Consider the following 108,674-nt stretch of genomic DNA (forward strand, 5'->3'; position numbering starts at 1 on the left):
GTGTGGGCACTTCCCCACGCGCGTGCGCGCACACACACACACACCCTGAAGGTGCAGATTCTGCAGGTCATTTGGGTCTGTGCTCAAATGTCACCTTCTCAGTAAGGACCTCCCAGAATGCATTAGCAGGTCTCAATCCCTGGCCCCTGGCTTTCTCTGTCTTCATAGCATTCATCACCATTTGATAAATTTTATGTTTTGCTTGTTTACTTGATTATTGTCTGTCTGCCCCTTTCTAGAATGGAAGCTTCATGAGTAGAACTCTTCTACTTGTGCTTTCCCTAGCATCTGGAAATGCCTGCCTCACAGCAGATGCTTAATAAAAATTCATCGAATGACAAAATATTTGCTTTCCCAGCCTCCCCCGAACAACATGGGAACATAACCCAGGCTATGCTAATTAGAAGTACTCAGCCCAGAACTCTGACTCTTAGGTAATGACTTAATCTATTCCGGCACAAGTGGAAGCAGAGGAGCCAGCTACTGCCAGTGTCCTGGAGCAACAGCTTTGATGCCATTGTCCAGCCCCTGTCCAGTGTCACTGTGTTAGCACTGCAACTGCAGCGACTGTGCCTGCTGGTGTTTTCACTGGACCAGATCTGGGACAGACTTTTAGGTGAGGTTTCTTGCCTGTGTAGCTTCTAAGCCTAGTGTCTAGCCTTACCAGGAAGTTCTGAGGATCACCCAGTATCTTTTTAATAAAAATCCCTTTTCTGCTATAAAATTTTTTTTTTAATCTAAAAAATAGGCTTTGGAGTTAGATTGCCTGAGGTCAAATACCAGCCTTATCACTGAGCAGTTAGTAAGGTTGGCTAAACCAAGAAACTGCCCTGAGCTTGTTCCCACATTTCTAAGTAGGTAAAATCCGAGTACTACCTCATAGGATTGTGGTGAGGGTCGCCTGTGAAGTGCCCCAGGACATAGTTTGAACCCTGGCAACCCTAGGTTATATAAGGTCAACAGAAGTGTTTTGTTGGACAGACAGTAGTGTTTTTAACTGATTGCTAACACTTAAAGGGGCATTGCATAAAAATTCTGGATTTACAACTTCTCTTGAAAAATCAGAAGCTCTGGCAACACTAACCACATTCCTACTTGCAACTAGATAGAGCTGAAAAGTCTAGCTCCTGTGCAGGAGGTAGGAACCCACCTGCCTGATTCACTCTTGTTTACCTGCCTGCTGTCTTCTGTAGGGCTTTGGGTATGTAGCCCTGCACTAGGAATATAAAGATTTTCCAAAGTTGCAAAATTATGAAGTTTGGCTAAATTGTCTCTAAGAACTTTTCTAGACTGATTTGGTTTTCTGTTGACACACAGTAATTCTAAAATTTAGTGGAATTTATTCCCAGACAGCCATTTTATCATCTTTAATGTTTCTTTGGGTTGACTGGGTTTAGCTGGGCAGTTCTCTGCTCCATGTGACATTGGTTGAGACTGTAGTCATTTGGGGGTGCCACTGGATTGGGACACTCAAGATGGCTCACTGAACATGATAATTCAAGCTGTCAGCTGAGAGGTCAGCTTGGCGTATTTCAGGACTCTTCCTGGGCCGTGGGGTTTTCACAGCATAGTAGTTAGATAAGAAGCAGATTGTGAAAGTTGCCAGTTTTAAGGCCTGGGACTCCAGAGAAGTCCCAGAACATTCTATTTTAGTTAAATCTGGTCACAAAGCCAGCCTAAGCTGGCTTTCAAGTGGGGGAAGGGTGAGTAGGATGAGTAATAAGCTTCACCTCTTGATGTAAGAAGCATCATATGTATGAAAGGGGAAGATCTTGGGGGGCCATCTTTGGTGACTAGTGGCTACATAGAGCTAACATTTTATGATTATCTATTTACTCTTGCTTTAGTGTAAAAATGGAAGAAAAGAATCTCTCTGCAGTTCAGTAAAAAGGAACTCAGAATTATGTCTTATTGCCCCTTATCATAACGTATCAACAGTTATTGAAAACCTACTTCCAATTAATTCTCCCACTTCCTCAGAGCTGGCTTAAATTTGCTACATCTTAGAAAGTTGGATAAACAAATTTCTACTAAGGGGAAAATAGCTGACAGCATTCTTCTTAACTCCCTGCATATTTGCCTTTTAAATATCAGACACTTGTGAATTACAGGGTGATAAAATGAATATTTTATGTGTGACAGGGAGAGATCAATTCATTCACATTAAGTCATACTGGTTTACTCTTGAGTTGATTCTGGAACTGTCAGGATTCCAGCCCACGTGAAAAATTGATCAAAGTTGGCACAGCTAGAGCTGGTGAACCCTGAGAGGGACCTATGAAGAGAGCCCCATGCGAATGGGGAGTCCGGAGTCTGCGCAGTTGCATCTTGGCTTGTGAGGAAGATGATGAAGCTGAGACACAGGTGATATAACTCGTAAAAGGTAAGATTACATAGAGAATCTAGAGGAGCCCACAGGAGGTGAAGTGAATCATTTTAACCTTGCCATGCTGACCATAAAGGCCTGGAGAAGTGTCTGACCTAGACTTCCCGAGAAAACTTGAAGCCCGAAAGGTGAATAGGAATATTAATGCGAATGGTTAAGATTCAGGCAAAGGGAATAACACAAAATGTGGAGGGGGGGCTTGCCTGGTCCTGGAAGATCCCACATGCTGCAGAGCAACTAAGCCCGTGTGCCACAACTACTGAGCCTGTGCTCTAGAGCCCGCGAGCCACAGCTACTGAGCCCGTGAGCCACAACTACTGAGCCCGTGTGCCACACTACTAAGCCTGCACTCTAGACCCCATGAGCCACAACTACTGAGCCCGTGTGCCATAACTACTGAACCTGCACTCTAGGGCCTGCGAGCCACAACTACTGAGCCCACAAGCCACAACTACTGAAGCCCACGCGCCTAGAGGCCGTGCTCCACAAGAAAAGCCACCGCAATGAAAGCCCGCGCACCGCAACGAAGAGTAGCCTCCACTCGCCGCAACTAGAGAAAGACCGCATGCAGCAACAAAGACCCAATGCAGCCAAAAACAAATAAAATTAATTAAATAAATCTATTTTAAAAATGTGGAGAGGAAGACAGAGAAGTTCGGCTACACTGAGCAGAGGGTGAGAGGAGATGAAGGTTAAGACACAGGCAAGGGTCAATTTAGGTAGGGTCCAGTGGTCTGAAATTTACCTTACGGGCAACGGGGAGCCACTGCGAGATTTTAAGCAAGGATTAGTCGGCTGAGACTCAGAAGTGACTTGTCCAATTTATTCAAATAGGAAAAGAAACAGAAAATTAACTCCTAATTGTTTATAATTAACTAATTCCTAGTGAATTAACTAATTCTAATTCCCTGCTATCCCATGGTTACCACTAACCTGCCAATTCAGAAGGCAAGATAACCGTTTCTAACTGGCCACTTGCTCTGCGGAAATGGCCTGTGTTTCAACCGGAAACAAAATGACCGCCACGCACGCCACCTAATGGCACGATGCAGCCAAGCCAAGGCCGGAAAGCCGCAACACCGGAAGGGGCCGGCTGTTTCCGGTGAAAACCCAACGAAGCACAAGCTCAGCGGGCGAATCTGGGAGATTCGGCTAGCGTGCCCAGTGCAGTCGGCTCCGCGATGTCGTATGCGCGCTTTTGCGCAGGCGCGGGAGCTACCGCGTAGGAAACGCGTACGCAAAACCGTGCGCGTGCCCGATCTCCGTCCGGCGCATCGGTGCTGCTTCGAGGGTAAAACCTTTGGAGCTGTGAGGCGGATATTTGTTCTCTTAACTACAACTCCCAGCATGCCTCGCACCTCATTAATGGTACTAAGTGTAGTTTCCTAGGATAGGTTAAAAAGAAACTGAGATGATGATGACGTACCAAGGAGGAAAAAAATTGAATACGTTGTTTGAGCACATTATTCACCGAAGCCCCAGTGGCCTAATGGATAAGGCATTGGCCTCCTAAGCCAGGGATTGTGGGTTCGAGTCCCATCTGGGGTGATTGTACTTTTGCCTTTAAAATAATAAAACTTTTTACCTTTCCCCCTTCTTAAACAATTATAGCGAAAAATGCAAATTTATTTTACTCTTTAAAGATGGAAAATGTATGCGTGGTTTTTCTAGGTGTTAGGCTACAGTTTGCGAGAATCAACACACTCCCATTTCCTTCTTCTGAGCCGTAACCCCATTAAGATTTCTGCTAAGTCAGCACGTTGAATTTTGACATCCCTTCTAGACATAAAATCTTATCAAAGTTTTCTATTTCAAATTGACACCCACTTCCGACGTGCCCTCATTTTCTCCAGAGTCAGCGGTCTGTCAGCGAATGGCGTCTGAAATGACGCAGTCAGGAAAGGAACTAGGACCTTCTTTTCCCTTGCCCGGCCTTTCTCCAGGCTCTTCAGTTACACTCGGCTTTCGTTTGCTTTCGTCTTAACACCTTAGGACGCCGCTCGGTGTTCGATTAATAACGCTCCGCAAAGAAGGGAAGTGAGACATTCCACTGTCCTGCAGTCGATAGGGGGAGCCGGCAGTCTGGTTCCGACCGTACCATTAAGCGGCTGAGCAAGGGGGTGGTGAGGGAGTAAGAGGGGAGTAGGGCGCCGTCCCGCGCCAGGCTCGGACGACGGGAAAATGGCGGCCTTGGGGTCACCGCTGCGTACTTGGCGAGGCCTTCTCCGAGAGTTGCGCTACTTGAACGCGGCCACAGGCCGACCCTATCGCCACACCGCGGCCTATCGGTACCTCGTGAAGGCTTTCCGTGCACATCGGGTACGGAAGCCCGTGTCCGGGGGCTCCAGCGTCCCTTTCCCGGGAAGGGAGGGAGAGTCGGGTCTGGGCAGGGTGGAGCGCGCCTGGACTTAGCCCTCATTTCTGAGGCTCTGGTTCCCTCCAAACAGATCGAGGACCGGCGGGAAGGCAAAGTCATCCTGGGGTGGAGCCGTCCCTGAGGATTTCATTGGCTGTCTTTGGCCTGTGTGGAGGGGAAAGTCAGAAGGAAGTGAAATGGCGGAAATAGAGAGGGACAAGAAAAAAGATGTCCTTGGTGGAGAGTGTAGCGTCACAGGCCACAGCATCTACCCAACACTTTCCTTCCCGGAGGAGAGCTATTCTGGGAACCGGTTTTTGATGCAGAGAGGAAATATTGGGCGCTTCTTGAAGAGCAGGACTACGCCGCTTCGGGGAATGGTGCCTTGCAGAGCTGAGCTAGAAACCTTTAATGAGGTGGTACTGTGAGTTACAACATTAACGCGATATGTGACCAGACAACAGTTTTTCCGCCTGTAGTAGATAAATACGTACATATGGGAGGCCTTCATTCTTGGAAAATCCCTTTGTGAAATCCGCACTCCTTCTACCCCTTAGGCAAGATCGGATGGAAGATAGTTTCTTTCTTCAAAAGGGGCAACTGAGGCTCGGGGACAGTTGACCTGTACAAGCACATGTATAGGAACAACTAGGCTCTAGGTTACTTGGTTCCCAAATAAGAGTCTTCCAGTTAATTGCTGACTTTAGAGTTCCTGATCTGGCTTGGAAAGAAGTTGCAGCCTTTCTCAGAAATAATAAATTGGAGAGTCAGCTTGGGCTTTAGCAAAGGAAACTTAGCGTCTTTTGAGCAATGTGGGAAAGGGGAGAACCGTCATCCTAACTCTTGATTTTCTGAGCCATGGAAGTTAGAATGCAAAATGTTAGAACTAAACTTAAACTAATTTATTTTTTTTGCGGTATGCGGGCCTCTCCCTGCTGTGGCCCCTCCCGCCGCGGAGCGCAGGCCCTGGACGCGCAGGCCCAGCGGCCATGGCTCACGGTCCCAGCCGCTCCGCGGCATGTGGGATCTTCCCGGACTGGGGCACGAACCTGTGTCTCCTTCATTAGCAGGCGGACTCTCAACCACTGCGCCACTAGGGAAGCCCTTAACTAACTTTTAAAAGGTCACAATATTAGGGACTGTTATGAACTTGGCTAAAAACGACGAATAAGAGCCACATGGGTGCTGTCTTTTAAGAAGCTTACAATCCACCCGAGGAGCCATATAACCAAGGACTTAGAATAAACAAGTGCTAAGGGAGTAAATAGACAACAGGGGTCCTGGCATACTGAAGGAGTAGGCTTTCAGTAGGAAATTCATTAACCAGGGACTTGAATAAATTAGAGTTAGCAAGTAAGTGGGGGTTGGGGAAGATGAGGTCCAAGTAAAGAAGGTGCATAACTGAAAGCCCAGAGGTGAGAGGAACTGACAGGTGAGAGCTGTTAAGGTTTAGGGTGTGGTGGAGGAAGATGAGGTAGGTGGTAGGCAGCAATTTAAACTTTATTGGAAATGTAATGGGAAGTCACTCTTAAGATTTTTAAGGTGACATGATTATAGTTGTACCTAATGGAGGCAACATTATTGCCCTTGAGAAGGCCTTGGTAATGGCTCTGAAATTCCTTGGAAATACACCTGAAATTCATGCTAAAAATTCCAGAAACACCACTCTGTGGAATGCATATGAGGATATGGGGAAGGGTTCTATTTCCTGCTGGCTCAGAGCTAACTCAATAATCTATGCCCATTTTCTGTCTCCTCTCCCTAGGCTGAAGGGATTCAGTTAGGGAGGGATCTCCCCTTTCTCCATAGAGAAAATACAGTTTCCTATTTCATTAGATCTCTTGGTCTCTTGTGGTTCATTTACTATGTTATTTTGCTGATCCTTGTCTCCTGACTCCTCTGATTCAGGCTGAATCAAGCTCAGTTACGTTCTGTCCTATACTAACATAGAATTCCTGTTTCAGATTCTATCAATTTAGACTTATATAATAGAAATGAATGTTACCCTTTGTTGAAGCTTGACATTAGTGTTGGTCACTCATAAATTTTTAATTATAAAAAGTTAAATTGATTAAAGCAGATGAATTTTATTTTTGAGCAGTTTATAGGTGCCATTTTCATATATGTGATCTGCAAATCTTAAAGCACACATTCTAGTTTTCAGATTCCAAACCTAGATATTCAAGTAAAGAAAGGTCAAAGAGAGACATATGTAGGCAGTGGTGTCCAGAGATTAACCCACACTTGAACAGGGCTCCCTAAGTCATTTGAGGCTATGCACACATCTTTGTCTTACCTTTCCTGCCCCTTTCTCACAGCCTCAGAACATAAAACTAGTCAAGTAAAGTCTGTGTACTAATTTAATCTGGAAGTTAATTATGATGAAGAAAAAACAAAGTTTGTAGTCACTTTGGAATGGGTATGGCATTTCCAGCTTCTAAAGGTCATCAAAATACAGATTTTTCAGATGAATAAGTAAATTGTGAGAGTGAGTATAATTAAGTAGTATGAACATATGCATATTACTTTTATTTATAAAACCTTCATTTTGTTACTGGTGAGGACAAAGCTATTTTTCAGAAAAATAAGTTTTTAATTTTCATTGAAATGAAAGGCATATGCCATATTAACCGAAGTCCACAGTCACATAAAATAAAGCAGCCCTTCACTTGTTTGAAGGGGAGAAAGTTCTGTATTTCATTCCTTAGGTGATGTTAATGATCAGTGACCTGACTATATTCCCCATCTCTGCCATTAACCAACCATAGAGCCTCTCTGGGCTTTAGTTCCCTCATTCGTTAAATGAGGGTGTTTAACCAAGAGATAAACTTTTATCCAGTATTAAAATTTGAGGACATGATGAAATGCTTCAGTGAAACTCTTTGTAAAATTCCTCTTTGATTACCAGGTGCCAGCTTTCCTAATCAGCAGCAGTTACAGAGTGCCTCTATATACGTACAGAGTGCCTTTATATATGTTATTAAGATACACAAACACATGTTTGTATGTCCTCTGCAATTTACTTTCATTCTAGAGAATGCTTGTTTAATAAATCTTTCTCTGTGGACCTGTATCTGCAGCTGGGCTGTTAATAGAATATCTGACCTTGCTACTTCTCCAGGTCACCAGTGAGAAGTTGTGCAGAGCCCAGCATGAGCTTCATTTCCAAGCTGCCACCTATCTCTGCCTTCTGCGCAGCATCCGAGAACATGTGGCCCTTCACCAGGAATTTCATGGCAAGGGTGAGCGCTCAGTGGAGGAGTCGGCTGGCTTAGTGGGTCTCAAGTTGCCCCAACAGCCTGGAGGGAAGGGCTGGGAGCCATGAAAATGGAGAGATTCCTTGGATGCTGCCTTCATACAAGAATTTAATAATTTCTATCAATATGTATTTATCATTAAATTTTTTTTAAAGTTTAGGGGTTTTCTCTGAAATTTTGTTGACTGAATTTCTCTGAAATTTTGTTGACTGAGGTTTTCTTAGGGAGGTTTCATCTTTACTCTTAGTGAATTTTCTGAAGTTCCTACACTAGGCTGCTTGATGTTCTTGATTTACTTTTAAAACTCTTTAGTTTTCTTTTTAATTTAAAAAGCAATACAGCCTATTAAGGAATTCAAATGGTACAGACATAAAAGAAAGCCCTCTTACCTTTTCCCTTGGCCCTCCCTCCCCTCGCCCAACCCCATTACCAGGTGGTAACGATTACTAACAGTTTGGTGGGCATGCTTCTAGATGTTTCCTATGCATAAACAAACAATTATACATATATACCTTTTATCTAAGTACACAAATATGATGTTAAGGTCCTGGTAGGAAACAGATGGCACACTCATACAGGGTTACTGAGGAGAATTAATGAAGGGATATTTATAAAGATGTGCGTTGAATTAAGGTCAACAAGACAGTGGGGGGCTGTTATCTCCCAAGCGTGACAGAGTTGACCCTTAGGTATAAGAACATGGCCACCACTCATCTGCAGGCTGCAGGAAGGCCAGGGAGAGGGCAATGGAATGAGCACACTGACCGCTCCGCTTCTGCCGTCTACCCTCCATGTCAAATTGCTCTTCCTTCTGAATTCTGTCTCAGGGTGAAGGGCTCTATAATGCACTTGGCTGACCAAGTCAAGAACTTGGGCTTCATTCTGTATTTCTCTTTCTCCTCACTCTCCAGATCCAGTCAGTAAGTTCTGCTTTTGCAAGAACTGTTAGCATCACTGTCTCTGTCCTAGTTTAAGCACTGGAAATCTTTTGGCTGAACTATTAAACTAGACTCCTAAGTGGTCCCCTTGCCTCTAAAGTCCTGAATTCCACAAATAAAAATTCTCTGTGAACTACCAATAGTTCTTTATCTGTGCCCCCTTTGTGGTATATGTCAATTTCTTCTGGTATTGTAATTGTAGACATATAATCTCTTTTTCCCTGGACTGTCTGCTCCTTTAGAGTAAGGATGCTGTCTCATTCATTTCTGTAGTCTATAAAGTGTCTTCCACAGTGACTTACATAGACAATTATTCAATCAGTGTTTTGAATGCAAGTCTCAGTTCTACTCACTAGGAGAACAATCTGAACAGAAATAACTCCAAGCACTTCAAAACATCATCTCTTCTAAGAGATTAACATTAGAATAATAGTATTAAGAGGTCAAAACAAGCATTTGTTCAATTGAACTGATCAAAAAAATAAAAATGTTTAACATACTATTTCCCCCTGTGTTATTTCATGGACATGGGTATATTATTATCTGAAGATGTTTTACTTTGCTAAGATGAAGAAAGCAAAAGGATTAGGATAGATTGATGTTTCGATTCCTTTAGTTAAAATATTGTGTATATAACAAATAACTTTTTTTTTCTGGCCGAGCCGAGCAGCTTGTGGGATCTTAGTTCCCCGAATAGGGACTGAACCCAGGCCACAGCAGTGAAAGCACCGAGTCCTAGCCACTGGACTGCCAGGGAATTCCCATAACGTTTTTAAAGAAAGAGATTTGAGGCAGAACTGCCGAAAAGGGTAAGAAATACTTATGGGCTTGCAGTCATATAGACCTAGGCTTTAATCCCATCTTTATCATTTACCAGCTGTGTGATCTTGGATAGGTTAGTTGTCCTGAGCTTGTTCCCTCTTCTGTAGAATGAGAATGCCAACAAGGTGGTTGTAATAAGTGAGAATAATGTTTACATAAAACATTTGCACAGTACATAAGTGCCTGACAAAAAAGAAAAACTTCTTTTCTTAAACCACCGCACCCTTATTCTTTCACCATGAACCCGTCCTCTAAGCCCTATTGCCACAAGTCTTCTGAAATACAGACAACTTATTTCCCATGGTTTAAATGATTTGTTCAGGCCATTTCTGTCTTTATATAATAACCTGGACCATTCTCTCATCCAATGGTCTTACCATCTACCAATGTTAGAAATAGACGGAATTGACTCTGTATTAGTGATAAACTTTCTATACTGGGAATGTCCTAAAGGTAGGGACTCCTGAGGTTTTGGCACTGTGTTAACTCACTATAGTTTTTGATGTGGTACATGCTTTATCACATTCCTTTGCTGTCTCTTCTGACTGTCCTTTAACTTCAGCTGCTTCCTCTCACTGAATTCTATTAGTATTTAAATATGCTCAAGCCTCTTCCATCTAAAAACAACTATAGTTGATCCTTGAGCAATTTGGGGGATTAAGGGCACCAATCCTCCACAGAGTCAAAACTCTGAGTTTAATTTATAGTCTGCCCTCCACGGTTCTGCATCTTTAGATCCAACCAACTGCGGGTCGGGTAGTACTTCGGTATTTATTATTGAAAAAATCCACGTATAAGTGGACCAGCACAGTTCAAACACATGTCAGTTCAAGGGTCAGTACTCAGCTTTAACTCAAATATCTTTTCAGCTCCTATCTTCTAACTCATTCCTCTTCGCAAACAAATTGAATGTTTTCAATGAATTGAATGAATTTATTCAGTGAATTGAGTGAATTTTCATTTTCTACATTTTTTTAAAAGTCTTTATTGAATTTGTTACAATATTGCTTCGTTTTATGTTTTGGTTTTTTGGCCGCGAGGCATGTGGGACCTTAACTCCCTGACCAGGGATAGAACCCGCACCCCCTTCATTGGAAGGCAAAGTCTTTTTTTTTAATGTTTATTTATTTATTTATTTTCTTATTAGTCATCTTGGAAGGCAAAGTCTTAACCATTGGACCGCCAGGGAAGTCCCCACATTTTTTAAACTTATATTGAGGTATAATGTACATATAATAAATATACAGGTGAATGAATAATGACAAATGAATGCATCTGTGTAATAACCACACCAATAAAGCTATAGAACATTTTCATTGGACCCCAAAAGTTCCCTTGTGCCCATTTGCAGACAACCCCCCTTCCCCACACCTGGTCCTAGGCAACCACTGACCTGCTTGCTGTAATCATAGATTAGTTTGGCCTGTTCAAGTATTTCCTCCAAATGCAGTCATATAGTATTTACTCTTTTGAGTTGGCTTCTTTTGTTCAGCGTACAGATTTTGAGGTTAATAATCCATGTTGTTTCATGTACCCATTTTCTGCATTTTCCATGACCATTTATTTTATTTTTTTTTTTTTTTGCGGTACGCGGGCCTCTCACTGCCGCGGCCTCTCCGGGGCCTCTCCGGTTGCGGAGCACAGGCTCCGGACGCGCAGGCTCAGCGGTCATGGCTCACGGACCCAGCCGCTCCGCGGCATGTGGGATCTTCCCCGACCGGGGCATGAACCCATGCTCCCTGCATCGGCAGGCGAACTCTCAACCACTGCACCACCAGGGAAGCCCATGACCATTCATTCTTAATCCACTGCAGTCTGGTTTTTCGCCCTCTATTAGAACTGCCTTGCAAATTTACAAATGACCTTCATGCCACTAAACCCAATGGATCATTCCTTGCTGACTCGTAGGGAGTATTTGCCACTGTTAACCTTTCCTTCCTTTTCTCTTGGCTTTCATGATACATTCTCTGCTTTCTTCTCTCATTGTAGGCATTTGTTGGTGTTCCTCATGTTCAGACCTAGGTCCTTATCTCACACTCTACATGCTTTCCCTGGGTGATCACCTCCATTCCAAGGCTTTAATTATCATCAACAGGCTAACTCCAGTCCAGGCCCCCCTGCCAAGCTATAGACCCGTCCAGCGGCCAGACACCACCACTTAGGTGACTCAAAGGCATCTCAAATTCAGTGCATCGGGCTTCCCTGGTGGCGCAGTGGTTGGGAGTCTGCCTGCCGATGCGGGGGGCGCGGGTTCATGCCCCGGTCCGGGAGGGTCCCGCGTGCCGCGGAGCGGCTGGGCCTGCGCGTCCGGAGCCTGTGCTCCGCGGCGGGGGGGGCCGCAGCGGTGGGAGGCCCGCGTACCGCAAAAAAAAAAGAAAAGAAAATTCAGTGCATCTAAAATGGAAACTCCTCATTCCCCCATAAAATCCCTGGTATTCCCTGTTAGTTCATTGACATTCTCACTTAGCCACTTAAGTCGGAAATCTGAGTTATTTGAGACTGCTTCCTTTTCTTCACATCCTCAGCTAAATAATCACTAAATTAGATTTTACCTCCTAAGAATCTTGACTCGCTATTGCTGCTACCCTAGCGCAGACCTCTTATCTCCTGCATCTCTTCTCTGAACCACTGCCCTCCCTAATTGGTCTCGTTAAATCCAAATTGCGCTTTTCAATCAATCCATATTCCACTATGTACAGATCTGATCTTGTCTCTCTCCAGCTTACAACCCTTCAAGTTAAACTTTAACAAGGGCCTGCAGGATCTGGCCCTTGCCAAATATCTTGAGCCACATCTCTACTCCCCTTACATTTGACAGTCTAGCCATACTGAAATTTGGTTCTAGGAGCCATGGCTTTCTTTCAACATTCTGCTGTGTGTGGCTTGCGGGATGTTAGTTCCCCAACCAGGGCTCAAACCCACGCCCGCTGCAGTGGAAGTGTGGAGTCCTAACCACTGGACCACAAGGGAAGTCCCCCAGAATTTGAATTTTTTAATCTACATTTAAATTAACAGGAACCATGTTTATAAAATTTGATGTTAGGTATGTATTCATGCCCCAACGATAATTGCAGTATTAAATTTTACTATATAGCCTTTACTTATTTACTATATTAGTTTATAAATTACAGTAAAATGCAGAGTTGTCTGCTCTGGATGGCTAGCAAAATGTATGCTACTTGTACCTATTCTAATTTTTAATTACCTCGTTTCTAGCATGTATAGATTAAGAGTTTATACTGTTCTTATAAGTTCCTGTTTCCTTATGAGACCTTATTCCTGAAGGAATGGATATCATTGCTAGAATGTACACAAAGACATATTCACAGAGGTTTTTGTTTTTTCAGATAAGAGTTACTAAATTTTAAAAATTAAAAGAAGTTTACAAACAAAGAGAACAAACTTCTGTTAATGATAGTCTAGGTAATTTGGATTAACCCTTCTGTTGAAGACAGCTAAAAAACGTGGATGAAATTTTTTTTTAATTCTTAAAATCATTAAAGAGCTATTAAGATAAGTAGGGAAATACTAGGCCAAATCTTAGAACACAAGAACCAAGAAAAGTAAGTGCAGCCCACAAAGGCACATTTTTGGTTTCAGGGCATTTGCCAGTTTAGTAGCAATAGCTTCAGTATTGAAACTGACCTGTATTTTTGGTGGGATTATAGGGCTAGTGAGGCAAAAGACAAAGTCCAGGGCCCACCAAGGTGGGCACTCTAATAAACTCACACTCACTTTAAACTAGGACCCTGGAGTTCACCCTCAAGTTTGAACTGGAACTAAAAAAAGCCCTTGCCAGGCTTTCAGACCATATTTTTGCCATTTTGGTGTCAAGGGAAATTAGAGCATTGAATTTGTATCATGGTGATCCTTGACAAGTACTTCAAGTTACTATCAGAGAAAAATAAAATTCCTCTCTGGAGAAAGATAGCATTATATCCTACTTAGGGCTTATATTATGCCTACACATAGTTTTTCATATACATGTTCAGCACACAAAGATAACTAGACACAGAAGAAAACAAGACCCCATAAGTGAAAACCAGGAAATAGATACCAGAAACAGAAACACAGAAAACATCAGATATTATAATTAGCAAACTCAGATTACAAAACAATTATGATCACTAGGGTCAAAGAACAGCCAACCTTGGGAATTTCATCAAGGAACCAGTAACTATAAAAAATGACTTAGATTTGAAAAACCAAATAAAAATTCTAGAACTGAAAAACTAAAGAATTTAATGGATGGGTTTAACAACAGACTAGACACACTGGAAGGGAGATTAGTGTGAACTATAAAATTTGTCAGAAAAAAAGCATCAAGAAGGTAGCTTGGCAAGACAAGGTGGAAAATGTGAAGAGAGTAAAGAGACATAGAGGAAACAGTGAAAACTTTATTTGGAGGTCCAGAAGTTGATGAATGACAGTATTTGAGAATAGCTAAAAATTTCCTGGAATTGATAGATGTCAGTTCACAGATTCTAAAAGCTCAATGAATCTCAAGCAGAATAAATAAAAATAAATCCACACCCAGATACATCATAGTAAGTTGGAGAAATCCACAGGCAAAAAGAACAAAATTTGAAAGCAGCCAGCTGTCTTCAAAGGAGTGACAGACTGAGAACTGACTTCCCAGGAGCAACGAAGGCTACATGCTGAAAGAAAATAACTTCCAACCTAGAATATCCATCTAGAATTGAGAAAGGCGAAATAAAGGTCTTTTCAGAACAACAACAATGGAAGAGTTCCTTACCAGCAGGCCAACACTAAAGCAAACCCTGAGGCAGGGTAGGCAAACTTCCCTAAAAAGCTAGATAGTAAATATTTTAGTCTTGCAGGCCATAGGGTATGGTATCTGTCACAACCACTCAACTTTGCTGTTGTAGCGCAAAAAAACCATAGACAATAACAAATCAGTAAGCCTGGTGGTATTCCAATGAAACTATTCACAAAAATTGGCAATGGGCTGGATTTGATGGGTCAATTGTATATTGCTGACTCCTAAAGTTTAAACATCAGACACAAGGGAAATGACCCCAGATGGAAAGGCAGAGATTCCAGAAAGAAAGCAAAGCAGAGTGGTAAATAAACAAACATCGATTATATGAAACTTGGTTTTAAAAAACATGAACTGGGAATTCCCTGGCGGTCCAATGGTTAGGACTCTGCACTTTCACTGCCGTGGGCCTGAGTTCCATCCATAGTTGGGGAACTAAGATCCCACAAGCTGTGGGGTGCGGCCAAAAAAACAAAACAGTAAAGAACTAAAACACATGCTTAACAAGAGCATGTATCTTGGGAAGAGGTTAAATGGAGTTAGTTTTCTAGGTTCTCTGTATTATCTCTCTGGGGGAAGTGTAAAGACTTTGATACATTAAAAACGCCCCTTATAACTTCTAGGGTAACTGCTAAAAGAATAAAAACAGACTAAAATTTTCAAACTACTAGAAGGGGAAAAAATGGAATGATTAAAAGGCAGACAAGAAAGGAGAGAAAATTAAACATAAAACAGGTGAGACAAATAGACAAAATAAGAGCTTTAAACTCAAGCACATGTGTAATTACATGAATATGAATGATTAAATGCTTCAATTAAAAGACAGTGAATATCAGACTATTGAAAAAAAAATGTTGTTTTAAAATAAGAGATACATCTAAAATGTAAGCAACCAGAAAGGTAGAAAGTAAGAGAGGGATAAGAACTAAAATCTCTTCACTGACACATTAACATTTCAACATTTTAGTTTATTTTCCTCCTAAGGGTATTGTATATGTAATAGTGCATTCCTCTCAGACATATTAATTTGTAAATTTTTCTTTTATTGTAAATAGTTTTCAAAGGATGATATTCCAAGTATTGGAGTTGTTTGAATTTTCAGTTCTCTGAATAACTGGTGGGAAACTATCTGGTCAGTTACTAAACACTAGGATGATTCTAAGATTTTTGTTGGCCCAGTATGCATTTAAAGGGATCTTGGGGGAATTCCCTGGTGGTCCAGTGGTTAGGACTCAGTGCTTTCACTGGCAGGGCACAGGTGCCATCCCTGGCCAGGGAACTAAGATCCCTCAAGCAGCGCAGTGCAGCCAAAAAGAAAAAAAGGATCTTGGTACTATGATTGTTATTTCACGTAAATTTTTTACTGATGTTGATATTAAATTATAAGTTCCAAGACAATGTATATAAAATCTTAACGAAACAAAAAAGTTTACCATTATTTCCTTGCAAAGTACCTATGTCTCATCTTAAGGAATTAATATTTTACAAAAAAAAGTTAAAACTTTAGGGCAAGGCTCTGGGCTAGGATTTTCTGCTAGCTCATTTAGTCCTCACAACAGTGCTATAAGGTATGTATCTTCATTAGACATGAGATTAAGAAATAAATCGCTGCATGTCCCCACAGTTAGTAATCGGTCGACCTACATCTGGAATGCAGGGTGATGGCAAGCTAAGAACCCACAGGCTTGCTTTTCTATTGTCAGGGCTGCTGATACACTGAAAATTTAGCTCTCAAGCAGGAAAAAAATTCTCTACAAGATGACCTCCTTTCCTTTGTTAGAATACTGCTTAACTTTTATAGCTTCTAATTTAGACTAACAGCTTCCTGCTATATATATAAGTAACGATGACAAATCCGAATGGGGTAGGTGGCCTGTTTCGTAGTGCAGTAATTTCAGGCGTTATTTCCTAAACCTGATTTATTCCAGTTGGGGGTGCTTAAAGCCTCCTTGCATAGATTTAGGAAGATGACCCAGCTGTCAGATCTCCAGGGCTCCTTCTGTAGAGGGTCGGGCAGCAGTGAGAAAGGAGTCGAGTCTACACGATTTTCAGGTGGGCCCTTGAAAACGAGTTAATCGGTCAATGAATATTCGTCAGGAATACGCCCGGATTAGCTCCTAAGACTGCTAACCTCCGTCGAAACGACGGGTATGGTCTCTATTTACTTTCGACTCGGGCTAACCCTCTGGCACACTGGCTAGCTTGGGCTGGTTCGCCAGCACAGCGTGAAACGCTGCCCTAGCGGACCTGCAGCCTGGAGCGTTTTCGCGCCCGGGGCGGATCCGGCTCTAGGGTCCGTTGAGGCACCAGAGTCTCGCGAGATCTGGAGGGCTGGGGCGGGAGAGGCCCGCGTGCACGCGCCCGAGAGCCGTTAGGGTGGAACCCCTCCCGCACGGGGCGGGCGGAGCAAATACAGTTGGACGCTAGTTGGTGGAGCCCCCGCGGGAAACGACTAAGCGCGAGGAGCGTGCGCGCTCACGTCGCGGCGACGGTGGCGGCGAGCGGCGTCAGAGCTTGAAGGGGGGGTTGACGTCTTCTGGCGGGTGGCAGTGTTGGAGACGAGAGCTTGGTTAGCCGGTATTGCTTCTGTCCCAGGAACCCGACGGAGAGTGAGGGAACGAGGGTTGCTTTCGGGGGCTGCTGCCTTCCACGTACGCGTCGTCGTGAGGAGCGCAGCCCGGACTCTCCTGCAACCCCTCCAGCTCCCTTTTCCGCACGCCTCGAGGCAGCGGCGGCAACCGAGACAGCGTCTCACCTTCCCCCACCCCTTCCCCTTGTCCCCCCGCCCGAGAGGGCCCGGTCTGCGCCCCACCCCCGTCCGTCCGCCCGCTACGCCGCCGCCATGTCGGCGCAGGCCCAGATGCGCGCGATGCTGGACCAGTTGATGGGCACCTCCCGGGACGGTAAGTCTCTGCCAGTGCCCTGGGGGTGGGGGAAGGGATGGGGAAGGCGAGGGAAGGGTCTCCGCGGGCGCACCTGGGCTTGTGTGTGTGGCTGAGTAAGGGGCTCCTAGATTGGTAACACGAGGTCCCGGCTCCCGTCCCATCCAATCAGGGCTGGGCAGGCGGGCCTGGGGGGCGGCGACCGAGCGGATTGGCGGGAACTGCTGCCAATGGGGTCAGGCGGGGCCTGGAGGCCGAAAGGAGAGTTTGAGCCTTGAGTGTTGACTTGGCTGGGACGGGAGAGCCCACGTCTCTTTTGCGTAGGCGGGTGGCCTGTTTTGTCGCTGATTAGGTACCTGCGGACCGCTAAAGCCTCCGCCCCCTGAACTAATTCCTTAACCCAGAGCTTTGGGATCAGTCCTCGTCGCCGCCTTCCAGAGTATCCAGGAAGAACTGGCCCCCAACAACCACCCCCTTACCTGGGTCCGGAGAAAACCTTTACTAGGAATCCAGTCCCAGGGATGAAACAACCATTCTTATGGGAAAATCTGACCCAAACCATGGTTTCTTGAAGCGGGTGTGTTTGGCCCATTTTGTGAAAAGACGGATGTTACGGCCTGTTTTTTTCCGAGAGACCTCCATTTTGTTAGACAATTTAATAGAGGCTTTGTTCAGTAAATATTGACAAACCTTGCTTGTGCCCCGAATAGAACCATTTTGAAAATGTGTTGCCCAGTGAAGTAGAATTGAGGGGAAACAACGATCCTTTTAGGCGCTTAGGTTAGAGCTTGTATAGAAAACCACTAATGGCTGGATATCTTTTTGTCATAGAGAATTTCTAGATAAGATGAAATGCTGATGCTTTTTTGGTGGTGATAATTAGTAATGTACTCTTTGATATTCTACTCAAATCCATGCTAATATGGAGGAAGGGTCTAGTTCACTACTTTTTCTCTTAAAGACAAAGCCAATACTTGCTCATTTTTGTATGTTGCTTGTTCAGGCAAATAGTTACTTAGCCATTAAAGAAATGCTTTTTTTTGACAAGTTATTTAAATTGTTTGATGTAAGAGAAAAGGCACACTCAACTTTTTAGCAGTCGCTATTATAATTTCCTTGAATGCTTTGCAGCAAAATATGTGAGTAAAACATTTTATCGAATTCAAATGTTTTAGCAGTGTATACTTTGCATGGTTTTTCAGTGTTCCTAGTTCAGTTGTAATAAATACCCACATTTGGAACCTATCTTCGTAGAACGTATAGAAAAATAGGTGTAGATTGCAAACCTACTTGTGGTTGTATAGAGAGGAGGCAGGATTGGGAAGGAAATGAATTTCATGTGTGTAGTAAACCCTTGAAAGTTAACGTTAATTAAAAATGCCACTGGAGAAACTTATCAGTTACCATTTTTCACTTTTAGATAAGAATGGTTTTTTATAACATATGGTATTGAGAAGGGACTTAATCCAGAACCTTAGCTAACAGAATAATCTTTGTAGTAAAATTATAGAAATCATTTCATTTAAGACATACTTTACATGATCCTTTTAATCCTAGATGGGTACCGTTTTGGGTACCTTCTGCATGGATTGAATTCCCTAATTTTACTGGGAGGGTAGTTGGATCAGAGTAACTACTATCACCTGATAAATTTCCAAACTAGGCAGCCAATCTAATATTGCAAAGCTGAATTAAAATGTGTGTGTGTATATATATATGTGTATACGTATATATATATACACACACATACACACATATACGTACATATATATATTTTTTCTATTTGTGTAATTAGCAGACACTTGGTTTCTTAAAAATCCACTCTGCTTTGTATACAAATAAATTTATATTTTTATGTGTCTGTTACTGGATTTTTTTTTTTTTTGCCTCCAGACTAAGAGGATTTACCAATGAACCCATGTTTACAAGTCCACGATATTATTTAGCTGAAATGACTGGATTTTCACTGCTGTGTTGGGCCAGAAGTAAGAAACATACTACTTTCAAGGAAAAGAATTGAATTTTTTTTAGATACCCAAATTAGTTCTTTTATGTATATAAGACAAGAATCAGAGTATTCTTTTCCTTCTTACCAGATAATGAGTTTACATGCTTCATCTTATGATTCAGGACCTTTAAATAATTAGGACTTTTTTTTTAGCATACAGTCAACTTGAAGTTATCCAGGGATAGGGGGACGTGGATACCTTCCTGAATAACTCATGTAATTTGAAACCATATAATGGGAAGCTTTGTATTGGACACAGGAACAGCTTACAGGGAATGCTGTTGGGTGTCTTTGGTACTAAGAGGTGGAAATGGGGATCCAAGAGGTGGGAGAGAGATGGAAAAGGTAGGTAGGAGGGTATTCAAAGCAGCTGTGTCCAATTTTTTTTTTTTTTTTTGAATCCCAGAGACAGACTATAAAGCAACCACTGTCATTTTGTCAGGGTGGCAGTAACCACCCCCTCAACTCTTAGTGTCCTGTCTGTGAGGGAATCTGAAGTGGCACAGGAGGCCCAGAGTACTTTCTCTTTTACCTTCTTTGCCCCCCTAATGAAAGGTTTATTTCCTCTTCCCCTCCCCCAAATTAGAATTTTTAATTAGTTTCTTTTTAAACTCCTTGGAGATTTAAGTCTGTTAAATGTAACTTACTTTGAATTACTTAAATCGATTAATCATGTAGATTACCTAAACTTTACTGAAATTCTCAGAAATAGGAGTTTTAGTAGGGAAATGGAGAGGTAATTTTGGATCCCTGGGCACTCCCAGAAAGGACAGTCCTGGGTGAGTGGTGGAAGTGGGAGGCTTTGGACAACCAGAGGGCAGCATGATGGTGCTGGGAGGCTGGGCAGGGGGATGACCAGGAGGTGGGAGAGGAATGCATAAGGGAGGTGGGAGGGCCAAAGACAAACTTTGCCTTCTTTGCAATTTTGCCTAGGGCCCTGGTGGTGGCAACCGCCTGTGTGCCACTGAAAATCGTGCCGATGCCTGGCATACTGCATAAATGGAAGCAGGGTACCGCGTGAGTTGAAACATTGGTCACACTATATAAAGTTTGTATATGTGAATCAGTGTAACTCATACCCATGTAACTGGGGGTCTGACTGTATTTGGATTTTTCTGATAAGGCATCATGGGCTAAGGAAAAGAGCACTGGGCTGAGACTCAGGAGACCTGGTTTCTAGCCCCAGCTGTACCTCTAATTGTAACTTTGGGTAAGTCACTTAACCTTTTTTGCCTCAAGTTAAATCTATAATTTGTTAAATGAGAAGCCAAGTAATTTCCTATGTTATCCTCAAAAATGTTGAAAAATAAGTATATTTTAAGTTTTTTAAAAGGGAGGAACTGCAACTAGATATAAATTAGTATCTTATTTTGTCTGAAGTTTAAGATACATTAAATTTTATAATTACCTTTGTTTTAGTTGTTAGCATTAATAGAAGGGAGAGGGGCAAGTTGTCTTCCCCGAACATACTCCATTTGAAAGCAGGGAGGAGCAGCACAGGAGAAGTCAAGCGGCAGTTCAGCTGAATTGTCTGTGTGATGGTTGGAGGAACCTAGTGTCCTCACACAGACTGTAGTTACTTTTGTTGGGTTGGTTTAATCGGAAGGATGTCCCTTAGCTAAAGCCCTTCTGCCAACAAGCGCAGTTTAGTTATGAGAAGTCTCTGGCCCTGACCCCAGAAAGGCCTTGCAAGGTTCCAGGGATAGGAATTAAACAAAATTGAGGGTGTGAATTTAGATTATAGCCTAAGTTTAGCAGCTGAAGAAGTTACAGAAGGTAGTTTTGGGGATTAAATACCTCTTAATGGCTTATAACCCTTAAATGGGAACAGAGACCATCTCGTAAAGGTTACACCAGGCCAGAAATGGCATCTGCCCTCAAAAACAACCAGTAGACTAATGGAATTCAGATTATAGATTAGAATTTTATAGCATAGTTAGTTGTCCGTTATGGTTAGGGGAAATTGAAGCTTTCAGATAATTTTAGCTGTTTTTGATGGTAATCCTTCTGACCATATGATGTTCTTGCTCAGTTAATAGAGTACATTAATCATAATTTAATATTTTGGCTGATCACATATATATGGTAGTTGCAGTTTATGGGATGTAAAATTAAAAGGATATGCATCCTAGGAGATACCCAGGAAAATGCAGTTCAGAAAATCATTTATTTGTACCTAGTACAAGTTTAGTGATACGTAACTGTTGAACCTATAGGACAGTATGACCTCGCTGGCTTTCTGCAAAATAAATTATTGAATCAATGATTGAAGTAGCGTTTTCTTCAGTGGATTTTTTTCGTAAAATCATCTTTACTGTAATCTGTGTTCCTTGACTTGTCATCAACACTGAGAGCATTTTCTTTTCATTTTCTCTCATTAACATAATGAATCATATTTATTTCTTGGTCAGTTGTAAGTCATTCTTCTATTCCACTTGGATTGTTCATTTTAAGTGAAGGAGGCATAGCCTTTAATGTGCAAATATACATTTTTTTAAATAATGATGGGCTATATCTAACTCTAGAGCTTGTAAATTCTTTAACATTATAAGAAATTTTAGCAAATATAAGGTTAAGTAGTTAAACATAAACTTAAACAGAGTTTTAGTAAATATTTGATTTTATCGGAAGTCCAGGCATACCAGAACGCTGAAAACTCTGTTAACACCCACATAGTGAATCCATTTAAAAAAACTTTAACTCACTTTGAACTCTGCAAGCTATTTGTCTACAGAGCAGCCCAGGTGATGATAATATCACCTCTTACAACTCTGCATTGTTCTTGGATTCTCTACAGTTGTTTAGCTCTCCTCAAGTAAATCTATGCTTCTGAGACATTCTTTTGCTTCGGGTAAAAAAATAAAAGCAAAGAAAAATCATTTTGTCTGTCAGCCCATAAGCTTTATAAGCAGCAAGTAAATACTTTGATTTGGTTTGGGTTAGATGTTATATAAGGATAAATGGTAGTGAGCTACATGTTCAAGATGGGTAGCAAGAAGTCAAGGGCAAGTCGGTTCATGGATGGGGGTGAGGTTTAGTGAGGGTTTCAGTACCAGGTGGTTCATATCAACGTTAAAGCTTGATGTTCCTAAGGGTTCAGGCAAGTTTGGGGTTGCAAAGATAGGCAGAGGGCTTAAAATAGTAAGTGTGGCCAAGACTAGATAAATGAAGCAGGTACTCCTCAAGAATGGAATTCCAGAAAGGTGCTTGAAATGTTAGTATGTTCATTGAGGACGCATAATTGATTGTATACCCAACTTAGTAGTCTTACTGAGAAGTTGTAGACTGTGAAGATGAGGAAAGTTAGAACATTTTGGGGAGAAAGAATGAGGGAGTGGGAGGGAGGGTAAGTTTATGACAGGAATCTTATGGATTCAGCACCTGCAAAAAAGTCATTCTGTTCCTTTTCAGTTTAAGATATCATACACTGGCAGCTGCTGGGATAGAAATTAGAAGGCAAGGCCAAAATAGATCAGTTAATCAGTTTTGTAAGATTATTGAGGATAGAGAGAAAAGTAGTTTGTAAAAACTCTGAAATTGGCTACAGCTTAGTGTTTTTGTTTTAACTGAGTAACTTATGACTGAAAAGTCAGAGCCATTAGAAAGTAACATGTAACTCAATCAATCAGCCGAATAAATGTTATATTTTTCTATTTAACATGGCCTAGAGAAAGGAGTCTTCAAAACTTTTTTCTTAAAATACTCTTACTAGATACTGATCCTTATGTTCTAATTTAGTTGTGAAGCATGTGCAATGATGTTAACCTCTGTGATTCAACATGAAAAGAATTTAACCAGCTGCCCTTGCTGAATCTTTTGTCATGTCTCCTGAATGCATGGTAAATTGTTTTTATTTTCTTGAGACCCCAGGTTTCTGCCGACATCAGTTTTCTCTTTCAGAGTCAAACTCTCCAAAGCTTTGCTTTTCAGTAGAATAGGTTGGATATTTATTGGATAGTATCTACAGTATATACACACCTTGCTGTTCAGCTGCTTCTATATTCTGTCCTACTACTATGATATACCATATACCCTTTTCAGTTACTTACTTGAGGGTGTTTAGATCAGGGTTGGCACTATGGCCCACCTGCTTTTTGTAAATAAAGTTTTGTTGGAACACAGTCATGCCTATTTGTGTATATATTGTCTGTAGCTGCTTTGCCTTACAACAGCAGAGTTGGGTAGTTGCAACAGAGATATATAGCTGGTAAGCTTAAAATATTTGCTATCTGGCCCTTTAAGAAAAAGCTTTTTGACCATTGTTCTAGATCAGTGTTTATCAAAACTGTGGTGCCCAGATCATCAACCTTAGCATCACCTGGAAACTTGTTAGAAACACATATTCTTGGACGTACCACCCCAGGCCTACCAAATCAGAAGTTCTGGGGATGGGGGCCAGCAATTTGTGTTTTAAGAAGCCTTTCATGTGACTCTGAGGCACATTAAAAGTTTGAGAAACTCTGTTCTGGATAAATGTTTTCCAAATGTAAATCACATATATCACCTGTACTATTTTTTACCCTGTTTTCTTTTTGTTTAATTTTTTATGTCAGCTCACTTTCTGAAAATTTAAGCTAATTTTAAAATGAGAATTTATGTCACCAGAAAAATAAATACAATGAAAACATGGTGTTATGAGATAACTAGAGTCTGTTGTCACTTACCCTATGCTAAAAATTAGAACTCGTTAGCTGTATTAAGTACGTACTAAGCACCAAGTGGAAACTTTTTTCTTGCCTTAATCATGATAAATAATCACTGGTGATTGAGTGGTGTTTAAAATGTCATGTTGGTGAAATCATATAACATCTAAAATTATTTTTTTGTCCAAATCCTGTCCAAATTTAGGAAATACTGTATTAGTTGCTCATACGGAAGGAAAGCTGCTTGAACTGTATATACCTAAGCCACTGGGTAGAAATGACTTTTCCTTAGAAATAGACAGAAATACACACCCATGAGATGGAGAGATATAGAAGTCCCCAGAGAGGTCCATCTAGACTTCTAGGATGAAATTACGTATTTAGCTTCATCTTTCCTTTCCATTAATGTTTTGGTCCATGGTGGTCAGCAATTCTGCAGGATTTCACCAACTTCTTCCACAGTGGGATTGTGAAAGGTGCTGGCTGTGAGAAAAGCTGATTATTGAAGAAAACCCCTGGACTAGAAACTGGGGGGAAGTGCTGTGATTCTGCATTATGGACCGGAACCAGCAAGGCATGCTTACTAGAAAAACAGTTGATTCACCTCAGTTTTTAGAATTTTGAGAAATTCTGGTATGAAAATAAATCAAATGATTTAATTTGCCTCATAGTATTAGAGGGAATACTTCCCCAGACATGGTGTTCTGATACTGGCCGATGTGTTTTAGGGTATAGTAATTGATGGGACTAGAACCTGAATATCCCTAGGTTGCTGAGTTGCTTCACTTTGTTTCTTGCTTTCTTTTTCTTAGAGATTATGGACGTACTTGCTTCTGTTGTCGTTTGACTCTGCAGTAAAGTAGTGACATAGGACTCTAATTCTCGAGGGACTGAGAGTCCAGTAGGGAGTGAAGATTGCACATGAACAGTTACGTTTGTTTTTAAGTGATAAATTCTGTGGTACTGATTGCATATAGGTGTCTAATTTTGAAAAAAGTTTTTTAAAAAATATAAAAGACCACCAAACACCTATAGGAGAACAAGTGTTATTTGTTCATTAAGTAAAGTGTTACAAATGAAGTCGCTCATGTTCTCCTTCACAGTTTCAGTCCTTTCCCCCAAAGGCAATTCTTGTGACTATGTCACGGATTTCCACGGTTTTCCTGCTCTGTTGTTTGAATAGTTGTAAGGCTCAGTCTCCTTCATGGTAATCTCTGTTTTTCATTTTAACTTCCTTTATCATTGAGTTGTCTGTTGCCTCTGTCCTTTGATATTCTTATTTATTTTTCCTTTTTATTTCTTCATTAGTTTTAGATTTGGGGAGGCTCTGCTTAGCGTTTATAGCTATCACCAACTATGGAGAACTTGTCTCTTTAATAGACAAATCAGCCAATTACTTTTTCTTTGGTTCTTTTCAGCTATTTCCTCATAGCCAGAGATAGCTTTCGTTACTTCTAATTTTGTGTATAAAAAGTTCTGGATGATAGAAGGCACCAGATATCCAGAGTAGGAGTGTTATTGTATCAGAATTGCAGCTCTGCAAGTAAGTATCAAAATATGAAATTTAGCAGGCTGCAACTTTTTAATGACTGACTTCCCTTTATGACATATACCATAAAACAAATTGTATATAATCCACTTTTAGGACTGAATTTGTGGGTAACTGTTTATTCAGGCTTTTCTAATGTGTGTCTTAAATCTAAGAGGAGGAATATGTTGATCTCCTAAAGCATATATCCCCCTGGAAGAAATGTGATGGCATTGAGCCCTGCCAGTGACCAAGATTCTGTGCTTGTATAATGAGGGAAGATAGGGTTGTGGCAGGGGTGGAATAGAGCCCTTGGAATGTAGCTACTTCAGTATTTCTTTCTGCACATTTCCTTCACCATTCTGTTAGCTCTTAAAGACCCTGAGCTTTTCGTCCTGATACCAAGGCTGTTTCCCAGTCTCATTCCTTATAATTTTTTTATATGGATTTTCATAGACAAGTAGGCTGATAGATTTAAAAAATTATTTTAGCATTATTAATCTTTGGTCATATTCAGCAAGAATGAACTTGTTTTGGAAATTTCTTCTGCAGTGGGCATTGCATTTTTAAAATGTCGGGCTTGTCATGGTGATTATGGTGGGGGTGATATTGGTACCTATTTGTAATGATAAACCTGTAGGACCATATGAAAGAATTAAGAGGGATGGCCTTTCAGTACCCTTATTTTTTGCATTTTCTGGGGGAAAGGAAAGCCTCTACTAATACTCAGTATGATTTTATAAGTTCTGTTAGAAAGAATGACTTGATATTACATTTGGAAGGGAGAATGCCTTAATTAGTTTTTCCCGCTGCCATCTTTGGCTGAGTATTTTTTCTTTCCTTTTGTAATAAATGTATTCCTGAAAAGTTTGACATGTATCGAGTCCTATTAAATGTTTTCAAAGCATCAGTAATCATATAATGTTAAGACATGGTAGTGAAGCTTTTCAAAAAATAAACCCTATACTTTGTACTATATAAATATACAATGAATTAAACTGTATTTATTAACAAGGTAACATGGAGTAATAAGAGTTTTTTCTTTTAAGGTTATTATAAAAGGGTTCTTATAGGTGAGCTTTAGGCTAAATTCTAAAGGAACAACAAAGGTAGGTGGGAGATGTTAGTGGATTTGGTGAGACTATTGGAGGAGTGTGTAAAAATGATCGAATTTGTTCTTTACTGTAATAGTTACAGTGAAGCAGTAGCTTTTATCTTGGTTCCACGTGAAGACATAGGGGTTTACTTGTCCATATGAAGACATGTGTTTACTGCACAGGACAGGTCTCTTCCTGCTCTGTTACTAGACTAGAAGTTGGTCTTTATATAGTTCCCACATTATTATGTGGAGTCCTAGCTTATGTTGTAGGTAATAAGAAGGTGGAACATTTGAAGATTTGAGGGCACAGGGAAATGAGAAGCTTTAGGCTTATTCACTTCTCCTTCTAGCTCTGGCTTTCCTTTCACTGAGAGGGTATGGAATTTATTTCAGAGGGAATGTGCCTGCCCTGTCCCAAGCCAACAGTGACAAGTGGCCCCTAACAAGTATGCCTGTGGGGAGGGCTTTGGTTGTTACATTGGAGAATGTGAGAGAGCTTTTCCTCTTCTGGCCCCATTTATAAACTAGGATGCTTCCATTTGCTTTGTGTGCTGTTGAGTTTTCTCTTCTCTGTTTTCTCTAAGCTAAGCTCTTAGCTGATTCTGTACAAAAGAAATACTAGTTGTTTTTATAAATTGCTTGCCATTAATGCCTGATAAAATGCGGTAAAATAAGGATTCTGCATACCATTATATATGTCAAATATTACAAAGTTTAAGGTTCTTTTGAAATTACAATACTAAACTCAGTTCACTTTTGCTTAGCCTTCACAGTTGTTGATCACATAGCATGGTCATCCACTCACAGCTTAAAAAAATACAGGGAGCATCGGAGAGAATGGGTAAAGTAAAATTTTGATGTTTTTAAAATAGCACCTAAATCTATGAAAGTTGATTTGATTTATTGTTTGTATGGGTGGGAGAGGGTGGTTGGCGCTGGAAGGGAGGGGGTGGATATTGGGAAAATAGCATGCACCATGTAAAATGATGTCAGATACCATCTAGGCTAAGATTTTTAAGTGTTGCTACTATAGTTTAAGTCTGTTTCAGAAAGGGCAGGACCATAAAATGGCAGTGTTGGGATTTACAGTGGGTTTATCTTTCCCTCCCTACAGATTGAAGGGGATTTTGAGAATAGCAATATTTGAGTAGTTTGGACAGAAGCCTCCTTTTTAGAGTGGGCTGTCCATATTCCCTGAGTAAAACTGCCTCAGTAGCACCTCATGCTCTGTTAACGTGACTGAAAGACCTTGAGAGGAATAATATTTATTCTAGTTTTTATTGTATACCTATGACTCAGTTGTTCTCAAATATAGGTTATGATTCGTGAAACTCATGAAGGGGTTGAACAACAGAGGTTAAGAGAGTTGTTACTCTGAAGGTAGTTGCTTGGTAGAAAAAACATTAATAGAAATTTTGATGCTTCCATTCAGATGAAGAACACTTTTCTTTTCAAAGTTCTAAATCAAGTTTTTAATCTCAAATCTCATCATTATAGTTATATACAAAGCCTAATTAATTAGTATTACGGAGGTCATAGAGAAGAGAGCCTGCCATGTTTTTATGGAGAGGGCATTTTGTTGTTGTGAACTCAAATAACTTGGTCTAACCTCCGCCCCATTATTTTTAAACTTTTTTCTTTGTTTACACATTTAAAATCTGGGTGCAGAAAAAATTAAATCAGATTTTATCCTAAAAATATTTTTCTTGCCCCAGCTTTGCTATTCCCCTACATGAAGCCATTTGCCAAAGCCAGATACGACTTACTTATTGTTTCCCAAACCTTCCTGCCTCTATAAGCTTTGTCAAAGGTATTACCGCCAGTTTGGAATGCTCTTCTTTCCCCTTTCCTTTGGTCTAAGTCCTGTCTTTCCTTCAAATAATGGCTTCTACTCATTGCATGAAGCCTTCTCTAACCTCTTCAGTCCTTGGTGGTCACTCTAAGTCTTAGAATTCCTGAAGTACTACTATTTGGTAGTATTTCATCCATTAGAGACATTCATCTGGCACTTGGATCATGCTTCCTTTTGTTATTACTTGTTACTGCATTTAAATATCCTGTTTCTCTAGGAAAATGAGGGGCTCCTTGAGGGTAGAGAGCTTGTCTTAAATGCCTCTTTGTAATCCCATTGCCTAGCACAGAGGATATGTTCAGCATTGGGCTTGATTCTATTATTTGGATCCAATATTAGTGTAACAGAGCAATTGTTCTTTTAACTTAGGTTATTTTTATAATGAATATATACCCAGAAAACCCAAAGATAAAGTACATTGAATTAATAAAGTAATTCCTTGTATTATAAGGAGATTTGGTTCATATTTGTTCCTTATTAATTATAGTTCCCCCCTCCCCCCTCCTTTGTTTTTTAGTGGGTGCTGTTTTACCTAGTTTCTTTTGAAAAACATGGTTTGGGCCAGATATATTGACAGTCTATATTACTAGTATTTTTATTTTAAAATTCTTTGTTGGTTTAGCCAGATTATACTTTCATGGCTTAAGCCCAAATAAAATACATTTATTAAATACTGTATGGTAATATAGTCAAATTATTTTAAAATGTTGACCTTAAAGTCTCTCAAGTAAAATTTAAAAAATATCAATAAACATATTCAGTTGCTAGTCCCTCTCAGGGTATTTCTGTATCTCAAATTATTAGGAATTTTATTATTTCATTGTTACAAAGATTTCTGTACTGTACAGGCTGATATTTGATAGCTGTATTTATTGTGTTTGCTGCAGTTATCAAATGTTTATAGAGCAACCATTCGTATGTAGTGAGGAGTTACTTAAAAATACTTTTTGGCATTTATAGAAACTGACACTTAAAGGTCCTCAGGGATAATTTTGCTTAATTCATATTTGGAATTGTTCTCATTTTATCTGGTAGCAGTGTCTTCAAGGCACATATGTCTTAATATTAGATTTATGTCGTGATTTCAGAGGAAATGTTTGACTAGTAAAACTTCAGAGAATCTTGATTTTAGTCGAAGGCCTGGCTTGTCATATTCTTGAGCCATTAGTTTGACAAAGCACTGAAACAATACTGCTGTTGCATTACTGAAAAACTTAGAAACTTGTAGCTGGGAGACTTCTAGATACGTAAGGTTTTTTTTCTTCAAAAATTTGTATTATCTTTAAATTTCTTAGCATAATTTGGGTACATGCGAGAAAGCAAAAAGCCTCTAATAAAGCATTGCCATTCTGGTGTGAGCTCATCAGAGTACCATTCTGACATGAGCTTAAGGCCCTCACCAAAGTCTTGATGAAATATACTTTATAAAAAAACATTTTTCAAAACCCCAGTTTGCCCAAGGACCACTTTTCAGAGCTCCAGCCTTGGACTTTTACCTGTGATCAGTCATATTCTTCTCTAGGGTTACACTTGTTAAGTCAATATTTTAGAACAAAACAAAACAAAAAACCCTGATTTTGTTCACTTTTGTTTTCATATACAAGAATCTTTACAGTCAACATGTACTTCTAGATGCTATATTGAAATTGCTGGCAGAGTCTATTCTATACAGACTGAACAATCTGGCCCCTTGTTTTATTTGTAAAGGTTCAATGTATCTATGCCTGCCTACTTCAGTCTGCAAGGGAGTGTCAGAAAGGCCCCGCATTCGCCGAGCCGTGAGTTATCACTAACTTTTCAGATGTGTTAATGAATGTGGAACAAAAGCAGTTGTGTTTAAAAGGAAAAAAGGACCATCAAAATAACCTTTATTATAGTAGCAGGCGTGAACACTAAATTATTCCAAATTGTGGTGTCAAAAATAACCTACTTTAACTAGAGACTAGCCTCTAGAAAACCTATTGTTGAACTGCTCTGAAGCTATCATTTTAGCTATAAATTACTATTCTTAAAATTTTATAAACCTGGTTGTAAATTAATATGTTCTTTAAGTCTTTTTAACCAAATTAAAACAATTTGAACAAAATCTTACCCCGCCTAAAAATGATAGTATTTAGTTGACTTTGAGTTAAGCTCTTCAAAATAAGACCATGTGAAAGGGGTAAAGTTTTAACCTTTTTTGTTATTCACATGTGAAAAACAAATTAATTTAGATAATTGAATCACTTCATAGATGAAAGTTTTTAGTTCAGTGGTGTTTAAAGTCTATTTTGATACCAACAGTTCTCGCTTCAGTAATTCACCAGTAGGTTTTCATTCATCAATGACGATATCAGTTTAAGGCTAAAAATAAAACACGTTCATTTCCTAGGGCTTATCATTTTACTTAGAGGAAATGTCCTTAAGAGTCCCCCCACCCCCCAAAGAGATTCTAAGCAAAAAAAATGTAACTAACATCTATATTTTGTTAATATAGTTACCTTTCTTTTTCTTAGATTCTTTAAAGTTTGGAATAGATAGGCATATTTGATTAGGTTGGGTGCTTCTGTTGCTTAGGAGGTGTATTATGTTAAATGAAGACAATGAATTTAAATGTACCCGGTTTGGCCATATATAGCACAGACTACATAAAACTTGGAGGTGTGGGACCTTTGGAGGCATTAAAGTTAACATTTCATTTAGGCAGTATGCCTTTGTTTGACTGGTGTGTAAGTCCTTCTTCCAGGTTTGTACGCTCTTAAACACGTTATTCTACCCTCTCTAACTCCTCCCAGCAGCAAAAGGGAGACACTTCAGCTGGAACAAAATAGTGGAAGAAATGGCGTCTGGGGTTCAGTGGGGATTCGCAGTGTGTATGCAATGTTTGCAAGATTACTTTTTATGTTTTTCAATTAATGTAAATAATTAAAATATAAATCAGTGCTTAGTGTCAAGTAGGGAACATTGTATACCAGTAGAAATTCTCCTACTGGGCCTGCTGCAAGTCACTTAACCTCTTGGGGCCTCAGTTTCCTCATCTGCAGTATGAAGGAGTTGGACTCGATAATCTTTAAGGTCCATTCCTGCTCTACATGCTATGCTTTTCTGAAGTACTCTGTTTAACAGAATGCATTGCTTTCCCACTTTGACTATTTGAATTACATGTGCAGTACACATACTGCAACTGCATGTTGTCTAAAATAGTTTTTCTGTAGGATATTATATAAAAACTAACCCCTCTTGAGCTGATTTATAAATGTGTGTGTGTATAGCCACACATAAAAAGCTAGTGATGGTAGGGCTCTCAGAAAATAAATATTTCCCAGTTGTCTAACCTTGAATGTTATTAACTTTCCTCTATTACAGGAGATACTACTCGTCAACGAATCAAATTCAGTGATGACAGAGTATGCAAGAGTCACCTTCTGAATTGTTGCCCCCATGATGTCCTGTCTGGAACTGTACGTGTTTATTAAATCTATTGTTTTGTCATTGGTATACTACGAAAACAAACTATTTGATAGTCTTAATTTCGTGTCACATTATTATGCAGTGATTTTTTTTTTAAACACTTGTTAGCGCAGCAATTTGCATCCCTTATATTCAGGTTGATAATTTAGATCTGCAATAATTGGATTCCTCACAAAAATGATTGCTGAGTTTTACTTTATAATTTTTTCCATTCTTCAGAGCAAGCTTTTAAAAAGCATTTCTTATGTGAAACATAGAGGCAGTTATTATACAGCAGTTGCACTTTTAGTTTAGAAATAATATAAATGATTTTTTTGTTGTTGTTGGTACGCGGGCCTCTCGCTGTTGTGGCCTCTGCCGTTGCGGAGCACAGGCTCCAGACGCGCAGGCTCAGCGGCCATGGGTCACGGGCCCAGCCGCTCTGCGGCATGTAGGATCTTCCCAGACCGGGGCATGAACCCGTGTCCCTTGCACCGGCAGGCGGACTCTCAACCACTGCGCCACCAGGGAAGCCCTGTAAATGATTTTTTAAATTGTTTACTTCACTGTTGAGCAGAGTAGACTTTCATCCAAAACAGTATACGTTTTTATTAAGATTTTTGCACATTTGAATGTGGAAATCATTGTGGGGAAAATATACTGGTAAATACTTAAATTTACACAATTTGTGAGTATTGTTGTCAGTTAAAATTCACTTATATTGCTTACTCCTAATGATGTAAAGCTCACTTAATTTAAGTTCTATATCTAGTGATGTTGGTTAATCTTAGAGCATCATTTTAATTTGGTAGATAAATCACATGATGATGGACCTATTTAAATGGGACAGAGGATTTGATTCTCTGGCTTTTGGATTTGATTGAAATGATAACTCACTTTCAAGAGCTTCCATTCACAAGGATAGCAGAGGAGGGCTGGTAGGGCCTAAATATTTAGCTGACTTTGTCATTTGTCTGAAATGAAGAAAAGATTTCAAACTTCCATTTGCAGAAGCAATGAGTTCCCTTAATTAAAGATGTCTAAATTAGTGGTTTCTTCTTTTTTTTTGGCCGTGCCACGTGGCATGTGGGATCTTAGTTCCCTAACCAGGCATGGAACCCGTGCACCCTGAAGTGGAAGCTCAGAGTCTTAAAGAGTGGTTTCTTCCTGATAGGAGGAGTTAAATACCCCAAATACATAAGTATCAAGGCATTTTTGATCGAAAACACCACTTTTTCCAATAGTGAAGACTGTCGAAACTATATTATGTTAAAAGGAATAGAAGAGCTAACATTTAAAAAATATGTAATACTTAAATTTTTTTAAGTATAGTATTGAAAGGGAAGACATCCAGTTTCTGAGCACTTGAATTAGGACTGTGACAGATAATTAACCCTCATATCTGCTCTTTAGAATTTCCATAATTAAAGAATTTTCTACTCTGCTATAATACAGTTGAAATCTATATTATTAGTAATTATCTGTAGTATTATTTGATTCTTCACATTTATTATTGAATTTAACATTTAATGATATTTAAGGCTAAATTATCACTTCAAATGAATTTTGAGGATAAGATTAATTGATAAAATGGCAGAATTTTTTTTTTTTTTTTTTTTTTTAAAATGGCAGAATTTAAATTTTAGTACTTTAAAACCAGCCGTAGCAAGACTTTGACATATTATTATATTCTTCAGGTGTGGCATTAATAATAATGAAAAAAATCTGCCATCACAATTGTACTTTTACATTCTATAATGTATACAGTGCAGTCACATTCATTTATTTTTCAAAATAATTCTTTTGGGTGTATGTTCCATAGTTAGCCTTAATGACAGTAAAGTGATTTATTCAGAATTATTTAGTTGTATTGATTTAAGGTAAAACTGGAACCAAACCCAAATTTTCTGAGCTATAGTTTTATTCAACATGTTTTCTACTCTGTAGGTAATACTTAATCCTTCATCAAGTTAAATAAAAAGGATTAGTGTTGGTCTTGGACTTTCCTTCTTATAAAATTCTTGCTGGTGGATTTGTAAGAAGCACATTTTTTCAAATTTTAATATCTCTGAAATATGCATCTTAAAATTGATGATAGAAAAACACTATTTTAATTTGTAACATTTTTCTTATAGTACAGAATTTAATGATGAGGCTTAAAATTGATGGTGTCTTGGATCACATGAAAAACAGTTAAGGAAAGCCCTTGGAAAGGCACTTGCCAGGGAAACTCTGTATGAGAAATATCTCCTTTTTGTCATCTTAATAGGCAAGAGATTGTCATATGTAAGGATGGGGTTAAGTGGTTGTGAACCTCTTAAGCAGAGTTTTAAGGGCTGGCTCTAGGACTTTGTAAGAGTCCAAGGTTGTCACAGTGTGATGTCCTTGAGAACTTGAAATCATCCACAGAGTGACTTTCTCATGACCCTTATTACTAAAAAGGGCTATTTATAACAGTTTATCCTATGTACAAATGGTTTGTAATTACAGAGCTCAGACTTCTTTAGCATCCAGTCTCTGTAGAACACACGCTGTTCTGGCACGGAATCTAATAGTTCACACTTCTGTGTGTTGAAGATGCTTGTTTATTTATTTATTTTTGATGTTAGATCAAGGATGAAAAGAACTAAATTGTAACTTTTTATAATGCTTTTTCTTTGTTGTGTAACTGAAGGTTGCCCTTTAGTTTTCCAGACCTTGTTCCTCAGATCTGTCACTTCCAGCAGAATATGACTCATCAATATTCTGGATTATTTAGCAGAATAATACACAGAAATATATTCTTTGGCTTATTATTATTATAAAAAGGTTGAACTTTATACCGAGCACTTGGAGATGAAGAGTATCGTTTCTAAAAATATACTCGTAACTGACAGTATGGAATATTTTTGGAATTCAGCTTTTTTTTTAAATAAATTTATTTACCTTTATTTATTTATGTTTGGCTGCGTTGGGTCTTCATCGCTGCTTGCAGGCTTTCTCTAGTTGCGGTGAGTGGGGGCTACTCTTCATTGTGGTGTGCAGGCTTCTCATTGCGGTGGCTTCTCTTGTTGCAGAGCATGGGCTTTAGGCGTGCAGGCTTCGGTAGTTGTGGTTCACGGGCTCAGTAGTTGTGGCGCACGGGCTTAGTTGCCCTGCGGCATGTGGGATCTTCCCGGACCAGAGATAGAACCCTTGTCCCCTGAATTGGCAGGCGGATTCCCAACCACTGTGCCACTAGGGAAGTTCCTGGAATTCAGCTTGATGAAAATGCCCCTGTAACATTTTACCATTCTTTAGTCTGGTACTCTGGTATAACTAACTTTTTTTTTTAATTTTATATTGGAGTATAGTTGATTTACAATGTGTTAGTTTCAGGTGTACAGCAAAATGATTCAGTTATATGTATATCCATTCTTTTTCAGATTCTTTTCCCATGTAGGTTATTCTGCTATAACTGACTCTTAAGCTAACAAATTAATTAGAGGAGGTAAAATGTAGAACAGAGAATCAAAATAATTGTGTGTATATGTATCTTTAGATTATGGTTTTTATAAGAAGCATGAATATTTCTATAATTAGGAAGTTTTTGTATTTCAAAGGCATGGATTCTTTTCCTGTTCATCCAGAATTTTTTGTTTTAGTCTCACTCTTCTCCTCCTTTGGAACAATTAGTTTTCTCCCTCTTCTATTTACCATGCAGAAAGTAGACAGCATCCCCTTTCAGATTTAGGCAAAACAAAAAACCTAAGTACAGTTGTCCCCCTGCCCCCCCCCCCCCAAAAATGAACCACATTATTTCTGGCACATATATTCCCTAAGGAAAGATAAGTATATTGACGTGCTTAAAAAAAAATCTTTCCATCTAGTTCCTAGTGATCTAGGAAAAGGATATATGATAGTAATAATTTACAGAAGGCATTAAATCTAAAGCAGAAACTTGAGATTAAGATCTGCAGAGATGGAAATATATACTCTCATAATGCATCTACCCTAAATTCAGAAGTGGCCACTACTAATTCTTATAGCCTTCATCATAGTATAATTTTAGTGTTGACAGGCCATCATGTTTTCTAGTGTAAGGCCATCATTTTTTTTTTTAACATCTTTATTGGAGTATAATTGCTTTACAATGGTGTGTTAGTTTCTGCTTTATAACAAAGTGAATCAGCTATACATATACATACATCCCCATATCTCCTCCCTCTTACGTCTCCCTCCCACCCTCCCTGTCCCATCCCTCTAGGTGGCCACAAAGCACTGAGCCGATCTCCCTGTGCTATGCAGCTGCTTCCCACTAGCTATATGTTTTACATTTGGTAGTATATTTAAGTCCATGCCACTCTCTTACTTCGTCCCAGCTTACCCTTCCCCCTCCCCGTGTCCTCAAGTCCATTCTCTATGCCTGCGTCTTTTTTGTTTTTGTTTTTTGCGGTACGCGGGCCTCTCACGGTTGTGGCCTCTCCCGTTGCGGAGCACAGGCTCTGGACTCACAGGCTTAGCGGCCATGGCTCACGGGACCAGCCGCTTCGCGGCATGTGGGAACTTCCTGGACCCGGGTATGAACCTGTGTCCCCTGCATTGGCAGGCGGACTCTCAACCACTGCGCCACCAGGGAAGCCCTGGCCATCATTTTATATAGATAGAAAAATTAAGGTTCAGAGAAATTGTCTTTGTCAGATGTCTCACAAAGAATCACAGTATATTATACCACACAGGAATCTTAGGGTTATTTTAATCCGAATACTTTTTTAAATGTTTTTTGTTGTGTTGTTAGTTGTTTTAGATAACACAGTTACCTAAGACAGTGACTTTAAGAAGTTTCTGAAATGTCCTTAGAGGTACCTCATTCACTGAGGACCTGGGGACAGGCCAGTCTTTCCTATTTTGATGGGAATTTTTACACATTTTAAATACAGGGATTTTTCCATGACATTTTGTTTTTATAAAGAGAGTCTGCAGCTCTGAAATAAAATTTAAGAAAAGCTGATATTGTGAAATACTTAGGGACAGGAATATAGTAAAATTTTATCTGCCTTTGGAAGTGATTGGATGGGAGTATTTATTGGTTGTCAAAAATCCTGAGTTGATTTTACGGTGTCCCCAGTAGCTTCTGGGTTTTATCCAAAATGAAGTTTTTATTAATTGAAACTCCTTTATTGTTTCTCTAACGCTTTCTTTTAAGGCCTGGTTATAATCAATTCCTTGGATACCTACAAACCTGAACTTTAAAACTGCTGAAGTCTCTTTGATAGTACAAATTTAAAGGAGCCATGAAAGTTTAGAGAAGCAGAATAAGTGATAAGAACTAAACCTGCACAGAATTTTCTCAGCCACTCAGTAGAATATAAGTTTCATAGTAAGGGCAAGGGCATTTTGTTCACTGCTATATCCCCAGCATCTAGAATGGTGTCCCTCCATTGTGTTAAATGAATAATCAATCACCCAGAAGTAGAAAGTGAAATAAATGTTCCAAAAACTAACTTTGAGTTTCAAAAATTAATGACTGTGGAAAAAGTATTACCTTCTAACAGATAAGGAGCTGGAGGGTATTCTTTTTTTTTTTTTTTTTTGCGTTACGTGGGCCTCTCACTGTTGTGGTCTCTCCCGTTGCGGAGCACAGGCTCCGGACGCGCAGGCTCAGCGGCCGTGGCTCACGGGCCCAGCCGCTCCGCGGCATGTGGGATCCTCCCGGACCGGGGCATGAACCCGCGTCCCCAGCATCGGCAGGCAGACTCTCAACCACTGTGCCACCAGGGAAGCCCTGTAGAGTATCTTGATATTGAGTTGTGTATCAAAACATGACAGCAGTGGTTTCACACGCAGATGTGAGAAAATTCGTCTATAGACAGTTTAAACTCATAACCTCTTCTCCGGAAAGGGTTTGTTTTGGGATACTTAGGCGTTTTTAAACAAGTGTTTTTAACATTAGCCCAGGTGGTCTAGTGGTTAGGATTCGGCACGTTGACTGCTGTGGCCCAGGTTTAATTTAATCCCTGTTCAGGGAACTGAGATCCCAGAAGCCGCCATGGCATGGCCAAAATTTAAAAAAAAAAGAAAGAAAACAAAACATTGGCCCAGATGACTGGCTTGAATTTTTTTTTTTTTTTAATTTCTATGACCGTCAATTTCTAGAGCTTCCAAATTTGCAAAACTGCCAGATAGCCCAGGTTTTTACCAGATCTGGATTTTGAAGTGTCCTTATATTAATCAGATTTGCTGCTTATATTTTATTCTCGGTTTCTTACAAAAATACACATCCCTTTAACAAGCAGTAAACCAAAAATACATTTGGTGCTTAGGAAATCAGAGGCGTATTAAGAGCTTCCCAGTGAATAATTAGAGCTTTACTGTTAAACTTTAAAAACCCAGTCCTGTATATAATTTGGAGTATTGTTGGCAAATTGACACATGAATACCCTGAGCTGTTCAACTTGGGGTACTTCTGTCCTTGGGAAATAACCTTTTTCTGTTATTGAGAATAATCTTGCAGTCATTAATTTCATATTCTTAAAATAAGTTAATATACTTCAGGCTTATGGAAGTGATTTTTTTAAGGGGACCCAGAGACCATGTGTTCTAGAATCTTGTTCTAGTTTAGTCTGTCTCTAATTGAAGTTGGTCAGCATGTTTGTCCGTGACTTGGATTAATGGTTAAATACAAATATACATACATGTAAATAAGATGAACTATTGTGCTGATGTCCAGTCTTTGTAGATCAAATACAAGTTAATTTTACTCTAATTTTTATTCTGTAATATTGAATCAGTTTGAGGAATCTTTTTTTCTTTTTTTTTTGTGGTACGCGGGCCTCTCACTGTTGTGGCCTCTCCTGTTGCGGAGCACAGGCTCCGGATGCGCATGCTCAGCGGCCATGGCTCACGGGCCCAGCTGCTCCGCGGCATGTGGGATCTTCCCGGACCGGGGCACGAACCCATGTCCCCTGCATCGGCAGGCGGACTCTCAACCACTGCGCCACTAGGGAAGCCCGAGGAGTCTTTTTTTTTTTTTTTTTTTTTTTTTTTTTTTTCCGAGGAGTCTTTTTAAACTTCATTAATAGAAAATTTCAACTATAAGTAAAAGTAGAGTTGTTGTATAATGAACTTCATGTACCTGTATGCCAGCTTCAGTAAATATTTTACACACAGCTACCTTATTTCATTTATAATTACGTATGTCCTCTGTCCTGCTGTTTGTTTTGGCTTTGTTTTTGTTTTTTATTTGTTTTGTTTTGGCTGCATTGGGTCTTTGTTGCTGCGTGCGGGCTTTCTCTAGTTGTGGCGAGCGGGGGCTACTCTTTGTTGCGGTGTGCGGGCTTTTCATTGAAGTGGCTTCTCTTGTTGCAGAGCACAGGCTCTAGGCACGCGGGCTTCAGTAGTTGGGGCTCGCGGGCTCTAGAGCACAGGCTCAGTAGTTGTGGCACACGGGCTTAGTTGCACCATGGCATGTGGGATCTTCCCGGACCAGGGCTTGCAGCCGTCTCCCCTGCATTGGCAGGTGGATTCTTTTTTTTTTTTTTTTTTTTCCGGTATGTGGGCCTCTCACTGCTGTGGCCTCTCCCGTCGCGGAGCACAGCCTCTGGACGCGCAGGCTCAGCGGCCATGGCTCATGGGCCCAGCTGCTCCGCGGCACGTGGGATCCTCCCGGACTGGAGCACGAACCCGCGTCCCCCGCATCGGCAGGCGGACTCTCAACCACTGCGCCACCAGGGAAGCCCGGCAGGTGGATTCTTAACCACTGTGCCACCAGGGAAACCCCCTGTTGTTTTTTGAAGTGGATCTTAAATCTTGGACCTGTCATTTAGGATGACTCTTGAAACATTACAGAGTAGCAAAGACCAATAATTTCCAAGCAAAGCAGAGTGAGGTCTGGAAGTCATTGTTCAAGCAGGTTGTTTTTCATAGCCTTGATACTTTGTCAGCATGTTTCACTGTCACATTTATTTCTCTCTCTCTCTCTCTCTCTCTCTTTTTTTTTTTTTTTGGCCACGCCATGGCAGCTTGTGGGTTCCCCAACCAGGGATTGAACCTGGGCCCTCGACAGTGAGAGTGCAGAGTCCTAATCACTGGACCAACGGGGAATTCCCACACATTTGTTTTTCTGTACAATGATTCTCAATAAATGCTTATTACCTAAGAACCAGGAATGATCACTTAGTAGTCCCTGAACTCTCTAGATCTTTTTTGGAGACGCACAGTTTTATAAACTGCATTTTAAACAACTCTGAAGAAACTAGTGTGTTCTCTGAGGCTATTCATTGAGAAAGGTGGGATAGAGTTATAAATGCATCATTTGGAAGATGTAGACAATGAACACAGAGCAAACATATGGTAAGAACCAAAAACTTGAAACATTTTTATTACACAGGTGATTAACCACAAACATCAAGCAAAGTCATGGACTGTCTTATCACTGGAAGTATTTTTTTAAATGTGATGCATTCTGTCTTGATGTGCAGGTGGCAAGATCAAATGACTTAGTATAATCCTTTCTGTTGGGTTGGCCAAAAAGTTTGTTTGGGTTTTTCTTTAAGATTGTTAGGGTTTTCCAGTAAGATCTTACGGAAAAACCTGAACGAACTTTTTGGCCAATCCAGTAATTTGATGATAGTTACTCACGAAGGGATCTTTTTAAAGCATTTGGTGTTTACCTATATTGAATAAAACATCTTGAATATATATTACCCCATAGACGTTTTTGGTCTACAGGGTCAAAAAATATAAGCATATATGTTGATGTATTGGATAATGTAATTTGTAAAATATCCAAATTCAGGTAGGGTTTTATGTGTCCCCCCCCTTTTTGGTATTTATTATAAGTGTTTGCAGTAATGAAATTTAGGTAATAATGGAATTAAGCAGAGAAAGAAATAGGAAAGGGCAAGCAAGAGGTATCAGATTAATGAGGGCTAAATGGAAAAAGTAAAGAGAATTCACAGTAAAAGTTAAAAAAATTCCCCTTCAAGAAGTGATTTATCTCTCTGAGAGTGTTGCTAATTGCTGAGATCAGCATTCATTCATTTATTCACTTAAATACTTATTGAGGACCTACTATGTGCCATGTGCAATGCTGGGGATACAGAAGTGGACAGGGGTTTCTGTTTTAGTGATGGGGGCTTACATTCTAATGTTCTTTCACAACCAAGTGTGAAAAGAAATAATGTGATTTCAGGCATGATGTTAAGTGCTGTGACAAAAATGTGTAGTTAAGTCTGAGACAGTGGGCTTAGGTCTGAGACAAGGGGCTACACTGACAGTGAGTGGAGAAAACTTTTTTTGGTGAAATGACATTTGAAGAGATCTAAATGTGAAGAAAAGAAGCCAGTCATTCCTGAGTGGAAATGAATTTATCATATGTTGCCTCCACACAGAAACTTTTGGTGGTTCCCTGTTATTTATATGGTCAAAATCTAAAATCTTTAGTAGGTCTCTCTCTCCCTTGAATGAATAAATCAGTTTGGTCCTCTGTTTTGACCAGACTGATTTATTTGTTTATTTTGCGTTACGCGGGCCTCTCACTGCTGTGGCCTCTCCCGTTGCGGAGCAGAGGCTCAGCGGCCATGGCTCACGGGCCCAGCCGCCCTGTGGCATGTGTGATCTTCCCGGACGGGGAACGAACCTGCGTCCCCTGCATCGGCAGGCGGACTCTCAACCACTGCGCCACCAGGGAAGCCCCAGACTGATTTATTCACTGTTGTCTCACTACTCTCCTTGCCCAGCATGCTCATTTTTGCCTATCTCCATTTCTCTGCCTGGAATAACCTTTCTGTACAAACTTAAATCCTGCCTGGCTTACTACACACAATTCCTCTGAACCCCCGTGTAGCACCTGCCTTCCATACTACCGAGTGTGCACTTGTTTTCTCTTATTTATATATGTTCTTCCTCTCCTCAATTAGAATAGTCTTTGTGGGGCAAGGCCATTTGTTTTAATTTTAACTAGCTATCTTTGCATATCTAGGATTAGAAATGGGTAAGAAGGTATTTCCTACTATATTCTTCAAAAAAATATACATTAAGAAAAGGTAGAAGAAGAGCTATATTTTTCTTTATGTACTCAGGAAAAAGTGAACTTGGAGGAAGGACATTCAAGTGAGAATGGCCAGTTAAGAAGTTGGGAAGTAGTAGAAAAGCAGGAACTACTTTGTGCATGCGCAGTGTGCCCCATTCCTCTTCACCCACCACTCATGTTTGACTTGTTAGTTTTGAGTGACAGGATTGGAATTAGGAAAGAAAAACCTTAATTTTTGTTTTAAGACAATAGTGGCATAACTGAAACTCATATCCAGGTTTTGTTATTTCAAGGCTTCTTCCATAGTATACTAGGCTTTCTCTTGTTCTTGAGCTGGGTCTTTATATATATATATACACACACACACACACACACATTTATTTATTTATTTATTTATTTATTTAATGTTTGGCTGCGTTGGGTCTTTGTTGCTGCGAGCGGGGGGCTACTCTTCCTTGTGGTGCACGGGCTTCTCATTGTGGTGGCTTCTCTTGTTGCAGAGCGCGGGCTTCAGTAGTTGTGGCGCATGGGCTTAGTTGCTCCGTGGCATGTGGGATCTTCCCGGACCAGGGCTCAAACCTGTGTGCCCTGCACTGGCAGGCGGATTCTTAACCACTGCAGCACCAGGCAAGCTTCTTGAGCTGGGTCTTGAAGCAGGGACTGACCATGGATGGAAGAGAGATTTTGTAAATGTGAGGAGGAAGAAAGTGAAGATGTAAGAAGGAAGGTCAAAGTGTAGATGATTTGTTTTATTTTGAAAATAGCATTGGCATTGGAACAGTATATGGAATGGTTCAAATGCTAGGCTAGGGGTTTGTATTTCCTGTGCTCTCTGTCCTGCTGTCATGGTTTTGTTTCACTTTTTCTCCAGCTGGTATATGTATATATTCCTTTTAGTGCTTTACCAATATTGCTGTCTATTCTTATATATTCCTTGCTGTCTGACAAGGATGTTAGTCCAACCAGTAGTGTGGTGTTAATGCTTCTGAAACAGATTTTATCATGTCATATTTCTTTCCAAGTAGTCGAGCATTCTTGCATTCTTCTCTTCGTCCAGAGTAAGTTCTGCATGTGTTGATTCACATTCAAAATCTTCTAAAATCTAGTCAGTCTGTAATTTGATCCATATAGCAGTCCTGAAGTACATGAGAAAAGAGAAGTCCTGAGAGATTAAGTGAATTTCTCAGTTAAATGAATAATGAGAGGTAAAGGGATATTTTCTGAGTTGGTCAGTGCCTACTCTGTCTTACTTTGTTTATTATTTTGGCAATATAATCTTCGAGTATAAGAGAAGAAAGCATAAAACATGAATATTTCCCATTATTCATCATCCCCCACCTTCCCAGGACTAAACCCTATTAAGAATTCAATGTACATCTTCCACTGTCCTTTCTGTACCTTTTTTTTTTTTTTTTCTTTACCTTTACAAGTGTGTGTGCATGCATGTGTGTCTGTGTTCTAACAAATGGAATCTTTGAATTTTTCTCACCTGTCTTGGAGAAGCTTGCATATTAGTGGTCTACATTGTTTTAAAATTTATTTTAAAGATATATATATATATATATTTAATAAATTAATTTGTTTATATTATTTTTGGCTGTGTCGGGTCTTTGGTGCTGTGCGTAGGCTTTCTCTAGTTGCGACGAGCTGGGGCTACTCCTCGTTGTGGTGTGTGGGCTTCCCATTGTCGTGGCTTCTCTTGTTGCGGAGCACGGGCTCCAGGCGCACAGGCTTCAGTAGTTGTGGCACGTGGGCTCAGTAGTTGTGGTTTGCGGGCTCTAGAGCCCAGGCTTAGTAGTTGTGGCACATGGGCCCAGCTGCTCCGCAGCAAGTGGGATCCTCCCGGACCAGGGCTCGAACCAGTGTCCCCTGCATTGGTAGGCAGATTCCTAACCGCTGCGCCACCAGGGAAGCCCGGTCTACATTTTTTAAATGCCAATGTACTATTTCACAACATAGCTATTCCCTAAATTACTTACCCAGTGACTATTAATATGTTAATTGGTTTTGGTTTTGGTGTGCAGTATGGCAATGAAATCCTTGTATGTAATCTTTATTTACATTTGTTGCTGTTGCTTTAGTTTAATGTCTTTTTTTTCATTGCGAATATAAATTCCTTGATAGCACGAATTAATATTCTCATACCTTTTTGTAATTCCCTTTAGGATCTAGCTCACAGAACTGAGCAAATGTACTAACATATAACAAAGCAAAAATATTTGCAGATACTTGGAGCTGTTACTGTGTCACGTTTCTATCACTGATATATTCATTAACATATTAACTGCCATTAGCTAAGTTAACCCTTTGATTTGCACTACCGTAATATTTTGTTGATTTTGATGTTCAATTTCCACATGCTTCTGTTCCTTCAATTTTTTTCTCCAAAATTGAAGTGGCTTCATTGATTTTTCTGCTTATAAGAATAACATATGCTCATTACATTTAATTCAACCACTGTCAAAAAATTCAAACAAAATCTTCAACCTCACAGCAATATCTGTATCGGAAGTTACAAAAATGGCATTTTATTATATGTCTTTCTTGGCCATCTTCTCTTTTCTCCACTTAGTATCAAGAACGTTGTTTCTAATGGCTATGTAATCTATTATATGGCTATTCCATAATTCATTTAATCAGACCCCTTTTGCTAGGCTCTTAAAATGTTTCTAATTTTAAAAATCAAAAACACCATTTGTTAAACTTTATTGTTCATTTGTCTTTGTGTACTTACTTGTTTCCTCAAGTTCCTAGAAGTAGAATTCCTTAGTCAAACTGTCAAGTTTATTTAATGGTTAAGTCATGGGTTGTGCAAACCTGATCTTCTGTGTATGAGGGAAAAATAAGAGAAATAAACCATTTTCCTCGTGATGCTTAGGGTTCATTTGAGGAGATAATAGTCACCTTCGGAACTTCAAAAGAACAGTTAAAAAGTACTTAACAGAGTCAACTTTATTAAGTAGTAAAACATAATATAAAATGTTGGGAGGTTATAAGAGAATTCTGTTATCAGAAGTAGGTATAGTTATTTGGTCAAAACTTCATGGAGGAAAGGATTTAGGATGGAAAGGACAAAATGCAGAACTGAATTTATCCAATTAAAAATAAGCATTTTTCCAATAATCTAAGAGTTTAGATGTCCATTAATTGAAATACCAAGAATAAATTTGCAGAAAGAATTTGAAGTAAATTGTTAAATTTAAAAGTCTTCCTGTGGCTTTCATCATAAATAGTTACTTTAAGTTAAAATAAATAACCAAACATTTTAATTTGTTCAGTTTGAAGCTCACCTATTTCAAAAGAGAAGCACTAGCCGCAGGAAATATCTGTGCACTTAGTGTTCAAAGCACCATTGCACTATCAGTGGTGAAGTCAGGTTTGATTTGGCTTTTGAGAATTGGTCCATGCTTAGTCATGGTGTGGTTCTATCATGGTTCCCTCTGGTGGCTTTTTAATCAGATGACTAGGGTCACGGAGAGCATTAACATCGGCATACTTTCCCTTCACTCACTTTCACAGTGGCAGGTAATTGTTGAGTTTATTTTGGCTTTTTATTTTAAATACTCTTCACGTGCATGACATGATGCCAGAATAAGTGGTTAGTAATGATGTTATGGACAGAGGAAAATAGATGACTAGTATCTAGAATTCTGAAAATTTGCCTTGCTACACCTACTGTTCTGCTGGGTCCCTGAAGAAATAAGCACTGAGGCTATTGCGGGGGGCGCGGAGTAGGGGGTCTTCGTTTTAACTAGGCTCTTCTAGCTCCTACAGCTTTGGCCACCAGATCTACTTTGGTGAGCTAGACGAGACCAAAGCTGCAGAGGCTTATAGCCTAGCACAGTGAAAAGCCCAAGTAAGTTTTCCTCCTGGAGGAGAGGAGCACATAGGAAAAAACAGAGAAGAATAGCTCAAAACACCTTAGAAGGAAAGCAGTTCCAACAAAGAAGATAATCCAAGGAGAGGCTAAGAAGACCTTCTCCTCCAGAGCTCAGACAAGTTTTGTCCTGGGATGCGTCTTGACCACCCTTGCTCGTTAAGTCCAGGGCCCCCTGTGCCAGTGTTCTTCTCTGCTCTCTTTTCTTAGTTTGGTACGTTCAACAAATATTAAATATTTATTTAAGCATTCTTGTGTACCTGTATACAGGCCCAGGTACATAGTGGATAAAATAGAAAAAAATCCTTATCCCTTTGGAGCTCATATTTTCCCTTCTGTAAATCCCCCCCCAAGGCATATATTACCCCCAGCTCTACTCCTGTCACAAAATTCCACCTCTGCTACAGGGATATAATTGGGTATTTTTTGGTGTTCATTTTGTTCTTGACCCATGTAGTTTCTTCTTTTGGTTGGTTGTGTGATGTAAATTTAAAGATAGACTGAGGAAAGCCTGGAGTTCCTGCCAAAGGATAATATGGGTGGACAACAGAGATGTTTAGGTTAAACACAGGCAATTTATATGTTTTTGAAAACAGATTGGAAATACAGTTATGGAGAGGATAAAAATAAGGGAGATTACTGAAGGAAAGGCAGTAGACGGCTGCTTTGAATATCTGCTGTGTGCAGAGCTTTTTTAGATGTTACGGGGGATGAATGTCAACTAAAAATATTAAAAGATGAGTTAGTACTGAAATAATTGGAACTAGCATAATAAAGTGGAAGGGGTGTTAGACTAGAAATCTGCTAACCAGATTTCCTAATAAGTACCCTGAAGAAGTCAGCCTTTCTGGCCTTCAGTTCCTTTGTCTGTGGAATGGGAATAAAACTGGATCAGTGAGTGGTTCACAACACTGTACATTAAAAACTTCTGGGAGGCTTTTACAATTCAGTTTTTGGAGGGTTGAGCTTGGGCCTGTTTTCAGAAGCTTCCACTGATATTATTTAAAAGCTCCCCGGGTCTAGGTTGAGAACTGCTGCACAGGATCAAAGGCATTTCCAATTATGACGTCTTAACATTTTATGAAATAAGCATAGCATGAACAACTATAGCTGTGGAAATATATGCAAATAGGATTGTTGAAATGATTAATGTTAATTAAGATATTATTATTAAGAAATCAACAGGCTGGTGTAACAAAGGGGGTAACACCATTCTTTTTGCCATTAACTTCTTTCATTCCTGTCTTATTTTCCTGCATGGTTGGTTGTTGTTTTTTTTTTGCGGTACGCGGGCCTCTCACTGCCACGGCCTCTCCTGTTGCGGAGCACAGGCTCCGGGCGCGCAGGCTCAGCGGCCATGGCTCATGAGCCCAGCTGCTCTGCGTCGCGTGGGATCCTCCCAGACGGGGACACAAATCCGTGTCCCCCGCATCGGGAGGCGGACTCTGAACCACTGCGCCACCAGGGAAGCCCTCCTGCATGTTTCTTATAAAGAGTGTTAAATGTTTTTCTGCAGTTTTTTCTTAATAAATGTTGCCTAATAAGCAGCTTTGAATTTCCACACAGTTTCAGTTGCTGTTTCTTATCACTGGAAAACTCCTTAGTTTGTTAATCCAGGGACTAATGAATGAGAGTAAGCAATGGGGCCTGGAAAATCTCCTCATCCTCAGCAACACTGACCCTTTAGACCATTAGTGTGATGAGGACTTTCATAATGGTGGTGAATATTCCTTATTATTTCCAAAAGGATAACTTTGAGGACATTGTCTATTTATATTTTCCCATCATTCCTTTACATAATTAAGAACTGAGGTAATATAGTTTTATTGAGAAACTTTTTTAAAGATAGTCATAAGATCTCAGAGTTGGAGGAAAGAATAAAAGTTATCTGATGGTTGAATTCTTTATTCACTACCCTACAGAAATGGTTGTCTAAACTGTATTTGAACCTCTCAGTTATCTGGCAACTAGCTCTCAAGAAAGCTTATTCCATCTTTGGAAAGCTCTGATTATTAGAAGGTTATTTTCTTATGTTGAGAGGACTAAAGTCTCACTCTCTGGAGTCCCTTGGGACCATAATACACTCTGTTTCTGCTTCATGTTGAAAAGTTCTTCAGTTGACTTTTCACATCTTAATTCTTCTCCAGCTAATTACATCCGTTCTCTGGCTGTTTTGTATAGCTTTGTTTTGAGACACTTTATCTTGTTTATTCATATCACTTTTTTCTTTTTTTTTTTTTGCGGTACGTGGGCCTCTCACCATTGTGGCCTCTCCCGTTGTGGAGCGCAGGCTCAGCGGCCATGGCTCACGGGCCCAGCCGCTCCTCGGCATGTGGGATCTTCCCGGACCGGGGCACGAACCCGTGTCCCCTGCATCGGCAGGCGGACTCTCAACCACTGCGCCACCAGGGAAGCCCTATTCATACCACTTTTGAAATGTGTTAGCACACAACAGTGTGTGTTTTGGAGGAGAGGGGTTTGCTTTTAAAACCAGCCTTCAATAAGAGATTTCTCAACTTTGCTCATACTGTATTCTGAAAGTTAATTTTGTATCACATAAATTGATCTCAGTCATGCCACACTATAACCCTTACTTTTGACTAGTAAGTTTTTCAATTTGGCAGATTTTTTGCTTATAACCTAGTTATTTGTAAATTGGACTTCTTAGATGTAGCTGTAGGAGTTCATATTTATTCCTTCACACTAAATTTTATCTGGTATATCAATATTTTTGAATCTTAATCCAGTGAATTCACCATCCTTTTAAAAAGCTTGGGATATTGTACAGAATTGATAATCATATCCTTTGTTATACACATGTCCACGTGGTTGGCAACCATGTCAAATAGGCAAAGTCATTTTTAGATAGTATATACAAAGCTAAGGCCCAGACCTATGTGCTGTAGATACTCGAGGCCTGTCCCCTGCTACTAGAAAGTTCCCTCCGAGTAACGCTGGCATGTATTTACTTAAAGATCTGCTTTCTAAATCTTCTGTAAACCTCGAACACTCTTTTCTTGGCTTTCCCTAAGGTTAGTGTGCTTCCTCTCACTTTTTAGATCCATTTTAAATGTATCCTCTTCGGAAAGGGCTTCTCTGGCGACCTCATCCCAAGTAGCCTCTCGCAGTAATGGGAGCATTACTGTTTTATTAGATCACTTAACTTTGTTCAGCGACACAAGTATGGTTTATTATTTGCTTCCCTTCTTCTAGAATGTCAGCTCCATGAGGTTGGAGACTGTATCTTTTGTCACTTGGTGCTATGTCCCAAGCACCTGGCATAGTGCTTGGCACAAGTTAGGTACTCAGCTGTCAGTTGAAGGCTGACAATGTTTACTGCTGCAATGTTTTGTTGTAGTTTTACTTTGTGCATAATTTGTGTAACAAAAACAAAAGGAATATTTACTATACCTTTTTGAATTATTGTATTCACTTTCACCAACTTTCCAGAGATTCTGTGACATTCCAGTGATGGGATAGCATACCTCTAGTTGGAAAATCTCTGCTTTGCTCTGATCACCTTTAATCACATCTGTAATTATCTTTACATCTAGCCCATTTTTTTCTGTTCAGTATGCTTCCAAAAGGATTTCATGAAAGATCTTATCAGTTGCCCAGATACATGTAAAAGTGGACAGAATTTTAGAAATTTTTGTCTTAGATATGAGAAAAGCCTCTAATTGGGTAAATAATATCTAATTGGAATTTCAAGTAGAAGGATCCTAGTAGATTCCTTATTGAAATAAATATCTACTTGGTGTTTATTTTATTTCCCTGACATATGCTTATCAAAGTGGGGCTAGATACTTATTCTTTGTGAAGTTATATTGGGTTTTAATAAATTATCTCTTTACTAGTTCACCTGGAGTCTTGTCTGGAATCTATATCAAGATTACCAGTCTATTGTTTGAGGACTCCATCTTTATTTGAAAATTAGAATGTTATTCAAAGAATATTGACTATAATTCAGCAGTTTGATTTGCTCGCTCTTCTGATTTTAGTTTAGTTTATTTATTTATATTTGGCTGTGTTGGGTCTTCGTTGCTGTGTGCAGGCTTTCTCTAGTTGCGACGAGCGGGGGTTACTCTTCATTGTGGTGTGTGGGCTTCTCATTGTGGTGGCTTCTCTAGTTGTGGAGCACGGGCTCTAGGTGCGGAGGCTTCAGTAGTTGTGGCCCGCAGGCTCAGTAGTTGTGGCTCACGGGTTCTAGAGCCCAGGGTCAGTAGTTGTGGCACATGGGCTTAGTTGCTCCGTGGCATGTGGGATCATCCCGGACCAGGGGTCGAACCCGTGTCCCCTGCATTGGCAGGCAGATTCTTAACCACTGCACCACCAGGGAAGCCCTACTTTGATTTTAAATTAACTTTGTCTTTCTGTGTTAAAGGGCCAAGTGAAATATGTTTTGAGATAAAAGCTAGAAGCTCTTCTCAGATTCTGACAGGCTTTTCCTTGTCCATGTGTTCTTAAGTACACAAGTGATCATGGTTCCCATCTGTTGGTAGACAGAATTCATGCGGGTTATTCCATGCAGGCACCAAGTTTTATACCTGTCTGTGAAATTTTGTAATTTGAAAGTCCATAAATAAACATCTGTATGACTTAATCATTATTCTGAAGAGAATTGTGGTTGTTAATGAATTTTTGAAAAAGTATATTTTCTGTTTTAATAATATGTGTGTTTTTTCTCCCCCCACCCAGAGAATGGATCTTGGAGAATGTCTGAAAGTCCATGACCTGGCTTTAAGAGCAGATTATGAAATTGCATCCAAAGAACAAGATTTTTTCTTTGAACTCGATGTATGTCATTTTGCTTCAAGTTAGATTATCTTTTGCAGTAAAATATTTTGAATATGGATTCATATCTCTTAATGGGAAAAGGCTCTTAGCAAATTATCTTTTTTGTGATTATATGAAGGGTAGTACTAAATTAAGATTATGTACTTTCTTGACTAACAATAGTTTTTAAAAATAGGTGAAACTGGGTATTTTAAGAAAATGTGTGAAAGTTGTGCACGTCATATATTCTTTTGAAAATTAAGCATATTCTTCCCAATTAAGGTGGTTGTGATTAAGGAACTACCATCTTAAGCAAATGTAAACAACTAATTTCTAGTGTATATAAAGCCCTTTAGTTCCTGAATTTTTACATTCGTTTTTGTATTTGTAAATACATATGTAGAGAGAGGGAGGATATTAAGGACAATGTTGTTTTTTATGTAAAACTAATAGAAGAAGTATTAGAGGAAACAGAAGGTACAATTTAGGTATCTAAAGGGCTCAAACTCTTGACTTTTTTTTTTTATACAAACCTGAGAATAATTGGGACTTTTTTTTTTTAATAGAAAACGTACCAATCAGCGTTACGTAAAACATACTGATGACCATAAACCTTATATGTTTTATCAGTGAGGTAGTAGAGGTTTCATTTGGTTTGGGAGATAAAGTAGTAAATAGCCCCCCCCACCCCGATCTACTTTTTTGAACTTCCAGGAATTTCTGCTAACGGAAATGAAGTCATCAATGTAAACATAATTTAATATGGGGCTGGAGCAGTCAGGGAAACACCTTAAAGTGATTGTGTTATGATTTAATCTACACTGGGCATAAAATACAGCAGAAATTCACCACCATGTAGATGTAGGGGTATGGTGTTTTCAATCTTTTTCTCTTATGGTATGGTAATACATTGTTTTTACATATCAAGTATCTACAGATTAAATTTCTAGAAACAATAACTGAGTCAAAGGCCAGTTTTGCCTGGTTGCCCTCCATGAGAATTACCAATTTATACTCCCACCAGTATGTATGAAATTATCTATTTCCCATAGGCCACATAGTGTGCTGTCAAGATTTCTATGTAGCTTTGATAGATGAAATGTGAAATATAGTGTAATTTTAATTGGCATTTCTCTTATGAGTGAGTTTGAAAAAATTTTATAGATTTAAGATCTGTTTTTATTTCCCTTTCATTGAACTGTCAGTGTACATTTTGCAGGGGGTGGGTGCTATTTGCTAATCTTGGATGTTAGTATTTTTCTAATTGATTTGCACTGACTCTTTACAGATAACAAAAATTAGTCCCTTTTCTCAGATAATACATTGCAATTTTTTCCTATTTCTTTTTTGGTAGTTGTGAGTCTTGCAAAATGTTTGTATAGTTGTCCAATTTATTAATCTTTTAAAAATCTATTCGATTAATTCAAAAGGTCTTCCCTATCCTGATGTGATGAGAATTCTATCTCATGATTTCTTCTGGAATTTTTATGGCTTTGTTTTATATATTTAAATCTGTGATCCAACTTAAATTTATTCTGTTATAAGGAACTGAGGTATAGATCTCCCTTTTTCCAGATAGCTGCTTAGTTGACCCAGCACTATTTATGGATTAGTTCATCTTTTTTTAAAGATAAAATTTAAACTAAAAGAATTAAATAGCTGTTTGTTTCTCATCACAGATAAAAGGTTTTATTTTGCATTTTCATGAAATTCATGGGTTAACCATTTTTAGAATTTGATATGTGTTGAATAAATTTTTATTTTTAAACATTTGTGTTTTGAATTAGTTGTATTTCTCTACAGTAAGATATGAAAGTCTAAATCGGTTGGTTTGGGAATAAATCTTTAAAGTTTACTTTTAAATGAATTATTTAATTATAGATATATTAATATATGCCCGATGAGTGTCTTTTATATAAATATTGACCTGGATTTTTGCAGTGTAGACACTTTTAAAATTCTCAGTGGTTTATTCTTTGAGAAAAGGGCAAGTTTTTCTGATTGTAACATTTTCATTGTGAAAAATTTGAAAACAGATTATTAAAAATTATCTGTATATTCAGAAATAATTACTGTTAACATTTAATGTATGCTCTTCCATTTTTTCTATGCTACTTTATTTTACAAAAATGAGACCTTGCTGCATTTAACGTCTTGTAACTTTTTATTTACAAATAAATCATGACCATTTTCTTATATCCTTAACGTGTTCTACTAACACCTTTTTTAAATGGCTGAGGATTAAATTTTCCAAGTGTTACCTGGATATTTAGGGTATTTACAACTTTTCACCATTAAAAATAACTGTGAAGAACATCTTTGAATATTAATTCCTCCATATACCTCTGATTACTTTTTTAAAAATTTTTATTTATTTATTTATGGCTGTGTTGGGTCTTCGTTTCTGTGCGAGGGCTTTCTCTAGTTGTGGCAAGCGGGGGCCACTCTTCATTGCAGTGCGCGGGCCTATCACTATAGCGGCCTCTCCCGTTGCGGAGCACAGGCTCCGGACGCGCAGGCTCAGCGGCCATGGCTAACGGGGCTAGTTGCTCCGCGGCATGTGGGATCCTCCCAGACCAGGGCTCCAACCCGTGTCCCCTGCATTGGCAGGCAAATTCTCAACCACTGCGCCACCAGGGAAGCCCTGATTACTTTCTTAAAACAGATTTCTACAAGTAAAATTACTAAGTCAGGGGTCATTTTTAAAGCTTTTGATAACGATTACCATGGTGCCTTTTTATAAAGGCTGTGCTAGTTTGTGCTTCCTTCAGCAGAGCATGAGAGTGGCAGTTTCCTTATAGCCTTACCTTCCCTGGGAATTATTTATGTCTATTCTTTGTCAATTTGATAGATGATGAATAGGTTTTCAATTTGTAACTGAACCCAGTTTTATTTTTTTATTCCCATGGTAGCATTTTAAATAATAAAAGTGTAATTTGTGAGTAAAGATATTTATGAATAAGGTTGATTTTTCTTGCAGTAATTGTCTTTTAATTAAACTTTGTAGGCTATGGATCATCTGCAGTCATTCATTGCAGATTGTGATCGAAGAACAGAAGTGGCTAAGAAAAGATTAGCAGAAACTCAGGAAGAGATCAGTGCTGAAGTTGCAGCAAAGGTAAGATTTTCAATCATTTCATTAATACAAAGTATAGTTTTACCTCACTACTTTTGTTTTAACTTTTTATTTTGAAATAATTACATTCATAGGAGATTGCAAAGACATATATAGGGAAATTTTACATACTCTTCCTTTAGCCTCCCTAGGTTAACATCTTACACAACTACAGTACAGTATCATAAGCCAATAAATTGGTATTGGGCCAATCCTTACATTTAATTCCGATTTCACCAGTTAGGCATATGTGTGTATAGCTCTATGCAGTTTCATCACGTGTTCCTTGGGTAACTACCACCATAATTAAGTTACTTAACTGTGTAGCATCACCACATACTCCCTTGTGTTACCCCTTTAGAGCCACACCCATTCCCCACTAGGCCCTGGCCACCACTAATGTATTTTCCATCTCTATAATTATGTAATATCATTGAATATTATGTAAGTGGAATCATGCAGTATGTATCCTTTTGAGATTGGCTTTTTTCACTCAACACAACTTCCTTACTATTCATACAGGTTGTTCATCAGTAGTTCATTCCTTAAATTTTTGAGTATTCCTTGGTATGTATATACCACAGGTTAACCATTCACATATTGAAGGACATTTGGGAAGGACATTGCGGTTATTGGCTAATACCAATAAAGCTGCAGTAAATCTTTACGTACAGATTTTTGTGTGGACATACGTTTTCATTTCCGTGGGATAAACGCCCAAGGATACAGTTATTGGATCATTAAGTAAATATATTTTTAGTTTTGAAAGCAAGTGCCAAACTTTTTTCTAGAGTGGCTGTACCATTTTTCATTCCTGCCAGCAGTGTGTTAGTAATCCAGTTTCTCCACATCCATGCCAGCGTTTGATGGTGTCACTATGTTTCTTTCTTTTCTTTTTCTTTTTCTTTTTTTTTTTTTTTTTTTTTTTTGGCCGTGCGGTATGGCATGTGGGATTTTAGTTCCCCGACCGGGGATCACACCCGTGCCCCCTGCATTGGGAGTGTGGAGTCTTAACCACTGGACAGCCAGGGAAGTGCCACTGTGTTTCATTTTAATCATTCTGAAAGGTGTGTGGTGATATCTCACTGCAGTTTCAGTTTGCATTTCCCTAATGACTAATGATGCTGAACACTTTTTTCACGTGCTTATTTGCCAACTGTATAACCTCTTTTGTATAACCTCTTCAGTGAAATGTTTGTGTATGTCTTATGCCCATTTTCCAAATGGATTGCTCATTATTTTAATGTTGAGTTTTGAGTATTCTTCAGATGTTCTACTCTACTCACTACCTTTTAAAAATGTTTTGTTGTCTACTTATATGCAAAAAGTAAATAGAAAAGTATAGTGAACCCCAATGGATTTGAATCCATCAGTCTTGTGTTATTGTTTCATTATTTTAAAAGCAAATTCTAGACGTCATATCATTTCACCTCTTAAACATAACCACAAAATTACATCCATAAAGGTAACAATTTAAAAAAATTATCCAATATCTAGAATGTGTTCATTTTTCCTGTGTAGAGTTGGTTTGTTGAATCAGAATTCAAAGTCCACATACTGACTTTTGTTGGTTTGATTGGCACATTTTATGAAAACTCAGAATGGAGACAAAGTTACTCAGTAGAGTTTAGGTGACGTGATTAAATATAGTGCTCATATATGTGTGTACAAAGGGAAATGGATTCCTTTGTTTGAAGAGAGGGTTACCTTTAACCAACTTTTTCTGGAAGGTTCCCTTAAGATGGGGACTGTAAAGATGGGCATCCTAAAGTACAAGGAATCTCATTTCTCATGGTTGAAAGAGATCCACAGGTGTTGGCTAGACCCCAGCCGTATTGATTTATACAGTATTGTATTGGTTATATATCACCACAGAAATGCTGTTTAACAGACTACCTCAAAACTTAAAACATTAAATATTTATGTAGCCCATGAGTCTACAATCAGTGACTTAGGCTGAACTTGACTGGGCAGTCATTCCTGTCTCAGCTGGGCTCACTCACATGTCTTCCAGTCGGCTAGAGGCTGCTGAACTATGGCCTAGAAAGCTAGCCTGGCCATGTTCCCATGGTGGTAGCAGAGGTGCAGAAGTATCCAGCCCAGTCATACAAGCATTTTTTAAGCCTTCCCCTATGTCATATCTGCTACCATCCTGTTAACCAAAGCCAGTTACATGGCCAGGTTCAGAGTCAGCATATGATGGTACTCAGTTACATAGCAAAGGGCACAGATGCCGGAAGGGTGAAGAGTTTTGGTCGTTAATGCAGTCATTCTGTGGCAGGTATTTACAGAAGATAACATTTTGTTAAAAGTGGTAGGATAATGATAACAGAGTTGGGGATTTCTTTGAGGGACAAATATATTGGATTGAGGTAAATTTAAGAAGGAAAGATTACTGGCACACTACTTTGTTGGGACTGGATGTCCATTTCAAATCAAAACCTTCTTTGCAGAACTTGCCTGGTAGTCCAGTGGTTAAGAATCCTTCTTCCAATGCAGGGGACACGGGTTTGATCCCTGGTGAGGGAACTAAGATCCCACATGCCATGGGGCAACTAAGCCCACGCGCTGCAATGACTGAGCCCGCACTCCACAACTAAGACCCAGTGCAGCCAAAGGCGAAAACAAAAACTTCTTTACTAATATTATTGGCCACACAGGCTGAGTACTTATTTTGTAGCCAAAGTAAAGACTGTGTTTATGTTATCATATGCTGTTAAAACAATAAGAATGAACTAGATTCCCACGATGATGGTGGTGGTGAGGAGGAGGCATATCAAAACGCAAGGCAAGAATTAATCCTAATGGAAAGACATGGACTAAGAGAGAAGGGTGCCATGCTTGTCTACTGAATATCAGTAATGTGCTGCGTGCATGTATAGGCACGTTTTCTTGTTTCTCACAATTTTGTGAGATTATCCGTACTTCTCAGATGAGGAAGTAGATTCAGGTTACGTAATATGGCCAAAATTGCATGGCTGTTAATTGGTTTGGCAGTTGGACTCTAAAGCCATATCTTTGCTTTAAAGAACATCCTCCAGTTCATTTCTTTTACTCGTGTTTGAGCGTATGCTATTTCTTGGGCATTGGAAATACAAAAATGGTATATAGATATCTTTAAAGTGGTGTGATATATATAAAAGTAATGGTCATAGAAGATACGAAGATGGCACAAAGGAGGGTATTGCCCTCTCTGCTTAAGTGTCTTAAGTGAGGGTAAGGTGTGGTGATTGATTGCTTCACATAATAGACTCTTGAGTTGAATCTTACTGAATAGACAGACATACACTAGGCAGGTAAGGGAGGTAATGGACGACATCACAGGAAGAGGGAGCAGTACGTGCCAAGTCACAGAGGAAGAAAACAACAGGGTAAGTTTGGGAAACTAAATAAAAGTGTAGATTTGTTGTGAAGTTGGAGAACAGAAAGAGATAGTTTGGAAAGGTACAAAGAGCCAAATTGTGTACAAAAATGTATTTTATACTTGGACTGCACTGCCAGAGCAGAGGTTGAGAAGTAATAGTTACATTGAGATCAGTTGTACCCCTGAATTCACTGAAGTAAAGGCAGGCAGGCTCAAAACATCTTGATGTCCCACCAGTTCATTTATGATACGCTCAGAAAGCATTAGTTATACTCCTATTGCCTTAGATAATTTATGTCTTTTTATGCAATATTTTGAACTTTGGTACATTCTGCTTTTTATTCATGATCTTTTCTGATTCTCTCCAGGCAGAACGTGTTCATGAGTTAAATGAAGAAATCGGTAAACTGTTGGCTAAGGTGGAACAGCTAGGAGCTGAAGGGAATGTGGAGGAATCCCAGAAAGTAATGGATGAAGTAGAGAAAGCACGGGCAAAGAAAAGAGAAGCAGAGGTAACTAAATTCTTTATGGTAGTTTATAGAGCCTTAGTGTCTGTACTTCCTAAAGAACATATATTTGACTAGAAATTATTGAAAAATTATTACTATTAAAGGAAATTTAAACCAGTTTAAAAATATTTAACTAGTTTGTATCATACTAATGGGTTGTATATCAAAATTAGTGGTTGTTTTGGAATTTAGAGTCATTGATCCTATTGAAATTTATAACTAGTAAATGAAATTAACTAAACTAGCTAGTTATACACAGCAGTCTCACACACAATCCACACACGTGCAGTCTTAATATACATGGTCACTATGATACCCTACCCCCTACTCCATGGCCCATGCAACTATAGTATTCTCCCTTCTTACTTAGTACAGTCTGCTAACACATTGGGAGCCTCCTCTCATTCTTCCTCCACAGCACAGATCAAAATCTGATATCTTACAGACAAAGTTCTATTTTGTTTGGTCCCCCTGATATTTTTTAGAAAATCGAATGCCTTTGGATGAAAGTGTACTCTCCCCTTTACCATAGTCTCCATTGTTCCTAACTGTATCACACCTGGGTTTAATTTTTTCTTACTATCTAGCCTTTTAAGGCAGAAGCTCAGATAATTGGTTTATTTTTTAATTTTATTGAAGTATAGTTTATTTACAATGTGTTAATTTCTGCTCTGTAGCAAAGTGACTCAGTTACACATATGTATTGTTTTCTATTGTGTTTTATCACAGGATATTGAATACAGTTCCCTGTGCTCTACAGTAGGACCTTGTTGTTTATGCATCCTACATATACTAGTTTGCACTTGCTAATCCCAAGCTCCCAATCCTCCCTCCCCACACCCCTTAGATCATTGATTTTAGACCATTTAATGCTGTAAGTTTTCTTCTAAGCACGATGGTAGCTTAGAAGGTATGAAACAGATTTTCATATATTGTGTTTTTATTTTCATTCATTTCTAAATATTTGCTAATATTGCTTTGTGATTTCTTTTTTGACTTGTGGGTTTTGAAGGCATGTGTTTAGTTTTTACATATTTGGATTTGTTTTTTTGTTTGTTCTTTTCAGATTTTTTCTGTTAATTTTAATTCAATTCTGTTGTGGTCAGAGAACATGTGTGTGATTTCTGTTTTCTTAAATATGTCAATACTTGTTTTGTGGCCCTGCATATGGTCTGTCTTGGTGAACTTTCCATCTGTACTTGAGAAGAATGATATTCTGCCTTGTTAAATGGAGTGTTCTATAAATGTCAATCGAGTCAAGGTAGTTAATAGATTTTTTTCAAGTCTTCTGTATCCTATTGAGTTTTCTGCCTATGAGAGGAGTGTTGAAGTCTCTATAGTTGTGGATTTGTTTATTTATGCTTTTCATTTTGTCAGTTTTTGTTTTATTTTGAAGCTCTGTTATTAGGCTAATAGACATTTAGGAGTGTTGTATCTTTTGATTAATTTAACCCTTTATTATTTTGACATGTCCTTCTCTGTCCCTGTTAATGTCCCTTGTTTTGAAATCTCCTTTATCTTACGTTAATAAAAGACTCTCCAGCTTTCTTCATAAGTTAAGTTGTGTACTATAAACCCTAGAGAAACCACTGGAGGGGAGAAAAGAGTTATAACTAATAGTAGCAATAAAATGGAATCCTAAAAAATACTTAATCCAAAAGAAAGGCAGGAGAAAAGGAACAAACAACAGATTGGACATATAGAAAATAAATAGTGGGATGGTAGACTTAAACCCAGTGTACCAATAATTACATTAAATGTAAATGGTCTCAACAATCCAATTAAAAAGCAGAGATTGTGAGACTAGATTTAAAACAAAACAAAACAACAACAAAAAACCCCCACAAGACTTAGCTATATACTAGCTACAAGAAACCCACTCTAAATACAAAGACACAGATTAAAGGTTCTAGGCTGGGAAAAGATATACCAAGTAGCCATTCTAGATAGCTTTAATGTCTTAATATTAGGATTTCTTGAAATGTAGTTAATATCAATCCAGAAAATAAATACTATGAATTTTAAAATGCACAAAGTATTTTATAGCTAGTTTATTTCCCCAGAAGACTCTTGGGTAATGAAGCCAGCAGTCATTATTACTTTCCTTCCATATATTGGAGTTTTCATAAAACTTCATATATATACACCTGGTGATTTACTAGTATTACCCAGTAGCTCAATATTGTTAGCCTGTTACGTATTATCAGTTGATTTTTACTTAGGACAGTGCATTAAATTGTTTACTTTGCTATTATAGATTGTGTTCAACTGTACGTAATAGGAAACTTAACTTACAATGACTGAACCAAAGAAGGGTTTTGTTTTTCTCATCTAATAAATACTTGAGGTTAGGAAGCCTGGGGCTGGTACAGTAGCTCCATGATGCCATCTAGCATACAAGCTACTTCTAACTTGAAGTTCAGCCATCCTTACTATGTGGATTCATCTTTATGCTTATCAGTTTGTGGTAGCACTATGGCCACTAAGCCTAAAGCCTTTCCTCTGTGCGTAAGTAGAAAGAGGAGGAGTAACAAGGCACAAAAGTTGAGTTGACTCGTCTTGTGTGTTGTGTTTTCAGTTTTCCTTTTTAAAATTTTTTTATTTTGAAATATTTTAAGAAAAGTTAACACATCGTGTGAAGAATTCCCCTATGTCCTTCACCCAGACTCTTCAACATTTTACCACATTTGCTGTATCATTTTCTTCCTACATGAGTGTGTGTGTGTATTTTAACTGTTTGACAATAAGTTATAAATATGCTGCCTCTTTATCCCTAGATACTTCAATGTGTATTTCTTAAAAACAAGGATATTTTATTATATAATCACAGTACAGTTATCTGAATTAAGAAGTAACATTGATACAGTACTATTAATTAATCTGAAGACTTTGTTCAGTTTTTGCCAGTTGTCCCAATGATGTTCGTTTTGAGAAAAGAAAAATTTTTTTGTTTAAGATCCAGTCCAGGATCATGTATTGCATTTAGTTATGTTTCTCTAGAGTCTAATATAATCTGGTACCTCAGTCTTTGTTTTACATGATCTTGACAGTCTTGAAAAGTATAGGCTAGTTATTCTGTAAAATGTCCTTCACTTTGGATTTGTCTAATATTTCTTTCTCATTAGATTTTTGAGAGGAATACCACTGAAATAATGCTACAGCCTTATCAAAAGGCATGTGTTAGTGGTTTGTTCATTTCTGGTGATGTTACCTATTTTTCCACTGTGAAGTTACTGTGTTTCCCTTTTGTAATTAATAAGTGTCTTGGTATTGACATTGTAAGTATTCTGTTTTCCATTGCTTCTTGATCCACGGGTTATAGCAGCTGTTGATGATTTTCGTCTGAATCTGTTGACTCCTTTTTAAAGAACTTTCCTGTAGATTCTGTCAAGCAGTGTCCACTTATATCTCCTTAGCAAAAGCTACATGGAAGCTTGGAAATGTAATGTTTTTAGCTGGCCATGATGCTGCCTTAAACAGAAATCAGAATCCTGTTAATAAGGAAAAAGAGTAGAGTGGATATGCAAATCCACTAATATTTATTATTTCATCAATGAACTTAATATAAATAAAATGATTTGAGTACAAGTCATCTTAATCTCCATAAGACACCTTTCATCTTTGTCTTTAGAGCTACTCTGTTTGATGGGAAGTCTTATCATTTGTATGCCCTGTCTGCATTTACATAGGGGGGAAATGATATGTGGGCAGTAAGGCAGTGGAAGGAAGCTGTAGTAGTATGGAAGACATGCAGTCCTTTTCCCCAAGCATGAGCGACTGCTGCTTCCTTGATCCTTCACTGAGGTATACTTTTGGGGTTGCTACATCTCATTTTTAACGAAAATTATAGAAAACAGAACATTGAGAAAGCCTTTTAAGAAAGTTGTATCATGTTACTGTTATGGTACTTCTTGACAAAAGAGGCTCTGATCTTTCATTTCCAGTGGAGAAGTCCCGAGGACAGAGGATTGGGGTAATGGGGAATCTGTAATATTCGTGACAAAATAGTCATGCTTTTGTGTGTTCATTAGAAACATTTTTGGTATAAACATAGTGTATTTTGTGTAATTGTATGATTTTAATGCAGTTTATATGAACGTTGTTTCTGTCACTTTTGTTTAGGAAGTTTATCGGAATTCTATGCCAGCTTCCAGTTTCCAGCAGCAGAAACTTCGAGTCTGTGAAGTTTGCTCTGCCTATTTAGGTCTTCATGATAATGACAGACGACTGGCTGATCATTTTGGGGGTAAACTGCACCTGGGATTTATTGAAATAAGAGAGAAGCTTGAAGAATTAAAGGTACATTGGTAAATTAATATCCCTCACTTTATCCAATATAGCCACTCATTCTTTTTGATCTGTGTAAGTTGTCTTTTTGTGTAGTATTCTTGATTGTGATTCAAGACTATTCTTAACTGTGATTCTGTTAACAATTCATACTGAATAGTGTAGGATTGTAAATGGAAATACCAGCTTGTTTAATGGATGATATCTGAGAAACAGACTTTAAAAATCCTCTTACTCTGGGAGGAGGTACTATTTTGTCTTGGATACGATGTTGAATTAGGGAGGAACCTTGCAAACTGGGTTCTAAAATAATGCCTAAAATTTCCAGTGATACTTTCTTTTTTTAATAAAACGAATAGTAATTTAGTATGATGTTTACTTTAAAGGAAGATTGAAAAAATGATCCAATATTTATTTGAAATATTTTGCAGTTCACTAAATAGCAAACTGGTAGGACCTCTAGTTTTATGCTTTTGCCCCCATTTCAGAAAGGACTTAGAAACCAATTTTTTAAAAAGGACAATCACTGTCGCTTATATAGGCTGTTGTGAGAAAGGCAACACAGCTCTTACTCGTCTGCTGAGTTCTGAGAAGATAAGCAAACAAAAAAAAAGGTTATTTCTAAAGAGGTGAACATAAGCAGAGTCAATGGAAAGGATCAATTTACTTTTCAACAATCTGATGTGGCTAGTTTTTTTAAAAAATGGTGGCACTGTAGCATTTTGTCATGAACTGAGGACTGTCTCAAAGATGGGAAACACTGGGAAGTGACTTTTTGTGCAGTTATCACTGAAATTAACCCAGGATCCATAGATGGACATTTAAAATAATGTGGAATCAGAATCACCTAGACACGTCTCCATATTTGTAGTTAACTGTGAGCTCGTCTCAGTATTTGGAGTAGCTAGGATGACCTTGGGTAAAGTTTTTGAATTTACAAAAAGAGTTTCACTATAGCAAATGATTGTTTGGATTGAAGTTAAAACTCAAAAATGGTACCTAATTGGGAACCTTTGCAAATATAGACCTAGCAACAGAACTGTTTAGCATTTCACTGGTACTTTTTAAAAGCAGCAGCCTCTGGATTGTAACTAGAAGTCGACAGAAGACATTTCTATATTGGAAATCTTTAAAGAGTTTAGAATTCAGAAGACGTTAAGAGGAGAAAAATCTCGTGAAAGTGACTTTGAAATATTAAGAAGTCATGGAGAAACATGAAATTTTATATGGAAGGGGGGAAAGAGTTTGGAAACCAGACTTGTAAGCTTAATGATTATACCTGGCAAAACTTCAAAATGAATTCTTATTAAAAACTTTTTAATGTTAGATATGGTAAAGTTTAGGATAATGCTCACTAAGAATGGGCCCAGTAAATAATGCTTCTCATTTAGTATTATTTGAACTGTCATTGTTTTTTAAGAGAGTTGTAGCTGAGAAGCAGGAGAAAAGAAACCAGGAACGCCTGAAAAGAAGAGAAGAAAGGGAGAGAGAAGAAAGGGAGAAGCTGAGGAGGTATGGAGTAATTGAGTAGTCCAAGTATCTGAAGTTGAACATCCCCGGTTCTAAAAAGAGATGTGATTATACAAGGTTGTAGATGTTAATAAATCTGGATATGAGAAATTTTTGTTTACTCTTAAAAATATTACCATGTGAAACAATGTTTATTCAAGTATGTTAACTTACGGCTGTTTAAGTTAAGGAGATTTCCTTCAAAATGTATGGAAGAGGGAATAATGATTGCTTCACATCTGTATGTTCAGTAAGATATATAACAAGGCCCTTTTCTAGCCCTCTGATTTTCATAATGGGCTAGCTTTGTACCAGGCTGGCATGGAACTATTTTATGATATATACTTGTTGATAGAAGGTTTGGGTATTTTTTTGTCCGCTTCTTTCATTGATTATTTTACATTGTACTTCGATTCTGTATTTCTTCAGTTTAGGAGCTATAAACTGTTAAAATTTTTATTCGTTTATTAATAGCTAAATGTGCACCATTCTTTTTATATTGACATTAGTTGATAAAATCATATTCTTCATATTTAGAATGTTTACATGTTCTGGGTCACTTTTACCCATTGGCAGCAAGTTGTGTGGCATCATGTTTATAAATTCAGCAATTTTCAGATGGGAGGGGTATGCCACAAAACATTTACCTGTAGTTCTAACTTAATAGTGTTCCCTTAATTGTATTACGTATCTCTGAAATTTAAATACCTTCTCTTCAGCAGATGTCCCTAAATTAATTAATATCTTTGACAATACAGGACTAGGTTATGTCAGCTTCTTTCAAGCTTTGATCCTGTTACACTCAGTCTATTTCAAGACGTTTAAACTGACTTCATTTGTGTTACATGGCTTGTAACAGGTAATCTTTTTGCACTGTAATGACAAAACAAAACAAAGCTACATATGGACATGTTCCTGTTTAGAGGAACTGCTGTCCTTCTTCCGTTGATATATATGTTCTTCATTTACTGGTAAATTTTACCTCAGAGCTTTATCTCTGTTCTCTTTTGTGTATACTAAGTTTCTGTGGAAATATTGCCCAGTGTTGTAATATTTAAGACAATATGAATGGTATTTGAAATCTCAGTTTAAGCTAAAATTCAACAGAATATAGTGCCACTAGTATAAACTATTGAACTGAGGTGATAGTCAAATGAGAAACAAAATTCTTTGCAGGACTACATTTTCACATATGTAAAGTTAATGAGAAAGTACATCACATCTTACTCCTTTAATGACAAATGGCAAATTGCCTTTAACATTAGTTATAAAATGTTAACACTGTTTCAGAAATGGACCTAAGTATGGAAGATGAGGAAATTACTAGTAAGTAGAAAATGACACACAAAATGGGATTCCACCTATGGTATTGCAAAGGATAATGATAAAAGTTACTGTCACTTGATGCTTATTATGTGTCAGCCACTGCACTAAGAATTTACCTATATTCATCTAATACTTGAAAGCCCCCTGTGAAATTGTTATTACTATCCCTCTTTTGCAAATGACAGACTAAGCTGAGGGAAGATACATAATCTGCCCAGGCCACATAGATAGTGAGTGATGGAAACAGTTAAGATTTACATCAGGCTGAATCCGAAGTCATGCTGCAACCATGGTATATATTCTCCACCAAAAACCCCCTGTGACTGACTTCCTAGTAACTGTAACGTTAGCTATTACTATCCGTTGAGCTTTAATTATGTGCTAGGAAATATGAAGAGTACTTTATATAAGAGTATTGTGTGTCATATTAAGAAACATTGTATGATTGAATTGAGTGTTCTAGGGATTATAGTGTGAGGTGATAATTACAAAGTATTGTCTCACAGATCAGAAATTTTATTCTGTTCCCAGAGGGAAAGAAGAAATGACAGAGATAAAAATAACGAATTTTTTCCAGGCTAGGAGGTGGTTTTTGGAGATTTAGTGAGTTGTGTTGTGTTTTAGTCTTCTAAGAGCATATTCTTTTTTTCAGAGCCAGGTAGCCTAGTTAAGGGGTATGCCAAAGTGGGGAAGTCTGTAAAGTTTGTGGTGCCTTTTGGAAAAATTTGTGTACATACATACAAGCCTTATATTTATAAAACTAATATAAAAATTAGAAATGTAATTTTAACAGTACATTGTACCTTTTCTTCCTTTTTCATAGTTTTCTAAAAATAGATTTTTTTTTTTTAGGTCTCGATCACATAGCAAGAATCCTAAAAGGTAGGTATTATACAAGATAAGTTGTGAAGCTGTGTTTTCCAAAGGTAGTTTTTATAGATTAAATATCTTTCTTAAGATGAATGAGAATTAATTAGTTACTCTTAATTCTTTTGTAGCTCACATTTGAGCAGTGTCATTTGAGAAGTTGGTCAGAAGATACTCATGAGCTACAGTTTAGTTTTATCAGAGTAAAATCACAAAGTGCCCTGGAGTTAAAGAGAAAGCTAAAAATATTTCAGAATATTTTATTAAAATCTTCTTTAGAAGCTCAGAGTAAACATGTGACGGGATTTATTTTTAAAAATCAGTTTGGGTCGCACATGTAAGAAACACATGCTGAGAGGTTGTACCTGTTCAAAATATAAGTAGTTGGATACATTTTGAATGAGGGAATCCATGGTGAGTTAATTAAGGGGGAAATGAAAATGTTTGTTTGCACCCAATCTAGACTTTGAGTTTATTACTTCTCCCCTTGTACAGTGATCCCAAAAAGCTTTAAAGGGGCATTTTTAAAATGCCCCTTTAAATAGAAAGAGGACAAGATAACACTTTGTTTTGACCTTTGGCACTAATACTTGTGGGCTTTGAAGCTTTTTTTTTTTTAATACAGTTTTTGACAATTTTTCTCTTTCTAAGGTGAGGAAACATGGTGCACTTCATCCTTCTTAGTTCTTCACTTGCTGTTCTCTCATTCCTGTTTTGAGCCTTTCTTTTTTTTTTTTTTTTTTTTTAATAAATTTATTTTTGGCTGGGTTGGGTCTTCGTTGCTGCGCGCGGGCTACTCTTCGTTGTGATGTGCGGGCTTCTCATTGTGGTGGCTTCTCTTTGTTGCCGAGCACGGGCTCTAGGCGTGTGGGCTTCAGTAGTTGTGGCCCGCGGGCTCAGTAGTTGTGGCTCTTGGGCTCTAGAGCGCAGGCTCAGTAGTTGTGGCGCACGGGCTTAGTTGCTCGGCAGCATGTGGGAACTTCCCAGACCAGGGCTCGAACCCGTGTCCCTTGCATTGGCAGGTGGATTCTTAACCACTGCGTCACCAGGGAAGTCCCCTGAGCCTTTCTCAAATGAGTCCATGCCTACGCAGAGTGCCCTTTCTCATTTTTTTCAAATCCTACCATTCCTTATTCAAATCACATCTTCTTTTTTGAAACCTTCCGAGTATTCTTGACTCTGAAGAGTGACTGTTTCCCAAGAACTTTTTCCCTGTAAACTAGAGCATTTGTTGTTATGAAAGAAAAACCTTATGTTTCTATTAGATGTCCCTTACTACTTTTTAGCATCTTTCAGTGGTATTTCTGCTTTAAAACACTAAAAAACTAAGGCATGAAACAGGACCAGTTGTGTCAGCTAACTTATATTGTTGTTGAGTTTTTCAATCCAGGATGAGAAGTAGAAATATTAAATGACGATACTGTTCTTTTTTACCGGTTGCTTAATGCAAGCTTCTCCCTTTGTTGAAGAGAGATTTAAACTCTTTGTACATAGAACATCTTTAGATACTCAGGCCAGAAATTTAATTTCTATTACTCTAGTCCAAGCCACTTCTTACCTCACTATTTACAATAGCCTCTTAAGCAATTTCTTAATTTCTGTTTCTGTCATCCACTTTCCTTCGCCTCAGTCTGTTTTTTACACATCGGCCAGAATGAGTTCTTTAAAAAGTGAAATAAATCATATCAGCCCTGTCTTCAAACCCTCTAAAGGTCTTCCATTTCATTCACAGAAGTTGAAATCCTCACCATGGCTTTACAGCGTGCCCTCGGGGAGTGACAGTTTATTTCTTGTCTCAGCATGTTTATTAATAGCTCCCCCTTTCCCTCTGTATAATTTGATGTTGAGAGCATCCTGGTTTGAGTGACCAAGTACTTGGTCATTCTGCTTGTTTAGACTCCTGATATTACTCTGCCTTGCTAATTTCATTGCAGCCAAAAGGGTTTCTTCTATTCTTTTGACATGTTGAACTTTCTCTCACCTTAGGGCCTTTGCACCCATGTTCCCTCTACCTGAAGCAGTCTTCTCTGAGCTGGCTGATGAGCTGATTTCCTTACTTAATTTCATCTTTGCTTAAATGTGATTTTATAAGAAAAGCCTTTCCTGCCTATTGGATACAAAAGATGACCACCTCCTTTTGTTCTACATTTTTACCCTCCTTTATTCCCTGACCTATCTTTATTTACTGCCTACGTATCTGTGTAGGCCTCGTTCCGGAGTATAAGCTCCCTGAGGTTAAGGACTGGATTTGCTGCTCAGTCTCCCCAGTTCCTAGAGCAGCGCAGTAGGCACCCAGTAAATGGTGTTACTAGACAACTAGTAAAATGAAATTACGCGCTGGGAGAAATAATTTGTTATAATAGCTCAAAGTGAGTGATAAAAGAAAATATCATTTGATAAAACTTGTATGGAATGAATTTTATCTTTTCCCTCTTTTTCTTTTCAGAAATATTTAATTGTGAAAGTACTCTACTTAGCTGTGGTTGTTACATCGTCTGAATAATGTGCTTTTGAACTTACTCTTCTCATAATTTGATTAAATATCTCATTCTTTAAAGTGACTTAAAATTTTTAAAAGAGCTTTACTGAGGTTTAATTTATACTCCATACCATAAGTTTACCCATTTAAGTGTGCTGGTTAATGACTTTCAGTAAATTTAAAGTTGTACAGCTGTCACAACCCAGTTTAGAATGTTCTCATCACTTTGAAAGTGGCTGTTAACAAAATTCATACCTTTCTTCCCCGTTGTTTTCCCTCAAATGTTTTACATCCTCTATATATGCCATCCTCATCCTGGCCGCAGACACAATACACAAGTTAGTTTTGTGACCCATCGGAGGCTACAGAAGTGTTTTTCCTTCTCTGTACACCTACAAAAAGTAAATACTTTTTTTTTTTTTTGCAGTTAAAGTTCTCTAAAATGATTTATGCATGTTAATTTTTTCCTCCCAAATAAATTATGTACTACTTGAATAGAGAACTGTCTTAACTGTTTTGATTACACTGACAAGGCACATTGTGGGCATTTAAACTTATTTCAATGGTCATATAACCTTTTCAATTTAGCAAGTTAGTAACTTTATCCTAAACAATATTCTTTATCACGTGTCTCCTTTCTGTCCATGTTCACTAGGTACATACTTTGTTTCTAAAGTGTACTAAAAATCTTGGAAGTTTAAATGAAATTGTCCTTAAAGCATCTAGATAATACAGCCCCTGGCATGTAGTAGTGTTACAGATTGTTTCCTTCGTAAAAAATATTACTGATGTAAATTTATACAACACTGATTGACCTCTGAGAACTACTGTTTAATTTTCATTTCAAAATTCTAGTATGTAGTTATTAATATACCAGCAATTCATTTTAGCATAGATTTAGCTGATTTGAAATAGTATTGGCATTAAATAAACCTACTGAGGGATAGTTTCTCTTTAAAGAGGAGGCTTTAGTAAAGAGAAGTGTAGTGCCAACAAAGCTAAAAACTAACTATCTTTTGTAGATCCAGGTCCAGAGAGCATCGCAGACATAGGTCTCGCTCCATGTCACGGGAACGGAAAAGGAGAACTCGATCCAAATCCCGGGAGAAACGCCATCGCCACAGGTCCCGCTCCAGCAGCCGTAGTCGCAGCCGCAGCCACCAGAGAAGTGGGCACAGTTCTAGAGACAGGAGCAGAGAGCGATCCAGGAGGAGGTACTGAGGTCCATAGGAGGATATGGAACTACCTTTACAGTTTAGACTTGGAATACTGGTGGTTTGAACTTGGCATCTGCTAATTTGTACACATTTGTGTGTGAGTGTATAACATTTTTTTCCCTGAATATATGGGTAGTTCAGAAAGAATATACTTATGAGCAAGAGTAAGAAATTGGAACCAATATGTGCAGAGGTTATTGCTTTTCTCTGCTTAGTGTGTCTTGGGAAAAAGTACTTTATGGGCAAATAATTTTAGGTACCAGTACTGTTAGAGCGCTTTTCCAATATGTATTGGTGAATTAGGGACTCTGAGAAGTCCTTTCATTAAGAGTTGTCTGACTTACTGTTTTCTGAACTTCTTTGAGCTGGTGTACTTTTTCAGAGCAGACATTCAGTATATTTTTGTTTTTTCTGCACTATAGATATGCATTGTTATATACAGTTAGTTGGGCAGGGCAGGTTCAGAATTTTAAAGGAAGTTTAGACGTCATTGGCATGAAAATTCAAAACGTGCAAGGAGAGCAGACCCAGGGTGAGGTATGTTTTAAGGACTTGAATATCTAATCAGGACAAAGGATTAGAATGTGGTGGAGCCTTAAGCACTCATGGTCTGTATAGACCAAGCTCCCCAAACTTCTCAGGTCCCATTATGGCCCTAAGCCAGGTCATTTCTATGGAACAGAAACATTTTTTGAGTGCCTAGTATCTACTAATCTTAAGTTTTCTGTGGATTACTCCACATAAAGTCCGTGATAAATTTTTAACAGCTTTCTGCAGATTTTGTTTTTTTTGCCCCCTCAGCTAGCCATTCCCCGAAACGGCTCACAAACTGCGTTGGATATAATAGGCTCTTTTATTTATTCCTTATATTCTTGCCTTGTTCCAAGTAGGTTCCCTCCCCCACCCCCAGCTTTACTGAGGCATAATTGACAAAGTAAGTTGTAAGACATGTACAGTGGGCATTGTGGTAATTTGCTCTACATATACATTGTGAAAGGATTCCTTCCATCTAGTTAATTAACACCTCCATCACCTCACATATATTTTTATTGTTTTTGGTGAGAACATTTAAGTTCCACTCTTAGAAAACCAAGTAGTTCTTCAGGAGACTTTAAATCAGTAATAATTGTATACCTTCTACTGTATTAAAAAAAATAAGTATAATGTAGTTGAGCAGCTTTATTCAAGTGAGTTAGGACACAGGCCTAATAACATCTTTGACAATAATGAGCACTGACAAAGTGCTAAACTGGATATCAGTAAATAATACGGGAGCTTAGATGAGGGAAGTACCAGAGTAACAACCAACAACAACAATGGCTGCAGGGAATAGCCTAAAACCCAGAGTGGGTGTAATCCGACTGATAAAACCAGGTGGGAAATATTCTGGGTATTATAGGCAAATGCAGAGAATGAGCAGGGAATTGATGAGGGCAGAGCTGCGCATGGTGTGAATTCTAGGCCACTTATCTCATTCTTAAAACTAGGCATACAGTACAGTGTCCAGAACAATACACTTAAAACATTCTTCAGGAATCTTACCTGCACTGTAAATTTTAAGAATCATCTTGCCGGTTGATAGGTCTCGATAATTTCTCTTGTCAGCTTGGCTACCTGTCATTTTTTCTGATGTCTCTGAACTCTTAAATGTCGTTTTTGGTGGTAGGGATGGAGAGATGGGCATGAAGTCTCCTCTTCTGGAACCTAGTCCCTAAGGTTTCCTCTGTTAGTTAAGACATATAGGAAATTTTTCCACCATACCACCTGACACCCCTCATCTAGTATTTTCAGCATGTTGTTAATAAAGAGGATTATTTTTGTAAAATTATTTCTGTTCCCAAGAGCACTTCTAATCTTGATACTCAAATTACTTTTTCAAAGCAATATTTTGTTTTTTGCCAAAAATTAGCAGACAATTGCTACTACCATCTACAGTTACTGTATAAAAGAGAATATCAAGTTATTCCTACATAGTAGTTGAGTTTAAATTTCAAGGTAAGCCCCAGTTAAAGGTCTTTTATAACTTGCCATTCTCCTGCTCCAGCTGTGAGATACTGGTCTCCAATATAAGTAGATTCTCCTTGTGGCCTTTCCGGGTAACAGCCTTGGTAAATGAGGACCGTTTGCATTTTTCTGCTGCGTTCAGACACATACAGTGCAGACTTCAGAGTCAGACTACTTGGATGAAAGTGGCCTTGGCCAAATTATCTAATTACCCCTCCTGTCTTTCCTTATCTACTTAGTAGAAGGGTGCCTGCTTCGTCAGGATATTGATAGTTTGAGTGAAATACTGAGTGAAAACTGCTTCTGTAATAAGGACACTGTAATCTCTGGCAGAATACTAGTTGATACTTAGAGTTTGTTCTTATTTCTCTGGGACTTACCAGCAATGCGTGTCCTTATTCTTAGGCATCGTCTCAGTCGTCTCTCTTCATGTTCCATTCCTACAAAGACACGGATAGGAATGTGCACTCTATGATTTAACACATCATTTTAAAATCAAGCTTATTAAAACCTTAATTAAGTAGAATGCCAGAAACGGACATTTACTCTTTCAATCTTTTTGGTTTAATTCTTTTTAACTGTATTTCTAAAACTGGGTAGTACTTTTTCCCCTGCCTTAGAAGTTGAAAGTATTACTTAATCAGACCTCAGATCCTAATTCTGCATGTGGGTTAAGTGAGAGAATTATGTAAAAGTACCATGTCACCCGTGAAGAAGCAAATAAATGTAATATGTTACTGATTTATTCTAGATGTTGAAGGTATAGAAGATTCCATATTAATTCTGATCCCCTAATGTCCTTTGGGTTTCCTTTTGATTGAATCTCTGGTATGAGCTTATTACCTTTCTTCTTGACTTGGGTATGGGAATGGAAAGGTGGTATTAAACAGTTACAGTTAATCAAGGTTTATTACAGTGTGATCATCTTTCTCTGTATTTTTTTCTGTCGGTTGAATGAGCTAACTCCGCAGGAATAAGGCAGAGTTTTAAATAATAAATGGTTGCTCAAAGCCATATCATTGAGTAGTTCTCTTACCTGAGTGTTGGCACACTGTTGCCTGCAGGCCAGATGTGGCTCCACAGCCTGTTTTTATACAGCCAGGGAGCTATGGATGATGGTTTTTATATTAAGGGGTTGACAAAAAGAAAAGGAAGAGTATACCACACTCACATGACCTGCAACACCTAAAATATTTGGGCAGACAGCGAAGAGGAGAGGGTTCCTGACCCCTGTCCTAAGCCACTGATTTCCATCTGATTGATTGGGAATCTACATTCTATTGTATATTCTTAAAACATTGGATAACATCTTTAAGGTATTGTCTAGATATTATTTTTATATTAATTAATTGTTTGCTGTGAACTGGAGAAGCTTTAGGGTTGCCTCGAAGATCATGAGAATGTCCTGTAAGTCATTTTGGCTTATGGTTTTTGACCCTTAGCTGTTTGTCTTCATCCATCTCCTTGTTTTAGTACCCTTGTCAAATACAGTAGTGCTCTCTTCTTGGATGCATTCTGTATAGCTTCAGCTAATCAGTACCTTAATATTTATCCGATTCTTTCATTTGGATTTTGGGTTTCCCAACACATTTTGCTCCTCAAATTAATATTTTTCAGATCCTCAAAAGAGAGATTCAGAGAACAAGACTTAGCATCACGTGACAGAGACAGGAATTCAAGAGACAGATCACCTCGTGACAGAGATCGAAAAGATAAGAAGCGGTCCTATGAGAGCGCTAATGGCAGATCAGAAGACAGGAGGAGCTCTGAAGAGCGCGAAGCAGGGGAGATATAATTAGCTGTGTACATATCCTCAATCCTTAAGCTTCCTCTGGAGTTACATACTATTGTTTAGTTTACAGCTGTTCAGGGTGACACAGTGAGCAGTTCCAGACACCGATCCAGCTAGGCTTAGGTGTATAGCATCTAACTCGATCTGAACTTGTTTTCTTTGATGAAGCCTAAAACTACATCCATAGTTTCTGGTGAACTTGTAATACACTTCTGAAAGTACAGTTTTATATAATAAGATGCTGATGTCTTTATTCTTTCTAGTAGGAGTGATAGTGAATGAATTGTGTTACTTGCCTTGGGATTTTTTGAACATTTGTAAAATGCTGTCTTCCTTTCTCGTCCAAAAAAACAAACATTGGGAATTTCTTTTTAATCCTTCTTCCTTTGACTCCATATCCCCTGATACCTCTACCCTCTAACTGTAGGAGAAAGGGGTGCAGGGAAGCAATATAACTTCTGTTCTAAGGTTCTAGTCCCATTATTAATTACTAGCTGATTACAGTTCAGAACATTTATACTGGAATGTGTGCTGGAGAAATTTAAAGTACCGGGAGTTTTGTTTGTCTAACGGTGCCTATTTTAGAGTGGGAGGTTGAACAGCTGTTGCATTACATGCTTTGCTTTTTTATTGAAATTTTGAAATCAAACATGTCTTGATTTTTCTGTTCTATTGAATAGCTACGTTCAGGATGTTTTGAGACGGGGGGTGGGGGCAGGGACTCTTTCATAAGCACTTCTTGTTTTATTTTGTGTGTGCGGAGTATAAAGATTACACCCTTATTGTAAAAAATAATAAAATGAAAATCACCACCACCATTAAACTGTAACTTGTCTAGTAAATTGTCACTAGAACTACTTGCTGTGGCCATTTCTATTCTGTTACTAATAGTGCCTTACTGTGCAAGGCACCAAAGGAAATAAATATATACTTACAGATGCAAGATGAACTGTTGCTCCACCTGGGCCCTTGCTGGCTATATTCCAGCTACTTCAGGACTGTAACAACCACTGTAGAGAAGGACCAGACCTGCAGAAGAAATTGAGTTTATTTGTTTTGTTTTTCTTCACATTGAGCAAATTGAAATAAAAACATGGTGTAACCAGTGTAATGAGACTAAGGATTTCTGCATTGGAAAGCTATATACCCACCCGCGTTTAAACAGTAGTTAAAACTTGAGATTCTTGAAGAACAAGAATATAATGAAATAAGGGTCTGTGAGTGAGTATAGTTAAGATCCTTTCAAGGACTATTTCTATCTTTAGTCCCGTAAGTTTTAACAAATTTGATGTGACAGGAACGTAAGCCTCAGAAACTGAAACTAATCATTTTAAGTGACATCAGATTTACATCTAAAGGGGACAAACCTCACGTTCCCAGTTTACCAAGTTGTGCCTCATTAAATGAGGTTTTCCTGCCATATTTGGTTCCACACATTTAGTTCATACAAAGTTTTATCGGAGACCCAGCTGCATCAGTACCCATTTATTTTTGGTTGCTCAGAAATTGTTATCTCCTTTGTTCCTAGTGGTCTGTGCTGTTCTCTTCAATCCTTAAAAGCACTTTAGACTTAGTACCTTAGGGTGTGGAATGAGGTCCAAAAGGTTAAGCTGGTAGGTGCAAGGAAGGCTGTCTGGAACCTGACCCACCATACTGATATATGTGGAGTTAAATACCACATATATCTAAGTGGCCACCAACAAACAGGTCAGCAATAGCCAGTGAAGGACATCATCATCATCCAGGGGCTGGGGCCCATGGCAGGTCACCTCACCTGCATGTTCCTGAACTGAATAACCCCATTTCATTAGTAGTAGTATTTTTTTTTTTTTTTTGCGGTACGCGGGCCTCTCACTCTTGTGGCCTCTCCCGTTGCGGAGCACAGGCTCCGGACGCGCAGGCTCAGCGGCCATGGCTCACGGGCGGCTCACGGGCCCAGCCGCTCCGCGGCATGTGGGATCTTCCCGGACCGGGGCACGAGCCTGTGTCCCCTGCATCGGCAGGCGGACTCTCAACCACTGCACCACCAGGGAAGCTCTGGATAACCCCCATTTTAAAAGATCCTTTTAGAACAATTCTGTGGCTTAGATACTGCTAGTATTTGTTTATGTTTTTAACTTATTTGGCTGCATTGGGTCTTCGTTGCTGTGCACAGGCTTTCTCTAGTTGTGGCGAGTAGGGCCTACTCTTCGTTGCAGTGCACAGGCTTCTCATTGCAGTGGCTTCTCTTGTTGCAGAGCACAGGCTCTAGGCACGCAGGCTTCAGTAGTTGTGGCTTGTGGGCTCTAGAGCTCAGGAGTTGTGGCGCACGGGCTTAGTTGCTCTGCAGCATGTGGGATATTCCTGGAGCAGGGCTCCAACCCGTGTCCCCTGCACTGGCAGGTGGATTCTTAACCACTGCGCCACCAGGGAAGTCCTACCGCTCGTATTTGGACTTCAGAGTAAATGTACATTTTTGGTAGTCATCCTTGAGCCAGGGTAACCATTCTGAGTTAGAATAACCCTAAAGTCTCATACACAATTTGGTATTTTTTTTGTTATCTTTAGAGAAAGTTTAGTCACATTTACAAGAACACTTGCTCCTCTGGGGATGTTATGCTAAGTATTTTCCTTCAATAAGACCCTCATTTTAGGGACTTATGGTGACGCAGTGGGTAACAATTGGCCTGCCAATGCAGGGGACACGGGTTTGATTCCTGGTCCGGGAAGATCCCACATGCCGAGGAGCAGCTAAGCCCGTGCGCCACAACCGCTGAGCCTGCGTGCCACAACTACTGAGCCCACCTGCCACAACTACTGAAGCCCATATGCTTAGAGCCTGTGCACCGCAACAAGAGAAGGCACCACAAGGAGAACCCTGTGCACTGCAACAAAGAATAGCCCCCGCTCTCCAAAACTAGAGGAAGGCTGCACACAGCAACAAAGACCCAACACAGCCAAAAATTAAAAAAAAAAAAAGATTTAATTTTATTTAAGACCCTCATTTTACTGTCAGCAAGCATTTTCCCCAAAGCTGCATTGCTGAGCTGTATAAACAGTATCAACTCAAAAGAAAAAACCCTCCATTTGCAAGGAGACTTGTTTTTTCCCAGTAAGACTTTCTTACCTTTATGATAAAAAGTTAAACCTTAGTTTTAGGGTTGATTTATCAAGTTCCTGGTATTTTTACCCTCCAAGTTCCATTTTAAGAGCCTACTTTCATATACAATTTCATAACAGCTTTCAACATTAGCCCTTTGAGCCAGAGCCCAGCGTGCATTGCAGTTTTGTCATTCAAGGTAGTAATTTGTCATTCATTGTGGCAAATGTAATTTGTCATTCAGTATGGTACCTTTTCAAAAGGGTAGTGTTAGGTGACAGCCCATCACTGTAAGTTTTTTTTTTTTTTTTTTTTTTTTTTGCGGTACGTGGGCCTCTCGCTGCTGTGGCCTCTCCCGTTGCGGAGCACAGGCTCCGGACGTGCAGGCTCAGCGGCCATGGCTCACGGACCCAGCCGCTCCGTGGCATGTGGGATCTTCCCGGACCGGGGCACGAACCCGTGTCCCCTGCATCGGCAGGCGGACTCTCAACCACTGCACCACCAGGGAAGCCCCACTGTAAGTTTTTATAAACAAATGTGATAGTTTAAAATCGTAAGTACTTACAGGGTTTAACATTAAAGATCCAAGTAAATATTACGTAACTTAATAAAAGCATGCACATTTAAGGTAGATACTCAACTAAGAACAGGTACAGCTATGCAGATTGTTAAGCCATTGAAACATACCCCTCAGTTGGTAATTAGCTGCTGCCCTGAGCTTCCTGCGTGCCTCCCCTGCCCCCAAACCATCCTCGCACCTCTTAGGTTTAGGTCTGGTACAGCTGAGAATCTTCAGAAACTTGATCTGGCACAATATGCTACACTGATACTTTGGGGGGAAATTTCTTGTCTGTTTTTCCTATCTGGAAAAAAGCTATTTACATCCATTATACTTTGACTACTGGTATTCAGATTTTCCCAGGGCATAAATAATGCAATAAATACTAAGTTGTTCTTTCTTTTCATTACCTGTTGCAATTTGAAAAGAAAAAAATCTCACCTTCAGCAGAGTGGGGAAAGGCAGGAGAGGGCTGAGAACAGGGGTTTGATGGCAGAGGCAGACTGGCGGGGGGGGGGGCGGGCTAGGCATGGGACTACCAGTAGAGTGGTGCTGGGGCCACAGGTGAGCAGGGCTCTGTGAGGTACTGGGGGCAGCAGATGTTTCAGAACTGTGAGGTGTACCTACATGTTCTCCAAGTACCAGCAGAAACCAGGATGTCAGAGATTTTGGGTCTATAAGCACACCTAGGGTCAGACCAAACTACGTGGCAGCATGGCAGGGTTCTGGCTGAAAGCGAGGCATTCAGACGCACAGAACTGGGCTCTCAGTCAAGGATCCAGCAAGGTGAGGCCACATAGGAAGTGCCAGCACCAGAACCTGCAGATGATGCTTTGGGAGAGGCTCCTAGGGTCCCAAACACAATGCACCTCTTTACCTGGATACTGTTGGGTGCTTGTAACACAAGATCCAACTCAAACAGCCTTACACAAGGAAGGGTCTGTTGGCTCACATGATTGAGTTCCATGTGACACCTTCATTCTCAGGTTAGCACAGAGCCAGATATCCAGATGAAGAGAAACTGTTACCAAACCAGGTTCATCTTGCCTGACATTCAGGGAACTGAAACGCTGAGATTCCAAGATTTGAGACAAAGAGAGGATGTCTTTGCAAGTTAGCCGAGGTAGGAGATGGGAGAACCGATCTCAAGCCTGCCTCCCCGAAGGCAAGGGGCTCTCAGGGTAGCGACGGGATGATGAATAAAGAAGCAGGGTGGCATGCTCTTGGATTGGAAAAATTAATATTGTTAAAATGGCCATACTACCCAAAGCATTCTGCAGACTTAATGCTATCCCTATCAAATTACCCATAACATCTTCCACAGAACTAGAACAAATAATCCTAAAATTCATATGGAACCATTAAAAGACCAAGAATTGCCAAAGCAATCCTGAAGAAAAAAAAGCAGGAGGTAGGGCTTCCCTGGTGGCACAGTGGTTGAGAGTCCGCCTGCCGATGCAGGGGACAGGGGTTCGTGCCCCGGTCAGGGAGGATCCCACATGCACCGGAGCAGCTGGGCCCGTGAGCCATGGCCGCTGAACCTGCATGTCCAGAGCCTGTGCTCCGCAATGGGAGAGGCCACAACAGTGAGAGGCCCACGTACCACAAAAAAAAAAAAAAAAAAGGAGGCATAACCCTCCCAGTCTTCAGACACTACTACAAAGCTACAGTAATCAAAACAGTGAGGTATTGGCGCAAAAGCAGACATGGATCAATGGAACAGAATAGAGCCCAGAAATAAACCCAAACACCTACGGTCAATGAATCTTCGACAAAGGAGGCAAGAATATACAATGGGAAGAAGACAGTCTCCTCAGCAAGTGGTGTTAGGAAAACTGGACAGCCACATGTAAATCAATGAGGTTAGAACACACCCTCTTCACCATTACACAAAAATAAACTCAAAATGGCTTAATGACTTAAACAAGACATGACACTATAAAACGCCTAGAAGAGAACATAGGTAAAATATTCTCTGACATAAACCCTACCAGTATTTTTTTAGGTCTCCCAAGGCAATAGCAATAAAACCGAAAATAAAGGAATAGGACCTACTCAAACTTACAAGCTTTTGCACAGCAAAGGAAACCATAAACAAAACGAAAAGACAACCTACAGAATGGGAAAAAACACTTGCAAACAATGTGACCGACAAGGGTTTAATTTCCAAAATATACAAACAAGTCATACAACTCAAAAGCAAACAACCCAATCGAAAAATGGGCAGAAAACCTAAATAGACATTTATCCAAAAGAGACATACAGATGGCCAACAGGCACATGAAAAGATTCTCAACATTGCTAATTATTAGAGAAATGCAAATCAAAACTGTAACGAGGTATCACCTCACACCAGTCAGAATGGCCGTCATTAAAAAGTCGACAAATAACAAATGCTGCAGAAAATGTGGAGAAAAGAAAAGCCTCCTACACTGTTGGTGGGAATGTAAGCTGTTGCAGCCACTGTGCAAAACAGTATGGAGGTTCCTTAGAAAAATAAAAATAAAATTACCATATGATCCAGCAATCCCACTCCTGGGCATATATCCAGACAAAACTATAATTCAAAAACTACATGCACCCCTATGTTCATAGCAGCACTATTCACAATAGCCAAGACATGAAAACAACCTAAGTGTCCATGAATGGATAAAGATGATGTGGTACATACACATACAATGGAATATTAGCCATAAAAGAGAATGAAATAATGCCAATTGCAGTAACATGGATGCAACTAGAGATTATCATACTAAGAGAAGTTAGAGAAAGATGAATACCATCTATCACTTACGTGTGGAATCTAAAATATGACACGAACCTATTTATGAAACAGAAGCACGGACATAGAACACACTTGTGGTTGCCGGGGTGAGGGGGTTGGGGGAGGGATGGAGTGGGAGGTTGGGGTGAGGAGATGTGAGCTTTCTGTTTGGTTGTGCTGCATGGCTTTTGGGATCTTGGTTCCCCGACCAGGGATCGAACCCAGGCCCCCTGCAGTGGAAGCACCGAGTCCCAATCACTGGACCTCCAGGGAGTTCCCTGTAGGCTCTTATATAGAGAATGAATAAACAACAGGGTCCTACTCTGTAGCACAGAGGACTATATTCAATATTGGATGATAAACCATAATGGAAAAGAATATAAAAAATGTACGTGTATAACTTAATCACTGTGCTGTACCGCAGTAATTAACACATTGTAAAATCAACTATACTTCAATTAAAAAAAAAGGGGGCGGCTTGAGGTGTGTGGCGTGTGGGGAAAGGTGATTGGGAGAAGGCGCGGGAATCATTCTGCGCAGGCGTAACTAAGCGATAAGCCTCTGTAGTTTGGGAAAGTCACCGAGCAGGCACCCACGCATGCTCAGCTGGAGGGTGGGCGGTCCTAAGCAGCCTTAACCGGCTCAGCTGCAGTAGATGCAGTTGGGAGTCCAAGTTCCTGAGAAATAACTCACGCACACATCTTATTGTTCAGGCTACGGGCCTTAGGAGATATGCAAGTATTAAAACCACCTTGATCAGTGAAGGCAGGTGAAGTGGATTTGATTAATCCTCATGCACTGTTTCGGTCCCCCAAATCTTTGGATCATTCCTCAATCTTTTTTTATAATTTAAAAATAAAGCATTAAAATTTTTTTAATTTTTATTTTTATTGGCCGCACTGAGTGTGTGGGATCGTAGTTCCCCAAACAGGGATCGAACCCTCGCCCCCAGCAGTGGAATCGCGTTTTCTTAACCACTGGACCACCCGGCAAGTCCCTCGTTCCTCAATCTTGAGGGAAGAGTGGCAATGCCCGCCCTGGATACTTCCTGCTGATAAAGCGTGTAGACCTAACAAGGACTTGAGTAATGAAACTGTTTAGTGCTCATTTGAAAATATTCTCTTGCTCCTGATCAAGTTAACATTTTGATCCCAATAAGCAAATGGCACCTATGTGGCAGCTGTCACAGCATTCATAGGCCCGAGGTTGGTAATCAAAACCAAAAAGATGTACCTTCGCAGGGGTGGGGAGCACACAGAATGCCAGACATATTGATAAACTTCCCACGTCAAGCCAGGGATCTGTGACCTACCTTTACGTGTTAGTGTCTCGATCGTTACCAGTTGGGCTGAAACACTTCGATATTAAATATGGAAGGGACATGGGCTGGGAAAAGTAAGTACGATTGCTACAATATCCTGACCAAGTGGACTCTTGAAGGGGGAAGACACCCAGGATGGTTTTATCTGAGGACACGAGGAGAGGACCAAATTTCAGCTAAGTCAAAAAACAGAGGATGGGAAATTCTGTTGATTAGCCTAACCTGATGTTACATCTGAGGGCTTTTTATCCTAAGTATCAGTGAAGGTAGGGGGTGGTTGAAAAATTGATGACAGGCATAACCAAGGGGGTCAGCATGGTCAAATACAAAAAAAGGTTTTGGGTGACATATGCAACAGGTAGAGAGGTTACCTGCTTTTGCCAGAGTCTGAGAAAGCCTAATCATTGAATTGTCCTTCCAAGCCTGGGAGGTCAGAAATACAGAGGAGACGAAAGAAATCATTCTGGTAACCTAATACGTTATTTAAGTAACTTGCCTTCTGAAGAATTTTACTTAACCAAAGCCAACACTGCAGCAGTCTTGTTCACCTTATTTTCTTTCTCACAACTTAAGATCTGCTAGGGGTTCACTTGCCCACTCGGAGAAGTCAATGTCGGGAGTCTGGAACCAGCTGAGGTTTGGATGATGATCCGGGGTGCGGTTTCCCTTCTGCAGCAGTCTCTATTTCCCGTCACGTTCCTCAGAAGGTCCAGTCCATTGAGGATTGAGCTGGTCCTCCGGATGTTTATCCTTTCAAGATTTCAGTCTAGAGGTTCATCGTCTCCTCCTTTAAGAGCTCCCTAAAGGGGTTTTGCTACAAGTCCAAAGTTGGGGATCCAAATGCAGCAGAACCCAGACATTCCCAGGAGTCCTGTAATTAAATTGTCTCCTGGTAGTAGGAGCTGCAACCCTGGCTGCAGCTTCCCTTCCATCAGGGAGCAAGGCTCTCTGTCCATGTGAGAGTTCAAAACCCAAATGTTTAACAGAGGGCTGAGAAGTCTATGCCTTTTTCTTGGACACCTTATAGCCTCGTTCGACCAACAAGTTCATAGCCAAAACCGTATTTTGGTCTGAGATGTCCTTTGTCTTACTAGCAATCAAAGATCATCCACATACTGGAGCAGGGCTCCCTCATTTAGTTGAAGTTCCCTCAACTCTTTTGCCCGGATTTCTCCAAATATTGTGGGCAAATTTTTAAATCACCTTCTGTAGTGTCCCTTTGGGAATGGCTGTAGGCTATCCTTTTGGGGGTTGGAGCAATGAAGCCTGCAACGCGCAAGCCTGCTCTGGTGGTACTTTCATGTCCATTTGTCCAGGTGCAAAGATAACCCTGGTATTTAGTAAGTCTCGTATAGAAAGCTGCCTCAGTAAATTCCCTGGTGGTCCAGAGGTTAGGTCCTTGGCGCTTTCACTGCCAAGGGCCAGGGTTCACTCCCTGATTGGGGAACTAAGATCCCGCAAACCATGCGACCAAAACAACAACAACAACAACATAGAAAGCCGCTTCAGGTGAGGCTTCCCCATCTGACAGTCTAGCAGCTGGAGACCAGGCTTTTTCACGTTTTCTCCAGACACCTCAGTTACAAACACAGTCTCAAAAGAAAGTGTAGAAAGCTGGATATTTAAAACAGAGTAAGTGGGGGACTTCCCTGGTGGCACAGTGGTTAAGAATCCACCTGCCAATACAGGGGACATGGGTTCGATCCCTGGTCCGGGAAGATCCCACGTGTTGCACAGCAACTAAGCCCCTGTGCCACAACTACTGAGCCTGCGCTCTAGGGCCCGCGTGCTGCAACTGCTGAGCCCCTGTGCTGCAACTACCGAAGCCCACGCACCTAGAGCCCGTACTCCGCAGCAAGAGAAGCCACCGCAATGAGAAGCCCGCGCACCGCAATGAAGAGTAGCCCCGGCTCGCCACATCTAGAGAAAGCCCACGCACAGCAATGAAGACCCAATGCAGCCAAATATAATAATAAGACAGTAAGTGACCCCCGTATTGATCAGAAAGTCCAAAAGTTGATTTCTTACTGTCCTAGTCACGTGGGGTTCTGTATGTGAGATATTGATGGACTTGGCAGGATTAAGGGGAGCCCCTGGGTCCCTATCGTTCTCAGTTAGCTCAGCCACCTGATGTGCCACTTGTTTACCTTCTTCCAGAGTCTTCCTTAGGATGGCACAGTCTCTTTTCCAGGGTCCCTCCTGTTTGCAATATTCACGGTGGTAGAAATCCCACTATTGATTGCCCAGTTCGAGTAGAAGCTCGGGGCCTCCTACCTTTTGCCAAGTCCCTCGTAGGGTCCTCAGCTTGGTCCGGCTCTTCCTGTGTAAGGCAGCCGCCAGCAGAGTGGCCTGTTGTTTCATTCCCTTGTTCCCTTTTCTCCTGAGCCTGGTCCCTGCCATTGGAAACTGAAGGCAATCTCAACAGGTTGAGACTCGGCATTCCAAGAGCACCTTCTGTTTCTTCTGTATATTAGTGGGGCGGGGGGAACCTGACCAATAAAAGTCATATTAACCATATTTAAATTCTCTGGGGCCTCAGAGTCTGTATCTGTATAATGCCTCTAAGCTTTAGAGACCCATACTAGAAACTCTGAAAGAGCCTCATTTGGGTTCCCTTTTACCTCTTGTACTTTATTAAAGCTTCTTCGGGCATCCCTCTGAAATCCCGCAAGAATACAATCTCAATCGTACTCGAGTTTTGGCCTATGCCCAACATTCACATCCCAATTAGGATCCCCTGTTGACAGAGCCACGCTCCCAGCATCCCCTACCGCCTGCCAGGGGTGTCTACATGAAGCACATCTGCCTCCTCCCAAGCTTTATCCAGCACCATCCTATGTTCTTCTGAAGTGAGAAGGGTATTTAATAAATTTTGAACATCTGCCCAGGTCAGGTTTGGAGTTTAAAAAAAAAAAAAACAGGATGAGAAAAGGTATTTCCATTCTCTTCGGGTCATCTCTGTTAAGTTGGCATAGTGCTCTTACAATTAAATAAATCTGAAGTTGAAAGTGGGAGTGGACCCAGATCAGCCCCATCGGCTGCCCGGTCTCAGCATTCACACCCCCAGTGGGGACTTGCCTTGCTGGGTATTGCCCCACCTGAGTTTGGGTGGCTCCCTGGCCAAATCCAGCAGCAGGTATGAGAAGGGGGAGCTCACTCCTATTTCTCGACCCTCAGAGACCAGAGGGGCCCAAGCCGGAGGCTGTGGCTCAGACAGTGGAAACGAAAGGGCAACAGCCCCCATGATATAGGGTCAACGGCAAATCCTCCTCCTTTGAAATAGCACGAAGCAAAACAGGTTTCCTTCCTTCCCTTCCTGTTAACCTTACATCTTCTTTGCATAGGTTTATTCTGATACAAACATTGTATCTAAAGGTACTTCATCCCATGTTTTTTCTCATTCACAAAATGAATCTAGTTGCAGAATTATATTGTAAGTTCAGGATCCACTTACAGGCCATTTTGCTCAGGAGACTAAAGGATATTATGGCCATGCAGTGTTACCAAAAAAAATACCATCACTTTCTTTTCCATGGATTCATAACTGAACGTCTCCCAATTTTGGAAAATACAGCCTAGAGGGCTGCAAGGGGGAACTGAATTAACCTTTCCCATTTTGAAGGGGCTTTGCTTCCAGGTGGTCACAATAATGAAGTCTTTCTAAGGGTCCCTGCCACCATCACCAAGCTCAATCCCCAGCAGTCAAAGCTTAACAACGGAAACAATCAGACACAGAGGGACACAAACAAGACCAACGACAAAAACCCCGGGCCTCTAACCCAGGTAGAGTAACTCAGCACCTGTAACCTTTTATATTGTCGGCCAGAATCCCTCCAGGTAGGCAGGCCCCCAGCCCACGATCTGGTCAGAATTATCGGACAATTTAAGCACAGCTGGATTTCTTTAACGTAGTTACTCACCCACAAGATGTCTTCCAAACCCAAAACCGTCTGCTGCAAAATGAAATATCGGTGGCACCTGGCAGGGGAAATTTGGGGACGGTCGTGGAACAAATGGACCAGGCAGCTGCTTGGACCTTTCCACGTGCTCTCTGTACCAGCAAGAGGCCAAAAAGCCCCAAGCAAAAGGTCCATCTGAACTTCCCCTCCTGCCCGGCTCGCCAAACTTTACCCAACCAGGTTTATCGTGCCCGTCGCACAGCAAACCAAACGCTAAGACGCCAAAGTTTGGGGCAAAGAGTGGGTTTATTCCAGCCGAGAGGGGAGAGAGAGAGAGAGGAGAAAGAGAGAAGAGAGAGAGAGAGTGGGGAGGGGGGGAGAGAGAGAGGGGAGAGAGAGAGCGGGGAGAGAGAGAGAGAGGGGAGAGAGAGTGGAGAGAGAGGGGAGAGAGGGGGGAGAGAGGGGGGAGAGAGGGGGGAGAGAGGGGGGAGAGAGGGGGGAGAGGGGGGAGAGAGGGGGGAGAGAGGGGGGAGAGAGGGGAGAGAGAGGGGAGAGAGAGGGGAGAGAGAGGGGAGAGAGAGGGGAGAGAGAGGGGGGAGAGGGGGGGAGAGGGGGGAGAGAGAGGGGAGAGAGAGGGGAGAGAGAGGGGGGAGAGGGGGGAGAGAGCAGGGAGAGAGAGGTGAACAAACCTCAGATCTCAAATTTGCCTCTGGGAAAGCCAGCGGCTCAGGGTATTTATAGGATGGCAAATGAAGAAGCAGGGCGCGTGAGGGGTGGGGCTTGTGGGGAACGTGATTGGAAAAAGGTGCAGGAATCATCCTTCTGCGCAGGCGTAACTAAGCTACAGGCTTCTGCACATGTGAAAGGTCACAGAGCTGACATCCATGTGTGACCCCTGGAGGGTGGGTGATCCTATCCAGCCTTAACCGGCTCATCTGAGACTCCAAGTTCCTGGACAGTAACTCAGGCAAAAAACATCTTCATGTTTAGGCTACGTGCTGTTTGGGGGACACGCAAGTGTTTACGACCTCAATTACCTCAGTTACCGGAGGCAGGTGGAATGGATTTGACTCATCATCACGCACCGTTTCAATACCATCGCGTCCTGTGTCTGTAAAGAGCATGGCAAGCTTTTCTCACATCTGGGGCCCGGTTGGGGTGTGTTCCCATTTGGAACAGAGTTGGTGACATCCCTGATTGGCTTAGGCCTGGGCTCCAGAACCACACAATGGCCAGGGGACTGGGACTGCGCCACCAGCATGTTTGGCCTAGATGTGTCAGGTCTGCCTCCCAAGTTATCCCTGCTCACCTCCACCCCCAAACTGGGGTCACCGTCAGACCACACGGCTGCTCCACAGTCAGCGCAGGAGGTCGGAGCAGATAAGGGAGAACCCCCAACATCCCCAATGACTCCTTTGCCTGAACACACGCCCTCGTGCTGGCAGCCAGGCCAAGTGCTGGGAATGGACCTTGTTCTCTGCCTCCTCCCACAAACCTGGCGCAGAAACACAACTGATGTTCAACGAACGTGGAGTGAATTATTGACATACATTGACCCACCTGATCTCACCTGATTCGTGCATCACTGTGGTACTGGTGGGAGCTGTATCCTATCACGCCCATTTTACGGAGGGAACAGAGCGGAGCCAAGGTCACGACAAAGTTGCCCAACATCTCTTTGCTCCTGAGCCTGAGGCTGTTCCTGGCACGGCGTTGTGAATGGTATGTCCCAGGAGGGAACAACAAAGGTGCAAATGAACGGTATCATTTCTAAAACCTCTTTATATAGCCTTATTTGACTTTTATACTATCTCTAAAGCTGGGAATAACAGAGGAGACGCCCATATTTATCCAAATTTGGATATATGAGTTACATGTTTTAGCTCCCTGAATTTTTTCTTTTTGAGAAAGTTTGGTGCAAATTACTTGAAATCAATGTTAAGTTCTAGCAGGTGATGAAATGTGAATCACAAACTACTCCTGTCAAAAATGTTTATATTGTAAAAAAGAATGTGTGTATATACATGTATAATTGAATCACTTTGCTGTATAGCAGAAATGAACACAACATTTTAAGTCAACTATACTTCAACAATAGCGAAAAAAATTTTTTTCAATGTTTATATTGAGTCGAAGCCTCATTTCAGTTTACAGGAAAATGAGACACATTCGAGATATTAGTCACTCTACAAGACTGGCCTGGTCTTTTCAAAAAGTCCATGTTACAGGGAAGAAGTTCCAGGTTGAAAGAGACTCAAGTGAGAAACCCTAACAGTGCTTAAACCCTGACTGGACCTTTGTTTAAATTAATGGAGCAACTAGGGAAGTTGGAGCACAGATTGAATATGAACTTAATTTCATTAAGTGTAATGGTAGAATTGCAACTATGTAGAAGAATATTCTTATTTTTAGGAGATGTGTGCTGAAGTATTTAGGGCTGAGGTGTCTTCATGTCTGCAACTCATTTTCAAATGGTTTGACAGTTTTGTACATACAGACATAGAGTAAATGTGGCAAAATGTTAACAGTTGTTAGATCTAGGTAGAGAGCAGCTGGGTGTTTGTCATGTCATTTTTTGCAACTCTGTATTTTGAAAATTTTCACAAAGTTGGGGGGAGATCTTAGATTTTTCCATTTGTATCATCACTTTTAAAATGCTCTGTCCTGGTGGGCATATGCATCTTTTAGGCAGGTTCTCCAAATATGGTCTCTGGACCATCAGTATGACAATCACAAAAGAAAATATACGAATGGCCACGAGCACCTGAAAAGAAGTTAACATCGGTCGTCAAGAAAGTGCAAATGAGGGCTTCCCTGGTGGCGCAGTGGTTGAGAGTCTGCCTGCTAATGCAGGAGAGACACGGGTTCGAGCCCTGGTCTGGGAGGATCCCGCATGCCGCAGAGCGGGTGGGCCCGTGAGCCACAACGACTGAGCCTGCGCGTCTGGAGCCTGTGCTCTGCAATTGGAGAGGCCGCGATAGTGAGAGGTCCGCGCACCGCGATGAAGAGTGGCCCCCGCTTGCCACAACTAGAGAAAGCCCTTGCACAGAAACGAAGACCCAACACAGCTAAAATAAGTAAATAATTTAAGAAAAAAAAAAAAGAAAGTGCAAATGAAAACCACACTGAGATACCACTGCACATCCACTAGAATGTCTAAACGCGAAAAGGCTGGCAACACCGAATGCTGATGATGTGGAGCTACCGGAACTCTGGTATGTTACTGGCGGGTCTGTAAAATGGCGCAGCGACTTTGGAAGACACGTTGGCAGTTTCTTACAAATTAAACACATCCTTACCATACAACCCAGTAATCCTACTCCGAGGCACTCAAGAAAATTGACAGCCTACGTCCACACACAGACTGATAATCCGAATGTCCACAGCATTGTCTTCATAAAAGCTCCAAACTGGAGACAACCGCAGTATCACCCACTAGAGAGAAGATAAACAGATCGTGATCTGTCCCTACAAAGAAAGGAACTATTACCGCTACCTGGGGCAACCTAAACAAGTCTTTAAAACCCTGGGCTAAGCTAAAGAAGCAGACACAAAAGAGTATGTTTAATTACTATTCTGTAAAATCCTAGAACAAGCTAAAGATAATCTGTAGACACAGAATGCAAATTTGCCTGGGGTTGGAGATCAGGGAGAAGAGAACATTGACCACAAAGGGACACGAGGGACCTACCTGGAGTGTTGGAACTACTCCATATCTTGATTGGCAGTGGTTACACGGGTGCCAACAGTTGTCAAAAGGTACTCCTGAGATGGATGCATTTTCTTACCTCAGTGAAGTTGACAAAATATCTACACACTATTTTTTTTTCCCCTGGGGGCAATACGGGCTCTTTTATTTAATTTTTTTTTTTTTTTGGCGGTATGCGGGCCTCTCACTGTTGTGGCCTCTCCCCTTGCGGAGCACAGGCTCTGGACGTTCAGGCTCAGCAGCCATGGCTCACGGGCCCAGCCACTCTGCGGCATGTGGGATCCTCCCGGACCGGGGCACGAACCCGCGTCCCCTGCATCAGCAGGCGGACTCTCAACCACTGCGCCACCAGGGAAGCCCAATACGGGCTCTTTTAGACAGCGTTTCTCAAAATGTGGTTTGCAGACTGTCTGCATCAGAATTACCAGAAAAGCTGGTAAAAACCTGACTTGGGGGCCGCTCCCTGTGCCCAATCTCAGGATGAGGTGTGGGCTCCACACAGGTGACTCTTCCGCAAACGAGGTGTCCATAGCTGTAACCTCGGAGGCCGCTGTGAGCTGCTGGGCCAGCCTGTGTCAGAGGCAGTTCTCCAAAGCTCCATAAAACAAACCGGTACTGGGGGCAACGTTATTAGTGTGGATTTCAGACAACAGCAGTTGGCAGTGCCTGGTGGAAAAAGAAACTAGAAAAATTACGCAGAGGAATTCCACACAGACCAGCCTGCCGTGGAACCTTTCCAGCTTCTATTTAGCAGAAAGGGAAAGACACGCTCTGAAGGTGAGGCGAGGCTGCAACTTGTGAAAATGTACCTCGGTGAAAGAAATAATGACAGGTTATAAGAAAAGGCAGTCACAGGAATGCTTTCTGAAGCTCGTCGTTCTCAAACCAGGCTGCACGTCAGAATCTTTTGGACCTTGCAAAAAATATAATTTCTCTTTTTATCGAAGTAATACATGAATATGGGTATTTTTAAAAAGTGAATATGGTTTTATGTTAATAGTACTAAAGGCGGTATATTAAGAAAAAGAAGAAAAACCTCACTACTCCTGTAACCTCGCTCCTGTTCCTTGGAGATAGGCATTTAAGTGTTTTAACCTTAGGGATGTAGCTTGATGAATTTTTACGTATGTACCCAGCTCCACCCAGATCAAGATCTAGAGCATTCCAGCACCCCTGAATATTCCCTGGTCCCCCTGCCCAGTTAATACTCCTCCCCCCTGACCAAGATAACTGCTGTCCTGACTTCTATTGGCATCAGATGAGTTTTAAGGCAACCACTTTAAATGATTCTTGCCATTCCTTCTAGTATTTGTCTCCATATTTCTAAATAGTAAGTGCACACTGCTATTCCTTCGTTTGCCAACTTTGGACAGTAACTAGGAGCTTCCTACTTCGGCAGGTCAAAGGTCACTCTCTTACTCTCCCCTTCCCCACCAACTGAAGCTGAAAAACTCTCTGATTTCCAGGCCCCAGCATCACACCACCCACGCTGGGCACCTGGATCTTTTAAGCTCCACAGGCGATTCTAAACAGCGCCGAGCCCAGAGGGCCCCAAGCCGGTGGCCCTGAAGCTGACGTTAAACCAGCCTGACACTACCAGACACGGACGTTCGCCGCCGAGAAGGGCTTTGAAGCGAGTTCAACCTGAACATGTCATCAAGCTCTGGGGTTAATCTGTAGTTGAAATAAGAAGAAAGCCATGAGAAACACGAGAGTGCGTCTAAGATTTTTATTGCCTGTCAGGTGTGCTCTTAGCACTCTCCATCCCTTTCTCCCGGGCAGCCCCGCACTCTATACAAGCTCTTAGTTCGAATGGACCAGTAAAGGTTTCTCTGAGGAGCTCGGACACCTGGTCTGCCTTTAAAGAGGAAGGCTGGTTTGCACATGACTGGCACCACGACCAGAGGCTGGTACAGTCAGTCTCCTGTCCTCTGAGGAAGTCTCTCCAGGCTGGAGGCTAAGCAAACCCTCCCCCCACCTTGCTGCCACTCCCTCCAGGCCGGAGGCCCTTCACTGAACCTCAGTGGGAGACACCTTCAGGCTGGGGTCCTCACAGTTGTGGCAGGAAGAGCAGCCTCACGCCTCCCCACATTTCTGATTTCCTTTCTCCCTCGGACCCCAAGCTTTGTGGTGGCTTCGCCGGCCAAGAGGGGGTGTGTCCTCTCTGCGTCCTCCCAGCCTTGGGCATCAGCTGGCCGGACGCCCCGCCAGTCCCACATGCCAGTCACCGCAAAGAACTTTACTCTCTGCCAACCCCCGGGGTGGGGACAGGACCCTCCTTCCTCTCTCCTCCGGGGTGGCCACGTCTCGCGCGCTGCCCTCCGGATGCTGTCGGCGTGCGTGGCCGCCTGGAAGTGGCCTTTGTAGCAATAATGTCATGGCTGCCAAATCCCAAGGCCACTAAATGGGAGACTCACTTCCTGGGCTCAGTGAGAAGCCAGGTTGGGATCACCTGTGACCGTTCATCCTTTTTGTCCCTCTAGGCCTGAAAGGGTGCACACCTGTGACTAGGCAGGTAAGTGGGAGAATGAGAAGTGGCCGTTTTAATGAGGGAGAAACTGAGGCTCAGAAGGAAAAACCCAAAACCAAAAAAACCCACAAGGTCACAGAACAAATCCACTTCAGCAGCTGGACACTCAAATGGGCGCTCAGCCGCGGGGCCGCAGAACGTCTCCTTCCCCGCGGATGTGACCTCCCTGCGCCAGGAGTCCGCTCCCTGCTTCGCCGAGGCGGGGCCACTGAGCAGAGTGGGGAGACCTGGAGGCCTGGGTCCGGGGAGGAGGCTGCCCCGGCTCTCAGCCTGGCCTCCCCCAGCAGGCTCAGGGCGGGCAGAACCCAAGTCACTTGGTCCCCCTGGCGCAGACCCAGGGTCTGGGGGAGGCACAGTCTGAAGCCACGAACTTGCCTCCCTCCAGGCCCCCGCAGTTGAGATCCGGTCCTTGCTGGTCTTCCTCCGGGAGTCTGGGGAAGGGCGAGAAGAAGGGAAGGTACTCAGGCTGACGGGCCCTCCCAGCCCTTGTGCCCGCTGCCTGGGTACCGCTGGGATCACTGCATGGAGCCCGGGGGGTCTGGAAAGAGCTCTGAGGCAGGAGTTATGATGATGTGCCCCGCCTCTTGCCCCAGGGAGTCAGCTGTGTGGCCCTGGGCAAACCACCAAACCTCTCTGAGCAGCACTCCCCTTATCCATAGAACATGGTGACAGTCCTTCCTGGGTGAATGCGTGGGACCCAAACAAGGGATGGGGTGATGAGGACTAAATGAAACCAAGGGACATCCTAGGCTGGGGGTGGTGCAGGGGGGTGAACCTGGCGACACATGGAGGGGAAGGCCTCCAGCCCCTTTGGCGCCTGCTGTGGTATCACGTGGGTCACACTGGGGGCCCAATGCTAGCGTGTTGGGGACAGAGGGGCCGCCTACGCAGGCCCACGGTCACTCACAGCTGGGGTGGCAGAGGGGTCCCATCGATCCAGTGCCAGCCCTGGGGGCCTCGTCGGGCCCCCACCCAGGAGTACTTGGTGACTGGGTATCTGCTCAGGAAGTCCTGAGAGAGAGAAAAGCAGCTCGTCATTCTTCTCGGGCCACTGATACGGCTCACCTGGGGCTTCCGTCCCCCTACCCCATCCCCCATCCCAGGTTTCTGCAAGTTCCCAGTTCCACAAGCTAGAGAAGCGACTCATCCCTCCCCAAACACCAGGAATTGGGAAGCTGTATTAGATGCCTGCTGGTTGACAGGCACCGTGCTCAGGACTGAGGACCAGAAATGAGGGCAATCCCATCTCAGCCCTCCCCAAGGGGTGACAGGACGTGATCGCCCATCCCCACGAGCAATGCACGCTGGGTACTGAGCGGACAGCGAAACGAGGCAGCTCAGAGAAGAGGGGGTGAAGGGCATGAGCAAAGCTGGGAGCCTACAAAGCAACCCAGGTGACAAACAGCAAGTAGCCTCACTGGGCAGGAGAAGAGCGCTAGGGTTGATTAGGCTGCAGAGGCGGCCAAGGAGCAGATGGTCAACAATACAGTCGCCAGCAAGAGCATAAACTACATGGCATTCATTCCGGAAGTATTATGAAGACCATTCAAAATAAGGGTGAGTATGAAGTCCCTGGGGCAACATGGGGAAAAGTCATAATACATGAAGGGTTATAGTAAGTGAAAAAGCTGAATTAAAGTTGTGGCATGGACTTCCCTGGTGGCGCAGTGGTTAAGAATCCGCCTGCCAATGCAGGAGACATGGGTTCGATCCCTGGCCTGGGAAGATCCCACATGCCACGGAGCAACTAAGCCCGTGCGCCACAACTACTGAGCCTGCGCTCTAGAGCCCGTGAGCCACAATTATTGAGCCCGTGTGCCACAGCTACTGAAGCCCGCGCACCTAGAGCCCGTGCTCCCCAACAAGAGAAGCCACCGCAATGAGAAGGCTGCGCACCTTAACGAAGAGTAGCCCCTGCTCGTGGCAACTAGAGAAAGCCCGCACGCAGCAACGAACACCCAACGCAGCCAAAAATAAAATAAATCAATTTATTTTTAAAAAAATAAATAAAAATAAAGTTGTGGCATGATTATAAGAATGAAAAAATGTGTACACACATGGGCGCAGACACACAAGGAACAAAAGGCAAAACAAGTATGTTAGAGAGCTAGCGGAGATGCTGTTTTCTTTTAAATAATTGTCCCCAGCGTCATCTTATTTTTAGTAATGAATTAAAGCAAAAAATTGTATTTAAAAAGTTTCAACTTGGAAAAAGGATGTTTCAATATTGTAAGACTGGTGGATAGAGGTGGGGACAGTGGTCCACACCAGCCCAGTCTTTCCAGAACATAATTTGTGCTACAAAAAAAGAGTGGCAACACAGTTCCTATTGCTCGGACGGGTAATTCCACTTTGGGGAAGAAATCCAAGTACATAAAGGGGAGAAAATGAACTTTCACAAAATTATCACACTGCTATTTGTAAAGAAAAAATGGAAACCACCCAAATGCTCTGCAGTCAGGAAATATCTAGGCAGATTATAGGACATCAACATGATGGAAACTCACAGAGCTGTTAAAGATGATGAGCACACGGAAGATGCAGTGACGCAAGAAAACGCAGATACAAAATCACGCCGAGTGGAAAAAAGCAGACCACACCAGCAAGCCCATGCCGAGCAGCATACATTCGCGTTAGTGATGAGAAGCCACGTAAATCTGATGTATGTTCAGTTCTTCCCTAGAAAAGTGTTTATGTTGACAGAGACAAAACCTCTATATTTAACCCTGGGGATTAGAAAGCAAGCACCAAGTGATGCCCATCCCCTTGGTGACACTCCTATTTGTCCTTGAGGTCTCAGTTTAAAGGTCACTTCCTGTAGGGACACCATTCTGACCCCCTCCCCTGGGCTGCCACAACCTTCACAGTTTAGAGCATGGTGTGTGGCATTTGGCTGGCTTGCTTCCTTGTCAGTTTTCTGTATCAGACAGTGAACTTGGTGAGCTGCCAATAACCAGCAAGGGCCACAGGTAACAATCGGGCTGTCAGGCCAGCCCTGCTCCCAGAGGTGTTGATGCAGACATTCAAGGGAACATCAGCTGGTCAACAGCTGGGAGAAGAGCCAGAAGGAACTTCCAGACTGAAGGGTGCCAACCTTACCCCTTCTGAAATCCCAAAAGCCAGACTGCACAAGGCACACGTACAGCCTCTCCTGGGCTGGTCATTTCCTCTCTGGCTGGACTCCACAGGCTGGGGCCCTTGGGCAGGGTTGGGTGGGAGCTTTGGAAGGGATGAGAAGGAACCTGGGCTGGGTTTGAGCTGCGAGTCAGAGGGCACAGCAGCTCCAAGCATCTCACTGCCGTGGCTGCAGCAGACTCGGGGTTCCTGCTGGCCAGCCCCGACCTCCTGGCAGCAATCAGCTACCTGATCGGGAAGACACACCAGAGCTTGGAGCTCCTCCCAGGGCCGAGAAGGGGGCTATCACTGCAGAGCAGAGCTTTGGGGCTAGGCCACCCCATATTCAAATTCTGGTCCTGTGACTTGCAAGCTAAGTGACCCTAGTTAAGTTACCCGATCTTTCAGAGCTTCAGTATGGTCCTCTGTAGAATGGGGAGATGTTTTGTGTACAAAGCCAAGGGCATGTAGTACACACTCATTAAATGAGGCGCCTCCAGTCCGTTGGATGGTGTACAAAGCTTCGTGTCTGACTCCAACATATGTGACCTCATTTGATGCCTTGGCATTGCCAAGGTGATCCTTCCCTTCTCTCTGTCCTAGCCCCAGGCCATGCGGCTCTCCCTCTGGGCCTCCTGGTGACAGGAGCCATGGCCTGTCCCCACCCAGCTCCACCCACTCCATTCCGTCTTTTTCCTTGCAGCTCAGACACCATTAACCTGTTCCCATTGTTAGCAAAAATTATGGTGTGGGAAAAGCATTGCCTGGAGATATAAGTAAATTCTAGAAACTTCTGTGTAATTTATGGCTCTAAGGACTGCTCCGTAATGGCACAGGTATCTGGGGCCTCCATCTACTCCAGCTGGTGCATCTCCAACTTTGCCACCAACGTGGGGGGAGGGGAATGTGATCCTGAGCAGAATTTACCTGAAATCTCATATTTTACATATTAAAATTAAGGTAAATTGTTTTCCATCCTTTCATACATTTCTTTTTAAAAAACTGTGGTAGGGCTTCCCTGGTGGCGCAGTGGTTGAGAGTCCACCTGCCGATGCAGGGGACACGGGTTCATGCCCCGGTCTGGGAAGATCCCACATGTCGCGGAGCGGCTGGGCCCATGAGCCATGGCCGCTGAGCCTGCGCGTCCAGAGCCTGTGCTCCGCAACGGGAGAGGCCACAACAGTGAGAGGCCCGCGTACCGCAAAAAGAAAAAAGAAAGTAAAAAACTGTGGTAAAATATATATATAAAGTTTACCATTTCAACCATTTTTAAGTGTATAATTCAGTGGCGTTAGGTTCATTCGCACTGTTGTGGGACTATCGCCCACCCCCATCTCCAAAACTTTTTCATCTTCCCCAACTGAAACTTTGCACCCACTATACAACTCCCATTTCCCCCTCCCCTTGGCAACCACCATTCTACTTTCTGCCTTCAAACATTTCTGCTTTAATATTTAAATGTTTTAAACTACTTAATTTTCTGAATCCTATGATATTTATTCGTGTTTTCATCTTTCTGCACTCAAAACGTGGCTTACAGTCAATGTGTACATTTCAGGAAGCTTCTTCCTTCCCCGACCCTGCAAAACAAAGCTGATCTTAAACCAATGGCTAGTGAGTCTAATGACTGATGGCACAGAGGCACTGAAACTTTCTCCTTTCCTCTAACCTCTTGGGGAGGACGAGACTTGTCTATCCTGGGGCTGCGTGTACTGCTGGCGCCTTGGCGTGTCCCTGGGGTCTCGCATCCCAGCTCGTGGAGCCTGTCGTCTGCCAGCGGCCAGCCTGTCCTCCGCTGCTCTTCCCCATACCTGCCTTGGTGCCTCCTGCAGCTTCTGGCCCTTGTCCAGAACTCAGCAGGGCTCCAGAGCTCCACAGTCGTCATATTCTAGATTTCAACTGCCTGAGACCCAAATCTTCACTTTGGTCTTTTTGCAAGGGGCTTTTTGGAAGCTCCTTTTTGGAAAAAGCTTATCCAAACTTTGTGATATATTTTCTGAATATATACTTGTGTTACAAATGATTGATCCTGTTTGCTTAGTTTTAAAAGAATTCAAGCTCCGTTTGCGATCTGGGTAGTTCAGCTCATCTCCCCTCTTTGAGGACCCCCAGCCACAGGGAGGCCATTTGTTCAGCCGATGTCCGAGGTCACGGTGGACTGAACCTGTCTGATGAGAGGCCCGAGGGCAGGGAACTTCACCAGTTTTCTGATGACACTTGCTGTGCTCAGTGGGTCTGACTCAGGAGATGGGCCGCTAAGTCCCTGCCCAGCTCGCCCCCCTCGTCGGGTCCAGGCACTCTCTAGGGACTCACCAAGTTCCCACTGGCCTTCATTTTGTAGATGCAGCCAGGTTAGGTTGGGCAGAAAACATTATATTCTGATCTCTTGCCTCCATGGGCTACCATTACTCTAGTATTTCCCCCTAATCATAGTGCATACTATTTGTAGGACATTTAGACAATTTAAAAAAGCTTTAAAGAAGAAGGAAAATAATCGCTCATAATCTTGACTCCAGTGATAACCGCTATTAATATACTTCCTTTCAGTATGTTTTCTTTGCATATATATTTACCATATTGGGATCACACATGACTTTTTTCAATCTACATTGTATCTTTTTCATTTCCCCATGTTTTTTGAAAAATGTGTTATTCCTGATAATAAAATAATCCATGTTCATGTAAAACATTTTCTCCAGCAGATTTTTATATCTACTTCATGAGAACCCTCCCAGAGAAAAGAAAAATACGGAAGCTGCCTTCCCTGCAGTGTGGGGTGGAATACCTTTGATTTTAGGACTGGGCAGGAAATGAAATTTCATATGTGAGAAAATGTTAAGTAAAATTATCAACTCAAATACAGAAGTATTTTGGGAAGAAAAAAATCCTGGCTAAATAAACTTTACTACAAGATGCCAAGAATTAAAAAAAAAAAAAAAACCACAAGATTAAAGGAGGAAACATAAAAGATATTACCATCTTAATGTATGCAAAAAAATCCAATGAAATTAGACTCATTCATGCTTAAAACTCTTAGTAAAACAGGAATAGAAGGGAACTTCCTTAAATAATAACATAAGGGGGAAAAAAGGATATAAGAATGGGAGGAGATAACAGCAGATGAGAAATGTCGACAAAATTTTGGAAGCTGGACAACATTGATTGGCTTAGCAGACCCAAGAAAGCCTAGTGATTTTTCAAGGAAAGGGTGGAGTGGGAGGAAGCTGAGAAACATGCTAATTTGTACTGAGAAGCCCCAAAGTGCTCAAATATTAGAGGCAAGGTATAGGAAAATGCCAAGGCACAGAATAAAAAGCACTTGCATAAGAGCAGAGATAATGCAGGGAGCAGAAGAGAACTTCCAAAACACTATAATTAGTATTTACAGTGAGATAAGAGAAGATGCTTCATCCTTGAAACAGGAACAGGACACCATACAAAAGGAACATTTGAAGAACCAAAAAGAGTTCTTAAAATTACAAATAAGGCAGCAGAAATAAAAATGAAGAAAAAGACCCACAAAGGACTATTATTGTTAAATTTCAGAACACTGAATAAGAACAAAGGTGAAGACCCTGAAAATTTCCAGAGTTTGGGGTAGGGGGGCTGGTAAGAGTCACATACAAAGGATTGGGGATCAGCGTGAATGAGACTTCTTAGTGGTCGGACTAAAAGGTGGAAGGCAATGGAGCAAAATCTGCACAATTCTGGAGGTAAACTATTTCCAACTTAGAAATCTGTACCCAGCCAAGCTATCAATCAAATGAGAGGTTAGAATAAAAGTATCTTTAGACATGAAAGATCTCAAATGTCTTCCAGCAAATTTATAGAGGGTGTGCTTTACCAAGAAAAGACATGGAATCTAGGAAACGGGATCTCACACAGGAAAGAGGCAAAGGTATATTGAGGATGAAGGTAAAAAGAAATTCCAAGTCAATAGCTGGGTAGCAGGCCTCGTGAGCAGCCAGTCCAGACTGAAGCAGGAGACAGAGGATTCCAGGAGGCTGTCTGTCCATCTCCTGAACTATTTTTTAGTTTCCGGGTTTTTTTTTTTTCTTCTGGTCCACGCTGCCTTGCCCACCTTGACCTTCAATCACATATTCCTGTCATATATAACCAGAGCATTGTGCACCTTCCCTTCATAGCATAGATCAATATAGTAATTAAACATCTATTTCTATGATTTCCAGATTGCTCTCTGCCTCACTCGCCGCTCTTAGCCACGTGAAGGTGGAGGCTGTGCTCTCTGGCTCTTCGTCGAATCCCCAGTGCCAAACGCAGTGTAGGTGCTCAGTAAATGTTTATTAAGGCACTGACTGAAAGAATGGTGCTTTTTCATGCATATTAGAACAGCTAATATAAATTCTTGGCACTTGCCCTAGGTTAGATAAAATTAAGCCAAGGTTTGGATCCAGTTTATAGGTCCTTTTTTGTAGCCACTCTCAGACCCACTGACTGGATTATTATTCAGCAAATATTCACTCCTTCCCCTCCACCCCCAGGGTGGGAGTGGGGCATGGAGTATACTACCCTGTCCCTTTGATGTTGGGCTTGGCCATGTTACTTGCTTTGCCCAATGGAATGTTAGCACATATGACATGAGAAGTTCTCAGTTCTTGCCCTCCTGCCATTTTTCTTACAAAGAGTTCTCTCAAGAAGAAGGACGAGAGAGTCATGGAGCAAACACAAACCCAATCCATAGGCTCAAGCCAAGCGCAGCCAATCTGCATCCCGAAGCTGAGCTGTCCTGCCATACTCAGCCCAAATTAGCCCATCAACAGTCCTCCCACAGACCAACGATCAAGAAAGAGATGCCTATTGTCTTAAGTCAGTGACTTTTGGGGTGATTTGTTACCCAGTATTATTATAGCAATACCTGACTGGAATACCCACTAAATGTAATTTATTTTCCAGACTACCTCTCAGAGAGTACATGTGTGTCTCTCCCACAGACCGGCCAGCACAGACTTGTTCCTGAGCTCACTGTTAAGTGCTTGGTCACCAGGTTGGATGGGAGCATCTCCGCTCCAGCCCTCCCATCTCCACTTCCACTTCTTAGAATGAAGAGCAAACTGAACATCTTGGAGACCTGAAGTCTGGTCCTCCTGCATGTCACTTTATTTCTCCAGGCCTTGGTGACTTTTTCTATAACACAGAGTTGGACTAGATCTTTGAGGTTCCTTCTAGTACTGAGAATCTAATCTGTAATGATAACCACGCCCCTCTCCTGCCCACCTCCCCCCCTCCTCACCTGGGTGTGTCTCAGCAGGGGGAGGGTAGCATGGTGGGCTGAGCAGAAAGCCTGGCTGGCCTCCCAGGCCTCAGCTTTGGCAGAGAGGTAGTAGCAGTGCTCCATGGACCACATCCAGCCCTGGGGGCATGGCTGGCACCTGGCCCCTGCAGCACAGAGACCACCAGTGAGTGCAGGGTAAACTGTACAGAGCTGAATGTGTGGATGTTCAAAAATCGAGGGGGCGGGGGCGGACTTCCCTGGTGGCGCAGTGGTTAAGAATCCGCCTGCCAATGCAGGGGACACGGGTTTGAGCCCTGGGCCGGAAAGATCCCACATGCCGCGGAGCAACTAAGCCCGTGTGCCACAACTACTGAGCCTGTGCTCTAGAGCCTGCGAGCCACAACTACTGAGCCCACGTGCCACAACTAGTAAAGCCCGCGCGCCTAGAGCCCATGCTCCGCAACAAGGGAAGCCACCGTGATGAGAAGCCCGCGCACTGCAACGAAGAGTAGCCCCCGTTCGCCACAACTAGAGAAAGCCCACGTGCAGCAATGAAGACCCAACACAGCCAAAAATAAATTAAAAAAAAAAATTGGGGGCAAATCTGCAGGCATGGAACTGGCAAGCCTTGGAGGGGTAAGCAAGGCGGGCAGGCCCTGGGAAGGCTGCACAGCTTGTGCACAAGGCCTCTCCACAGAAGGAAGGGGCTCTTCTCCCTTACCTCTGCTCACCGAGCCCTGCGTCTTCACGCTCCATCTGCATGGGGGGCATGTCTTTTTCTAATTCTCACAAAGAAGCTAGAAGGACTAGACACCCTGCTGGGGGAGCAGGGGAGGAGAGGGGACGGGGAGGTGCCATACCTGCTTTCGAGGCCAGGGCCACAATGGCCACCGTAGACACCGCCAGGAGCACGGCCATGACTGCCAGGGCCCAGCGCAGGGACCTCATGTACATGGGCAGCCCTGTGGGAGGGGAGGGGACAACCAGGAGACACAGGTTAGGAGATGGTCCCAACTCAGGACCATGCTGACTCCTATACCATCAACATGCCCACCTCATCGCCCACCCTCAGGCCCAAGACACCAGGATAAACCACTCAATTTGGGTCCAAACCTCATACCTCGGAGAAAACTGCTAGAAGATATTCCACTTCTTAAATAACTAGAAGACGTAAGATTCTCTTCAAGAAAGAAAGTGGCTAAGAACCATTTATCGAGCATCTGATGTGCATTAGACATAGGGCACAAATAGCACCAAGGATGGGGCAAGGGCCCCACACTCAGGGAGCTAACGGGACAGGCAAAGGTAGCAGGAGATCAAACTCCACACAAGAGAGGAACGAAGGCTAGATTCAGAGTTCGACAGACGAACTCTGAAATTCAAGTTCGAGTCCTGACTCTATGGGCCCCTCAAGTGTTCTTGGTGGTTTTCATTTTAACATTGGAATCACATCTGCCTCTTCTATCTCTCCAGGTCACTGGAGGCCACTAATGAAGCTTCACACAGAGAGTGCCTTTTGGGCTGCAGAGCGCTAGACAGATGTGAGTTGTCAGCTGCCCAAGGACCTAGGGGACCAGATGGCTGGAATGAGGCTGTGGAGGGGAAAGGAAGACAGGAGGACACTCCAGGTGGGAGGAAGGGTGCAAAGGCTCAGAGATAGAACATGTTCAGGGACTTCCCTGGCAGTCCCGAGGTTAGGACTCTGTGCTTCCACTGCTGGGGGCCCAGGTTCGATCCTGGCCGGGGAACCAAGATCCTGCAAGCTGTACTGCGTGGCCAGAAAAAAAAAAAAGAACACATTCCGATGCCACATCCTGCCTTGTAGATGGAGTAACCAGGGAAGTCAGAGCGGAAAACTCGAGGAGTAGAACATAGTAAATGCTTAATCACAGCCAGAATTATAAGCAGCTTTCCACCTGGAAAGACGCACCCATCTGAAGTAGCTGAGCTCTCAGAACTTGACCTCTGCCACGACTCAGGCGCGAGATCGATCAGAGCAAACACCTTGCTGCAAGGGGCCCAGGACCCACCCAAATCTTGGGGATGAGGGTCAGGAATGCCACATAACCAGTGTGAGGGTCCTAAGAACTCAATCATTATATTTCCCAAAGCCTGAAACAGCAGGCGTTAGTCTGTGGCAAATATTTCATTACTTTGAAAAGAGTAATTCCATTTAAAAGACCAAGGACATTGTATATACCCACCACCCGATTTCCTTTTTGTATCTGGGATTGACATCTCCAGGGTCACACCCTCTGCTGCTTTCCTTCACTGCTCATCCCATCGTCACTGTCTACATTTCAACTACCTTTCCACCCCACAACTGAAACACCTTCTGCTTCCTCCTAGTCAAATCCCATGGCTGGGGTGGAGCCAGGTTTTGTGCGACTTAGTTTATCCAATTGGGGCAGGGGGACATCTTAAAAAATAAAATACAGGGACTTCCCTGGTGGTGCAGTGGTTAAGAATCCGCCTGCCAATGCAGGGAACACAGGTTTGAGCCCCGGTCTGGGAAAATCCCACATGCCGCAGAGCAACAAAGCCCGTGTGCCACGACTACTGAGCCTGCGCTCTAGAGCCCGCGAGCCACAGCTACTGGAGCCTGCGTGTCACAACAACTGAAGCCCGCGCACCTAGAGCCCGTGCTCCACAACAATAGAAGCCACCGCAATGAGAAGCCCACGCACCGCGACGAAGAGTAGCCCCCACTCGCTGCAACCAGAGAAAGCCCGCGTGCAGCAACGAAGACCCAATGTAGCCAAAAATAAATAAATAAAATAAATTTATTTAAAAAAATAAAATACAAAGTTCAGCACAGGGGCTCAAAGGGCTCCTGCCGGTGAGAGGCCTGCTTGTGTCATTGCCTCCAGGTCCATCTACTTCGGCCGGTGGCCTCTGCTCTCCCGGCGGAGCCTGACCACGCTGGACATCACCTCTCCCAGCTCCACTTCCTCCAGGCACTGAGAGCATTCTTCCTCTGAATGTACCCCTCCTGGCACCATCCCAGACTGCCAGGCGCTTTTGTTTTCTCCTGCCCAGACTGAGGACTGCTGGAGGGCAGGGTCAGGACGGCCGTTTCCTCACATCTTCCACACCTGATGTGTTGAGTACAATGTGACAGGCGGCAGCAAGGCTGGACAACCACTGAGATCCAACTGCTGCTCCCCTTCCCCAGACGGGGATGGGACTAAGCACTTCTGACATGTGCTTACACTCTGAGGTTAGTGCTACTCATTGAGTAACGATTTACAGAGCACTTAAGTGCCAGGTGCTGGAGATTCAGTGAAAGGCTAGACTGTCACCTGCCATGCCCCGCGGGGCTCAGAATCCAGGGGAGCATACTTACAAGAGGGATGCTGGAGCTGGGCAGCACAAGGGCCCGTGGAGCATGGAATAGGGACACCTGATCTTGCCTTGGGGACCAGAAGAGGTGACTCTGAACCAACACCTAAAGGGGAATAGTCTCCATTTGAGGATCCAGCTCTTCCCCAGTTTTATTTCTTTATTTTTTAAGTTAATTATTATTTATTTGGTTGGTTGCACCGGGTCTTAGTTGTGGCAGGCGGGCTCCTTAGTTGTGGCATGGGAACTCTCAGTGGCGGCACGCATGTGGGATCTAGTTCCCTGACCAGGGATTGAACCCGGGCCCCCTGCATTGGGAGCACAGTCTTAACCAACCGCGCTACCAGGTAAGTCCTTCCCCCCAGTTTTAGGCTCTCTGCAAAAGCCAATTTCTCTTCTGGGCTGAGGGCTCCCATATAGAACATTCCCTGAGTCCTTGATTCTTCAGTTTACACCTGGACAGTGCCTCCGGGACATCTGCCCCAAAAAGCAAGGGAAGAGACAAAGCAGTGACGTCTCCAACCCTCTCCACAGTGGTCTCCTCCCTCTTGGGTTCACAAGGAGGGGACATGAAACAGCTGGGTGGCAGCATTACCACACTGGCCTGGGCAAGTCCCTGAGCCTGTGCCCTAGTGTGCCCTCTTGTTGTCACCAGCTTGATCTAGGCGGTAAAGGCCACCACAGGCAGAAACCACAATGCAGAGATCCTCATCCAAGCAGCCTCCCTCAGACCAAGCTTCAGCCAGGAACTTGAAAGTTCTTTAATCCCACACTTCCCAGAGAGGAAGCCCAAAGCATCAAGTGTCTGCATGCACCCTGCAGTATTTCCTGCCCGGCATCTCCCTCCCCTGACGTCATTCCTCTCCACACCCCCGGGTTACCTGCCTCATGTCCAGAGTATAGTTTCCACGTGGCAGCTCTCCCTAACCATCCAGTCCCAAAGTCTGCCTCTCCCCTGGACACTGGACACTGCTGACCACATCTTCCAGAAACTCTCTCCTTTTTCTGCTTCTCTGCATCCTGATTCTCTTCCTACCACCTACATTTTTCTTTCCCAGTCTGTGGCTGGCTCCTCTTCCTTTTTTTTTTTTTCCGGCTGTGCTACATGGCATGGATGTGTGGAGGGGGTCTTAACCGCTGGACCGCCAGGGAAGCCTGGCTCCTCTTCCTTTAAATGACATCACTACCTGGAACTCCCAAAGGTACCTGCTTATTTCTCCCACGCCTCTTCCCCCATTCTCCATTCTGCAAGGATAACCCAATCAATCCATTATTCAGCTACCCAGCTCAGCAACTTGGGAATCATCCCCACTCTTCCTGTTAGCGCATCTTCATCAGGGCAGTGGCCCCACTCTCTAATTCAACCTTTGAACACTCCCTCCCACCTCTGCCATAGATCAAACCTTCATCGGCTCTTGCGGAACTGGTGCTATCACCTCTTAAGGTCTCCCTTCCTTCAATCTCATGCCTGTCCTGACCTTCCTCCACAGTACTGGCAGAGCTCACTTTCTAGAATAAAAATCCAACCATGTTACCTCCCCACGACTCCTCACTTCCTTGAGTCCTCACTTCCTTATCATCCCACCCTTTTAGTCACAGACTCTCCTATTATTAATCTGATTAAAAAAAAAGCTACAAACTTGGGCTTCTCTGGTGGCGCAGTGGTTAAGAATCCGCCTGCCAGTGCAGGGGACACAGGTTTGAGCCCTGGTCCAGGAAGATCCCACATGCCGCAGAGCAACTAAGCCCGTGCGCCACAACTACTGAGCCTGCACTCTAGAGCCCACGAGCCACAACTACTGAAGCCCACGTGCCACAACTACTGAAGCCCACGTGCCTAGAGCCCGTGGTCTGCAACAAGAGGAGCCACCGCAATGAGAAGCCTGCGCACCGCAACAAAGAGTAGCCTCCGCTTACCACAACTAGAGAAAGCCCGCACGCAGCAATGAAGACCAAACACAGCCAAAAGTAAATAAATAAATTTATTTTTTAAAAAAAGCTACAGACTCATTGTGGTGGACAGAATAATGTCCTCCTAAAGAAGTCCATGTCTTAATCCTTGGAACCTGTGGATATGTTAGGTTACAAGGCACAGAGGAATTAAGGCTGCAGATGGAATTGAGGTTGCTTATCTGCTGACCTTGAGATGGGGAGACTATCCTGAATTTCTGGGTGGGTCCAGTGTCATCACAAGGGTCCTCATAAATGGAAGAGGGAGGCAAAAGGACAGGAGAGCCCCAGAGATGGCAGTGGAAAGGTTCAGCCTGACACTCGCTGTTTTTTCTCTTTTTTATTAGCTGCGCTGGGTCTTCGTTGCCGCGCACGGGCCTTCTCTAGTTGCAGCGAGCGGGGGCTACTCTTCGTCGTGGTGCATGGGCTTCTCATTGCGGTGGCTTCTCTTGTTGTGGAGCTCGGGCTCTAGGCGCGCGGCCTTCAGTAGTTGTGGCACGTGGGCTCAGTAGTTGTGGCTCGCAGGCTCAGGAGTTGTTTGCTCCGCGGCATGTGGGATCCTCCCGGACCAGGGCCCGAACCCGTGTCCTCTGCATTGGCAGGCGGATTCTTAACCACTGCGCCATCAGGGAAGTCCCGGTTGGTTTTGAATATACAGAGGACCATGAGCTAAGGAACTCAATCGCCCTCAGAAGCTAGAAAAGTCAAGGAAACAATCATCTCCTAGGGTCCCCAGCAGGGATCACAGCCCTGCCATCTGGCCTTTAGTCTCTTGAGCCCATATCAGACTTCAGACTTACAGAACTGCAAGATAATAAATTAGTGCCATTTTAAGCCTCTAAGTTTGTGCCAATTTGTTACAGCAGCACCAGAAAACGATACACCTCTCATGCAGAAAATGTGCTCACACCCAACTCTGCAAAAGTCCCCGCGTGATTAGAGTCCCTGAACCCTACCATGTCTAAGAACCCCTGGCATAGATAGGCCCTCGGGGTTTGGAGCCTGTCTAGCTGACCGGTCTCTTCTCAACCGGTCAAGCTTTCAGCTGGTTGTCTGCTGGGGAGGCCTCTAAGCCCCTCCAGCCAGAAGGCGCGCTACCACCCCCAACTCCTACTCAGCTTTCAGGGCTTTAGCTGCAGGAAGCTTTCCCATGCCCTCAAGTTCACCAGCCACTCGCTTCTGGTTCCTTGTCCAGGATTTTTGTATTTTTCAGGCTCTTTCTTCTTCCCTGCAAGTCGCCACCCCCCACGCGGCAACAAAAAACCTCACACACACCCTAGCACAGTCTGGCCCGAAGTCCCCACGCAGTAGCAGCAGTAGCTGCTGAATGGATGAGTGTTAGGGGTCAAGTGGTCCTCAATATACGAGAGAGAAAAAGGGAGTCTGGACCTGCGAGAGATCGGCGAGCCGAAGTCAGGAGTCGGGAGACCGCGGTGCTGCCGGGCCGCCACCGCCGTCACGTGATCCTGAAAGCCCTCCCCTCGCTTGGAATTCCTTCCACCTCCACTTCTCAAAGACGCTGCGCACACTAAGAGCGAACGCGAAAGTTCTTGGAGGGTCGGAGAGGGAGAATAGCGGTTTTATTCTTTTACTGCCAACAAGTTGGATTATAATTACGTAGACAAAAAGTTACCGACTCTACGCCAGAGAGGCCGGGTGGGGTTCCTCCGCCGCAGCGGCCCAACGCTGGGTGGGTAGCAGGCGGGCCTCACCTTCGTCGACCCCCACACGGGAGCGCGGCTCCCGGCGCCGGCGCGCGCTTACCTATGAGCTTTATGACCCGGGACAGCTTCTTGTCGAAGTCCATCTCGGCGTGGAGCACGGCGTCCTCCTTGCAGCGGCAGCGGCACGTGGGGGAGCCCGGGGACTCCGCGCGCCCCTCGGCGGTACCGGCCCAACCCTCGGCGTCGAGGTCGCGCTCCGTCCGGGCTGCGGCCAGCGGCGTGCCACGGCCCCAGGTGCCTCCCGGAGACGGGGTCAGCCGCAGGAGCGGGTGCGCTGGGGAGGCGTGGCGGGAGAAGGCCGGCGATTCCGGCACCGGGACGGTGAGGAAGCGCGTGGAGGGCGCCGGAGAGGGCGCGCGGCTGCCGCCGGCCGCGCCCACGGGCTTCACGCGCACGTCCACCTGTAGTTCCACGGGGGCCCAGGCGCCCCGAGCCGGCTCATCGGGCGCGGCCCTGAGCATCTGCTCGGCCCCCGGCGTCTCGCCGTCCCGGGGCTGCTCAGCCGCGGCTGGGCCCGGCGACGGCAGCTCCGGGCTGGCGGACTCCTGACGGCGGAAGGCTTTGTAACCCGGGCTGGATGGCAGCAACCGCAGGGGCGCGGGTCGAGGCGAGGGCAGCTTCTTCCCGCCCGACAGGTCCTGGCCCGCGCCCGCCTCCTCCTTCACTGCGGGAGCCAGACTGGGGCTGCTCTCGGGACTCTCAGGGCGTCTTTCCTCCGCGGGGACCTGGGGCTGCTCCAGCTCCGGGACCCGGCTTCCCAAGGGCTCCATTGGGAACTCGGCTCCGTCTTGGTCTTCCCCCGACGCCGCCCGGGCTCCCTCCATTTTATACGCGGAGCAGCCGAGAGGTGCCGAGCGGGGTGCACCTGGGCCCAGGCAGGGAGTTAGCTTCGCCTCCCAGGTCGGGATTGGTTCCGACGGGTCGCTCTAAACCGTCAAGCCACGCCCTTCTCCGTCGCCACACCCACTTCCTCCTCCCAGCCAAGGACCCTGCTAGGATTGGCTGTGGCTCGGGTTCTGTTGGCCACGCCCCTTCAGGCCCCCAGCCTCGCCTTCACTTGGCGAAGGAGAAGAGAGGGGCAGAAGGGTCTGGCTGAGGGGTTACCCAGAAAGAGCCGGGAGACGGGTAAGGGGGGAGCCCAGAGCGCAGACCCTTCTCTCTTCCTTGTCCCTGGCCCCACCCATTTCCCCCTCCAGCCCTCTGCCATTGTGCTGATTTTTGAGAGTTAGGGAAGGAGCGGCACACCTAGAGGACTCCCCCAAGGCAGAAGTCCCAGAGACATGTACTCTGGAGGTCTGACTCCTACTGGGCTAACTCAATAAAGACTGAGAAATGAATAAGCTTGAAAATGTGTATTTTCACGGCGGGAGAAGCCTGGTCCCCTGCCAGCCTGGTGTGGAGGACAGGGTTCCCAGCCCTGACCAGTAGTCTGAATACCATGAAAAAAATACAGACTCCTGGCAGACTCCACCCAGACCTACTGAATCTCATAAGGGGATAAGGCCAATTTTTAACAAGTGCCCCAGGATAGGATTGGCAGATAAAATACAGACCATTCGGTTAAATCTGAATTTCAGATAAATAAATAAATAATAGTTTTTTTGTTTTTTGTATAAGAACGTCCCAAGTGCTCCGTGGGATATACTTATATTTAAAAAGTATTCGTTATCTGAAATTAAAACTTAACCTGCCTCCTATATTTTTATTTGCCAAATCAGGCAAGTCTACCCCAGGGACTTCTGCTGGAGTGATCTTGGTAGCAGCATTTGGAAAGACCACAGACTCGCTACTCCTGAGAGACGGGAAGGAAGCAGGATGTGGAGGGGAAGGATCTTAGGAGGGGAGGTAAACTACTGCAAAGGATGCTCCCTGAAGACAAGCAACTGAGAGAAAAAGTCCAGCAGAAAGAAAGCACTATATGAAAACACTTTATGTTTAATCTCTACCAAACCCAGGCTATGTATTTAATGTGGGGATATATATATATGCCTGAAAATGCATTTAAAAAGATGTGGAAAGATAGATACATACCAAAGTGATAATACTAGTGGATTTTGCTGTAGGTTGTCTGGGCTGGGGCAGGGGGGAACGTCTAGGAGACTTAACCTTATCTGCAATGTTTCCACTTTCTAGAAACAGAAGGTATTTTTGTATATTCTTACATAAAAATTCAATTTTTAAAGAGACAGCATATAGTAAGTTATTTTTTAGGGCTAATAAAGATTACTAAAAATATGAAAATAGTTCAAAAAGTATATAAAATATAAAGGAAAGGTCTCTCCTGTCCCTGTATTTCACCTCTCAGAGTCAGCTGCTGTCCCTGTGGAGATGGGCTGCTTGTTCATGTCCAGTGTGGA

The 108,674-nt window shown here is 42.0% G+C and overlaps 3 protein-coding genes and 1 non-coding gene across 6 annotated transcripts; 3 read left to right on the top strand and 1 right to left on the bottom strand.

The window, feature by feature from the left end:
* Window positions 1–3,861: 3,861 nt before the first annotated feature.
* On the top strand, window positions 3,862–3,934 carry TRNAR-CCU (transfer RNA arginine (anticodon CCU)). The gene has a single exon. It is a non-coding gene; the product is annotated as a tRNA-Arg (tRNA).
* A 627-nt stretch (window positions 3,935–4,561) lies between these two features.
* Window positions 4,562–8,158, top strand: FMC1 (formation of mitochondrial complex V assembly factor 1 homolog). The gene is made up of 2 exons (XM_065883521.1): window positions 4,562–4,705; window positions 7,864–8,158. The coding sequence occupies exons 1-2, from the start codon at window positions 4,568–4,570 to the stop codon at window positions 8,065–8,067; spliced, it is 342 nt and encodes a 113-aa protein (XP_065739593.1). The 5' UTR covers window positions 4,562–4,567; the 3' UTR covers window positions 8,068–8,158.
* Window positions 8,159–17,076: 8,918 nt separating this feature from the next.
* LUC7L2 (LUC7 like 2, pre-mRNA splicing factor) lies at window positions 17,077–73,096 on the top strand. 3 transcript variants are annotated; one of them, XM_065883518.1, is made up of 10 exons: window positions 17,382–17,442; window positions 31,897–31,991; window positions 50,547–50,645; window positions 53,632–53,742; window positions 57,472–57,615; window positions 61,735–61,911; window positions 63,320–63,411; window positions 65,587–65,616; window positions 69,103–69,294; window positions 72,919–73,096. In XM_065883518.1, exons 1-10 carry the CDS (start codon window positions 17,382–17,384, stop codon window positions 73,094–73,096), a joined length of 1,179 nt encoding a protein of 392 aa, XP_065739590.1. The 3 variants fall into 3 exon arrangements, with proteins under 3 accessions (XP_065739592.1, XP_065739590.1, XP_065739591.1); XM_065883519.1 differs by having other exon boundaries at window positions 72,967–73,096; XM_065883520.1 differs by lacking the exon at window positions 72,919–73,096 and having other exon boundaries at window positions 17,077–17,442; window positions 69,103–69,649.
* An 18,168-nt stretch (window positions 73,097–91,264) lies between these two features.
* KLRG2 (killer cell lectin like receptor G2) lies at window positions 91,265–107,141 on the bottom strand. Its single transcript, XM_065883590.1, has 5 exons — window positions 106,358–107,141; window positions 100,162–100,263; window positions 99,320–99,465; window positions 91,862–91,965; window positions 91,265–91,385 (listed from the first exon to the last, which is right to left on the bottom strand). The coding sequence occupies exons 1-5, from the start codon at window positions 107,139–107,141 to the stop codon at window positions 91,265–91,267; spliced, it is 1,257 nt and encodes a 418-aa protein (XP_065739662.1).
* Window positions 107,142–108,674: the final 1,533 nt, after the last annotated feature.

The sequence above is a fragment of the Phocoena phocoena genome, chromosome 9, assembly GCF_963924675.1.
Source record: "Phocoena phocoena chromosome 9, mPhoPho1.1, whole genome shotgun sequence".
NCBI lineage: Eukaryota > Metazoa > Chordata > Mammalia > Artiodactyla > Phocoenidae > Phocoena > Phocoena phocoena.

Excerpts from the sequence above, each read along its gene's own strand:
- LUC7L2 (XM_065883518.1), top strand. The coding sequence starts at position 17,382 with ATGTCGGCGCAGGCCCAGATGCGCGCGATGCTGGACCAGTTGATGGGC. Across the intron at positions 61,912-63,319 it reads AGAAGCTTGAAGAATTAAAG|AGAGTTGTAGCTGAGAAGCA; the intron begins GTACATTGGTAA and ends TTGTTTTTTAAG. Across the intron at positions 63,412-65,586 it reads GAAAGGGAGAAGCTGAGGAG|GTCTCGATCACATAGCAAGA; the intron begins GTATGGAGTAAT and ends TTTTTTTTTTAG.
- KLRG2 (XM_065883590.1), bottom strand. The coding sequence starts at position 107,141 with ATGGAGGGAGCCCGGGCGGCGTCGGGGGAAGACCAAGACGGAGCCGAG. Across the intron at positions 100,264-106,357 it reads CCGGGTCATAAAGCTCATAG|GGCTGCCCATGTACATGAGG; the intron begins GTAAGCGCGCGC and ends CCCCTCCCACAG. Across the intron at positions 99,466-100,161 it reads GGCCCTGGCCTCGAAAGCAG|GGGCCAGGTGCCAGCCATGC; the intron begins GTATGGCACCTC and ends TCTGTGCTGCAG.
- FMC1 (XM_065883521.1), top strand. The coding sequence starts at position 4,568 with ATGGCGGCCTTGGGGTCACCGCTGCGTACTTGGCGAGGCCTTCTCCGA. Across the intron at positions 4,706-7,863 it reads AGGCTTTCCGTGCACATCGG|GTCACCAGTGAGAAGTTGTG; the intron begins GTACGGAAGCCC and ends CTACTTCTCCAG.